Genomic DNA, 144,179 nt, shown 5'->3' on the forward strand with positions numbered 1-144,179 from the left:
CGAAGTTGTTGAGTAGCTTTGGCTTGTAAATTAGGGTTTCCCACAGCTTGTTGCAACTTAGTAACAAGATAATTGACAAACATGGGGGCATCATCATTAGCACCTTCATGTGCAAAATCAAAGTTGTCAATATTCATTCTACTCTCTTGGTTATTTGTCAGCCATGCTAATAAAACTTATGTATAAATTACTTTGTGCTTTGGTACCTCAAAAACCTTAGTCTCTACTCTTCTTTACCTTTGAAAATTAGTTCTCAAGCAGCCACACCCGTGGTTTAGAGACTGTTGATTGCACAGACTAGTGGAGAGGGTCTAACATTGCTCAATTGATTATGGTTCCTGTTGAGCTTGCTAGTAGCTCAATAATGGTTAAGCCAAAGGCAAGCCCTAAGAGACTCCATTATTAAGACTATAATTCCCAACGGTGTACCTCAAACTAAGTCCTTTTCAACCAAGATAATAGATCTATGTCCTACTTACCCTATTGCAATGAACATGTCCAACCTTTCATGGACAAATTAAGAAACCAATAGCTCTTATACCAATGTAATGGAAATGGCCTATGAACATTGAGAATAGCGGAATTAAGAAACTATAGTGAGCATTTTTAAGAGACTACTTTGAGAACATAGAGGGTGAACTTAATTAGCAATAGCAACATAACCATTATACTTAATTAACTTGGCATGAACAATACTTTTGCAAGAGAGAGAATTAGAGAACTTGACAACAATTGAGGACCGAATGTGGAGCTGGTCCCCCTCCAAAAGGCTTTTGTATTATAATTTCTCCCATAAAGAGAGACTTGATACAATAGCTTTGTGTTCCTTGAGACCTTGATGGTGCAATGAAGATAGAGAGCTTCATGCACCGCAATCATGCCCGTAACTTAGCTAGATGAAAGCATTAACTTATCCCCGGCCTCAGTCCCAAGATCTCAAACACCTTCAAAGGTGGAGAGAGCTAGAAGGGAATGAGGGTAGGGAAGAGGAAGAAGAAACATTCATATGAGAAAGAAATAGTTCCTTACTTATCATTACTCTTCTTGCTTAGCATAGCATAATAGCATAGTAATGAAGATGGAGAAGATGGAAAGCTTAAGCATTGAAACTTGGCTCTTGGTTGGATTTGCATTCCATAGCCAAGAGTGCTGGTGTAGGCTCTCAACTTCTCAACAAGCTTGGAGAAGGAGATGGAGCTCTTGCACTTTGCCAAGTGAGAATGAGCTTGTGAGTGTGTGTGTGTGTATGTGTGAGAGAGAGAGTATACCCCCCAAGTACACCCCTAGCTTCCTTGGTCGACCCCTCCTTGTAATTCAAGCTTCAATTTGATTGGACCCCTATAAGCTTAGCCAATCACATGCATAGTGCATATCAAGTAACCATGCTAGCCTTAGGACTAGTGTCCCCCTTTCCCCTTTGAGAGAGAGGACTTGATAAATGCATAACCAATTAATTTAATTAGCTAAATTACATTGGACCCCTTTAGAGGCCAACCAATAGGCTTTAGGCACCTTATGAGGGAAACATGGAGAGGAACTTGACATGTGTCCTTGTTGCCTCTTTAGACTAGGCTTGCCTTGTGTGAGGGTGTGTGTGTTCTCTCTCATGCCCCTACAATTAGGACTCACCCCCCCCCCCCCGCCCCCATGAGTAGGGATGTTGGTTGACTTTTGAAACACCTTAAGCCCCTCAAGCACCTTAGTCATAAAGCACCTCAAGCACCTTAGTCAGCAAGCACCTCAAGCTTGTGCCGGGTTCCCACCTCAAGCACATCCCTAGCTTGCTTAAGGTCTAAGGACTTTTACACTAACCATTGGAGGTCTTTAATGAAGCTAACCCTAAGGTCTTTAAGCTCCAGTAGTTAGCATTGCTCTTTGACATACCATCTCTCATTTGGACCCTTTAACTTTGGCCCCATGTTGAGATAGATCCATAAGCACATGTCTATATTCTAACCCTTGATCCCATTTATTCTCCCACATTAAATGATCAATTTAATATGAGAAAATCATTTGGGTTGGTTAGATATTAAATTTTATAACATATTTATATATTTTGCCAACTTCTAAAGTGTGAGTATTCTCATACACAACACGAAGTGACAAACTCCCACCCCATCTCTCAAGTGTGAGGAAGGAACCTATACACAACACAAGTGGGATTCTACACTCCCTATGGCTCTCTCTGGAGTGTGACCGATTGGTATACACAACCACGAGACAAAGCTCTAATGTCTATCTATTCTAGGACTGTAACTATGTCGACACAACCTCCGAATAGTCCTACGCACCTACAAATTAATTCTATGTGCGAGGTTAACCTCTAGCAAAGCACAAATTAGTCCAAAAAAAAAAACTAAAAAATTTATGATACCTGCTTGCTCCATGTCCTCTTTCTTTGACAAACGGCAAAAGCTGCAATCCGCTCCTTTGATCAAAGAGACGTATATATTATACGAAAATCTTCGATCAAAGAGTTCTTTCGAGTATACATTTTACACTGTATTATTTGGAAAAACACTGTATAATCCAAATAATACGTATAATTTTCATTATACGAATGTATAAATGCGACTTAGTTTACAACTCAATATTCCACTTTTAGGATGGGGCCTCATGAGGGGATTTGAACTCTTCACTTCTAGTTCATTGGCTCCTGTCGGTATGTTAAGGAAAATTTAGCACTCATCGTATAAACACACATTTTTAAGTCTTTCTACCACTTTGTATTCTTTGTTCCAAGAATTTTAGGTTGTGTTTCTCACAATCATGTAGATTAACAAAGTCTAGCTCTAATAAAGAAACTTTCCCATAGAGTCATCTCAAGACAAGTGATGCCATCCCCATCCAAGGGGTTTCACAAGCACCAAGAAGGTTAAAAAAGGCTACCTCATAAGAGCTATCCCACAACCATTGGTACTAACTTGTATTATTTTCTTTAAAAGAGTTTACACTCATTTTAGGGATTCTTTCTCAAGGATTTTGTGCAGATGCTCATATAGACTGAAGCTCACAACAAGCTACAAGATTTTATTTAAGATAGTTCACACCAAGAGCCGCAAAAGGGATATTATACAAACCTTCTTTGTCATTTCTCCTTAAAAATCAACACATCCAAGAATAATTGTGCATGTATGCCTTAATGATTATGTGTGGGGATGATTTGTCGGTTGTGCTAGTGTAAGGAGGTAGACATTGACCTTGGAGAGTCTCCAATTGTTAAGACCCCTCCATTAAAACCATGGGAGATAAAAAGCCTAGAGAATTGTAATCGAGCAGGGTTTCAAACATGCCAAGAAAGTTGAGAGGTTATTAAGAAAAAGAAGCTTTGGGCTATAGTCAAGGATCCTCCATATTAATAACCGCAAGTAGATGTCACACAAACTAGAGTCTCAACATCCACCATAAGCACTCAACTCATAGCAAAGGATGAGGAATCCCTAAGTATGATCATAAAAACACTTCATGATAACTATGTGCGCTTTCTGGATGCATACATCACCACACATTAGGCTTGGGAATTCCTTGAGAAGATCTTTGGCCCAACTTTGGGTCCCAAGACAAGAGATGTGAGATGATCTCTGAGTAGGAATTATACAAGCTAATATGGATCAAGGAGAGGACATTGCAAGCTTTGTGAATATGCTTCAAAGCATGGTCCCTCAACTCACATACATGAATCATGGTGTCAAGGATGACAAAGGTGCAGTTGTCTTAAGTGATTTTCCTAAATCCTTTGATCACTTAGTCACAATTATTGAACAAAAGCAACAAGTACTTTTTCATTGTAAGTCTCCTCTTTGTGGAAACTAAAAGGACATTAACACTTAAAATTTAACAGTGGCTGAAATAGATGGTAGCCATAATGATCGATGATAAGAGTCCGAGCAGCTAGGTGTGCTAAAACTTGAAAGGTGCAAGTACTTTGAGAGCAAGAAATGACGATGTCGAATATTGAAGCTAATAGAGCACCAATGTATGACACCTCATGTAGGGTTGAGAGATAGATAGATAGCTGTCATTACATCTGTTCTTTCGGGGTGGAAGCGTTAGATACATATCAGTTAGGGACTGAGGGTCCATCAGGGGTAAAGGAAAAAGGAAAGGATATGAACAAAAACAAAACCTAGAGGGGGTCACGTAGAGGGGGAGCTGGCTTGGGAGTTCGAAACTCCTGAATGATGGCTTTATCGCCACGATAGACTGCCTCTCTCTCTCTCTCTCTCCATTCCACCAATGTAGTGTTGGCAAGTAAGAGGAATGATGAACCTCTCTCTCTCTCTCTCATGCTCATGTTCAAGGACACGACTGATATGTAAAGATGATGAGTGCATGTTGGAAACCACTCCACGAGGAATGAGCAATGCTATAAGAGTCTTTGGAATTCATGTTCGTTTTTAACGTGGCCAATTTGCCCAATTTCTATAATTTTGAAAATTTGATAGCTTCAACGTTAGTGAGAAAAGTGCAATTCATGACAACTATTATGTTAACTTTGGAAGATGTAGACTTTTCGAGAGAGAGAGAGAGAGAGAGAGAGAGAGAGAGAGAGAGAGAGAGAGAGAGAGAGAGGGAGGAAAGTCCAATGACGTCAAGGTTAGGAAGCTCTGGGCTATTTTGAGCGGATGCAAAGAGAGGGCATCTCTCCAAATGCAATCACATACACTTGCACCTTAAAGGCATGTGGGATTACACAAGATGCTGATATGGGCAAAAGAATTCATGTTGATATTGTTATTCAAGGGTTGTTGAAAGAAAATGCCGCCATGCTTGGCATTCCCTTGGTCAACATGTATGCCAAATGTGGCAATGGTTATTAAGAGTTATGTTTAACATGGGCTATGTTAACATGGGGGTTCTTGGGGTTCTATGTGTGTGCATGAGTGAGTTTGAGAAAAAGTATAGGATTCGCCATTCAAAACCACTAGTACGGCCAGCCGCCCTCGATGGCCCCTCTCTCTCTCTCTCTCGCTCGCGTGCACAGAGGTTTTGGAGTTTAGCCTTCATGTACCCCTTCCGCCATCATGTTATAGTTTAGATTGGTAAGAGCGAGCAAGATCCGCAATTGGCCGGTGGCGCGAGCTCGTGGAGGCCTTTAGGAGGCCAAAATGAGGAGACGAAAGTGCTGCCTTTCAGAACGAGAGAGAGATTTCTGAGCCTCCGAGGAATGGTTAGAGTGGCGAGCTTGCAAACAATGGGACGCAGCCATTGGAGCAACCGAGAAGCAGCCAGTCTGCGTGAAGGAAGAAGAAGAAGAAGACGGAGAGAAATTTTAACGTCGTAGAAAAAACCCCAACGAGAGAGAGAGAGAGAGAGAGAGAGAGAGAGAGAGAGAGAGAGAAAATCGTCGGCTATCTTTTCTTCCCGAGGTAGGCAGATACGCCGATCATCTCCAGAAACAAGGAGCAGCCCCTTGTTGCCGAAGCAGCGTGGGATGCAATTCTCAGGATTTTGTTTCTTCGTGTAAAGAACAATTTGTGTCGGTATACAGACACACACAACACACTCTAAGATGGCTGCCCAAGAATGAATCTTCATGGAGTCCTGCATCACATCAAAGCGTCTTTGCCTGCACTCGGATATCGCCATTTTACTTCTCTTGCAAGCATCAGGAGGTTTGCCTCAAGGTACCCTTGTCTTGATTTGTACTGAATTGATCCATCAGAAATTATGTGTTGATGTTTCCTAGTGTTCAAAATTTTTATTTAAGAAATTGCAAGTTCCTTTCCATTCCAAAAATTTTACTTGAGATTTATGTGTGAACAGTATGATAGACTGGTTTGTTGGTCGAACAGCATACCGAAGGATTAATCAAGAAAGACTTCACAATTCTTTTCCTAGCAATAGTCTAATCACTCAACAAGGTCTAAGTGGCTTTTAGTAGTGATGAAGGAGCTGCCATTCTCCATTGTAATATCTAAGTGCAGAGATGCACATCTGCCATAGAGGATGATAGATTCATGTATGTGAATAGTTTAAAAGAGAGAGAGAGAGAGAGAGAGAGAGAGATTGGTCATGATCCGACTTGTCAGAGATGTACTTTGGAGCCTGAGTCTTTGAGGCATTGTTTTTGGGTTTGTCCATATGCACAACCAGTGTGGATGGCAGTTTGCTGTCTGTTGATTAGAGTGTGCATCCATGATGGGTTTGTGACGTGGGGGGCAGTTGCATGGCTTTTGCAATTTCCGGGGTCATACACCTTTTTTCAAGGCTTGTTGATAGATCCGGTCTTCGTATTACTCCCTTAGGATATAGACCAGGCACCCTATAGAGGATACGAGATGCAGGGCATGAGTTGGATTTCTACCACCACGACACAATTTTTACCACAATATGTAGCATTACACTATGGACCATGTGGAAGGCTCGCTGTGCCCACATTTTGGGCTCTCAGTCCTCCCCTACATCCACCATTTTGACAGCCATTTGGACACAGCTGTCGCATACTCTTTGCAGTCAGTGGGATTCTTCAGCCGGCTCCTCCAGGGCAGCGGAACAATGTAGATGCATCTTTCTTAGAGATGGGCAAGATCGTCAGTTCTTTTTTGTCGTAATCATGGCCACATCATATGGCATTATGCACCCCCTTAGTGGTTTCTTTTACATTCATCATACAAACCACCTTGATGTATATATAGCTCACACTTTGTTAGCCCACTTTTGTACCTCCTCTGGGAGATAGGCCATTGTGCATCTCTAGAGGTCTCTTATGTACACAAATACAACTTCCTTTGAGAGAGAGAGAGAGAGAGAGAGAGAGAGAGAGAGAGAGAGAGAGAGAGAGAGAGAGAGAGAGAGAGAGAGAGAGAGAGAGAGTTTGCCATCGGTCATCCTTGCATTTATCTTTGGTTGGAAGAGCCCTTGTCGTGAATTAGGTTCTTCTTGCAACAACTTGGTTCACCAGATCCTGCATGACTCTTCACTCGGGCATCATGGCGCGTTTAATGCGCCTTGTACGAAACTTTTTGTGGGGTGGCATGGATGGCTCTACTAACACTCGACCACGAGTCCATTGGGACACAATCATTTTGCCTAGAGAGGAGGGATGATTGGGGATTATGGATCCAGAGATGCAGAGCAAGGCACTACTTGTGAAGCTCATAGTACGCGGATTGTTTCCAGGGGCAGAGTGTCACGTGACACATCCAACCCTAAGTGTCCGTGGACAAGCTACAACACGACAAGGGTTCAGTTCAGTCAAGTCCGTCTAGAATTAGAAGTGATCTGGCACTTTTGTGAGTCTGTTCGCAGACCGTGCATGCCCAGACACTTAGTGTAGATGCATATCCTCTGGTTGCACACAGCATGATCATAAGCATTCCCCATTAGAATCCTTCAGGGGAATTTCCGAGTGCATTTAGCCTATTTTCTTTTGAGTCCTGTTGCCAGCATCACGCTTTTGATTTCTACCTCTTGCATTGTAGGCATAAGTGCCATCTTCCCCACTAGACTTGCGTCTAATCTCTTCATTGAGAATAGACCCTCTCACACCGTCATACGTGAGGGTGGGACTGTTGCTCAAGGAGACAACCAAAGTTTTCCAAGTATCTTGCAATGTCATAAGCAAGAAAATAGCTTTCAGCTTATCATCGAATTGCTGAAGCCCACTGTCCTGCAACTGACTCAACACACCTGTAAAAGCACTCAAATGCTCAGAAGCTGACTTCGAGTCATCAAGCTGCATATTCACCAACTTTCGCATCAAATGCACTTGGTTCACATGTGTGGTGTTCTCATAATTGGACTTTAGCTTTTGCCATATTGCATAAGCTGAGTCCAAGCGCTTGATGTCCGTCAAAATGTCATCATTGATAGCCATTTTGATGTAGGCCATAGCCTTCTTATTCAACCTGGCCCACTCTTCGTCAGAGAAATCTTGCGGCTTATTCTCTTCCAATGCATCTTCACAATCCTTGAAGAAAAGGATACCTTGCATGCATTCTTGCCAGAGGTCAAAGCCTTGACCATCGAACCGTTTGATTTCGATCAAACTTTTAGTATCAGATGCAGAAGAGGAAGAAGCCATTTTAATTCAACCACAAGTGTGTATACAATAGGCTGAAAATTTCAGCAAATAGTAGCAACCACAAGACTTTGCATACAAAGAGCCACAGTTTCTTTACATGAAACAGTCCAAATCTGAAATTTCAGCTGAAATGTGCAATTTCAAGCACCTGTACTCAGCTTTTCACTCAATTTGTCGCGACAAACATCAATACATGTGATCCCACAACTTTGGTACACTTGCGTATTGCTGTTTTGACCTGTTATAACCTGTAAATCACCTGTTTTGACCTAAAAACAGCCTGTCTTGGTGACCTTTTCGACTCCGGAAGCAAGGGGTTTCGCGATGGAAGCGAAATTGATCGCAGGAGAGCAATTTTAACTCGCTGTACAGCAGACTGCGTAGGGCTGTTTTGAAACCTTAGGGCTCTCATACCATTGGGGCAAGAAGCAAGAGGCAGAGTGTAGCAGAGAGGAAGCGCTAGGTGAAACCGGCCCGTGGGGCGGTAGGCGTTGGCTTTCACCCGAAATTCTTTACTTTAGACACACAAAGAGCACTTTGCAAAGGAAACCTGCGACGGGAATTAACACTTGAATACACACACGGCTCGGAAGCTAGAATGCCCCGAGCAGACGTCGACAACCTGTAGGCCCCAAAATTGGCGCCCCTTTCGGTATTTCTTTATTCTTTGAGAGGAAAAATTACAAAGTAAGGTCTTGGGAATCTTTTACTTGTATCACACTAGATACTACTTGATTTGGCCAAATTTCGGCAGCATAACAATCCCAAAACTTGCGCAAAATCAATTCCCCTGCTGGATCTCACTTGCATTGGCGTAAACCTTCTGATTCTTGCCCAAAAACAGTAAATTCAGCTCGCTGTATTTACTGGTTTTTGCCCTGTTTCCAGTCGTAAATAGTCCCCGAACTGTTCTTGCCAGTGGGACACGATTTCCAAAGGTTCTGGCATCCGTATGGTTGAAAGACAATTAATTTTCTGCGCATACACAGCGCTGAATTTGCACTTGTATGGTGAGGTTATGACCCTCACTGGTGCCTGCTTTGGAGTAACAGCTAGCTACCCCTGTTCCTGCTGAAGGAGGCTCTTACCTCAGCACAAAAGCATGAAACCACACAGCTGTACATCAGTCAAATGAAGAGCCCTCTTGTGGGGCATCACATAACTGCACGTAGGGGGGAGAGAGAGCAGTGTGTAGTGTGCAGGGCATCACTCCTAGCACCATACTGTATATGAGAGGGAAAGAAAGCACTCCATAGCTCTTAACCTGTGACAGGTTCTCAATGAAGCATCCCCCATCATAAATCGAGCGCACTCTCTTCTGTGCTCGACCATTAATGAATCTGTGAACAAATAGATGCAAAAAGGAGAAGATTTCCATGGCGGCCAAAACCTGCGTATTGCTGAAAATGCAGCAAAACAGCCCTGTAAACACGCATTTGATGCCTTCCAATGCTGAAAATGAGCTCCTTGGTCCAAGGTAAAGTCATGGGAAGCTCAAAAATGGAGAGAAATAGCTGAAAATCACAGTTATCAGCCTCCAAAACTGCTCCAAAAAGTCAGTTACGAGTTCTGTTGTCTCAAACTTGGTAAATTGGCCAAAAAGTGCCACTTGGCACTCATGCATGCAATTTCTTGCATTGGGCTTCCCGCTTAAAAATCTCTCAACTGGTGCATCAGTTGACTTTGCAGTAGAGTATTAAAATGTTCCCCTTGTCATTCTGAAGCTAATGACGCGAACAGATTTCATGGCCCAAAATAGCAGTTCCCTAAATTTTAGGAAATGATTCCGTTGGGCTCCCATTGGTCATCTGACCATCTATCCTCATTGGGACCGCACCCAAAAGTGCAATGTGGCCCAACTATCGAATACTTTCTGTTGGTAGTCCCCACCTTGACTTTATGCCTTTATTGAGTTCACTTCCTAGTATCCACCAACTTGCTAAGTGCGACGGGGGGACCTATATGATCTTGCTATGAGCCTAGACATCCTCTTACTATACGAATTCCAATGCCGACCACTTCCTGTCTGCGGGTGAAACTACCGTTCACATTGGCCATACAATGTCTGACCGTTTGCTACTTCAAAAAGAGGGTCTCAAAAATAAAACAAAGATCATTGGAAAGAAACCAACAACTAAGGTTAGCAGTTGCCGCGTCCTCGTGACATAGTTAACAGCTGCTACGTCCCCGTGACACTAGGGATCGAAGCAGGGAGAGAGAGAGAGAGAGAGCTCTCGTTTTTGGGGAAAACTCAATAAGTGAGTTTTTGGGTTTTCCCTTTTATTATAAGCGACTTTAAAAAAATGTGGACAAAGTATAAAAATGTACAAAACGGGGTTATTTAGGCCTTTAACCCAACAATCTCATCCAATTAGGAATATTCAGTAATTGGCACATCACAATGCAACACAAATGCTCACATATGCATGTTACAAGACATAGAAACATAAAGCTGCCGATGAACACTCCCCTCGTAAGTAACCATCCAGGTCCGGGCCATGAGCTGTTCAACGACTCCCTCATCACTCCTCCCGCAAATAACCTAAAAAGGTCCGGGCCATGAGATATAGAGGCCTTTTACAACCAAACGCCCCCCAAACCGCAGCCTGCGTCGTTTGGAGGTGCTGAGAGTAACCACTGCTTAGACTTCTTAATACTCCCCTCGTAAATAACCATGCAGGTCTGGGCCATGAGTAACAACAACAATACTCCCCCCGTAAAAAACCACAAGGGTTCGGGCCATGAGTAAAAACAACACTTTTCTATCATTCAATACTCTCCCCGCAAATAACCACAAGGGTCCGGGCCATGAGTATGAACAAGCATTCTCAAACATCTTTTCTCACTACCCGGGAGTAAAATCACCAATCATTGAAACCAGTATTAAAACCAGAGTCAAACAATTTAAATCGGCACCAAGACAGGTTCAAAACAAATACCATCCATTTCAAACAAAGCTTCAAACAATACTTTCTCAAACCAAGTTCAAAAGTATCTAACTATAGAACAACTAGAGAGTTCATTCAGAGTTTTGTTCGGACAACCGAACTTTGAGGACGACTGGCTTGCCCTTCTGCATCACGGTGATGGTTCGGTTCCGAACTTGGAGAGTCGCATCGTTCTTGTCATGCCAAGGCATGCCTAATAGAACGTCACAATTGCCCAACTTCATAATGTGGAAATCGGCTTTTCCATGATAATCTTGGATAGTCACTGGAAGAGCACCAATGAGTGGTACCACTTTCTGAGTTTGCCTTGTGGCTAGCTCAGCTTCAATTTCTCCACCCTCTGCATCATAATCAAAGTCCATCTGCTTCAAGAATTGTGGATGGATGAAGTTCTCTGTAGCTCCTGGGTCAAAGAAAATTAGGGCTTTCAAACCGTTGACTTTGCCATATGCTCGACACAATTCATTTGTACTTTCAAGGCGTATGCCATAGATGTCAGGTACTAATCCAATGGCCGGTTTAGCTCGTTTGGCTGGAGATGGTCCTAGGTTTTTGTCGACCGTTGACGCGGGAGTCGGCTCCGCAGGTCTGTCAGTGCGTTGGGGACAACCAAAGTAGTCATGTCCTTATATTGCATCAACACAGTACAAGCCGGTACTTCAGACTCTACACCTTCTTCAGGAAGCATCCCAGAGAATGAGCCCTAGCCTCATATTTAAAGGCCCTTGGCCTGAAAGCAGTTACAGTGAAAAGCCTTCAAAACTCAAAAGCTTCTGGTTCAAAAAGCAATGCCAAACGCTGCCAGCGCAATTTACGGAAATCCGTACAGCCTGCCACGTCATCAGCGAGCGCAAAATCGTGGAAATCCGTACATCTTGCCACGTTCATCATGTCAACGCAATTTTCAAAAATCTGCCATGTCATCAGTTCTGGCGTGTGTCCGGATCCTGCTTTATTTTAATCCTTCATGTCACTTGCTGTCACGTGACACATCCTAACCCTATGTGTCCGTGGACAAGCTACACCATAGCAAGGTTCAGTCAATTTAGATTAGCAGTGATGTGGCACTTTTGTGAGTCTATTTGTAGACCGTGCATGCCCAGTCACTTAGCATAGATGCATATCCTCCGGTTGCACACAGCATGATCATCGGAATTCCCATCAGAATCCATTAGCATCAGTTAGGGGAATTTTCCAGTGCATTTAGCCTATTTTCCTATTTATTGGTATTTTCACTTATTATTTTTAAGTGACTTTCCAACAAAAGTAGGTAGGGCAATTTTGCTAAGTTAATATATAAGCAAACCCAAGTTAGCACTTTCTGGCAGAAGAGGCAGCAGGAGCTTCTTGCTCAACAGGCAACTTCTCAGTAGTACCCCCCTCAGCATCAAGATCCATCGCCATCCAAGGGCATCCTTGGCGTTTTTCCCGCGACCAACCACCCTCCGGCCTTAGCGTTTTCAGCATTCCCTAGCGCTATGCACATCAGCAGTTCCAGCGTTTTCATACCTCAGCAGATCAGCGTTTTTGACATCAGCCATTAGCGTTTTTATTCCCAGCAGGCCAGCGTTTTTGCAAGGATTAGAGGCAGCCAGCGTTAGTGCATTTGCAGCCCAACCGCGTCGGAATGCACAGCGTTTTCAGCCTATGACATAGAAGCAGATCAGCCCCAGAACGGTTGCAGAAGTTCCCCCAACTTTCGCCCAAGAAAACGCAGCCAAACAGTCATTTTCAGCCACCAAACAGTCCCCGAATTCAGCGATTAGAAGATCACAGATTTCAGCCATCAAGTCGTCGTCGTCACCACCGTTGTTGTCATCGGCATAGTCCAAGTTGCATCAGTCCATTGCATTCGCATTGTACACATTTGTGCAATCAAAGTAGACCACTCTCGCCGACGAGAGTGGGGCCTTCGGAGGAGGGTTTTACAACCCCTCGGTGTCGTATCTCTTCTCTCTCCTTCTCTCAGTCTCATTCACTTGCACGCACAATCCACTCACTTTGTTCGTGATCATAGCACTCTCCATAAGACGGAAAGCTCTCTCTCTCCCTAAGAACTAAAAGGAACTTTGAGCATAAAGATCACTAATCTTGAGAAAATACAACATTCATTCTGCTGCACCTAACACTTGTGGCCCCATTGGACGGGGTCTCCATAAGTTAATAGGACTTCTTCTTCTTCTACTACTTGTTCTTCTTAGGGTTTAGGCCCCTCGGCCGGCATATGTAAGTTGGCTCCATTCTTTAGGGTTTTGCCATGTCAGTAGTTTGTTACAACTACGCCGGAATATCAAGAGTTCAGATCTGGACGAAAGGAGAAGGTAACTCCTTGATTAAAAGAGCCGAAAGGAGAAGCCAACTCCTTAACGAAAAGAGAAAACTGATTGTCCCTCGGAATGACCCTCGGAAATTTTTGAGCTAACTTGAGTTGTTTTGCAGATATGGTGTAATCGCGGACGACTACTCTCTTTCAAGAAGGGGAGATGTCACAAAGTGCTGACGTGTCAAAGCCCTGAAGAAGGGAGCCAACTTGCAGATGTCGGCTGAGGGGCCTAAACCCTAAGAAGAACAAGTAATAGATGAAGAAGTCCTACCAACTTATGGGGACCCCGTCTGATTGGGCCCTAAGTGACATAAAGGATTAAAATAAAGCAGGACACACACAAAGAATTGCGTAGCAGCTGATGACGTGGCAGCTGTACGGAAATTCCGAAAATTGCACTGACATGATGACGTGGCAGACTGTACGGATTTCCGCGTTTTGCGTTGACTGCTGTACGGAATTCCGTGATTTACGCTGGCAGCTTTTTAGCATTACTTTTGGACCAGAAGCTTTCGAGTTTGAAGGCTTTTCATGTAAACTGATTTTCATAGGCCAAGGGCCTTTACATATGTGCTAAGGGCTCATTCTTTGGCATGCTTTTTGGAGAAGGTGCAGAGTCTGGAGTACTGGCTTGTACTGTGTTGATGCGATATAAAGAAATACCGAAAGGGGCGCCAAGGTTTGGGGCCAATACTCTCTGGGGTGGAATTCCGCCACTCCGTGTCGCGTGTTGTCTCTCTCTTTCAGTTCAGTTGTTATTGAAGTGCTGAAAGTCTGTTCAATCTGTTCTTTTCTATTGGCACGTGGTGCCCGTCTTGTGACACCTTTCCCAAAGTGATCTTCATGCTTCTGTACTCACTCGTGAATGAATCATGTGCATTGTGTAATATGGCTTCCTATAAGAAGGTAACACACAAAGACGATGAAAGAAATACAAGAGACCATCTTGAATGAGAGACTTGAAAAATGCATACCGACTTTTAATTCTATCAAGAGATTCTTCCTGAATACTATGGACCTTGATTCGAGAGCCAAGATCTGTCCGAGAAGAGGAAGGGCAAGGAGAGTCTTTTTCCAAAGCTTAGTATACGCTACTATGGGCCCTTCGAAATACAAGGAAAGATCAACGATGTATCCTTTTGACTTTGGAAGCTTCACAATGCATTTCATGTGAGTCTATTGAGACCTTTCGAAGGTGAACTGCAAGAGGACAAGGAGCCAAACGAGCAACCAGAAGTGGAAGAGATTCTCGTTCAAGAATAGGTCCTAGCGCACAAGGAAAGGAAAGTGACGGGTAAGCTGGTCCGCGCATATTTAGTGAAGTTTAGGAACTATCTAGCTCTTGATGCAAAGTGGATGGAGGAGGAGGACCTAGCAAATTCTCCTCCGATACTGGAGCTTCACCTTGAGGCTTTTGGTTTAGCACTAACTATTTTGAAAGTGCACGATGAATCAACATGTTGAATATGGTGCGATGCGTGTTGCACAAGAATGAAGCCACTTCACTCCCTTGTCAGAGCTTGCCTAGAATGAAACAAAGTCACTAAATTCTCCATGAGATTTTAGGGATAGTGACAGGTTGACGGTATTCTGCTGAATGACTTTATGGAAAGATGTACATTGAAATGGGAATTCCTAAAAAAGATAAGCGCGGTCGGGATGTGATTGCTAAATAAGTTACAATGATCACGATTCTCATCTGAGATCTCGATGGAGATACTGATGTGAATATTCAGTGACTATCGCCTTTATGCAAGTGCTGGATGCGTGCAATTTAGTGCATGGGTACTTAGAGTCGGTGTCTACTGAGCTAGTCTATGTCCTTAGTTTGTTTGGCGGGCATTATCAAGGGCGATGTAAGGTGCAACGGAAGTGAATGTTGATATTGCTCAAGATGAGTGCTCCGAACCGTGCTAAAGGGTTCCTTTTACTGACGGAAGGGAGAGTTTTCCTTTCCCTTAGAGAGAGTGCAGTGGTCACAAATAAAGTAAATGCTACTGTGAATGAAAGTGCTGAGACTGAGAGGAAAGAGAGAGAAGAATACGACACCAGGTGGTTCTCAAACCCTCATCCAAGGGCCCCCCTCTCTATGGAGAGAGAGGTCTATGCTATAGATTGCACAAATCTGGTACAATGGTCTAGATGCAACGGACTTGCCGACGATGTCGACGACAATGATGATGATGAGACGAGGACGGCGGGCTGAAAACTGAAAACGCTAGGGCTGAAATGCTGAAATCTGCAAATTGCTGACTTTCTGCTGAACTCTGACACTGTCGGCGAGGATGGTGACGACGACGAGTCGACGACAATGCACTGAAAACAGCGATGTGTTGGGCTGATCTGACGCCGGAATCTGCAAACTGAAAAACGCCAGGCTGGATTTGCTGATGAAGAAGGCTAGGTTGAATCTATTGATGAAAACGGCAAGGGAGGGAATCCCAAAAACGCTATCTGCCTTTGTTGGCTAAAAATGCTAGGGCCTTCTGCCGATCTTGCCGAGAAGGTGCACTGCAAGTTGCTGGAACTTTTTCTGCCTCTTCTGCTAAAAAGTGCTAGCGCTAGGTTTCTTTTATAGTGCCTTAGCAATTTGCCCTGCTCACTTTTCCAACAAAAGTCAATTATTAAATAATAAATGAAAAATGTTTTTTTTGGGAAAAAGAGTTCTATGCACTGTAAAATGCTCATGATGGGTACTGAATGTCATGCTGATGATGCAACCAGAGAAGTGTTTGGACATGCACGGCCTGCTCATAGGCTCACAAAGGTGCCAGAACACTTCCTAAGCTGACCTGAATCCTAGACGTGAGATAGCTTGTCCACATGCACATAAAGTTAGATGTGCACGTGACATCCCCTTCTTTTCAAAGTGAGGTACTGGTACCGAGCTGTATGGCGTCGAGGGAGAGCGCCAACAACTCCTGGAATCTTGCGAAGAACGCTTCGCCGGCCCACTCTGATGCGTGGGCCGTGCGATACTTGAACTTCATGAAGGTTTGCAATGCTTGCTTCTTTGGGCTGCGCCGAAAGTGACAGTGATTTGTGGCGGCTTCAATGCTCCAACTGCGTCTATAGTCGTGGGTCCACCTTTGTCAAGAATCTCCGAGTAGGAAAATTGTTGAGACCATTTCCAACACAAAATCATAATCATACCCATTCCAGGTAGAGTGACTGGAAAAATACTATTCCTCCTAAATGACTGTGCATGCAATGCAGATGATCAAAGGGGCGGAATGTCAAACCGTTCATCAAACATACGCAAAAAGTTGGATCGAAACTTGACTTTTCGACGTAAACCTATCAACTGTGGCAAATCACAACAGAAATGCCGATGCTTGATGGACAATCTTACTTGTGCTCTTTTTGAGACTGTCATACCAAAGAAGAAACAGGGAAAAGCGATTGACAAAACGAATAATCGAGAAACAATGTGAATTTCTTGAGTGCAATTGAGAGTGGTCTACATACATTCGTGCTCATCCGTGAGTGAATCATGTGCATCGTATAATACGGCATGCTTGTGAAAAGGGAACACATAAAGACGATGACGAAAATAAAAGAAACCGTCACTAATGAGAAACTCGAACAATGCGTGCTGACTAATCATGCGATCACACAATACTTCTTGTCATGGATGCTTGAGAGTCAGTCACTGCCTGCATCATCGCCTATGTCATCGCCTACATCATTGCTAGAAGAATCTAGAAGATTCTAGAAGTTTCTAGAAGCTTGGAGAAGATTCCGGAAGAATCTAGAAGTTTCTGGAAAGCTCTAGAAAGTTGAAGAAGGATCTAGAAGGTTCTAGAAGAATTAGAAGGATCAAGAAGTTTCTAGAAGCTTGGAGAAGTTTCCGGAAGGATCTAGAAGTTTCTGGAAAGCTCTAGAAAGTTGAAGAAGGATCCAGAAGGTTCTAGAAGGATCAAGAAGGTTCTAGAAGATTCTAACCTCCTCAAGAAGAACCTAGAAAGTCCTAACCTCCTCAAGCACTAGTATAAATAGGGGTCTTGGGCCACAAGCTCCTCAGTCTTGCCAACACCAGTTGTGAGCCTCCTATGACGAAATCCCTCTTCTAGTTCTTATGTTCAAGTCTTGTCCTTGCAATCAAGCCTTGTCTTGTACTCAAGTCATGTAATCCAAGTCTTGTATCTAGCTCTCTTAATAAAGTATTAAGTCTTGTAATCAATATTAAGCTTATCATCAAATCCAAGTTCTTGTACATTGTGAGCGCCTCCTCTTGCTCTCTTCTAGCTCTATACGCGCTCATAACAGTTTGGCAAGACTACCATCTCTTAATCTTCTCAAGCCATCATGGAGCCGACGATGGAAGGTCTCATCAACACATTGCAAAGCATTCAAGCTTAGTTACAAGAACTTCGTGAGAGTAACGCTCAACTTCAAGCAGGGCAAGCCCTAATCTTGAGACCGGCGTTGCAAGATCTTCAACGTCAAATTCAAGAGCTTCAAGAGACAAGCACACATTAAGCACAAGCTGCAAGACCCAGCTATTCTCAACAACATAAGAAGGAGCCGAAGGTCAGCATGCCTGAAAAATTTGATGGGACTAGATCAAAGTTTAGAGGTTTTCTCCAACAAGTGCATCTCTTCATTCGAATGCAACGAGAGCGTTATCCAGATGATGCCTCTCAAGTAGGCCTTATTGGGACCCTCCTCTCAGGTACGGCTTTCTCTTGGTTTGCTCCCTTACTTGAAAAAGAATCTCCTCTCCTTCATAACTTTGAAGCTTTTGTTGCAGAGTTTGGGGATACTGATAAAGCAAGGGTTGCTGAAACCAAACTTAGAAATCTCCGCCAAGGATCAAGACCTGCATCCATCTATGCATCCGAATTTCAACAGCTCACTTGTGATCTGACTTGGCATGAGGAATATTTCATTAGCCAATTTCGGTGGGGATTAAAGGATGACGTAAAAGATCTTTTATTGACTATGCCAAAGGTTCACACACTAAGCGAGTTCATCTCTCAAGCAATAGAATGTGATAATCGACTATTTGAGAGGAGACAAAAGAGGCGTCTTGGGGCAACATTGTGACCCCGAACAGAAGTGACACATAATGGCTACACACCTCAACAGGGCCATGAATCAAGCATTGAGTCCATGCAAATTGATTCAGCACGGTTTCAACCTCTCTCAGCCCAGGAGAAGCAAAGGTGACGCATTAATGGCTTATGTATGTATTGCGGAGAGCAGGGGCACATAGTTCGACAATGTCCAAGGATGAAGGTTCATGGTGCATGGTGCAATGGCCTCAACGTGTTCGGAAAACATGGACGTCCAACCCAATAGAGACTGACCGGTTGGACAAAAGACGAGCAAAAAAAGATCTCTTTCTTCCCGCTGATTCCACTTCAAGTTTTATGCTACCAGTCAAGATCCATATGCCGGGTAGGCACATGGATTGTGAAGCATTACTAGATTCAGGCGCAATGGCGTGCTTCATGGACAAAGAATTTGCAAAAGAACAAGGCATACCACTTGTGGAGAAGTCTAATCCAGCAACTGTAGAAGTCATTGATGGTCGTCCCCTTGCTTCAGGGGATGTCAGGTATGAAACTCGCCCCATAGAAGTAACATTGCAGGAGCATGTTTCAAGTATAGCGTTCAATGTTATACAAAGCTCAAGCAGTCCAATTGTTATTGGGCTACCGTGGCTTGAATTACATAATCCTGACATCGATCGGAGGGCTTGGAGAATTAAACCACGAAAAGTCCAAAAGAAGAAGGGAAGGCATAATAGGCCTATATATCTTGGAGCCAAGGTCTCCATCATGCGTGTAGCCAAAAAGTATCCAACTTTCCTGATATTTGCAACACCAACCGACACGTCGACAACAAAAGTCATGGAGGCATTGCCACGTCAATATCAAGATTACAATGATGTTTTTGAGAAGAAGAATGCAGACCTCTTACCGGAGCATCGACCCTATGATTGTGCTATAGAGCTTCAGGAGGGAACCCAACCCCCTTTTGGCCCAATATACAAGCTATCTCAAGATGAATTGGTCGAATTACGGAAAAATATTGATGAGAATCTTGCTAAGGGGTTCATACGGCATTCAAAGTCCCCAGCAGGAACTCCAATACTCTTTGTAAAAAAGGACGGAACTCTCCGGATGTGCGTGGATTATAGGGGCCTAAACAAGATCACCGTCAAGAATCGCTATCCCCTTCCCTTGATCCCAGAGCTTCTTGAGCGCCTTGGCAAGGCAAGAATATTTACAAAAATAGATCTTCGTGGTGCTTACAATCTAGTCAGAATCAAAGAAAGTGAGGAATGGAGGACAGCCTTTCGGACAAGGTATGGCCACTTTGAATATACCGTCATGCCATTTAGTCTCACAAATGCCCCAACTGTTTTTCAACATTTAATGAACGATATATTTCGGGAGTATTTGGATTATTTTGTGGTAATATATTTGGATGATATCTTGATATTTTCAAAGAATCAAGAAGAGCATGAGCACCATGTATGATGAGTGCTTGAAAAGCTTCGTGCATCAGGGTTATATGCAAAGTTGGAGAAGTGCTCTTTTCATCAATCTAAGGTGGAATTTCTTGGTTATGTAATTTTTGAAAAGGGAATCTCCATGGATCCAAAGAAGGTTCAAACCATCCTTGATTGGGAGACACCCACCTCAGTAAGAGATGTTCAATGTTTCCTCGGATTTGCAAATTTTTATCGTATCTTTATACAGGGATACTCCAAGGTGGTTACGGCAATCACAAGGTTGACAGGCCATAATAAGTTTGTCTGGGACTCAGAGGCCGCGAAAGCATTTCAGACTCTCAAGCAAGCTTTCACGACCGCACCCATTCTAATTCACGCAGATCGTACAAAGCCTTTCATCCTAGAAACAGATGCTTCATATTTTGCCCTTGGCGCTATTCTATCCCAAGTAGGAGAAGATGGTCGAGTACATCCAGTGGCTTTTCATTCCCGCAAGTTCTCAGCTGCAGAAATCAATTATGAAATCCATGACAAAGAGCTCTTAGTAATCATCGACTCCTTCGACACTTGGCGTCACCTACTTGAAGGAGCTCCTCATAAGATCACTGTCTATACAGATCACAAGAATTTGGAATACTTCATGACATCCCGCGTCTTGAATCGTCACCAAGCCAGGTGGAGTGGTATCATATCAAGGTTTGAAAATAGCTAAGCCAGATGCCTTATCAAGAAGATCCTACCTTGCACCCAGAGAAGGTGACGTAGCATTTGATCAACAAGAGTTAGTGATTTTGAAACCTGAGCAGCTTAAGCTAAACGCCACCACGAGCCAAGCTCCTGAAGATTCTACTTTTCTTTCTAAGGTGAAGACGCAAATTGCCAAAGACCCACTTGCTCAGAATATTAGACAACAACTACAAGGACAAGAGGTTAATGAGGACTTTCAAGAAATTGATGGACTAATTTACTATAAGGGTCTTCTCTATATTCCGCCAGGACCAACACGCTTGGAGGTACTTCAGCAACGGCATGATCTTCCATCAGCAGGGCATTTTGGGGTTAATAAGACAATTGAGCTTCTCTCCCGTGACTTTTGGTGGCCTCAAATGTGGAAGCTTGTCAAGGAGTATGTAGGCACTTGTGACACTTGCAATCGATCAAAGGCCCCTCGTCATCGTCCTCATGGGTTACTCCACCCCTTGCCCATTCCAACCAAACCATGATCATCCATCTCCATGGATTTCATTGTAGAGCTACCCTTGTCACAAGGATTTGACTACATTTTAGTAGTCGTGGATCGGTTTACAAAAATGACACACTTCATTCCAACCACTAAAACCATCACCAGCGAAGGTACGGCCAAACTCTTTCTACATCATATCTATCGTTATCACGGATTACTGGATGACATAGTTTCTGATCGAGGCCCACAATTCATGTCTAGCTTTTGGAAAAGCTTATTCAAGCTACTCGAAGTACAAATCAACCTCTCCTCAGCTAATCACCCACAAAGTGATGGACAAACAGAGAGAGTAAATCAAGTTTTGGATCAGTATCTCTGCTGTACTATCAATTATCACCAGGATAATTGGGTCGAGCTCATACCGTTAGCAGAATTCTCCTATAATAACAGTTTTCATGCCTCCACCCGTCACACTCCATTCTTTGCTAATTATTGTCAACATCCCAAACAGGATATCCACAGACACTATTAAGTCAAGAATCTAGCTGCTATTCATCTTACACAACAATTATCTGCAATTCACAAAGAACTTACGATTCATATCAAAGAAGCTCAATCCAAGTATAAGGAAAGCGCAGATCTCTATCGCATGCAGCATCCAAAATACAAAGAAGGGGATAAAGTGTGGCTCCTCCGACGTGATCTGCGTTCATCTCATCCCTGTCAAAAGCTTGATTATCGAAGGCTTGGCCCGTTTAAAATTATCCGTCAAGTCAATCCAGTCACCTATCGACTCCGATTGCCCTCATCCATGAAAATCCATCCGGTCTTTCATGTCTCAGTCCTAGAACCTTGTCACACATCTAAGATCCCAGGAAGAGCCCTACAACCACCTCCTTCGGTCGAGATTCAAGGACATGACGAATATGAGGTCGAGAAAGTCCTAGATTCTCGAGTTTCGCATGGCAGGTTACAATACTTGGTGCATTGGAAAGGCTATGATGTTAGTGAACGAACCTGGGAACCAACACACAATCTACAACATGCATCTCTCAAAGTCCAAGAGTTCCATCAACAACATCCATGGAAGCCCAACTCAAGGAACACCACAACTCCTCGTGGAACTCGTCGCTAAAAGAGGGGGTAATATCATGGATGCTTGAGAGTCAGTCGTTGCCTGCATCATCGCCTATGTCATCGCCTACATCATCGTTAGAAGAATCTAGAAGATTCTAGAAGTTTCTAGAAGCTTGGAGAAGATTCCAGAAGAATCTAGAAGTTTCTGGAAAGCTCTAGAAAGTTGAAGAAGGATCTAGAAGGTTCTAGAAGAACTAGAAGGATCAAGAAGTTTCTAGAAGCTTGGAGAAGTTTCTAGAAGAATCTAGAAGTTTTTGGAAAGCTTTAGAAAGTTGAAGAAGGATCCAGAAGGTTCTAGAAGAACTAGAAGGATCAAGAAGGTTCTAGAAGATTCTAACCTCCTCAAGAAGAACCTAGAAAGTTCTAACCTCCTCAAGTAACCTCCTCAAGCACTAGTATAAATAGGGGTCTTGGGCCACAAGCCCCGCCAACACTAGTTGTGAGCCTCCTATGACGAAATCCCTCTTCTAGTTCTTATGTTCAAGTCTTGTCCTTGCAATCAAGCCTTGTCTTGTACTCAAGTCATGTAATCCAAGTCTTGTATCTAGCTCTCTTAATAAAGTATTAAGTCTTGTAATCAGTATTAAGCTTATCATCAAATCCAAGTTCTTGTACATTGTGAGCGTCTCCTCTTGCTCTCTTCTAGCTCTATACGCGCTCATAACACTTCCTGTGTAACAAACTTGGACACTCCAAGTCAAGATTCTATCGCGACACGACAGGAATTCACTTCAAACAGTTCACAGTTTACAATTGATTCGACACGGCCCGACAGAGTTCCGTGCCTAGAGATATTGGCCCCAAAGACCGGTGCCCCTTTCGGTATTTCTTTTTTGTATTAATCTGTTGCACAAAGTACACAGGATTGGTCGGGTCTCACTCTTAGACTCTGCGTCCAGATGCTCTGAGAAGTGGGAGCCCAACTACACTTATAAAGAGTTACAAGGGATGCCGAAAGCAGAGCCCCCAAAAGCTGTCCATAAAAAACTGCCCCAAAAATAGACTTTCAATAAAAAGCAAAAATAAAACTGCCCCAAAAATAGACTTTCAATTTAACGCTTCTCTTAGTGCTAGGCTTCATTATGGCTGAGTCTGCCCTTGATCTTCGGAGTCATGACAGAAACTCAGCACGCTGAACTTTGTGTTGATGTATGCTCATGTGTGTGTGCGTGTGGTGTGTTGTGTATGGGAGCATATGTTTGTACCTAGTTCTACACCCACTATTGGGCACTGACGACGTTAGTGGGGATGTCGTGGTATTTATTCAATACTATGCATGATGGAGCTGATGGTTATATTGTCTCGTGGGTGACTACCATGAGGCTATACCTTGCACTTTCCTTCAAGGGTGAATCTGGGTATATCCTGGATTCATCTAGGTATATTTCAATTAAAAGCATCTTTAAATTTTAAAGCCCTTTCTCTCTCTCAAGCTTGCGTAAAATAAAGCAGCTTGACTTTGCGTAGAATTCAGCCATCCTTTGCGTAGCAAAAAGCAGCCTGCCCTCTTGTGAAATGCGCCGCAAAACGCGGGATTCCGTACAGCCATGCCACGTCAGCCCTAGCAGCACGAAACCGGAAATCGTGATTCTTGCCACGTTAGCATTTCAGCCCGGGGTGTGTGTGGTTTCTCTTGCCCAAGTGGCTGCCACGTCACTAGTTTGTGACATCCCCCCCTCTTGAAAGCATTGTAATCGCCCTCGATTACGCCTGCAAAACAGACAAAGGTCATAAACTGTCTTAGCAGACACTGATTGTTAGTACCGACGCACTAGGAACACACACGATCGATAGTCACATCACACGACATCACATGACAAATCACATTCAAAATTCATTCGGATCTCAAACCATGATTTATCGACAACGTATTTACCAATCGCATCTAGATCCACTCGGGACCTCACATATGCCCGATTGACTAATCCTTATTGCAACCTTGCCTAACGAGATCGTTCAGATCAAAATGCTGCAGTCATTTCATCTGTCAGTTCTTGCACTTAGACAAGTCAAGAACAAATCAATATCATATTATCGGGATTTCCAGTTCATAAAGTCATATAGCAGAATATTGACAGTTCAAAGTATCCCTGAAACTCAAAGAGACATGAGTGACTATAGTATCAAAAATCGAGGCAATCTGTTGACGAAGGAGTGGAGCGACTCCCCTCTTGTGCATACCCGCTGCACTAGATTCCGCCCAAGCTGAGTTCGGGGTTCCATTTAGAATAGACTATGCTAATCCAAATGCTTCAAGGTAAAGATTCACAATCTGAGGAGTATTTGCTAGGTCCTCCTCCTCCATCCACTTCGCATCCACCAATGCAGGATAGTTCTTGAATTTAACCAAGAACCAATCTGTTGACGAAGGAGTGGAGCGACTCCCCTCTTGTGCATACCCGCTGCACTAGATTCCGCCCAAGCTGAGTTCGGGGTTCCATTTAGAATAGACTATGCTAATCCAAATGCTTCAAGGTAAAGATTCACAATCTGAGGAGTATTTGCTAGGTCCTCCTCCTCCATCCACTTCGCATCCACCAATGCAGGATAGTTCTTGAATTTAACCAAGAACCGCCTTATCGCTTTACCCTTAATCTTTCTGTCTTTATGTGCCAATATTTGTTCTGGAACAAGGATCTCCTCGTTTTCTTCCACTTTGGGTTGCTCATCAGGCTCCCCATCTTCAGGCACATTGCCTTTAAAAGGCTTCAAGAGACTCACATGAAAAGCATTGTGAATTCTCCAAATATCGGGCAGCTTCAGTCTAAAGGAGACATCATTTATCTTTTCAGAAATCTGGAAAGGTCCGTAGTATCGCATACTATGCTTTGGAAAAAGCCTCTCCTTTCCTTTTTCTTTCTGAGGCGGACCTTCTCAAAACGTAAGAGCACCCAATTGTTCTCCTTCAATTTCAAATCGCGACGATGGCGATCTGCTGCCTTTTTCTGTCTTTCTTGAGACTTCTGGAAAGCCTAGCGGACCTTGGCAAAAGCCGTGTCCAAGTCACATGTGTACTCGTCGCCTTAAAAAATCTTATCTTTTGTGCTTAGGAAGGGTAGAACCTTTGTAGCACCTTCAATAATCTCAAATGGGGCCTTCCTCGTCGAAGAGTGTATTGTGTTATTGTAGGCAAATTCCACCAAAGGTAAATACTTTTCCCATTGAGTCTTCTGATTCGAGATGTAAGACTTCACTAAATCTAGTATCAATGAATTGGCAATCTCTGATTGACCGTCAGTCTGCGGGTGGAATGATGGCAAGAACTACAACCGTGTGCCCATGTTCTCCCAAATAGCCTTCTAAAACAAACTCGTGAATCTGGGTCCCCTGTTGGAGACAATCGTCTTAGGCATGCCATGTAATCTGAAGATCTGGGCCATAAACAGTCTCGCTAAGTGATCCGGCTTGGCTATTTTCTTCACTGGAATGAAATGAGCTTGCTTGCTAAATCTGTCAATAACAGTCCAGATACCATCGTGACCACTGTGACCACTGTGTTCTTGGGAGATCAAAAATGAAATCCATTGCAATATTTTCCCAGGAGCGGGTGGGTATGGGTAAAGGTTGTAACTGTCCCTATGCTTTATACCTGTCAAACTTGACCTTTTGGCATACCAAACAACTGCGTACAAAATCGTCTACATCCTTCTTGAGTCCTGGCCAAAAGAAGTATCTATCCACACCTTTCAAGGTGGTAGCTATGCCGTGGTGACCCGTAAAAGGTGGACAGTGGCATTCGTTAAAACCTTTTCCCTCAACGGCTGTGTAACGCACAACATGGTTTTCCTCATCAAGTAGCCATCCTGAATGGAATATCCTGCTACTATCTCCCCATTCCGTATCCGAGTGAAAATATCTGCAAAATCTGTATCTGTGGCATATTGATCGACCATATCCTCGAAGCTCCTATGATGAATCGTGGAAATAGTTATAACCAATGGCTTCCGAGACAAAGCATCCGCCACCAAATTCTTCTGTCCCTGCACATGGACAATCTGGAAGTGAAACTGTGACAAGATGTTCGCCCACCGCATCTGCTTTTCCGATAGCTGCTTTTGTGACAAGAAGTAGTGTAAACTCTGATGGTCTGTGAAGAGAGTAAAATCCTCTCCGAGTAGGTAATGTCGCCACTGAGTAAGAGCATGGATAACCGCGAAAAGCTCTTTCTCATAAATCTGTGCTGTCAATTCTGGCATTGAAAACAATCGGCTTTCGTAGGCAATGACATGGCCTTCTTGCATTAAGACCGCATCCAGACTACGACCACAAGCATCACAATATACTTCGAATGACTTTGCAAATCCGGCATAGTCAAAACTGTGGGAAGGTTTTGATTTTTTAAATATTTTTTTTGTGAATCTGTGAATTTTTTATGAGTTTTCTAAAATTTTTTGGTGAATTTTAGAAATTTTGGTGATTTGTTGTGTGAATTTTTTATTTTTTAATGATTTTCTATGAGTTTTTGAGTTTTTTACTATTTTTGTGAATTATCTGTGAGATTTTTGGGTTTTTTAATATTTTCTATGAGTTTTTTTATTTTTTTGTGATTTTTTTAATGTTTTTCTATTTCTTTGTGTGAATTTTTGCTCCTTTTTTTGATGATTTTTAAAATTAATTTTTGTGAGCCTTTTATTTTCTATTTTTGTGTGATGTTTTAAACCCTTTTTGTTTTTTTTTGGTGATTTTTTATTGTTTTTGTGATTTCTTATTATTTTTTATTGTTTTGATTTTTGATTTTTGATTTTTTGATATATATATATATATATATATATATATATATATATATATATATATATATATATATATATATATATATATATATATATATATATATATATATATATATTTGAGTTTTTATTTGATTTTTCTACTTATTTATTTTTTGGTAATTTTTTAAAAATCTTTTTTGATTTGGTTTTATTTTAAAATTTTAAATTAAAAAATCAAATGAACCTAAACTAAATTAAATAAACTAATTCAATTAAACTAAGGCTTACCTGGCGGTTGGCGGGGACAGCGTTGACTTTGGAGCAGGAGGCATGGCAGCTGAGCGACGAGCGTAGATTACGAGTCAGCGCACCCGTGCGCATTAGCAGACGAGCGTGGACCGGGGCGGTCTGGGCTTGGCGCGCACAGAGAATAGAGGGAGAGTGTGATAGCACGCTGACGTGACAGGCGTGCAGGTGCGCAGTCAGCACCGTAGTCAATTTCTCTTTCAATGTCTGAAAGGCATTCACCTCTGTGGGTCCCCACGAGAAAGGGACTCCTTTCTGTGTCAAGATATGCAAAGGGGAAGCAACCCCTGCAAACTTTCTAATGAACCGCCTGTAGTACGAACACAAACCCAAGAAGCTTGTAACTTCATGGACATTCTTCAAATCGGGCCAATCACGGATAGTCTCTATCTTGGCCGGATCCATCTGCACTCCTATTGCTGAGACAATGTGTCCCAAAAAGTGTATCTCGGGGAGGAAAAATTCATTTTTCTTTGCATTAATCACCAACTTGTGATCTCGTAATGCCTGAAAGAGTTGTAGCAGATGTTCTCTATGTTCTGCCTCATCCTTGGAGAAAACAATGATGTCGTCAAAGAAAGTGCCAACAAATAGTCTGTACTCTCGAAAAATCCTGTCCATCATCCGGTTAAATGTCGCAGGAGCATTGGTTAGGCCAAAAGGCATCAGCAAAAACTCAAATAACCCAAAAGTCGTCCGAAAAGCTGTCTTGCAGACATCTCCCGACGCGATTTGGATCTGATGATATCCACTCTTTAAATTGATCCTGCTGAAACACGAAGATCCTTGTAGTCGGTCAAGAATATCATCGATCCTAGGAATCGGAAATCTGTTCTTGATGGTGATTTGTTGAGAGCTCTATAATCGATGCACATTCTCCAAGATCCGTCTTTCTTCAAAACCAACAACACTGGAGAGCAATACAGTGAAGTACTAGGCTGGACAAGACCCTTTTCCAAGAGGTCTTTCACTTGGTTCATAATCTCTTCATTCTGGGCTCGGCTCACACTGTAAGGTGGCCGGGTTCGGTGGTGTGCTTCCAGGTATTAGAGCAATGGTATGATCCTCAGGACGAGCTGGTGGTAACTCGCCTGGCAGGCCCTCTGAAAAGCAATCGGCATGAGTGTGGAGAAAATCTTGGCGGTCTTTATCAAGTTTAGACATATTTGTCCTATTCTCATCATTCAACTCCTTCAAAAAGATCGAGTAAACAAACAGACTGAATTTCATTAATTTGGAAACAGTCGAAGCCGATACAATAGGGATAGACTCGCTCTTAAGTTTCACATCAATTACAATTGTTCGGCCCTTCTTTGTAGTCAAAGTCGCTTTTCTCGCCCGATAGTCGACCACATCGTTGTTCTTATGGTATCGGGGAATTCCCAGGAGGACATCACAACTTTCCAAGGGCATTATGTAGAAGTCCTTGTGCCCCAAATACCCCTGACAATGCAACTGAAGTTTGCCAATGACAGGTGTAATGTCTACGTTCCTTCTGGGTGCCGCTAGAACTACCTCTGCTAGTGGTCCCATCCGATCGGGAGTGATCTCGAGCCGCGCCGCCAATTCAGGTGAAATGAAGTTGGCCTTACTCCTCCATCAAAGAAAATCAGGGCTTCTTGGTCTTTCACTTTGCCCCAAGCTCGACAAAGTTTTGTACTCTCGTCAATCGTGCTTGGGTCAATACCCATGCAATCTGGAACGAGTCCTGCTTTCATCTTGCCTTTTCGTCCACGTTCCTCAGCTGCTTTTGAACCCAGGCTTGTCTTCATCTTTGTCGTTTTGTTCTTTCGGTGCCTTTTTAGGGCACTTCGTGGCTTGATGTAGAGAGCTCTCTCTCGAAGGGTGAGCTTGGGTCGTGCATCCTTTCCTTTCTTTTCTGGGTTGCTCTTCTTCTTTCTACTCTCATTGTTCGAAGTCTGTTCGGTCCTTTGCGTCATGATTTCCTCTGTGGGGTAGGTCAAATTGCCTGAATGAATGGCAAAACCCCGTTTCGCATGACTCATTAGTTCCTGAATGGAATCTGACTTTTGCTCTAAGCAGTGATATCGGAAGTCCCAAGGTAAACCGCTCAATCTGTTCTTTGAACGAGATCTCTGTAGGAAGTCCCAAGGTAAACCGCTCAATCTATTCTTTGAAGGAGATCTTCTTAAATGAAGAGGCTGGTAGAAAAGAGCTCGCAATATGCTTCCAATGAATCTTTCTTGGTCATCCGAAGATGATTCCAAGCAGTTTGTATGTCGTGTTCGTACTCTCGAGTCAACCAAGAAGAAATAAAAAGCCTCTTAAATTTCAGTCATTTAACTCGCGCTTTCTTGTTCAATAGAAGCGTGGACCACCAAGTTTGAGCATTTCCCTTGAAGTAAGAGGTAGCCCTCCGAATCTTGGAGTGCTTTGAGTAATGTCCTCCAGAGAAAGCAATGTCAAACTGTTGTATGAAGGCCAAAGCCTTCGAAGAATCTCGAAATCCAGAAAACGTGTCAAATTTAATTGACTGTCCACCTTCTTTAAACTTTCGGACTTTCTTGCTTTTATCTTCCAAAAAGTCATACTGTTTGGCTTTATAAAAATTCTTCTTCTTTGCATAGAATCTGTGATAATCGGAGTCCAAACTGTCTGAAGACGAGTCCTCTGTAGAACTGTCAGAAATTGGGCGAAATCTAGGTTTCTTTGCCTTTTTCTTGCCCTTTCCGAAGCTTTGCTTTTTGCTTCTCTTTTTCCCTTTCCTGTCCTCTTCGCTCGAGTTAGAAGAGCTAGAAGAACTGTCAGAAGAAGAAGAAGAAGAAGAAGAAGAAGAACTTGGTACTCCTTCAAATCTGACATGCTTTTTCTGCTTTCTTACCAAGGCAAAAGCAGATTGACGACCCAAATAACCCGGGAAGTCAGTTCCTTTCTTCTGCTTTTTGTCGTGCTTTTCAGCTTTGTTCTGCGCGTCAAAAAGCTGAGAAATCCGTGTATCAACCACCTCTTGTAATTCTTGCTGTGTAAACATCCTTGGAGTAGGAGGTTTCTTAAGTGCCGGTTTGAGGGGTGGTTCTGTGGTTTGTTGCCACTGTGAGCGCACCTCGTTGAAGGAGGTCTGGGTCATAAATTTTGCAAATTTCGGGTCCTTCGCAAAATTTATCATCATCTTTGTTGCATCGTCAATCAATCGTCGACGCTTCATCTCTTCAATCTCCGCCTGAGTAGGCCGAGGCGGGCCGTACTCGCGTTTATCTTCTTCGTGATCTCTTCCCGCATCTCAAGATGCAGAGGAAGTCGATTGATCTCTGTCTGAATCCATAAGTGTTGCTAGAAAAAGGATTGGATTTCCCGGTAGAAGAGAAATCGGCCGTGCTCTGATACCACTATAACAAACTTCGACACTCCAAGTCAAGATTCTACTGCGACACGAGTTCATCTTGGCTGTTTTCTTCATTGGAATGAAATGAGCTTGCTTGCTAAATCTGTCAATAACAGTCCAGATACCATCGTGCCCACTCTGTGTCTTCGGGAGATCAAAAATGAAATCCATAGCAATACTTTCCCAGGGGCAGGTGGGAATGGGCAAAGGCTGTACAATCCCTCTGCTTTATGCCTGTCAAACTTGATCCTCTGGCATGCCAAGCAACTGCGTACAAAATCGTGCACGTCCTTCTTGAGTCTTGGCCAAAAGAAGTAACGCTCCACACCTTTCAAGGTGGTATCAATGCCGCGTTGACCCGTAAATGGTGGACAGTGGCATTTGGTTAGAACCTTTTTCCTCAACGGTTGTGTAACGCACAACATTGTTTTCTTTATCAAGCAGCCATCCCGTATGGAATATTTTGCTACTACCTCCCCATTCTGTATTCGTGTGAATACATCCGAAAAATCTGGATCTGTGGCGTACTGATTGACCATATCCTCGAAGCTTCTATGATGAATCGCGGAAATAGCCAAGACTAAGTTTTTTTGTCCTTGTACACGGACAATCTTTAAGTGAAAATGTGACAAGATATTAGCTCACCGCATCTGCTTTTCTGAAAGCTGCTTCTGTGACAAGAAGTAGTGTAAACTCTGATGATCAGTAAAAATCATAAAATAGGCTCCGAGTAGGTAATGTCGCCACTGAGTAAGAGCATGGATAACCGCCAAAAGCTCTTTCTCATAAATCTGTGTTGTCAATCCCGGCCTTGAAAACAATCGGCTCTCATAGGCAATGACATGGCCTTCTTGCATTAAGACACTCAGACTACGACCACAAGCATCACAATATACTTCGAATGACTTTTGCAAATCCGGCATAGTCAAAACTGGTCCCGTAGTCAATTTCTCTTTCAAAGTCTGAAAGGCAGTCACCTCTGTGGGTCCCCACGAGAAAGGGACTCCTTTCTGTGTCAGAATATGCAACGGGAAAGTGACCTCTGCAAACTTTCTAATGAACCGCCGGTAGTAAGAACATAAGCCCAAGAAGCTTCTAACTTCATGAACATTCTTCAAATCGACCCAATCATGTATAGTATCACTCTTGGCCGGGTCCATCTGTACTCCTGCTGCTGAGACGATGTGTCCCAAAAAGTGCATCTCCGGTAAGAAAAAATCACTCTTCTTGGCATTGATTACTAACTCGTGATCTCGCAATGCCTGAAAGACCTATAGCAGATGGTGTCTATGTTCTGCCTCATCCTTGGAGAAGACTATAATGTCATCAAAGAAAGTGCCAGCAAAAGATTCGTACTCTTCGAAAATCCTATGGTTAAAAGTCGCTGGAGCATTGGTAAGGCCAAAAAGGCATCACCCAAAATTCATATAAACCGAAGCTCGTCCGAAAAGTTGTCTTGTAGACATCTCCCGACACGATTCGGATATGATGATATCCGCTTTTCAAATCGATCCTGCTGAAACAAGAGGATCCCTGTAGTCGGTCAAGAATATCATCGATCCTCGGAATCGGAAATCTGTTCTTGATGGTGATTTTATTTAGAGCTCTATAATCAATGCACATTCTCCAAGATCCGTCTTTCTTTAAAATCAACAACACCAGAGAGTAGTAGGGTGAAGTACTCGGCTGGATAAGACCCTTATCCAAGAGGTCTTTCACTTGGTTCATAATCTCTTCATTCTGGGCTCGGCTCACACGATAAGGTGGCCGGTTCGGTGGATTGCTTCCAGGTATCAGATCAATAGTATGATCCTCAAGACGAGATGGTGGCAGTAATCGGCATAAGTGTGGAGAAAATCTTGTCGTTCTTTATCAAGTTCATACATATTTGTCCTGTGATCATCATTTAACTCTTTCAAATAGATCAATTAAACAAACAGACTGGATTTCATTAATTTGGAAACGGTCGAAGCCGATACAATAGGGACAGACTCACACATCAAGTACAAATTTTTGGCCCTTTTCATTTGTCAATGTCGCTTTCTTCGCGCGATAATCGACCACGGTGTTATTCTTGTGGTACCGAGGGACTCCAAGGAGGGCATCACAACCTTCCAAGGGCATTATGTAAAAGTCCTCGTGCCCCAAATACCCCTGACAATGCAACCAAAGTTTGCAATGACAGGTGTAATGGCTATGTCCCGTCCGGGTGCCGCTAGAATTGCCTCTGCTTGTGGTCCCATCCAATCGGGTGTAATCTTGAGCCGTGCCGCCAATTCAGGTGAAATGAAGTTGGCCTTGGCTCCTCCATCAAAGAAAATCAGGGCTTCTTGATCTTTCACTTTGCCCCAAGCTCGGCAAAGTTCCGTACTTCCATCAATCGTGCTTGGGCCAGTACCCATGCAATCTGGAACCAATTCTGCTTTCATCTTGCCTTTTCTGCCACGTTCTTCTGTTGCTCTCGAACTCTCTGGCCTGTCTTCATTCTGTTCTTGTTGTGCCTTTCTAGGGCACTTCGCGGAGACGTGCCCATGTTCCCCGCATCCAAAACACTTCCCCCTCTCAAAGAGTGAGCCGGGATCCTGAATCCTTGTCTTTCTTTTCTTTGAAATTCTTTCTCTTTCTACTTCCATTGTTAGAAGTCTGTTGAGTCAAGATCTCATCAGTGGGGTAAGTCAAATTGCCCGAATGTATAGCAAAACCCCGTTGCGCATGACCCATCACTTCTTGAATAGAATTTTACTTTTGTTCCAAGCAGCAGTCTTGGATCTCTGTAGGAAGTCCGTAGTAGAACCGCTCATCTGTTCTTTAAATGAGACCTTCTTAAATGAAGAGGCTGGTAGAAAAGAGTTCCAAAATCTCTCACAATATACGTCCAGAGAATATCTCTTGGTCATCCGAAGATGATTCCAAGCAGTTCGTATACCTCGTTCGTATTCCCGAGTCAGCAAAGAAGAAATAAAAAGCCTTTTGAATTTCAACCATTTAATTGGAGCTTTCTTTCTCAGAAGGAGGGACCACCATGTTCGAGCATTTCCCTTGAAGAAAGATGTAGCCCTCCTAATCTTGGAGTGCTCTGAGTAATGCCCTCCAGAGAAAGCTATGTCAAACTGTTGTATGAAGGCCAAAGCCCTTGGAGCATCTCGGAATCCAAAAAAAGAGTCAAACTCAATCGACTGTCCACCTTCTTTGAATTCTTTTACTTTCTTGCTTTTATCTTGGAGGAAGTCATATTGGTTGGCTTTGTAAAAATGCTTCTTCTTTGCATAAAACATGTGATCAAATCGTACATGCTTCTTCCGCTTTCTTGCCAATGCAAAAGAAGATGGACGACCCAAATAACCTGGGAAGTTAGTCCCTTTCTTATGCTTTTTCTCTTGCTTTTTGGATTTGTTGTTTGTGTCCAAAAGCTGACTAATCTGTGCCTGAACCACCTCTTGTAATTCTTTCTTTGTAAATTTCCTCGGAGAAGGAGGTTTCTTGATTGCCGATTTGATGGGTGGCTCTGTGGCCTTTTGCCACTGGGTGTGTACTTTTGCGAGGGATTGCTGAGACTTTCATGAGCCATTAGCGTTTCAAGCATCAGTTTCAGCATTAGTTTCACCATCGTCAGCCACTCATTGCGTCATAGCCTCTCAAGCTAGCATCAGCGTCGTGTATCAGATTGTGCAATCAATAGTATACCACTCTCGCCATCGAGAGTGGGGCCCTTGGAGGATGGTTTACAACTTCCTGGTGTCGTATTCTCTTCTCTCTCTCTCTCTCTCTCTCTCTCTCTCTCTCTCTCTCTCTCTCTCTCTCTCAGTCTCAACACCTTCACTCACAGTGTCCATTCACTTTGTTTGTGTCCGTTGCACTCTCTCATCAAAGAACGGAAGGCTCTCCCTTCCCTAAGTAAAAGGAACCTTGAGGACAATTTGGAGCACTCATCTTGAGCAAAGTTCAACATTCACTTCCGCTGCACCTTACATTGGTATCAGAGCTTTGGCAGTGTTCTGTATCACTCAAGGAAAGAACCACATAATTTTTTTTGCTTGTTGCAGTCGCACGTAACCCAAGACCTCTTGGGCGTGTCGATTCCTAATCGTGTTTTTGAAGAGTGACAGGAAACCCAAGAAAGAAGGGCTTATCCAGCCTCCCCTTGTGCCTCTTTTCAGTCATTGAGAGCGGATCGTGCACTTAGCAGCCGGCCAATCGACGTGAGGTGGGAAAAAGCAACCTTGGTGTGTGCGCAAGGCCGCCAAGGGGTGCGCCCGCGGAAAAGAGCAGAACTCGGGTGAAGAGAAGATCCTTCTCTAACATAGATTGCAAGCGAAAGAAGAACCGCAAGAACCTCAAGGACCGCAAGAACCTCAAGAACCCAAGAACCAAGACCCCCAAGAACCCAAGTTCCTCGTGAACTTAAGAACCCAAGACCACAAGTACCCACAAAAACCCAAGACTTCAGTGGATGGTCATCACCCGAAGCGGAATGGATACTTCGCATGGAGGTGGTGAGCATGGGAGTGGCGAAGAAGAGTTTTTCGCTCTAGGAGGTTTTTCCAACCCTCCCCCTTCCCCGTCTACGCCAAGGACTGCACTAACTCCTATGGAGCTTTTCAACAAGATGATGATGAACAGGAAGTTAGAACGCGAAGCAGAAAGAAAGGCAGAACAAACAGAAAGAATGGCAGCCATAGAGCGTACATACAACGAAAGAATGGCAGCCCTAGCACGTGACCGCGAAGAGTTGTTGCAACTCTTTTCTAATGTGCAGGCACAGACTGCAAAGGATCAGGATAAGGAGACTCTCTCAGTCTCTTCTTTTCCAAAGCATGATGAATTGAATGATACTGATAAGCATGAAGAATTGGATGACAATGACAAGCATGATGATTTGCATGATCAAGATGTGATCATTCACAAGCATGATGATTTGCATGATCAAGATGTGATTTTTCACAAGCATCATGATTTGCAGGAAAAAGATGTGATTGTTCACAAGCATGATATTTTAGTTGATGCTTTTTCTAGTGAAGCTAACCTCATGGCAGATTCGATCAATCACGAAGAACCGATCTTGGCTCTCGAGTCGAGGTCCAAAGAACCCCCACAGGACGATTCGATCATTCAGGAAGAACCGATCTTGGCTCTCGAGCCTAGGTCTAGAGAACCCTCACAGGAAGTATTATGTGTGCGAATGATTAGTCAGCACGCATTGTGCGAGTGTTTCATTCGTGATCGTTTCCTGTATTTTAGTCAGCGTCTTTATGTGATCCCTTTTCATAGGCATGCCATACTGTAAGTTGAGCAGGCTTCACTCATGAATGAGCACGGATATATGCGGATTTCTCATGAAAAGCTGAAAAGTATGCATTCAAGGAAGTCACATTCCATGTCTCTTCCTTGGCATGACACAATAGTAGAAAGAGCACAAGAAGAATTGAGCATCAAGCCTCGGCATGTCCATTGTGATTTGCCACGATTGATTGATTTAGATCAGAAAGATGAGTTTGGATTCCATGTTTTGCATGTGTTTGATGAACGGATTGGCACTCCGTCTCTTGTTTCATCTGCATTGCATGCACAGTCTTTTAGGAAGATTAGATTTTTTCCATTCACTTCACATGGAATGGGTATGTTCATGTTTGCGTGTTGGAAGTGGTTTCAAGAATTTTCAGCCATGGAGATTCTTGAAGAAGGAAGAAGCACGACTCTAGACAAAGTTGGAGCATTGAAGGAGCCACAAAAGACTTTGTGTCGCTTTCGGCGCGGCCCAAAGAAGCAAGCGTTGCAGACCTTTATGAAGTTCAAGTATCGCACGACCCACACCTCAGAGTGGGCCGGCGAAGAGTCCTTTCGAGGATTCCGGATGTGGTTGGCGATCTCCCTCGACGCCATACAGTTCGGTACCAGTACCTCACTTTGAAAAGGAGGGGATGTCACGTGACACATCCAACCCTATGTGTCCGTGGACAAGCTATAGCATGACCATGGTTCAGTTCAGTCAAGTCAGTCTAGAATAGGAAGTGATCTGGCACTTTTATGAGTCTGTTCGCAGACCGTGCATGTCCAGACACTTAGGTTAGATGCATATCCTCTGGTTGCACACAGCATGATCATCAACATTACCATCAGAATCCATTAGGGGAATTTTCTAGTGCATTAAACCTATTTTCCCTATTTTTGATATTTTTCACTTATTATTTTAAGTGACTTTTGTTGGGAACTGGGTAGGGCAATTTTGCTAAAGTAATATAAGCAAACTTAGGGCTAGGCTAATCTGGTAGAAATGGAGAAGGTGCAACAGGCAATTTACTTGCAACAGGCTACCCTCTCTCCCTCTCAGCAAGACAACCCCCCCTTCAGCCTGGCGTTTTCAGCAAGGGAAATCCAGCGTTTTCAGTCCCAGCAGCCTGGCGTTTTTCAGCATACACTCCCCTCGCCAGCTGCCACTCAGTAGCGCGTGCACACTCAACCACTTCAGCGTTTTTGCAGCAGCGATCTCAGCCTCAAGACAGCGTTTTCAGCAGGCTAATTCAGCAAGCAAAAAGGGCAGCAGAACAGCGTTTTTTGGACAGCAAATCAGCGACGGAAAGGCCCTTAGATCGAACGTTTTCATGAGGCATTAAGCCAGCATTTCAAGCATCAATTTCAGCATTAGTTTCACTGTCGTCAGCCACTCATTGCGTCATAGCCTCTCAAGCTAGCATTAGAGTCGTGTATCATATTGTGCAATCAATAGTAGACCACTCTCTCCATCGAGAGTGGGGCCCTTAGAGGAGGGTTTACAACTTCCTGGTGTCGTATTCTCTTCTCTCTCTATCTCTCAGTCTTAGCACCTTCACTCACAATGTCCATTCACTTTGTTTGTGTCCGTTGCACTCTCTCATTAAAGAACGGAAGGCTCTCCCTTCCCTAAGTAAAAGGAACCTTGAGCACAGTTCGGGGCACTCATCTTGAGCAAAGTTCAACATTCACTTCCGCTGCACCTTACATTAAACTCAAAAGCTTTTAATTCAAAAGCAACTGTCCCAAAAGCTGCCCACTAAATCAGCCTACGCAATTTACGGAAATCCGTATGAAATGCCATGTCAGCACATCAGCGCAAAAAGCGGGTCCGTACAGCTGTTGTCCGTACAACAGCCACGTGTTAGAGTGTCAGTACAAATTGCGGCGCGATTTCCGGGACTGTCCGTATAGGCAGCCTCTTAGCGCCATTCTGGGGTCCTTGCCACGTCATCAGTTTGTGATAGGCTGAAAACTGAAAACGCTAGGGCTGAAATGCTGAAATCTGCAAACTGTTGACTTTCTACTGAACTCTGACACTGTGTCGGCGAGGATGGCGATGACGACAACTTGACGACGATGAGTTGAAAACGCAGATGCTGAAAACTGAAAACAGCGATGTGCTGGGCTGGTCTGACGTCGGAATCTGCAAACGCTAGGCTAGGTCTGCAAACTGAAAAACGCCATGCTGGATCTACTGATGAAAAACACCGTGCTGGATCTGCAGATGAAAATGCCAAGGGAGGGAATCCCAAAAACGCTATTAGCTTCTGTTGGCTGAAAACGCTAGGGCCTCCTGTTGATCTTACTGAGAAGGTGCACTGCAAGTTTGTTGGAACTTCTTTTGCCTCTTCTGCTAAAAAGTGCTAGCGCTAGGTTTCTTTTATAGTGCCTTAGCAATTTTCCCTACTCACTTTTCCAACAAAAGTCACTTACTAAATAATAAGTGAAAAATGTGTATTTGGGAAGAAGGGTTCTATGCACTGTAAAATGCTCATGATGGGTACTAAATGTCATGCTGTGTGCAACCAGACGATATGCAACTAATATAAGTGCCTGGACATGCACGGCTTGCTCATAGGCTCACAAAGTTGCCATAACACTTCCTAAGCTGACCTGAACCCTAGACCTGAGATAGCTTGTCCACTTGCACATAGGGTTAAATGTGCACGTGACAGGCGATTACTCTTCTTTCAAGAGGGGAGTGACATGGTAGGACACTTAAAGGGGATTAGGGTTTTAATAACCCTGACCCTACCAACTTCAAGCCACCGGTCGAGGGGCCTTAAATTAAATATAGGTGCTGACATGGCTGAAGTATGGCAGAACCTGGAAAATACGGAACCATTCTGATATGGTAGCATATGGAAAAGTTCTGAAATCGCGGGCAGGTGTTGACAGTACGGATTTGGTGCATTCTACCCGAACCAGCCCCATGAGCGTGAGTTTCACAAGCCCCATGAGCGTGAGCTTGTGAAACTGATGCTTTTGGAGCAGATGCCCAGAGCCTTTAAATATGTAACTGGGGCTCTCTCTGTGGCATTCCAGGCTCAGTGGAAGGAGAGCAGAGGCCCAGCTATTGTACCTTTGTGAAGCAATAGAGAAAATACTGAAAGAAGCACCAGACTCTGGGGTTAGTGCATTTGGAAGCACTCTCCCGCTTCGTGTCAACTCTCTCTCTCTCTCTCTCTCTCTCTCTCTCTCTCTCTCTCTCTCTCTCTCTCTCTCTCTCTCTCTCTCTCTCTCTCGTCGTGCAAGGGAGAGCAGGTCGTTGGAAACAGCAAACAGAGAATAGCAACGCAGATAAAGAGGCACTTGTGGCGGGCGTCGAAGCTGCAGAGCAGGGGTGAGAATGCTCGAGGGTTCCAGCAGGTAGGGAGTGCACGATGATGGGTAGGCTGCAGCATTAGGGTTCGCAACCTGTGGCGTTGGGGTTTACAACAAACAAGCGCACGCGCTGCCCTGAAGTCCTACGCGTAGCAAGTCCCAGCCTACGCGCCCCGGCACCCTCCCCCTTCATCTACGCGTAGGAAGTCAAAGCTCTTACGTTCAAGTTTAGAGAGATTTTCAAGCCTTAAGGTAATGTTTTTTTAAGTTTGCCCTATTCTCATTCCCTCACCCTAGTACCCTAGTACCCTACCCCACATTTGTGACTCGGGTTCGATGGATCCTCTTACCGAAGGGGAAGGGCCGGGTGTAGATAGCTACACCACCCCAAAAAAACCAACAGCTACATTTAAGCGGAGAAACAGAGATACTGTACTATCACCAGGATCATTACGAGTGGGGAAAACGTCCAAGATACATGATGAGCTAATGATGGAGAAAGTCCAGGTGATGCTCAAATCAGAGCTAAACTACATGAGAGATGACATCAGGAAGGAAATGCACGCGAGCGTTGAGAGCTACAAGAACTCCATGTATGGAGACATGATGAGAGAACTAAGGGGAGAGATTTGGGGGATACAGAATGAGGAGATTCAGACCTTGAAAACGGAATTACGAAACCTAATCAAGGCCGAAGTAAATGTAACAGAATGCGTTATGCAAAAGAAACTCGATGAGGCAGTAGCAAGTTTTGAAGCATGGAGAACAAATATGGAAAAGCACATGGGGGAAAAAGATGCAATAATCGAGGAGCTAAAAGGAGAACTTGCGGCTTGCAAATCTGCAACTAAGGAGAAGGGAGACGACCAACCTTCGGTGCTGAAGGAGCTCGAGGACATGAAGGATCAGATGAAAGCTCAAGGACATGAAGGATCAAAAATCGAAAACGGCATCTTCATGGGCGGAACATCTTTTTAAGACACAAGAAAAGGTTGATGAAGGAGAGAAATGGATTGAGGATGCGAAGAAAGGGAAGGCCCGGATTGAGACCACACCTACTTCTACCATTATTAATATGACCATTGAGGAAGAGCAGAAAAGCAAGAATCGGGCTCTGCATGTGCGGGTCACAGGAGTCAAAGACAAAGAGAATGTAGATGAAGAAGTGAAGGAACTGCTACAACGCATGGGCATCCTAGAGCCTACTCACACAAGTGCATGGAGAGTGGGCAAGAAAGGAATCAATGAGAAGGGAAACGTAAAGGATAGGGCACTTATTCTCCGCTTCCCGAATATAGAAATAAGGAAAGAATTTCTAAAGAAGAGGCCAACTCTTAAGAAAACCGGTATTTTCCTAGGAGATGACCTTACATTGGCACAAGTGGCACACATGCAAGAGTTGATGCCAGAGATCAGGGCAGCAAGAGAAAAGGGGAAAATCGCCTTTTATAGAGGAGGGAAAGTAGTGGTTCTGGAAAAGCGCTCAGCATGACGGTGCGAGACCTATGGGGCGACGCTCCGGATAGCGGCGTGGAATTGTGATGGATCATATAGGCTAGATGTAGGTGCCTTTGAAGACAGCTTTAGGGACAGAGACATAGTTTTCTACTCAGAGACACACCAGATAGCGGGACAGCGTATGCCACATGTGAAGGGTTATTTATGGGAAACATCTGGTCGACCAGACAAGAGATCTCGATGGGGTAGCCGGGGTTCAGGAGGAGTAGTAGTCTTATTTAAAGAGGAGCTGAAACCACTACTACAGATTATCAGGAAAGATGAGCAAGCAAGGTATATGTGGGTGAGAATGAGAGTCGAGACAGGTAGATTTCTATATATCGCTATATGCTACTTCCCTCCAAGTACCTCAGTCTACTCCTCACCTAAAGGACAATCCCCTTTCTCCATATTGAATAATGACATATGGGAGTTCTCTAAAGATGGAGACATCGTTCTCTTAGGAGACTTTAATGCCAGAACGGCCAACTCTCAAGCAGTATTCTATGATTATCTGAGGAAATGCTCAGAGAAGTGGATTTATCACAGAGGGGGCTTACTAGAAACTCACAGGATAAAGAACACATTGAATATGGGAGACATCTCATGGAGATGGCATCTATACATGGTTTGGCCATACTTAATGGTCTAGAGAATTTCCCGTTATCTGGGGGATTCACATGCTTCCCGCACAGGCATGGGGCCAGTACAGTGGATTATGTCATGACTTCACCAAGCTTTATCTCTAGTATCAAGGACTTTAAGGTGGGACCCAGACCGGTTGGGATTGCAGTGGATCATGCTCTCTTGACCTTATCAATCTCCTTCCAATACAATGCCTCTCAAGTACAAAGGAAGAAGACACACATAAGATATACTTTCACGCCAGAAACTGATTCAGTCTATGTGGAAAAGATCTATAATAGGATGTGGGCAGCCGAGCCAGTATATACTGTAGAGGAGATTACTTCTCAGTTAACAGAGATACTACATGGAGCAGCACAAGAGGCATACCCACATACTCAACCTGATAAGAAGAGAGGATCTGGGAACATGCCTCTAAACAGTTGGTATGACGAGGAATGTAGAGAGACGAGAACCCAGGTCCAGAAAGAGCTTACACTTGGGATCATCACATATAAGCAGTCTCGGATTGCTCTTCAGCGTATAGTACGTCGCAAGAAAAGGGCATTTTTAGCCAAACTGGAGAAGGATTTATATCAGCTCTTCTTGAGTCAGGACTCACATGAGGCCTGGCGCTTATTTCACGAGCACTCACCGCCTCCGACGATTACTTCTCCTGAGATCTGGGGTCAATATGTAACATCATTATATATGGTATCTGGACAGCCTCCATTACCAGATCCGCTAGAGCCATGCCCTGTTGCTAGTACTTTCTTTACTACGGAAATGGTGGAAAAAGCCATTGATAAGATGAAGACAAGAAGAGCATATGATCATGATGGTTTAGTAGCAGAACATCTGATCCATGCAAGGGATCTACTTTCAAAAGTCCTTGCTCGTCTGTTTATTCGGGTCATGTGTGAAGGATTACCTGAATCTTGGAAATTATCTACTATCGTACCTATTTTCAAGTCAGGGGATCCTATGATACCCGGGAACTACCGTACCATTATGGTAGGTCACACTTTGACCCGACTGTACGCATCCATTCTTGAACAAAAATTGAGTAGATGGGCAGGGAATGAGGGCATAAGGGCAATAGAACAAGCTGGATTCAGAAGGGGTTATTCCACTTTAGATCATATTCTTACGCTCAGAGCCATTATTCAAAGAGATTATTTGGGGGATCATGGCCTTATACGGGTCAGTAACTGGTTATGTACGTACTCCAGAAGGGGATTCCGACATTGTTCATTCCACCGTTGGAGTAAAGCAGGGATGCCCACTGTCCCCTACTTTATTTGGTCGAAGTTTACTCTTAAGAAAGCAGCGGATGCTAGATTATCGAGAGTCTCTGCGGCCTTGGGAGGGTTGGAGAGGATGTGTTCACAAGTGCAGTTTCAGGAACCACGAACAAAACTTTGGCTCTTTGATACTGTGGTGGCTTCGGCTATGCTTTATGGGGTCCAGTTTTGGGGACCATCTGTGGATCAAGATAATTGGAAGTCAATGGAGAGACCTTTGGTATCTATGATTTCCCGAATGATTAGAGCCAAGGCCTCCGTACCACACGCGATTACCCGAGCGGAACTAGTGGCCCCTCCGATAGAAATTGAAGCTCTTACCAGATCAGTGTCCTTTATACATGGTTTGTGGGATACAAATAATTGCCGATATACTAGATTGGCCCTCGAATCCTCTCGACAATTAGCAATGAAAGGGGATACATCATGCTGGTATGCGCAACTGTCCTCGTGGTTTCAGAGACACGGGTTTAGTATGGAAAGATTACCCCCCTTCCAATACTCTCTTGAGGCTCCATCACTGGCAATTACACGAACGGAGATTAATAAAATCATCCGACAGGATCTTATACAGTTGGATACTAAGAGGACATGGGTAGACCCTACACAAGAATTGGGCACGAAGATGGCCAACTACAAAGAAAACTTCCTACAACTATCTGAAGATGGATTTGTGATTCGCTCGAGTTACATGGATACCCACCTGTCTCATGGTTTGAGATGTGCTATTGGTCAGATTCGTACATCCTCACACCAGTTGGAAATTGAATTTGGTAGATTTAGGGGAATCCCACTTGAGAGCAGAATTTGCAAGTTATGCGGAATGGAGCCGGAGACAGAATTACACTATATATGCCACTGCACAGTATACTATGAGATACGTGGGCGTTTTCATTGCCTCTTTAAAGAAGGCTTTGGACCTCTAGATAGAATCATGCAATACCAAGATCAAAGATGCTTAGGCTTGTACCTACTGGAACTACATCGGCACAGGGATAATCTAATGAGAAGACAAAGAGCACTACAGCCTCAGAGGCAGATCACAGATTTCTTCAGATCGAGAGAAGCAGGAGTGGAAGGAGAAGCAAGAGGCCAGCAGCCAGCACAAAGGAGTACCCACATTCATACCAAAGGCACCCTAATTGACAGAGCGATTGAGCTTAGGAAATCGAGACGACCACGACCAAGATGCAGAAGCACACTTCACCGGAGGAGACTACAACAAAGGATTAGAAGCATTCTAGTCAGACACCCAGAATGCTCCTAAGAAGTTATTTAATACTTTGTATTTAGGTTTTCACATTTATTTTCACACTTTCACACTTTTCACACTTCGTACTTTAGTACTAAGGTACCCAGACATTGTAACAGATTCACCACTTTCGTATGAGTTTGGTCTCATAGGTCATTCTGGCCTTTTGAAGACGTTAATATAACATTTCATTTCATTTCATTTCTCTCTCTCTCTCTCTCTCTCTCTCTCTCTCTCTCTCTCTCTCTCTCTCAAATTCTGCTGTTGTGTTGCTATTGATTTCTCGCTTGGAGTGTCCAAGCATGTACGGTTTCCTCTTAGAAACATGTGCTTCACCTCTTGACCCCTTTTCTGCCAGATCAGAACAAATAGGCTTCCTGCCCAAGTAACTTGGAAAGGACTTGGGACTTATATGCCTCTTACAAGTCGATAAATGTCCCATGCTTTGCTCACTTGCCGCTCTTTCTCCCTCTGAATGTCCTTTGTGTGACAAAGAGAGCTTGAACCCTTCTTCTTGGTAGAGGATGTCGACTTTGGTTTTGCTGCCAATTGTGCCTTTCAACTTCAGCATCTTAAGTTCTTTCCTAGAGTCTCTCTTTCTTTCATCGTACGTGTTGGACTAGGTGTGGCTTAGTCCATTTCGTGTTGTACTAACATCGGCGACAGTACTAGCGTTGGACGCTCGCACGTGTCAACCCTGGATTCGAGCAAACTTTCAATGCTCTTTTTCAAAGTATTTTCTAATTTTTATGAGGCCCTTCTCGGCATTCATGATGAGGGTGCCATATACTTATCTCCTTTTTTGAATTTGTGTTGACACACAGGTTTGGAATCATATGGCTCTTATCCTCACAGTATAGTTTAGTTGCTGGAAATCTTTCAAGATTCTTAGTATACTTCGAGAGCAGGTTTTTTTCCATTTCCTACCAGAGAGATTCAATTGGGATTTAAATTTGATGCAGTGCAGGATGCTCTTGAAGCCTCATACAGGATAACTCCTGAAACCTCTCTTAGTTTGGCATATGACGACTAATGAATCTGCCATCATTAATAGGGAAGAGTGCACAGTTGTAGAGGGTATGTTTTTAGTGATGCAACCTAGTGGATTTCCAGACATTTACACAGGCTGTTTATAGACTAATCAAAACACAGTAGTTCATGATGCCCTCATCTTTGAAACTGGTGATGTTGAAATGTGTATGCAGTCTTGTATTGCCATTCCTTGGCAGTCAGGAAATCTGCTGCCTATATATACATAAGATTGTGGCGTCTACCCACATCCTTGCATTTTTGGCTAAAGGGCGCTTGACATGTCTCAAAAGTATGCTCAAATTACTTGTTTTCTGAAACTTTGTGACAAACAACCTGCTGATCATTCGCCACACATAAGATTGTGGCGTCTACCCACATCCTTGCGTTTTTGGCACTTGACATGTCTCAAAAGTATGCACAGCTCGTTTTCTGAAACTTTGTGACTAACAACCTGCTGATCATTCGCCACACACTTAAAGGTGGTCCACTTTAAGCATTGACTTCAGACCTTGAAAGCCTAAGCATATATTTATAGTGTGTGCTTCTGATGATGTGAAAGGAAGCAAAAGTTGTAGTCCATGCTTTGAAAGCAAAAATGAGAACGGTCTCTTCATCATTAAGGCAATAGAAATAGCAGATAGTCAGCAGAATGATGGATTCTGGAAGGACAAGATGACTAAATGAACAAACAATTGGATTGATTTTAACCTGTCATCGTAAAGCATATGCATACAAATGAGACATTATAACCAGAATGCTAATATCACACTTTGCAGGCTTTTACAACACCTTTTGTTTTGAGCAGTTATGATGTTCAGCCTTGATGCTACATCCTGGATGCAAACCATTTTTAGATCAGCAAACAATTTGCACAATGCATGCATTCAGGGTTTGAGCCCAGCTTTGTCTTTAAACCTTTGAGGGACATTGTACTTGATAGTCAATGGTTATTACTTCCATCACACTTACATTTTTTGTTGGTGCCATCATTTCTTTTATGTGTTTCACCTTTTGTTGCAGTGATATGGATCAAACATCGTTGGGCTGTTTAAGCTCACTCTGCATGCAAGGTCAATTGAAAGAGGCTCTTCAAACTGCCGAAGACTTGTATGCGGAAGACCTTTCCGTACCAAAGGACAGATTTTATGCACTTCTTCAGGAGTGCTGTAAATCAAAAGACTTGGCAGCTGGCCGACAATTGTTTTCTTTGATGGTGAAATGCCGGCTAGAAGCTTCCGCTTTCCTAGGATACCATCTTATTTACCTTTTTTCATCTTGTGGGAAGGTCGATGAAGCATACAAACTTTTCAAAATGATTCTATATCCAAATGAACGCACATTCCATGCCATCATATTAGCATGTGCTCGGGCTGGTGACTCCAAGAAGCTTTTTGAATTGTTTGACAGGATGCTAGAGGTGGGTGTGAAACCAGATAAGTTCGTCTTTTCAAGCATGTTGAATTTTTGTGAGAACCTAGGAGGGATAGAGAAGGGCAAGCTCATACATGATCAGATTATTAGATGTGGGCTTCAATCACATTTGATTCTTGGGAACACTCTCATTGACATGTATTTCAAATGCAGGTACCTGGATGAAGCCTGCAGAGTTTTTGATAGGATGCCCATGAAGGATGTGGTTTCTTGGGGATCATTGATTGGAGGATTAGCTGAGCATGGGAACTTCACGCTCGTGTTTGCAACATATGAGAAAATGCAGACAGAAGGGGTCAACCCCAGCAATGTAACATTCCTGTGCATCATAAAACAATGTGGCTGTAGGAGTGCAATAAGGGAGGGGAGATGGGTACACTTTGAAATAGTCAAGACTGGAAATGAGCAGGATGTGCGTATTGGTAGTGCCCTTGTTGGCATGTATTCCAAATGCAGGCAATTAGATGAGGCACGACATGTTTTTGAGTCGTTGGCCAATCCTGATGTGGTTGCCTGGGGTGCAATAATTACTGGGTACTCACAGCATGGAAGTGCTGCTTCTGCTCTTGATATGTTCGACTCGCTAAAAGAGAAAAAAGTAAAGCCTGATGTCACTAGTTTTTCCAGTACTTTGAATGCTTGTGGAAAGTTGGGATGTTTGCGACGGGGCCAGTTAGTAAATGGTGAGGTTTTGGAACGTGGGTTAGAACAGATAGCTGTGGTTGGTGGTGCCCTTGTTGATATGTACACACATTGTGGGAGCCTAGAAGATGCACAGAATGTTTTTGAAAGGTGCCCATCCAAAGACATCGTATCTTATGGTGCCATGATTTCTGGCTATGTAAAGAATGGACGGGGTATTTTAGCCCTTCATGCTTATGCAGAGATGCAAAAACACCTGTCCAGTCCAAGCAAGTTTGTCTTCTCGTGTGTATTAAAAGCATGTGGGAGTCTAGGAACACTGAAGGAGGGGGCGTACATACATGATCAGGCTGTTAGAGCAGCACTTGAGACTGATGTAGTAGTAGGCAGTGCGATTGTTGACATGTATGCGAAATGTGCAAGCATAATGGAGGCATGCAAGGTTTTTGTAAATCTTCACAAAAAAGATTTGGTTACATGGGGCACCATGATTGTGGGGCTTGTGCAGTGTGGAGATGGTTATCAGGCTTATGCTCTGTTTCAGGAGATGCTGCAGGAAGGTACTGACCCTGACACCTATGTGTTTACAGGCACTCTGAAAGCATGTGGAATGACGGGTGCATTGAACGAAGGCATGCTTTTACATTCTCTAATAGCTGAGACTGACTGTGACTCGGACCCTGCTGTGGGCAGTGCTTTGGTAGACATGTACGTCAAATGTAGAAGCATCAATGACTCAATGTGGCTTTTTAGAAAACTGCCATCTAGAAACATGGAAGCATGGGGTGCAATAATTTCAGGATGTACACTTTTTGGACATGGTTTTGATGCCGTTGATCTGTTCTGTAAAATGTTACAGGACTCTTTGGAGCCCGACATCGTCATCTTCTCTTTAGTATTGAAGGCTTGTGGTAGTATTGGAGCTGAAATGGAGGGCAGGCTTGCTCATGGCTTGGTGATGCAGTACAGCGTTGCATCGGAAGCAAGCATAGGTAATTCGCTTGTCGAGATGTATTGCAAGTGTGGAAGGCTAGAGGATGCGCGTTCCGAGTTTGATAAGCTGAAATTTCCTGATGCTTCATCATGGAATTCAATGGTTACAGGTTATTGCCTCTATGATCAGTGGGTATCTGCTTTTGAACTTTTTGAGAGTATGCGTGAAAATGCACACAAGCCTAGTAAGATAACTCTTCTGAGCTTGCTAAAAGCCTGTGGTAATGTAGGTGCGATAAGACAGGGTACATCAATTCATGGAATGATAATCAGAAGCCGTTATGAATCAGATCCTCTACTTGGTAGTACTCTATTGGAAATGTATGCGAATTGTGGAAATTTGAGGGAGGCTCAGAAGGTATTTGACAGTTTGTCCAACCAGGACGTAGTGTCATGGGGTGCGTTGATTGCAGGATATGCCCTGCATGGTAATTTCAAAATGGTAGGGCAATGCTTTAATGTTTTTCGTTTGCGGGGTTTACAGCCGAATGATCTCATATTCACTAATCTTCTCGCAGCTTGCAGTCACGCCGGCTTTTTGGAGGGTGCCACCTTTTATTTCAAATGTATGGCGAATGATTATGGGTTGCTACCCAATATTGAGCAATATAGCTGCATGATTGATCTTTTTGGGCAAATGGGATGTTTAAGCGAAGTGGATGACATGGTCCAAACAATGGCAATGATTCCAGACTTTGTGATGTGCACGTCTTTGTTGAACAGCTGCCAGAGATATGGTAGCATAGACTTAGGAAGGCTGTTCTTTAAGCAACTTGTTAGATTGGCACCCTCTGATGCTTCTGGATATATGGTCATCTCTAACTTGTATGCGGACGTCGGTTCATGGGATTCCGAGGACATGTATACATGGAGTACCTGCTTCTCTGGGAAACCATGGGAGCTTGATTGTGGTTGAACGAAAGATATCCGTGATCTGCAAGAATTTCTTGCTTGCAACCAGACATTAGTTTGGCTGATCAGGCATATTAGTGCAGACTGATGAGATGACCTTGTAACTTCATTAGTTCCACTGAAATTTTGCTCCCAATCGTGGCAATGCTGACGACCCGGATAAGTCATGGATGCATTGTGCAATGGCAAGCAATCAGCTAAGCTGTGGCATTTGTTTGCATGCATTGGAATTGGCACCGACTAGCCAAAGTGCTTTAGTGATTTTTATTGATTGTGAGGGTGCCTAGTCCTTCGACCTTTTAAAAATCCCTCTCTCAAAAGAGTAGTGGCATCATTGATCTTGTAAGGAGGAGCCAAGCCACAAAAAAAAAACAGGGTGCAAGGGACTTGGCAAAGAAAGTCCTCGCCCAATTTGAAAGGAAAAGGAATTGGTAGGGGAATCCATGTTCAAAATTAAAAGGAATCACACTCGGTGTAAATGTTCGGTGTAAGTGTTGCTATGGACAAAATAATGGGATGCTACTTTCCTAGTAAAACCAAATCAGGTATTTTCATCTAGCAGTATGGGGTCACTAGAAGGGAAGCGTGAAATGAAAAGGTAGGTTAGACAAAAAGAGGAAAACTCGAACAATCGAAAGGAAAATGAGCTCGAAGACCATCCAATCAAAATACAAACATGAGTGCTATGAACAAAAAGGGAGTTTGAAAGAATCATAAATGAATGAGTACAAAGCTGATGATTCCATTGTGCATGATAAGATTAGCCTGCCTTGGCACCATAAACCCAGACAATCAAAGGTGGAAGCCTTAGTGGATAGATCAATGAGTAGAAGAGCCTTAATAGCCATGGAGACCTTCCAATGGACTGAGGATGCAAAGATGGAACTTAATAGCATTAGGTGAAGATCGTAGGCTTATATATGTGGTAATAGTGGAGTTCTATATGAATACGAAGGAAAAATTCTTAGTGTAATCTTTGAAGAATGTAAAATGCATTTTCTTGATGGATAAGATTAGGAGATAGATCTACACACTTAGTTATAGATACTACTTTTGCACAGAATTGAAGACCATGCAAGCAAACATTGTATGTCATGGGTTACTTTTGCTTCAATCTTAGTTGTGATGGTAGTTTCTAAAAGACATGTTCCTAGCACGCGGTGCATCAATTAGGTGGCCATGGTGATGCCTACGTGTGGCTCTTCCCCGATGGTATGCGGCCCTTGCCCAACCATTTCACATGGCTAACATTTGGAAGGGATAAGCACCTCCCCCTCTGGTGTGTCGGGGGGGGGGGGGGGGGGGGGGGGGGGGGGGGGGAAGATACATAAGATTGTTTGTGACATAATGAAATTAACATAATGAATATTTTTTGTGTATCTAGTCAAAGGGGAATTACTCCAAATTGGGAAACTAGTGTTGCTTGGTAGGCATAGTTAATGTGTGAATTGGAATGCGTAAATAATAGTTTTAGCACTTAATGTGTAGATAGGATACTATGGGTAAATTGCTTGGCAAGTTTTTTCTAAACAAAAATCCAAATAAACTTGCGAAACATACATGAAATCAAAATCTCATTTTTATGTAAAGCACGCATGTAACCTCTCAATCAAAATTGAGCACTAATCTTATGAGTAATGTCTTCACTTCAACAAGTCTGTACAACAAAAATCTTGCCTTTGGGAGCTATGAAAGAAAAAGCAACATACTATTTTAACATTTTGTTCTAAGAAAACATTAAAAATATATCTAAAACGTAGATTTTGCACGGTCTATGTGACTGCCATACGGAAGTATGGTGGAGAGTCAGCACAGTGTCTCTCCAAAATTTAAAAGAAATGGAAGTCGTGCCCTTGCCCCTAATCAAATTTTTACTACATAGTCATGGTATTCAACAATAGAAAAATAAACGTGAATTTCTCTCTAATAATTTGGCATTGATTCCTTGCCATGGCCATGTGAATCTCTCTTTCGGATTTTCATGTTAAGTCCTTGTAGAGTCACATTGGACATCTCCAACAATCGAAATGTTTTGAGTGACTACATGTCAGGTAAAAGCTTATTAAGATCTTTATGTGCTTCTGTAAGAAAACCAAAGACTTTTTACATGTTGAACGGCGCATTGCCAAGAACCTCATGTTTGCCCAACAGTCTCTATATAACAATGTCATAGTCTGCACCCATGTGAAGGTCTTGAGTAAGGCCCTAGGTCTTCAAGCTGCAAGCATAGGCAATTGTATTTCGTGAAAGGCCTTCCCTTTGAATTTGGGAAAAATAGCCTAGAGCTTCCTTGCCATAGCCAGTTTGGACATATCCTGTGCAGTTTAACACATTCCAAGAGACTTTAAAAATCTGAGACGTCTCCTTGCCAAGAAGTCTAAAGCACTCTATGGCACTTGAAGGCCTTGAATCACCCGTTCTTTGCTATATGTATGAGGACAACATTGAGAGAACTAGTTTTTCTTGGTGGACATTTCTATAGAACATAACATAACATATGCATATTGACATCAAGCATCTAACACAGAAGTCAACAAGTAGAAAGTGCATTCACGAATTTTTGAAAAAGAATTGCAAGTGTATTTATCAAACATATATGATGATTAATTAGCTCCATAGCTGTCTCTAAAATGGTCCCGTTTCACGGCTTTCTCTAGAACTGTTGAGCATTGAGACAAAGGCACTACGTTTTGCCACAATGTAATAGATTTTGGAGCACAATTGGTTACTTGCTTGGTTGTGATTGTTGTCACCTCAGCTTTTGTTGTGGAATACGAGCATATGAGTAGAACCAATTGATAGGCAACAAAAGTGGCGTAGATTGGGACTTGATGACCATTGGGAAGAAGCAAGTTGTGTCCCATAGGGCTCACTATATGAGAGAGGTCCCATAGATTGGGACGTGATGACCATTGGGAAGAAGCAATTTGTGTCCCATAGGGCTCACTATATGGGAGAGGTCCCATAGGACTCACTATATGAGAGGGCGATAATTAAATTGAGCAAAGGGTTGCACCTTAATCATTATGCTTAAATCCTACTCCTTAACCTACTTTGGTAGTTTATTTGTAGATTGCCATTTAGCCTGGTAATATTGTCGACCATTTAGTCTCTAGACCGGGGATCCATCTTTGAGACACCGATCTTACTTTGAATCAAGCATAATCAAATTTCTCGTATTTCTCATGGAACTTGAGAGAGAGAGAGAGAGAGAGAGAGAGAGAGAGAGAGAGAGAGAGAGAGAGAGAGAGAGAGAGAGAGAGAGAGAGAGAGAGAGAGAGAGAGAGAGAGAGAGAGTTACGTGTTGTCATAGTTGAAGGGTCTTGGATGTCGATCACAAAACCTGGTACAAAACATACCTGAGGAGGATAACGCTCAGATAAACTCAAGGAAGCATTGAGAAATTCAAAAAATACAAAAACATCAACCAACTATAAAAATTAAAGTGCAGTACTTGATAATCGTGTAGTACGGGTGTCATCCAATTATTGTGCAAGCCGGAGAATAATGTCTGAGTCAAGCTACATAAAAGCAACATGAATAGTTAAAAATTGCGTCTTGTAATGAAGCATCATAGAATGAAAATGCTAAATATACAATGCACATCATGCAAAAGTGCCATACACATATGGTGGAGAGCTGGCAATGTTATTTCTCCAAAAATTATAAGAAACGAAAGTCGTGTCCTGCCCCGTAGCATTTATGTGTTGCACCAAGAAAATGCATAGGCATGGAGAATTGGATATAGATAACAAATCTTGCAGTATTGCTGAGCTGGAGTCGTGCTTGTGCAATTGAAACAATTAGTGTTGTGTATATATGTCCTTTCTATCATACAAAAAGCACACATAAGACAAATACAAAAGATACAGGAAGTAAGATTTAACTTGAAAAGAAGCAGAGGTAACTTTATGTTCTATATCATAGAGGGTGTAGGGTTTATTGTAGTGATGCGTTCTCAGTTCATAAGCTCCAACGCAATCACTATAGTAGAATGGCTCAATCAATAATAACTTTGTATTATAAGGGCATTATTAAAGTTTCTCTTTGAAGCATCCATGAAGTTCTCCTTTTGGGGGCATGTGTCAAGCTCCACACTTTTGAATGAAAGCATGTTAACATGTCGCGCTTTTTGTGCTAGTTGGCACTTTCAAGCTAGCACATCTTTAAAAAGTTGGGTGCCCGGTAAAATTTTTACAAATAATATCAAAATTTGTTGAAGGTTGTACATTTGGATTCCTTGTTTCAAGAGCTTTCTACTGATATATCATACGTTATAGATCTTGGAGATGTAGCTCATGTTATTGTACTAGTTAGCATATGTCAAAATTGTGCTAGTTAACATTGTCCGGGACATGAAAAAGTGTGACACGTTAACATGCTTTCACCCTTTTGTGCTTTTCTAAGTGCACCATTGAAGTTGGTATGCATATTGAACAAAGAATATCCAAGCACAACATGTTACTCCAAAGACCCTTGAATATTGCTTGATTATCTCTGCTACAATAGATTTTCATTGTGTTGATTTTTACGTTCACTTATGCTATCATGTCTATCATCACCGATTATTCTATATTGTTCCTCTTTTTTCAACTTAGGCTCATGTTCAAGATCGTTTTGTAGATGTTTGATTCGCCCTCAAAAAGCCCAATGAAGAGTGATTTTGAATGCTTACTTTTGTTAGCCTCATGCTCAAGCTCGTTATGAAAATCTTTGGTTCTCCTTCAGCTACTTTACCTCATGCCACATAGGTTTGTTGTTGCTGCCTCCTTTGTCTTTCGCCAGATCTACGATGCTACTCATACTACCCGACACTCTGTGGGTAGTAGGCGCAGAGCGCTCCTATTGTCTATTGTTGTTGTTGCTTTGTTAACACCAATGCCCGATCTTTACCTACCATTTGCCATCGACCTCACTCTCATGCTAAACTTGCACTCACAGTGAGCGTGACCATTGACATATGAGGGGTCACAAAAGAGATGATGAATATCGGAGTAAACATGTCCTTTTGAAGAACTTATCTTACGTCTTGCTTATTTTTCATTCTCATGAGGAGGAAAATTGAATGTCAAGCTAATTTTTGGCTCCATATGTGCTTGTTGTCTCCCATATTGCTAAGTATTTTGCTTATTCTCAATGTGTCACTCTGCTCGTTATGGCTTACACCTTGCGATGTGTCATTTCTACATGAGGGAACTTTGAGTGTGGTGGCTTGCCGTATTAGATTTTTGATAATGTCCTCCTCCATAACCTTTCATTGAGTAGCACCTTCTGATCCCCATCCTTTATTGCACTCTCCATCTTGTACTAAAGTTTCTAGTGTCGTAACGGTAGAAGTAGTCTCATTGTTGTCGTTGCCAGTGAGAGTTGATCACGTATCTCGTGTTTTCCATCACCTAGTGTATCAAAAGCAGTGTGGTCATAGCTGGTAGATATGGCATGCTACTTGTAACATTTAATGGTATAGTAACCTGTGTATCGAGGAAAATAACTTAGGCATAGTGAGCATTTCATTAAGAATAGATTCCTAATGAGCATAGTAAGAGTGCTTGGATGGAGAGATCAACAAAGCATAACACCTAGTTAGATGGGCATGAACAATACTTCAAAAAGAGAGAGAAATTAAGCTATTGACAACAGTTGAGGACCGGATTTACATGGAGCCCGGTCCCCCCTCCAAAAGGCTTTGTATTATAGGTTTCCCCCATGAAGGGAGACATTTTACAATACAATATTTGTGTTCCTTCAATAACTTGCTGGTGCGATGAAGATGGAAGCTTCAAGCACCAAGCTTACACTTGGAATCACAACATCGATTACCTCACGGTCTCAAATCCAAGACCTCACACACCTTCGAAGATGGTGAGAGGTAGCGTGGTATGAGAGTAGATCGAGAGAAAGACGAAGTATTCTTATGAGAAAGAAGTATTTCTCCTCACATAATCACTCTTAATAGCTTAGCATAGCTTAGTAAATAGCATGGTAGAGGAGATAAGCATGCATTGGAGCTTGGCTCTTGGTTGGATTTGCATCACAAAGCCAAGAGTTGTTGGTGTAGGCCTCCCTTCGCACAAGCTTGGAGTAGATGATGAGCTTTTCATTAAAGCTTGAGAAGGAGATGGTCTTCTTTACTTCACAGATGAGTTTGTGTGTGATAATGCCTTGCAAAAATCAACCCCCCCCCCCCCCTCTCTCTCTCTCTCTCTCTCTCTCTCTCTCTCTCTCTCTCTCTCTCTCTCTCTGTCGACCCCTCATTGGCTCATGCCAAGCTTAGCCAATAGGAAAATGGAAAATTAGAAGCATAATTGCTAGCCTTGTGACATGTGTCCCCCTTTCCCCTTTTGTGAGAGCTTTAGGTATTTAAATAATTCAATTAAACTCTCATTGGACCTCTTAGTGTTTTGGCCAATAGGAATCAGGCAAGCCATTGGGCTGTTAAATGCTCATTGGACCCCTTGGTAGACTGTCCAATAGTCTTCTAGAGAGCTTAATTTCTATCGGTTCTTTTATCGAGTGTTTTTAAATGAATTAAACTAAATTTACTCTAGCCTAATTCTCATTGGTCCACCTCTATGGCCATCCAATAGGATTTGAATGCACCTTGGGGGCAACTGGGTTAGGAACCTGACATGTGTCCACTATGCCCTTTTTGTAAAGTGAAGCCTTGAGTGTGTGTTTGTTTCTCTCTCATTCCCTACAAAAATGGCTTGCCCCCTCCTTGATAGAGATGTGGGAAGACTTTTGAGTCTTCCCACAAGCATCCAAATTTCCCTAAGGCTTGACCATTGAGCATTTCATTTAATTTTGGAACCTAAGCTTTTTGGAAGTCTTAATGGGCTAAACCGTAAGGTCTTTGAAGCACCATACATGCACATTGCTCTTTTACAGATGGTCCCTCTTTGGATCCCTATTTTCCCTCCTTTGGATCCCAACTGAGACCGACGGTCTACCAGCCTTACCAATATTCTAGCTTTTTCTCCCCTGGTACTTCCCCATATTAAATAATCAGTTTAACATGAGAAAATCATTTAGGAGAAGTCTCACAAGGAGGCTTCCTAGGTAATCTCTCTTCTTGGTAGGGAGTTTGGAGAATCCCATGAGTACGTAGTTGCCGTTGTACTTCACCTTGGAGGGATGGATTGTCCATGGCTTATTGAAGCCTAGTAACAAAGTAATTGACAAGCATAGGGGCATCATTAGCCTGTTCATTAGCAAAATCAAAGCTATCAACATTAATTTCACTCTCTTTACTATTGTCAGCCATTCTAACGAATTTTAGCTGTAAAATTTTTAAGTGTACTTTGGCATTTCAAGCCCTAGTTGCTAATCCACTTAACCTTTAGAAACGCACTCAAGCTCATGTATCCGTGGCTCGAATATCATTAATTGCAAGGAATAGAATAGAGGGTCTTTCACCACCAAAATAACACCGGCTCCTGTCAAGCTTCTAATAGCTCAAAAGTGGTTAAGCCGTAGGCAAGCCCCGTAGGACTCCACTATTAAGACTATAGCTCTCAACAGTAATTACCCGTTATCTGCACGAAGCAAGCACACTGCAAGGCTGAAAAATCCCTATTCTACTTACTCAATTGTAATTAATAATACCAACCATTTATAGTTAGCTTGAGGACCTCTCTTCTTGAGCAAGAAAAGAGAAACCAATAGCTCTAATACCAATGTAACATTTAATGGTTTAATAACTTGTGTATAGCGAAAAATAACCATAGTGAGCATTTCATTAAGGATAGATTCCTAATGAGCATAGCAAGAGTGTCTGGATGGAGAGCGCAGCAAAAGCATAACACCTAGTTAGATAGGCATGAACAATACTTCAAAAAGAGAGAGAAATTAAGCTATTGACAACAGTTGAGGACCGGATTTACATGGAGCCCGATCCCCCCCCCAAAAGGCTTTGTATTATAGATTTCCCCCATGAAGGGAGACATTTTACATTACAATACTTTGTGTTCCTTCAATAACTTGCTGGTGCAATGAAGATGAAAGTTTCAAGCACCAAGCTTACACTTGAAAACACAACATCAATTACCTCACGGTCTCAGACCCAAGACCTCACACACCTTCAAAGATGGTAAGAGGTAGCGAGGTATGAGAGTAGATCGAGAGGAAAACGAAGTATTCTTATGAGAAAGAAGTATTTCTCCTCACATAATCACTCTTAATAGCTTAGCATAGCTTAGTAAATAGCATGGTAGAGGAGATGAGCATGCATTGGAGCTTGGGTCTTGGTTGGATTTGCATCACAAAGCCAAGAGTTGTTGGTGTAGGCCTCCCTTCTCACAAGCTTCGAGTAGATGATGAGCTTTCCATTAAAGCTTGAGAAGGAGATAGTCTTCTTTACTTCACAAATGAGTTTGTGTGACTGTGTGTGATAATGCCTTGCAAAAATCACACCCCCCCCCCCCCCCCCCCCCCCCCCTCTCTCTCTCTCTCTCTCTCTCTCTCGATCGACCCCTCTTGCTGGCCCTTCATTGACTCATGCCAAGCTTAGCCAATAGAAAAATAGGAAATTAGAAGCATAATTGCTAGTGTTGTGACATGTGTGTCCCCCTTTCCCCTTTTGTGAGAGCTTTAGGTATTTAAATAATTCAATTAAACTCTCGTTGGACCTCTTAATCTTTTGGCCAATAAGAATCAAGCAAGCCATTGGGTTGTTGAATGCTTATTGGACCCCTTGGTAGACTGTCCAATTGTCTTCTGGAGAGCTTAATTTCTATTGGTTCTTTTATCAAGTGTTTTTAAATAGATTAAACTAAATTTACTCTAACCTAATTCTCATTGGTCTACCTCCATGGCCATCCAATAGGATTTGAATGCACCTTGGGGACAATTGGGTTAGAAACCTGACATGTGTACTATACCCTTTGTGTAATGGGAAGCCTTGAACGTGTGTGTGTGTGTTTCTCTCATCCCCTACAAAAATGGCTCGTCCCCTCCTTGATAGGGATGTGCGAAGACTTTTGAGCCTTCCCCCAAGCGTCCAAATTTCCCGAAGGCTTGACCATTGAGCATTTCATTTAATTTTGGAACCTAAGCTTTTGGAAGTCTTAATGGGCTAAACCCTAAGGTCTTTGAAACACCATTCGTGCACATTGCTCTTTTGCAGATGGTCCCTCTTTGGATCCCTATTTTCTCTCCTTTGGATCCCTATTGAGACCTCTCTGCCAACCTTACCAATATTCTAGCTTTTTCTCCTCTGGTACTTCCCCGTATTAAATGATCAATTTAACATGAGAAAATCATTTACGAGAATTAGATATTAGTTATTATGACACACTGGTCCTTCTCCATATTAAATGATCAATTTAACATGAGAAAATCATTTAGGAGAATTAGATATTAGTTATTATGACACCACTGGGCTCCAATTTTGTAAAATACTCATGGGTAAGGGTGGGTGAGGGGGTGTCTCCATTGTGGGGTTTGTGAGTGTTGGAGATGGGTTGTGTGGCTTGAGCAATGGTGGAGATGATGCAGGTATTGATGAAGAGAATAATGTAAGTTGATCCAATGAATGGAGAGGTGTGGGCAATGGAGATGGTGGTGTTGCAGCACCGACCGGAGAGGAGGCCAATGATACATGCAAAGATGCAAGGGATGGCAAGAGGGACTTGGACTAGGGGTTATAAAAGTGCAAAAGAGGATCATCTTCTGGTTTTTTCCTTCAAAGGCGATTTAAGGACTTCACACGAGGATGCACAACTTGTGAAAAGGCACAAGACATTCTGGTAGATGATAACTAGAATCACACATTTGCTGATTGCCACTTCTGGAAGTTGCTAATAAGTACGCCAATCAAGATAGCCAAAGCGTCACCTGTTGGTCAGTGATGCTGATCAAAAGAGAACAAAACGCTAATTCCAAAATCATATGAGTGAAGAATTTCTAATAACTCTAGCCCTTGCAAATCCAAGTACAAGATTAATGCATCCCTTGTGTGGGTACAACAACTAGCAATGTTGTGACAATAGGCAATAAAACCAAATGATATACACCTTCATATAGCCAGCTTGTTCTTGCATAAACCTGAGTACCTTACACCATTCTGTTTTTTCTGAATGACTGGCCTCCATCCTTATGTGTCAAGAACACACTCCCCATTGAGTGCCCAGCTTTCAACTTGTAATCCTTTTCACAAAACACAACAGCTTAATATACGCTCTTCAAAAGAATGCTTAGAAAGAGACTTCAACATCTTGCATTTGTTCTTACGAGCTTCCACCTACAAAAAATGTCATGTTCCAGAGACCCGGTCCTTTAATACTCTCCTCCTGAAGCATTATCAGTTCAGAACCAAATCCTTATTGCCTTGCTCCAACTCTTGTGGTAGTTATCCTGGGGCATGTGATGATTTCTGCCTGGCTTTTGAATGATTTTCTAGAGTTCCCTCACCTTTCTCGTAGTCACTGGTATCGTCAGGCATTTGCAAGCGATGGAGTCGCTCTTGTATCATCATCAAACCAACAGCGTGATGAGCATCATAACACAAGGTTTCGATGATTTTGAACCCTTGAGTTATGGATTGATCAAATGCCAAAAGGGCACACATTTGGATAGCCATAAGGTAATTCACAATTAGATACCTTCACCACGACGAGATGATCTCAGAGCATCTGTACTAGCAATGGCCCCTCTCAAGATGGGCAAAGACTCATCCAATAAATGATCAGTTCCCAAGGTCATCACACCCATGCTCTGCCTTTTCTTCTGGACCCCTTTTCCAACAGCATCATCCAAGATAGTACAATGTGGCCCCAAATTCCTCAACTTACAAGAATGCGATTTCAATGTGCTCTTCGATAACCTGTTTGATGCAAGGACATGGGACACAATGGCCCCTAGCTTGCCCTTACTCAAAAAACTGGCCTTTTTTGATTTTCTGCTGGCTAAACTGGATCTTTTTTGAACTCCTACTTTAGAGGTGTGCATAGGCTTTTGCAACCCGAGCGCAGTCAAGGTCTTCCTTCGTTTGGCAGCTAATCTGGCTCTCTGTGTTGCACAACGGCTAGGTTCCTCTACCGCAAGAGCGCAAGATGATTGTTTAGCTTCTGCAGATTCAGAATCCAAACTTGTTCGTATACGTTTGCCCTCTGGATACTCAGTTGTAACCATGTGATTTGCCATGGCACCATCTTTCTTTGAAAGCATTTCTGATGCAACAATTGCAGAAAGAGCTCTCCTTTTCAAGCTCTTAGGAGTCTTGGGAGCAGCAGCAGTGCCATCATCTTTATGAGCTGTGCTTACGTCAGCAACATCATAATTACAACTGACGGCTGATTCTCTTTGGCTAAATTTATATACATTGTCAAGGGCAGCCTTAGCAGTCATAGCTGCACATGCTGCAGCTTTGGCCAGGATTTCTGCTTTCTGCCTAGCCCCCATAGCCGCCTTCTTTGCCATAATAGCCACAATTCGTGCAGCAACTAGCTCTTGCATGTCCACTAAAGGAAGTTTAACCTTACCAGCAGAAACAATAGCTTCTTTAAATCTCCACCCACTTCCAATCTTGATCTGATTTCTGACCAGGGATTCTCTGAATTGCCCATTGTTTCTTGTATAACAATCTCTGCAGAGGGTGAGGCCCGCGCCCTCAAGAGAGGGCGACCATAGCTTGAGAGCACAGTTGAGATGAGTGAGACGCTGGCACCTGCAGCATGTGAGGAGCCCCGATGATGGCGACAATGATGAGTATGAGCCCTCCTCAATGACCTGATAGCACAACACACAGTACATGCTCTTGTTAATTGCCAGCACACAAGAGCTGCAATGATAGCTGCTACTGCCTGCAAGAGATGGTACACGATGCAGAAGAACACCACCACCTCCACAAGAGGAGCAACTCTGGGTAGGGCTGTGCAATAGTAAGCTGAAAGGAGGAGCACGAGAAGTGTGTGTTGTATCCACATGCACCTCTATTTGTAGAGACTCTGCCGGAGGAGGAGGCGTCGAGGAAGAGGATGGATGAGCAGCTGCGGCTTGCTTGAGGCCTACAAGAAGCCTCTTCCGAGGAGGTAGGAGGTCCTGTGGATTCTCAACGTGGGCACTTTGTTGTGTTGCAAAAGACGGTGGAGTATGCAAAAGAGTAGAGCTGCAATGTGCCATTCTGTCCAACGCTTAGCAGGCTCTTGTGCTTCTTGCACTTGGGCCCCTTCTTGATTAGGCCTTGAATGTACAGAATTGTATGGCATGATGATCCATCTTCACTCTAAGACCTGAAGGCAGCACAAAGCTTAACATCAACAAATTTGCGTGCGTTGTCCGCCCTAGACAGATGCATATACACCAAGTTCACAAGGCCAAGCTCTACTACAGGCATTGAAAAACGAGGATGCGTTGTAGCCACATTGATCAATATGCACATTCACTCACTCACCAAGCAGATGAAAGTAAGACTTGTAAACCAAGCGTTGCCTTCTCTCTCTCACACACACACATTTAGACTGCAATTTGCGAACGGAGCTTTACCTTCCTACACATTCACACACACACTCACTAGGAGTCTACGAGTTGCATTTGTCTTGCGGCAGAGCACAGAGCCGTGTGTGCGCACACTCACGCACGCACACACACCTTGTTAACTCTGAGCCCTTCACTCACATTTTTTTCAGGTGGGCGAAGACACTATGCCAGGATCTCCAGATTGCTTTGCTGATCTGTGTAGGCTTTGAACCTCCAGGCAAAATTTGTGACCAATCTCTGCAAAAGGAGAGGCGAGAGGAAAACAATAGGTGGATGTGGGAGTGCGCACCATTTCTGCAGGTCAGGAGCTTGATGTGAGCGTATTGATGGAGAGAAAAAGGTCGAAAAGGGCTCTGAGTCCAGTCTTTTGTACTGTGATTTTGGGGTTTGGCCCGAGAGAGAGAGAGAGTCTTGAACTCAAGACGTGTTAGTAAGGAAGGAGTAATTTACTATTTGAAGTCTAAGGTTGAGCCTGGTACTCTGTTCACACATATTCAGCGTGTGGTGGTAGACTCTCACGATCATTGAAGGAGGGCTCGAAGCCTTGCTAGCGACTTTTTTTTTGGGGGGCGGGGGGGCGGGGCCTCGTCACTATATGGCACGATTCTAGGCCAGAGGGGATCTAGGGCCCAAATTTGGGGGCGTGAGGCGGCTTTAATCTCCACCGTCGGATCACAAAGTGAACTAGGGATGAACTAGGGATGAACTGAGGGTGAACTAACGGTGAACTAGGGGCGGATAAGCTAGGGGTGGGTGAACTGAGGGTGAACTAGGGGCGCCTAAACTAGGGTGTGATCATGTGTCATGCCAACATGGACATCGACGCGCGTTAGCGTGGTGGTAGAGCATTCGTGTGGCAATCGAGACGTTCCAGATTCGACCCACACCCCGTGAGGCAGGTGAACTAGGGGTGAACTGGGGGGGGTGAACTAGGAGTGAACTTGGGGTGCCATTTTTGCCCCGAGTTCACCCCCTAGTTCACCCCCAGTTCACTGCGTGATCCGACGGCCGAGATTAAAGCTGCCTCACGCCCTCAAACTTGGGCCCTAGATCCCCTCTGGCCTAGAACCGTGCCATATAGTGACGAGGGGGGCGGGGGGCATTAATAGCAGAACGGTAGGCCTGGAAATGTGGAGCAGCCTTCCTCACCCAGTAGCTTTCCTCTAAACCTAGCCTATATTTAACGTCACAAAAACAAATGTGTGTGTGTGTGTGTGTGTGTGTGTGTGTGTGTGTGTGAGAGAGAGAGAGAGAGAGAGAGAGAGAGAGAGAGAGAGAGAGAGAGACTCTTGGATGCCATATTTACCATGGAGTTCTTGATAGTAACCCTACGGATAGGGAGATGGATTGGTCATGAGTTATTAGGGCATCTACAGGAACTAGGGAAATTGGATGATCAACAATCGACATCTATTTTTTATATCTATGCACAAAAGCAAACGCAAATAACCAAAGAGACAAAAAAAAAGACGACTTAGTGCTAGTCTACTCATTGAAACAACACGTCCCAAAGGTAAAGAAGCAAGGAAATTGACCATTTTTTATAAATGACATCTCACCAAGTAGGGCAATAAAATGTCGACCTTAGAGAGTGATGTTATGGTATATTGGATTAGTGACTGCCGGTATTACTTGCCACTAACCAATGGAATGCTACAAAGGATACATGTAACAAAGGAATGGAACTTGAAGAAACACGAAGCCTTTGTACTTCCATTATCCATATGTCAAATATAGTGAGAACATCATACTTGGCACCCCTTGATTGAGAAAGTACGAAATATACCTTATTGGAATACCACCTCTTTGCAAATACAAACATCAAAAGGCAAGATGGAGGTACCCTTTGCTCTAACTAGTTGTAAAGAGATAGAGAAGGAGAGAGCTTGAGCTCTTCCAAGCACACATGCACACAACCAAGAGAATGCCAAAAGGAGTTGGAGGCACAAAGCTACTTCTTGTTCTTTCCTACTAAAAAACGATGATAAGGTCTACAAAACATAAGTGAAAAATACAACATAATAAGAACTATGTACAATGGACAATGTGAAACACCTCGTGAGTGAGGCATGATAACTGGCCATCACTCTCGATACACAGTCCGGGTCAATGAAGCCTAGTTGTACTACCCTAGTGAAGATCCTCGTGTCTACTGCCTCATGCAAGTGATAAATACAGGCGAGAAGTCATGTAGGTGTACCATGAGCTTGATATCTCAATATTAGTGATGCATTAGCACAGCATCTCCCTTCTCATCCAATAAAACAAAAACTAAGGAAGAAGGCATACCATACATGCATGCAAAGAACCATGCATTTTTCGATACCCAAGGTGCTACTTAAATGAAGTACAATCACCTTTGGATCCCCAAAACCAAGCTCCATATGGAACTTCCCAAGCAACAACCATCCCTACCTACCAAACCATTAAAGATGGTAAGGAAAAAGAAAATGCAAAAATACAACATCAATTGGCATATACAAATTCTAAAAACCCGTGGAGTTACCTCCGTATTGTGGATGTAAGTAGGAGTTAAATCAAGAAAGGTTAATCTGTGTCACGTTGTAACTCATTTTGTTAAATAGGACATGGGTTGCTATATCTATGGTTCTAGTAGACATTATCCAAATCCTGATGGCACCAATCCCTGCTACATATTTGGCACAATCAACTAGGTGAAACAAATTTAAAGAAAATGTTTCTCATCAAAGATTAAAAAGATTGCTTGTTTTCCTCATGATAGAAAAGAAAAGGGTGTGAAAAATATAATGTCATCGCAAAAAGGTACCAAGCATAAGCCACACATCCCTACACTTGAACCAAGATAGGTATTTGAACCTAAACACATATCCATATGGAGAGAAAAGACAAAAATCTAGAACCCATAAGAAGAGAGGATTTCCATCAAAACAAGAGTTAATAAACTTCAGAACCTGCTATTTGGCCCAAAAAGTCATTCATGCAAAATCCATGGAACAATTCTTTCTCTTGCATGACATCTTGGTTATAGATGCATTCATGGTAGAACCAATCAAGGCTTTGCATATACATAATTTTTACATTCATGCACTTGCACAATTAATGAGCAAAGGTCATTGTGGTAAACTCCCCTTTGATTTGCCGGGAGGGCCAACAACAACAAATAATTTTACAGTGGGTTTGGTCAAATTTCACTTCATTAAGGGTTTCTCTTGGTCAATTTTTGGCATTCTTCCAATCTATTTTTCTCTTTGTCATTTCTTATACATCATCATTTTGATGAGATCCCTCTTGTTGGAGGTGGAAAACCCTTCTCCTTGAGTCTTGACACTCCTAGCTCTACAAAAGATAGAAGGGTCCTTAGATTGTTGTTTGAATGACGCTATATAGTGATTATTACCCATATTGTGGTTATGATCTGTGATTTTGACCATAAATATAAAGAGAGTTACTTCTTGGACAATCAAAGCTCTTTATCAATCTTCGACATTGTTCCCTGTTATGTCTGAACGAGGTATGAACTTGGCTCTAACAATTTTTCAAGATCATGAACCTTGTGGTTAGTGGTTAGTGTCAATGGGATGTTAGCATTAATTAAAAATTAGTGTTAGGTTATCGTTTGAATCCCTGTTTGTTCAATATGGTTATTTTGCCCCCAAGAGATCATCTCGATGATTTTGTGAACTGAACTTGTTATTGTAATCTTTGATTTGCATACTATCTCTCTGATGTATCTCAACAGACCCTACCCCACAAATAGAGGAGCCCAAAACGATTTTGGGGTCCTCTAGGGCTATATAACTTTCTCTAGAGTTGATGTATTTGGACTCTAGAAGGTCTCTTGGATGGTTTATGAACCAAAAACTTCCTTGCAAGCTAGGTTGCATGATACATTATTCGCAAAATTTTCAAACATGAATAATGGTCGTATAATACATTGAACCCTATTATTCGAATGTGTTATACGATGACATCTCATTGTTTTTAGAAAAATTGTACATGTTCTTACATATCAATTGATACAAGAAAGTATAAAAAGCCCTATATTTATGTGGGTTAAGCATCTCTCACCTTCCCTAAACTTTGAGGTTAATCTAAGCAATGAAAGGTATAGAGCTTAGCTTTAAAAAAGTCATTAATTTTATTTTTTTAATCATTATTTGGTTGCTTCAATGTAGTTTGAATATAGGAAACACTAGCTTTGGCCTTTGGGCTTATCATATAATGCAATAGATGAGCTTTTAACTTTTATATAGCTCCATCTCCTTTTTATACCAAAAGATAGTTGATGCCATTGGAAAACCAATAGCTCTTCTATCTTTAGTGTATATGTGCATTGGTACATAAAGTGTTAGGCATTAGGCTTAGCTTTTATAAATATGATCAGTGGCATGGACAATCCCTTGCCTTTTTGTAATAATGACCCTAATTAAAGCATTAGGGTCATGTGTTAAGATTAGAGGTCAATACATCATATGGATTCAAAATAGTATGGACTAAGGGTGTCATGTATTAGGGTTAGAGGTTAATACATCATATATGTTTACGGTGTCATGGATTAGGATAGTCAGTTTTAAGACCTTTGGGCATTAGGGTAGAAAGTGAGGTAACCCTTAGGAATGTTTTCATAACAACAATGTAGTAACTGCCCTTTTGGTTGTTTGATCACTTTCTCTTACTTCAAAGGTTTGCTTGGTGTAGGGAGTTCTCTTGATTGTTCTAAGCCTTTGTTTTTTATTCCAAATGGATAAGAGATGTGCAACAAACCTCTTGGTTGTTATGAGATTATACTCTTACCTCCAAGTAAGGTATATCTATAGCTAGGGTATATATGTGGGATTGCTTGGCTATTTTTGATCCAACACTCTTACTTCTAAGTGTAAAGGAATTGGACTTGTAACATGGAAAGTAGCATAATTAAAATAACTATAATGATCCTTTTTTAGAGAATTCTGTAAGAGCATAAAGAGAAGACTTGATCATAGATAACAACATATTCATTATACCTGATTAGCTTGGCATGAACAATACTTTCCAAGAGAGATAATTAGAGAAGTTGACAATAGTTGAGGACCGGATGTAATAGAAATGGCCTATGAACTTTGAGAGTAGCGGAATTAGGAAACTTAGAAAAAGCATTTTTGTGAGATTACTTTGAGAGCATAGAGGGTGAACTTAATTGATGGTAGCAACATAAACATAGTACTTGATTAACTTGGCATGAACAATACATTTGCAAGAGAGAGAGAGAGTTTAGAGAACATGACAACAATTGAAGACTGGATTTATGTGGAGCCGCCCCCCCCCTCCAATAGGCATTTGTATTATAGATTCTCCCTTCAAGAGAGACTTGGTACAATACAATCTTTGTGTTCCTTGTGACCTAGGTGATCATGCATCACAAGCATAACATAAACTTTGTAAAAAGCATTAACTATCCCAAGCCTCAGTCCCAAAGCCTCAAACAACTTCGAAGGTGGAGAGAGCTAGCGGGGAATGAGGGTAGGGAAGAGGAAGAAGAAACATTCCATAGGAGAAAGAAATAGTTCCTCACTAATCATCACTATTCTTGCTAGCATACATAATAGCATAGTAATGAAGATGGAGAAGATGACAAGCTTAAGCATTGAAGCATGGCTCTTGGTTGGATTTGCATTCCATAACCAAGAGTGTTGGTGTAGGCTCTCAACTTCTCTACTAGCTTGGAGAAGGAGATGGAGCTCTTGCACTTTGCACTTCACATAATGAGAGTGTGTGTGAGAGTGTGTGGGAGAGCATACCCCCCAAGCATCCCCCCTTCTTGCTTTGGTCGACCCCCTCTTGTAGCTCACGCTTGAAGTTCATTGAACCCCTGCAAGCCTCGCCAATCACATGCAGATGCATAACAAGCAACAAGGGTAGTCTTGGGACAAGTGCCCCCCTTTCCCCTTTGAGAGAGAGGACTTGATAAATGAAAAAACAATTAATTAAATTAACTAAATTATCATTGGACCCCTTGGGAGGCCAACCAATAGGCTTTAGTCATACCATGAGGGCAGCATGAGGAGGAGCTTGACAAGTGTCCTATTTGATTTCTTTGTACCAAGCTTGCCTTGTGTGACGGTGTGTGTGTTCTCTCTCATCCCCTAGCTTTAGGGCTCGCCCCCTCTCTTGTAGGGATGGGATTTGACTTTTTGAACACCTTACCCTCAAGCACCTTAGTCAGTAAGCATGACAAAGCACCTCAAGCTTGGGTAGTGTTCCCACAAGCACCTCAAGCTCCCTAGTTGGCAAGCCCGATAAGCACCTCAAGAATCTTAGTTAGCAAGCACGACAAGCACCTCAAGCACCTTAGTCATCAAGCACGACAAGCACCACAAGCTTGGGCGAGGTTCCCACCTCAAGCACTAACCTTTGAAGGTCTTTAATGAAGCTAACCCTAAGGTCTTTTAAGCTCCATTGGCTAGCCTTGCTCTTTGACAGACCATCTCTCATTTGGACCCCTTTACCATTGACCCCGTGTTGAGATAGATTTGTAAGCACATGTCTATATTCTAACCCTTGTTCCCGTCTATTCTCCCACACTAAATGATCAATTTAATATGAGAAAATCATTTGGGTTTGTTAGATATTAGATTTTTATGACATTACCGAATGATAGATTTGGGTTGTAGCACCTCTTCTTGGTCTTCGATTTTGGGAGGGTCTTCAATAATTGGTTCACTTGGTGGCTCTCCTTTGTAGGGCTTAAGTAGGCTCACATGAAAATCATTGTGTATGAGCCGATGGTTGGGCAACTTGAGTTGATAAGCCATCTCATTGATTGGCTTCAAGATTTGAAAAGGAATATAGTATCTTTTTGCTAATTTAGCATAATACTTTTGATGGCCTGTAGGGTTTTTGCCTGTCGTTTGCCTTAATCGAGCCTTGGGAAACTTAAGTAAAAGCCAATCATTTTCTTTGCACGTTAAAGCCCTTCTGTGCTTGTCAGTAGCAGCTTTTTGCCTTTGTTGAGAGATGGATATAGCCTCCTTTATCTTTTGGAAAGATTCTTGTAGGTCACGGCTATACTCATCGGCAACAAAGATCTTCCAATGTACTTTAAGTAGCAAGGGACTTTTAGGTCTTCCCTCAATGATTTCAAAAGGTTCTTTTCCCACAGAAGTATGGACAATGTTATTGTATGTAACATTTAATGCACTAGTAACTTGTGTGTAGCGGAATTTGATAACATAGAGAGCATTTCATTAAGAACAAGTTCCCAATGAGCATAGAGAGAGTACTTAATTTGAGAAAGCAACCTAGAAATTTACACCTAGCTGATTGGGCATTGACAATACTTGAAAGAGAGAGAAATAGAACAATTGACAACAATTGAGGACCGGATTTACATGGAGCCAGTCCCCCCTCCATAAAGGCTTTGTATTATAGCTTCTCCCATCAAAGGAGACTTTTGTACAATACAATTCTTGTGTTCTTTGATAAAACTCATTGGTGCAATGAATATGGAAGTTTCATGCACCAAATTATGCTTGAAAAACACACCTAGTGGCCTTAGCCTCAGTCCCAAGACCCCCCACACCTTCAAAAATGGTGAGAGCTAGCAGGGAATGAGGATAGATTGAGAGAAAGAAGATGTATCTTACGAGAAAGAAGTATTCTCCTCACATAATCACTCTAATAGCATAGCTTAGCTTAGTAATTAGCATGGTAGAGGAGATGAGCATGCCATTGAAGCTTGGCTCTTGGTTGGATTTGCATTCCATAGCCAAGAGTTGTTGGTAGGCCTCTACTTCTCCATGCTTGGAGAAGGAGATGGAGTTCTTGCTCAACACATAACTTGTGTGTGCTTGTAGATGTTAGCGGGTCACCGCGACGGACGTCTGCAGCATAGCTTTCTGGCACTAACATAATGTCAATACTCAGGGAAAGTGATTCAGGTGGGGCACGGAGACTCTATGAGATCGTCAATCTCACGAAGTGAACCTTAACAAGCAAACACAACAACTCTACAAGCAAACCAACACTCAATGATCAGGGAAATCTGTCTATATCCTTTCTCACAGCTCTAGGTCATCACGACATTTCGGCACTCGAACGGATTCGAAATGCAACGAAACTTTAGGAGGAGGTATAGGACACCTAGGGACACTGTCCTAGCAAGTCTGGTCGCAATCCAACAAGGTACCAAAATCACGATCCATCATGAAAAAGGTCATGAAAACTGCAACAGAACATGCCAGAAATGTCGTTCTATGGTCTAAGAACACTCTCCTACGGTCAAAACGACAATAACCAATGATTTAAGCACTCAAATGTGCATTTACAGCTCACAGACATGTAGTCGCGAGCCACAACAAAACTGACAATGCTTACACTTAAATTAAAGAGCAAAGAGAGAGGAACACAATGCAAGTTTCGGTGTTGAAAACAGATTACCAAATTATTAGTTGCGTTGATTACAAGTTTGAAGCAGCTCATAGCTTGAGCGTACATTTTTTGATCTCCCACTTCTTCTCAAAATAAGCCCCTTTTCACATTACAATTATTGACCTTTATACCTAGGGCTTTCTAAATGGCTAGTGGTCGATTCACATGTACCTTTAAAATTGTCATTTGACAGAATTACAACTCAGGGAAATGACTATTACTCTGGAATCAGGATTTACAAGAGTATTACTACACTAGCTCAGAAAAATAATAAACTATAAATGTGGTGTTCGGCTACGTGTCCGGCCAGTTGGGTGCCCGTTTGATTTGTCCTCAAACATTGCCTTCCTAAATCGTGTCGTCCCTTGACACGACCTTGTGCAGTCTTGTCAAATGGTTGTCTTCAGCTTCGTCTTGAAGGTTGGACTTCAGCTTGGGAAGTGTTTTGTTGTTGATGATGCTCCCCCCTTCCTTGAGTGATTAATATCTGTTGATACGTGATTTGATCTTTGATTTTTGAGGCAACTTTTCTTCTTGTTGTGCACTCACCTCTTTGTTGCCAATCTTAGCTGCCGTAAAGGTGGATGTTGATGCGTCTGAGTTTGTAGAACTGATCCTCTTGGGGCGTGGACTTTATGAGGGGTATGCTTTCCATGTCCATTGTAATTTGAGTTGTCTGCAATAGGTCACCAATGTTGAAGCACTATGTGAGCTACGTATGGTTGTTGTGGATAGCTCGCTTGCTGAACTTGTGATTGCTTGATGTTGTAGGCCATTCTTTGACTTGCCATTGTTGGATGGAGCTTTGTTGTTGCCCTTGAAGATAAAAGATGCTCTTGATAAGCGTATGGAGACCTGTTGTTTTTGCTCCAAGTCGTTGTCAATTGTTTGGGTAGACATTTCCTTATTGTTGATGTAGAACGAATATATACAAGAAGTTGATGATGAGGGTTTCTACATTAGGGTCTTAAAACCTGGATGACCAAAGGGAAAAAACCCAATGGGAAAAAAGTGCCTTTGGTATACACTCTTATTGGAGTTGAGCATTTGGAATTGAAGTACCTATCATGCAAGGTGAGTGCTTGGGAGAAACAAAGGAAGAGTGTCTAATGCAAGTGCCAATTATGAGACACTCTATATGCATATGAGAGATTTGTCGAACAAAAGCATGTAGTGTAAGAGATGGAGTTGATGGGTGCTTCAAGGAGAAAATGTAGCACATGTGACATCAAAGGACGTCTCAATAGCTTCCACGTTTCCAAGAAGGGTTTTTGCTGTAGAAGCTTCTCCACTCATTCCTCATTGTGCTAAGTGCGTGAGTGTCTTTTGGACTTCCTCCTTCACTTACCACTATACTACAATGACTTCGACTCTTATGCTCACCTATACCATCATGAGCGACACAACGTAATTATGCTCAACTCTTCCAGCTCGAGCAGTACCTAGAATAACTAAGACGCTTAGACCACAGAGAATATTACATGAAGGTTTGGGACTAATGCCTCGCTCATTTAGTGGCTTAGCTGCCCGACTCTGACTTTTATGCCATGTCTTTTTAATGGCGACTTGGACTTACATGTTCAATGCCAGAAACCCAATTCCATAAGTTCTGGAAATTTAGGCCTCTTCCATTGTGTTGGTATTTGGATGCCACCATTTTTTCTAGTAGGTTGGCATATGTTGGCTCCTCTTGACTTGCTTGCCGTATGTTCACACTACTTTGTGAAACTAGTTCTTCAGCTGTTGTAGAGACTGATGTAGCGTTTGCTTTACCTTGCATGAGAAGCGGTTGCCAAGATTTGTGGGTTCTTTGTGATTGCGTTTCCACAAGCAAGTTTGGAACCCATCTTGTTTTTGGTCCTTGTGTGACCGTCTTTGGTATTTTATCTTCTTCTATAATTTGATGGACACTAGGCTTCGGTATCCAAACTTGATGATTTCCGTTGTAAAAGCCTTGCTTTTGTAATTGATGACAAGGTATCCATCTGTAGATTGCAACAGCCTTGGTTGTAATTGGCTTCTATTTGGCTTTTGGTTGTCATTGCTTGCTTTGGGGTAGAAGCTTGTGCTGCCTGATTTCTCTTCGTTGTTCCAGATTGAGCTACAATTTGTGGTAACCATATTTGTGTGTTACCTTCATAAAATCCTTGTGCTTTGAGTAGCTTAACTGGAATCATCCCTTGATTCACCTGTTTGTGTTGGATATCTTCGTTGAAGTCTGATCTCGGTACCCAAACTTTTTGTGTTGCCCGCTTGGAAGGTCTTTTTCTTTGCCTTTTGTTGGTGTTCTTTCGCTTGCCTGAGTATTTTGTATTCCATTGATAACGCGTCTTGTTCCTTGTAGGACTCGTTGGTTGAGGTGAGTAGGTCCAGGCTGTTACTTTAGGCTTTTTGGCCCAAACATTAGAGTTTCCTTGGAAGTAACCTTGAGTAGTGATTGACTCATTTGATGCTACCCACCCTCTCACCTTTTGTTGTTGTGGTTGAACTTGTGCTTCATGTATTCAAACTGGGTCTTTGACTTTGATGTGATCTTTGGATACCAACACTTGGTTGACATTCTTTGGCTTCTTTTGGATGCTTTTTTGTGATGGAAACTTTGGTTGATAGACTTTTTGCTTTGGTTTCCATTGCATTGTTGGTGATGCGGCTCTTGATGTAGAGGCTTCGCGAGAAATTTGATGGAAGCTCGTTGAAGGTAAAGTCATCTGGCGAGGTTGATATACTTCAGTGTTTACCTTTGCTTTACCTTTTTCTACGATGGTTGGTTGCTCCTTCTTTGCATGGATTTGAGAAGCTTCATGGAGTCTTACCGTTGTCGTTGTTGAAGCTTTTGATTGTTGTCGAAAGAAGATGTTCCTCCAGCTTTTTGTCAGGATCAAACTCTCTTTGATGTGATGGGAGTCGATTATGTGGAAAGTATCCTTATACTCTCCGGTACTCAACTTGAGTACAACTTCTGCCATGCCAAAGCTAGGAGTCGGTATTTTTGAACTTGTGTATACTGTCTCCTCTAGCTTAATGATTGGCGGCTTTCCCATCATGATCCACGTTCGATAAGTCATTATATTCTTTGTTGCTTTTGGATCTATCACGGCTGAGCATGTGATTTTGAGTCCTGTTTCTCCGCATATGCTAAATTTGATCATCGTAGGAGACAATCGATCTCCTTCCTTGTCCCTATTCTTCTTTTGATCTTGTGTTTGTTGAACATTTGACGTTGAACTTGGAAACTGTGCTCCTTCATCTGCTTTTGTTTGCACTTTTTCTGTCAGTCAACTTCTTTGAAACAGCTTCTGGTGATTCTTCAGGTATGTCAATGATGACATATTCTGGTTGTTGCTCTGCTTCCTTCATGTGCACTTTGGCATCATGCTCTATCATGTAGCTATCCGTTTCATCTTTTCTGCTTTCACACTCACAAACTTCGTTAGCTTCCTTCAACACCTTTATCGTAAACAAGGGAGTTACATCATACCCATCTTCATCGCAAAACTTAGTAAGGGTCACCTCATTCACGCAAACATCAAGAATCACTAGTATTTGATCCATTTAAAGGGTTCAAATAACTCCTCTGGGAATGGCTCTGGTACATATGCCTCATCTTCTACTGAACGCTCTAGGATGAAATCTTCCTTTCTAAGACTTACGCTCTCAGGAGCTCCGTACATCCAAATATGCACTTTGCTTTCCAAATCAATTGTGGAGTTTAAGTCTTCCCCCGGGGTACGCACTACATCTCTATGACTATGATCTTTGACACTGATTTTTGTAGTAATTTCCTTGTGTCTTAAGTAGGTATAGTCATAGCCCCAGTCTTGTACCATTTTGAGCTGACGCATGAATGGTCTGCCCAATATGATATCAAAGTTGCTGCTCTTGTCAAAATCCATTATGGCAAAGGTGTGCTCATACTCGATGCCACACGAGGATACAATGATTTGTTCTAATATTCCAATCAGTTTCTCCATGTATCCATCCGCTAATTGCAGTTTCATTCGAGTTTCCCTAAGAGCAGGCTTTCCCCATTTTTTCCATACCTCTTTGGTTGCAATGGCAATTCGTGACCCACTATCTAATATAGCAACCATCTTTACTCCTTTGTACTCAAGTGGTAAGGTGGTGTTTCCTTCGTCTCCTTCACAGTAGTCACCCACCTTATCTACCGGTACTGGCTTTGTCTGTCGCTTCTTCGGCGAGGTGTCATCTATGTTTTTGTCCGTAAGTTGGTCATGAGAAGGGATTTTCAACCCCATGTTTTCCAGGTGTTTTCCCATTTGGCCCCATAGATGTGGTCAAATTTTTAATAGCTCTGAGAGATAAAGTGTGCATTGTATAGGAGAAGACATCAATTCATGCAAGCTCTTGGTATCCATCATTTTTGGTGTGGCTTTCCACTGAGAAGGTACCATTTTAACCTCCGATTTTGTTTCGAGTTCTCCTATGAAAGACGGCAACGTCCTTAGGGAGCATGGTTTACTCTCTTCAGATGTGACAGACCCAACATCCCCGTATAGAGATCGTATATCTCCTGGGAAAAATTCATGATCCATGTTTATCTCAGGGATAGGTGTTGACTGTAAAGTCGCACTACCATCTTTTTGGTTTCTGATTGATTCCCACAAGGATTGTGGCCATGGTTCTTCTACCTCTGGAATAGGCATCACTGCTTGTGAGCCCACCCCATCTGTGGTATTGGCTACTTCCCTCGTATCTAAAGGTGCCTCAACTCCTGGCTCTTCCTGGTCTCTGTTTACAATACCCTGGCTCTCCAATTCTTGGACTTTATCGCAGATTAGCACCTCCATTTTTGGAGCATCTGGAACTGTTTCCATAAGAGCTTGGGCCTTTTGAATGAGCTCCTTGCACATTTGCAACCTCTCTTTTTCATACCCTGGATGAGGGTACGTTAGCCATCTATCCTCTTGGGTTTGGTTGGGTTTTAGCCTAGCTTCATAAGCTTTCAAGATCGCATCCAAAGGTTCAACCACTTTGTCGACCAAGACTGAACCTCCCGATTTAGTCTTTGACTCTTTAGGTCCCTTTGTGTTTTTGTTCCTTTCTTGATCTTGTCTAAGCTGCTCTCTTGTTTGATTCAATTCAGTTTCCCAAGTCGCTTTCTCCTTCAGCCTCTTCAATTTCATTTTGTCTCATCTGCCTTTCCATGATCTTCTTTCGAAGCTTCTCACCGGTTTGTTCTCAAATTCTGTTTGAACAGGCAATGTGGCTTTTTCAGCAGGTTTGTTTTTGGCAGCTTCTTAAGCTTGAGCTCGAGTCATCACGTTTAAAGGAATGGCGGGTTCTACCTCGGATCCGCTTGAAGAAGGCATCACGCCTACAACATTCATTGTTGCTTTCCCTTTGTAGTCTGGATTTTTAGCACAGCGTTGGCGTAGATGGTCTATACCACAACGTTCATAGAATACAAATAATCCAATTTGTGGACCCTTGTTTGGACAACTTCGTGCCCAATGATCACCTCCACACTCATAACATGTATTTTCTTGTTTCATAGCTGGTGATCCAGCCGATGGTTGTTCTTGCCTGGTAAGAATGTTCTTTGACCCATACTTAGGATGATTGGCTATGAACATGAGCGTATTCGCATCCATGGAGTACTGGTTTCTCATGAGTTGTAGCATATGCATTGGTTGAGCGTAGTTGGCTATCACTCTCCCATCATTCAAAAGTGGTGGTTTTTGCCCTAGCACACGTTGTGGCTTTGGCTGAGTGTTACACCATGGAGTGGGATGATCCCCTCCACAAGTATTGCATATCCTCAATTGAGGTTGTCGTATAATCTGGTTCTGTATGTAGCCTTGGTTTATTCTTCTAATCACTCCCTCGACCACTTGATCAATGATCAGTTCCCAAGGAGTTTGAACATCTCTCTTTGCTGTGGGTTTCTTTGGAGATGAGGCAGTACTAGCCGTGTTGTCTGTATCTTCAGTCACTTCTCCGTAGGCCTTGCAATTGTCAACTAGATATAGAGCTTCTCTAGTGACTTGGTTTAATGTTGTGCATCCTTTCAAATGTAGGTCCTTTTTGAGAGTTTCATTCCTCAAGCCCTCTATGAAGAGAACTGACAATCTCTCATCTTGCGGTAACTCTCTCACATGACATCTATCAATGTATTGTTTGAAGCGAAGCAAAGCTTCCTTCACTCTTTCATTCGCTTTTTGTTTGAAAGCGTACATTTGGGACACCGTGTTATGTTTGATTCCCCTTTTTGAGAACTCCTCTACAAACTCTTGTAAGAGTTGTGCTATGTTGGGAAAATCATCCTTATGCAATGGTTGGAACCAAGTCAAAGCTGTTTCTTCCAATGTCAATCCAAATCCCTCATATTAAGTATGGAAATCTGTAATTTGTTCAACTCTCAAAACTTGTTTGAAGAGAGAGACATGAGCATATGGATCCCCCGACCCACTGTACTTTGTCTTGACAAATTGTGCCACTTGATATGGTCTTAATCGTTGGGGTTTAGTCACTAATCTAACCAATTTGTTGTCTCTTGGAAAGACATCTCTCGTTTGCTCCTCTCGTCTTGGAGAAAATCCTGGTGGAATCCTCTCTAATGTGTACTCTGGCATCGTTTTTCGCTGAAAGTAAGTAGAGATTAGAGTACCCTTGTATATATATCTCTCGAGGTTAATGGGATCAACAAGTTTGTACTCACATCCATACTTATCTACCATCAAAACTTGCACTCCGTGGGCATCTGTATATGTGAATGCATATAGATTCTTATGGGTGGTCAACTCGCTGGCATAGGGTTCTACACACTTGTAAAAGATGTATTGATCCCCGTTTGTGAATCTGTATAAGCCATCACGAGCATAATCTATAAGCACTCTCATGGATTCATTGGCTTTGATGAATCTCATGTTTGGTTTGTTGATGAGAGGATGCCTCTCCTGTATGTATTCTCCCAATCCCCCAGTTGTCGGCATTGCATCGTTTTTCATGTCTCTGAGTGGAGTAGAGATCCCTGGTGGTGGATGATTTGTCATGGTCAAGACTCTCTCAGAACTCTCAAGACAGTCCTTGACAAGCCCACTTTAGCTAAGTGCAACTTATCCCTTGCTGCCCTTGATCAGGTCTCTCAAAAGTCAGGAATTTGTGACTTTTTTGGTTTCTGAAAACTAGTTATGGGTACCTTAAAAGTTTGGAATTAGGAAACATGGTAAAATTCGACTCAATTTAGAGTTGTGTATCAAAAGTTAGAGCACTTTTAGTGAACTGCACTTGAAACAACACTCAAAACAGTCTCAGGACCAGAACATAGGAACTTTGGCTTGTATCTTGGTCTTCAGAAGGTATTTTTAGCTCAAACTTGAGATTTGGGATGTACTCAAGTATATCTACAAGATCACCAAGTCAGATACTCCCACTATGCTGAGAGGCACATGGATTGCGATCCATGTTCCCTGTCAGATTTTTTTCTCCAAATTTTTATTGTGTGTAGACAAGGTCATGTGTAGCAGGCTCTGTACCGATTTTTAGCAAATTTTGAGGTTGAGGTACATGGATCGCGATCCATGTTCAACCACATATGGACTTGTCCTCTTAGGAGTTTGTTCCTGACTATGTCCACAAGCTAAATCTCAAATCTTTTTGGATTTGGACTTGTTTTGATAGGTCAAATTGCCAACACTAGGTCTGTACTGCGGTTTTCAGTGTGTCACCTGTTTTGCTCTCTTTTGACCCAAATTGGCTCATTTTTTTCCAAAACTGGACTTGGGGATATGTTTCCTTATGTATGCACTACTGATCTAGAAAGTTTTAGGTCAAGCTGTCACTATGGGAACATGGATCGTGATCCATGTTTGGAGCCCAAATTGACTTCTCTTGGTATCATCAAATTCACCATGCTTAGGAGACCCTATGGTGTCAAAATTTTTGAAAATGGACCTCTGGATTGAAAGTGTCAGTTCTGGCACTTTGTCAGCATTCTTGATAGTTCTGTGCTTTTGGATGGGTTTTTGATATCCAAATTTAGTTTTGAGAAGACCACTAGATTCCTTGTGATGTCCTCTAGCTATGGTGCAAGTTTGGTATTAGTCTGTGACAAAGGAACATGGATCGCGATCCATGTATCTACGTGTCAGATTGCACTGAAACTTGGCACACAGCTTCCCCTTGGTCCACTGATCACTGCTATGTGGTTTTTATGTGATTTGGACTTGTTTAGGTCAAGCAAAAGTCAATCCCTAAGTCTGTTTTAGGGTCTTCCTATTTGAACGGCTTTTGGCTCTTTTCACCCAATTTTTGAACTTTTTTGACAAAAATTCTTTGGGGACTTTTGTTCACAATGGTCTTTGCTACAGGCTTGAAAAGTTTCTTTCCAAAAATTCCTTTGGGGTACATGGATCGCGATCCATGTTCCACCACTTTTGGATATGAATTTTTGGTGTGCTAATAGCTTATGATGTTTGTAGCTTGCTCCACAAAGTTTTTTTTGAATTTGGATCAGTTTGGCCCTACCAAATTTGACTTCTACAGTCTGTTATGGCAGTTTTGACAATGTTCTATTTTTGGCTCTTTTGACCACTTTTTACAACTTTTTTGCATATGGTTCTTTTGGGAAAAGTGTTTGTCTATGTGTCAGCTATCCACTACTCAAATCTCATCCAAAAAAAATTTATAAGGTACATGGATCACGATCCATGTTTGGAAGCCAAACTGGCATTTCTTGGTACCATCAGAATCAGCATGTTTACTAGATGCTATGGTATCAAAATTTTTGGATTTGGACCAGTTTTTGTCATTCAAAAGCAAGTTTTTCTGTTTGTCTTGCAGTTTTTGACTAGTTTCTGTATTTGGCTATTTTGACCAACTTTTTTTAATTTTTTGACATGATGCCTTTTGGGAAATTTGTTCCAAATGATATCAGGGATGCACTTGTCAAATATCAGTCCCAAATGACAAAAAGGTACATGGATCGCGATCCATGTTTGGAAACATTTTTTTATGAATTTTGTTCTGTAGGTTCTCTATGCCCTATAGAAGCCAAATCTCACCCCTTTTTGAATTTGGATCCCAAAATCTCAAGATTTGCCCAATTTTGTGTCTGAAATGCCTATTTTGCTGTTTTTGCCCTAACAGACAATTTTGATGTGATTTTTGAGTTTTTCTTTCAAGCAAACTTGATCAGAGCAGTTTCCCAATGATGTACACTATAACTGGTCACTTTTCACCAAAAATGGTTTTTTAGGGTACATGGATCGCGATCCATGTTCCCCATAGATTCTTGCCCAACTTTCCAGATTGATTCTAGAGAGTATGTTGATGCCCTTGATCCACAAATTTTTGAATTTGGATCACTTTTGAGGTCTCTACCATCAAATTTTCAGAATTTCAGAGTTATGGTCATTTTGACCAAAATATGGTTTTCACCCTTTTTACCCTCAATCTTTTAGCCCAAATTTGATGGAGGTAGTTTCTACTTACCCTACTCCTAAGTACTGAAATGGAACATGAAAAAAAAAATGGTACAAAATAAAGTCGAAACGGAAAACGAAACAGCACTCTGAAAGCATAAAGAAAATCGAAGAATGAAATGGTTTTGGCTATCTCACTCACAACTCTCTTTACTTCTCAAGATAGATCTAGCAAGTCCTTGACTTCTAGATTCTATCAAGCACTGAACCCCATGTCTAGCTGCTTCACTGATAATGTGTAAACGGAATGGAGAGACAAATCTTAGAAAAAGAACTCTCTAAAAACGCACTAGGTCACTCACCATCTAAGGATCATATCCCTGGCAACGACGCCAATGTTAGCGGGTCGCCATGACATGGACGTCTGCAGCATAGCTTTCTGGTACTAACATAATGTCAAGACTCAGGGAAAGTGACTCGGATGGGGCACGGAAACTCTATGAGATCGTCAATCTCATGAAGTGAACCGTAACAAGCAAACACAACAACTCTACAAGCAAACCAACACTCAATGATTAGGGAAATCTGCCTATGTCCTTTCTCACAGCTCTAGGTCATCATGCCATTTTGGCACTCGAACGGACTCGAAATGCAACAAAACTTTAGGAGGAGGTGTATGACACCTAGGAGCACTATCCTGGCAAGTTTGGTTGCAATCCAACAAGGTACCAAAATCACGATCCATCACGAAATAGGTCATGAAAGTGCAACAGAACATGCCAAAAATGTCGTCCTATGGTCTAAGAACACTCTCCTATGGTCAAAACGACAATAAACAATGATTTAAGCACTCAAATCTACATTTATAGCTCATAGACACATAGTCGAGAACCACAACAAAACTGACAATGCTTACACTTAAATTAAAGAGCAAAGACAGAGGAACACAATGCAAGTTTAGAAATTGAAAACAGATAGCTGCGTCGATTACAAGTTTAGAGCAGCTCCTAGCTTGAGCGTACATTTTTTGAGCTCCCACTCCTTCTCAAAATAAGCCCCTTTTCACATTACAAATATCGACCTTTATACCTAGGGCTTTCTAAATGGCCAGTGGCCGATTCACATGTACCTTTATAATCGTCATTGACAGAATTACAACTCAGGAAATTGACTATAACTCTGGAATCAGGATTTATAAAGAGTATTACTACACTAGCTCGGCAAAATAATAAACTATAAATGTGGTGTCCGGCTACGTGTCCAGCCAGTTGGGTGCCCGTTTGATCTGTCCTCAAATAGTAGCAAAGTGTGTAAGACTAAAAATGCCAAGATTTCTCTCTCTTGGTTGACCCCTCTTGCTTTTTTCTCATGCTGGCCTCTTATTGGCTCCTGCAAAGCTTAGCCAATCACAAAATAGAAGCATAATTGATAGCCTTGTGACATGTGTCCCCTTTACCCTTTTGTGAGAGCTTTAAGTAATTAAATAATTCATCTAAACTCTCATTGGACCTTTTTATCTTTTGGCCAATAAGAATCAGGCAAGCCATTGGGTTGCTCGATGCTCATTGGACCCCTTGGTAGAGTGTCCAATAGTATTCTAGGGATCTTAACTTCTATTGTTCTTTTATCAAGCATTTTTAAATTGATTAGACTAAATTTACTCTAGTCTAATTCTCATTGGTCCACCTCTATGGCCATACAATAGGATTTGAGAGAAGATTGGGAGCAACTGGGCTAGGAGCCTGACATGTGTCTAGTATTCCCTTTGTGTAAAGGGGGAGCTTTGGAGTGTGTGTGTGTGTGTTTCTCTCTCATCCCCTACAATAAGGGCTTGCTCCCTCCTTCCTAGGGAGGTGGGAAGACTTTTTAGTCTTCCCATGACCATCCAATATTTCCCCTACTTTGGCCTTTGGACAATACAATTAAAATTATGAACTTTAGCCTATGGAAGTCTGAATGGGGTTGAACCTTAGGTCTTTTAGGCCCCATTGAAGCACATTGCTCTTTTGCATACTGTCCCCCTTTGGATCCCTATTTTCCCTCCTTTGGATCCCTAACAGAGATCGGTCTGACAGAAATCAATTTTCTCTTCGGCCATCCGTTTGTGGGTGATAGACCAAAGAGAAATTCAATCTTGTACCTAGATTTTCAAAGAGACCTTTCCAAAACTAATTGGTCATTCTAGGATTTTTAACTGACACAATGGATGTTGGCAATCCATGGTGTTTGAAAATCTGAGATCTGAAGAGAGTTGCCATTTGGTGTGCCTTAATAGTCTTTTTGATAGGAATAAAGTGTGCTTGCTTGCTAAACCTATTGACTATTGTCCATATTCCCATATTCCCATGGATAGACTTGGTTAATCCAAATATGAAATCCATGGATATACTCTCCCATAGTGGATTTGGGATAGGTAATGGTTGGAGTAATCCAGGTTGCTTACCTCTATCATACTTAGTCTTTTGGCATACTACACATTTTGAAACATTCTCTTGTATGTCCACTTTCATGGTAGGCCAATAGAAGTACGTTTCTACTCCTCGGAGAGTGGACTGAATTCCTCTATGTCCCACATAGGGAGGATCATGGGATTCATACATGACTTTCTCACGAAGGGAGTGGGTAACACATAGCCTATTTCCATGGAGAAGATAACCATTCTGCAAGGTGAATGGTTCCTCTTTCTTCCCCAAAGCAAGGGCTGACATTATGTCTCTAAAGTGAGGGTCAATAGCATACTCATCTATCATAGAAGATAGATCATTGTGAGTTGCTACAGACACCGCATTAACTTTTGGTCTTCGTGAAAGTGCATCGGCCACTTGATTGTGCTTAGCAGCAATGTGAGCAATATGAAAATTAAATTGCGAAAGAAAATTCGTCCACCTCATTTGTTTGTCGGAAAGCTTGGTTTGCGTCATGAAGTACTTGAGACTTTGGTGGTCGGTTCGTAGAATAAATGGAGTCCCCAATAAATAGTGCTTCCATGTGTCTAGGGCATGTAGAACAGCTAAAAGATCTTTCTCATAAATGCCCAAGGCGCGTTCATCCGAGCCTTCGGCTCTCATATGCTATGGCATGCCCTTCTTGAATCAAGACTGCTCCAAGGAAATCACCACAAGCATCAGATTGGACCTCAAATGGCTTTGAGAGATCCGGAAGCATGAGGATTGGTTGGGAGGTAAGCTTCTCCCGGAGCTTGTCAAAAGCATGTTTCTCCTTAGCAGTCCATGAATACTTAACGTTCTTCTTTGTTAAGTCATGTAATGGTCCTATTATTTGAGAGAATTTTGCTATGAAGAGCCTATAGTATGCACACATACCAATAAAGCTTCTTAGCTCATGTAGATTCCTTGGATTAGGCCATGCTTTTATTACATCTAACTTTGATGGATCCATACGGATACCATCTTGAGAGATAATATGACCTAAGTATTGAATCTCTTGAAGGAAAATTTTCCTTATCTTTTGGTTGACTCAAAAGCTTGTTCTCCCTTAGTACTTGGAGTAGATAATGATATCATCAAAGAACACTCCAGTGAATTTCGGTAAGGTCCTAAAATTCTCTCCATTAATTGATTGAACATGGATGGTGCATTAGTCAAGCCAAAAGGCACGACTAGATATTTTTAAAGACCAAACATTGTACAAAACGCTGTCTTTAGGATATCTTCATCCACTATCCTTATTTGATGATAGCCACTTTTAAGTCAATCCAACTAAAGTAGGTAGAGCCTTAAAGCTTATCAAACAGATCTTCTATCCGAGGCACAAGAAATCTATTTTTGATAGTGATATGGTTTAGTGTTCGATAGTCCACACACATACGATATGTACCATCTTTCGTTTGCACTAAAAGGATTGGAGAACAAAAGGGAGAGAAGCTAGGCCTCACCATCCCTTTATCTACCAATTGTTGTACTTGCCTCACGATAGATTATTGCGAGTTGCTGTGGATACTGCATTCACTCTCGGTCGTCTTGAGAGTGCATTGGCCACTTGATTATGCTTGCCAGCAATGTAAAGCTTTCGTGAGGCCTGAATAGCTTCTCCATCAGACGGTTAAATGTGGTTGGTGCATTGGTCAAGCCAAAAGGCATGAAAATGTACTCGTAAAGAACAAATGTAGTGCAAAATGCGGTCTTTACAATGTCTTGATCAACTATCCTTATTTGATGGTAGCCACGTTTTAGGTCAATCCTATTGAAGTAGGTCGACCCTTGTAGCTTATCAAATAGGTCTTCTACCGGGGAACGAGAAACCTATTCTTGATACTGATCCTATTCAGTGCTCTATAGTCGACACACATACAATAGGTGCCATCTTTCTTTTGCACTAATAACACTGGTGAACAAAATGGAGATGAGCTAGGCCTAACCATGCCTCTCTCAACTAACTCATGCACTTGTTGCATAATCTCCTGTTGTTGAGCTTGAGAAACTCTGTTTTATTAGGCGGTAAGCTTCTTGGAAGAAGCTCAATTGCATGGTCGTCATCCCCTCGTTTGGGAGGTAGATCACAAGGGATGTCGTCAATAAAAACATCTCGGAATCCCTTGATGAACTTGGATAACTCTAATTCCTTTTGATTGGTTATATCTTCTTTTGCTAAAACATTAGGTTCATCTTGAGAATCTTTAACAAAAATATGTACACGGAAATAGAGCTCTTTATTGACTTATTGAAAGCTTGCTTATGTACAATAGGTATGGTACTACCCAATTCCTCAATGTTATTCTAATCTCTTGGTTATTGTTAGCTATGTTAATTAAACTTATTTGTTTGCTTATAGTGTACTCTTTGGCAATTTAAAACCTTAGTTGCTAATCCTTTTAGCTTTTTGAAAATCAGCACTTATATATACCCACGGCTCAAATTGGTTAATTATAGAGAGTAGTGGAGTGGGTCTAATATTGTAGAGTTGCCGACAAATAGCTACTTTCAGACTTCTTATGGCTCAATAATGGTAAAGCCGTAGGCAAGTCTAAAACGACTCCATTATTAAGACCAAAGCTCTCGAGGTGTGCCCCATATCCCACATAGTGGGCTCAATAAAAATGATTATAGATCCCAGTCCCACTTACCCTAATATAATTAACAAAATCAACCATCGATAGGCTACTTACGGACCTCTCTTTTTAAGCAAGAAAAGAGAAACCAAATGCTCTGATACCAATGTAATGGAAATGGCCTATGAACTTTGAGAGTAGCGGAATTAAGAAACTTAGAAAATTCATTTTTGTGAGATTACTTTGAGAGCATAGAGGGTGAACTTAATTGATGGTAGCAACATAAACATAGTACTTGATTAACTTGGCATTAACTATCCCAAGCCTTAGTTCCAACGCCTCAAACAACTTCGAAGGTGGAGAGATATAGCAGGGAATGAGGGTAGGGAAGAGGAAGAAGAAACATTTCATAGAAGAAATAAATAGTTCCTCACTTATCATCACTCTTCTTGCTAGCATACATAATAGCATAGTAATGAAGATGGAGAAGATGGCAAGATTAAGCATTGAAACATGGCATTTCGTTGGATTTGAATTTCATAACCAAGAGTGTTGGTGTAGGCTCTCAACTTCTCTACTAGCTTGGAGAAGGAGATGGAGCTCTTGCACTTTGCACTTCACATAATGAGAGTGTGTGTGAGTGTGTATGGGAGTGTATACCCCCCAAGTAGTCCCCCTTCTTGCTTTGGTCGACCCCCCCTTGTAGCTCATGCTTGAAGTTCATTGGACCCCTGCAAGCCTGGCCAATCACATGTAGATGCATAACAAGCAACAAGGGTAGTCTTGGGCCAAGTGTACCCATTTCCCCTTTGAGAGAGAGAGGACTTGCCAAATGCAAAAACAAATAATTAAATTAACTATTTTATCATTAGACCCCTTGGGAGGCCAACCAATAGGCTTTAGGCATACCATGAGGGAAACATGAGGAGGAGCTTGACAAGTGTCCTATTTGCTTTCTTTGTACCAAGCTTGCCTTGTGTCATGGTGTGTGTGTTCTCTCTCATCCCCCTAGCTTTAGGGCTGGCCCCCTCTCTTGTAGGGATTGGATTTGACTTTTTGAACACCTTAACCTCAAGCACCTTAGTCAGCAAGCATGACAAAGCACCTCAAGCTTGGGTAGTGTTCCCACAAGCACCTCAAGCTCCCTACTCAGCAAGTATGACAAGCACCTCAAGCATTTTAGTCAAGAAGCACGACAAGCACCTCAAGCACCTTAGTCATCAAGCACGATAAGCACCTCAAGCTTGGGTCGGGTTCCCCTTTCAAGCTCAGTCCTAGCTTATTACTTAAGGTCAAAGGACTTTCTAACCTTTGAAGGTCTTTAGTGAATCTAACCCTAAGGTCTTTTAAGCTCCATTGGCTAGCCTTGCTCTTTGACAGAAGATCTCTCCTTTGGACCCCGTTACCATTGGCCCCATGTTGAGATAGATTTGTAAGCACATGTCTATATTCTAACCCTTGTTTCTATTTATTCTCCCATATTAGATGATCAATTTAATATGAGAAACTTATTTGGGTTGGTTAGATATCAGATTTTTATAACACCGGATTTTTTTGGGAGCCGGTCCCCCCTCCAAAAGGCTTTTGTATTATAGATTCTCCCATGATGAGAGACTTGGTACAATACAAGCTTTGTGTTCCTTAAGACCTAATCGATACAATGAAGATGGAAAAATTCATGCATCAAAATCATACCCTTAATAAACTTAATGAAAGCATTAACTTATCCCAGGCCTTAGTCCCAAGACCTGAAACACCTTCAAAGGTGGAGAGAGCTAGTAGGGAATGAGGATAGGGAAGAGGAAGAAGAAGTAACATACGAGAAAGAAGTACCTTCCTCGCCATAGATTACTCTTGTAGCTTAGCTTAGCATAGTAATATAGATGGTAGAGAAGATGAGCATTCCATTGAAGCTTGGCTCTTGGTTGGATTTGCATTCCATAGCCAAGAGTTGTTGGTGTAGGCTCTCAACTTCTCAAGCTTGGAGAAGGAGATGGAGTTCTTTGCTTCACACCATCAAAGTGTGTATGTGAGAATGAGAATAAGGATGCCTAGGAGATGGAGTTCTTTGCTTCACACCATCAAAGTGTGTATGCGAGAATGAGAATAAGGATGCTCATTTGGGCAAGTGTCCTCTTTTCCCTCTTTGAGACAACTTAGAGCTTAATTATTTAAATAAATGCATCTAAATTCTCATTGGACCCCTTTAAAGCCCATCCAATAGGATTCAAGCACATCATGAGGGAAAAATGGGGAGGATCTTGACATGTCTCTTTTATGCTTCATGTTTGAATTGAACACTTCAAGCACCTTAGTCATTTAAGCATGACAATATTTTATGCCTCTTGAGAGATCATGTTTGAATTGAACACTTTAAGCACCTTAGTCATTTAAGCATGACAAGCACCTCAAGCTTGGGCAAGATTCCCACAAACACCTTAAGCACCTTAGTCAGCAATCACGACAAGCACCTCAATCTTGGGTAGGGTTTCCACCTCAAGGTCAGTCCCAGCTTGCTTAAGGTCCTAGGTCTAAGGACTTTTAACACTAACCTTTGGAGGTCTTTGATGAAGCTAACCCTAAGGTCTTTTAAGATCAATTACATGCACATGTCTATATTCTACCTCTTGTTCCCATTCATCTCCCCCATATTAAATGATCAGTTCAATATGAGAAAGTCTTTTTGGAATATGTAGATGTTAGATTTTATGACATCACCTCTCCCTTGAAACCATAGTCGTCCTTGACTATGAGGTAGAAGAGATAAATTCTTAGTCATTATTCTATGTTTCTTAGCGGGTAGAGGATCCCTTTTTACCCTACGACACCATTCCAGAATGGATGACTAGTCCATTGGTGCTTGGGAGACTTAGCTGCCATAAGCATGTCTTCTCTTTAGTCCAAATCATACTCCCAAAGTAGGGTGACAAATTGTACTTGGTGTTTGAGAGACGTCGTCATCACAAACATGATTATACGAATGTATACTATTTGAATTTATGCACAAAAGAGGATTTGTCTTATAAGACAAAAACATTGTTAATTTAGAAAGCATTTACATTTGCTTACTCTCGTGTAGCATTGTAAGCATTGACACGGTTCATACTATCCTTAAGCTGTGTTCCTTGTATCCATCTAGCATCTTCAAAAGGATAGTTTTTAAATTTATTAAGATAGCGTCGGATAATCTTACCATGTCTTAGTACCTTGTCTTCGTGTCGAAGAATCAATTTGGGGTGAAGATCTTCCCATGTACCTTAAGTAGCAAGGGACTTTTAGGTCTTCCCTCAATGATTTCAAAAGGAGCCTTCTTTGTAGTGGTATGGACAATGTTACGCATACTCTACAAGAGGTAAGTACTTCTCCCATTGGGCACATTGATCTACTTTTGTAACATAAGTCTAGAGTAGATCAAGAATTGTAAGGTTGGCTATTTTACTTTAGCCATCCATTTGTGGGTGATAGACCAAAGAGAAATTTAGCCATGTACCTAGATTCTCAAAGAGACCCTTCCAAAAATTAATATTCATTCGAGGGTCTCTATCCGATACGATTGATTTTGGCAAGCCATGGTGTTTCAAAATTTGGGATATGAAGAGGGTTTCCATTTAATGTGCCTTGATAGACTTTTTGATAGGTATGAAATCTGCTTGTTTGCTAAACCTGTCAACTATCGTCCATATTCCCGTATTCCCATGGATAGACTTGGGCAATCCAAAGATAAAATTCATGGGTATGCTCTCCCTTGGTGAATTAGGAATTGGAAATGACTGAATTAATCCAGGTTGCTTCCCCCTATCATACTTGGTCTTTTGGCATATCACACATTTGGAAACATACTCTTGTATGTCCACTTTCATGGTAGGCCAATAAAAATACGTCTCTACTCCTCAAAGAGTAGGTTGAATCCCTCTATGCCCTGCATAGGGAGGAGCATGTGACTCATACTTTACTTTCTCACGAAGAGAGTGAGTAACACATAGCCGATACTGTGGAGAAGATAACCGTCCTGTAAAGTGAACGGTTCTTCTTTCTTCCCTAAGGTAAGGACTGAAATTACATCTTTAAAATTGAGATCAATAGCATACTCATCTATTCATTGTGAGTTGCTATGGACACTGTATTGGCCCTTGGCCATCATGATAGTGCATCAGCTACTTGATTGTGCTTGCCAGCAATGTGAGAAATATGAAAATTAAATTGCAAAAGAAAATTTTACCCACCTCATTTGTTTGTCGAAGAGCTTGGTTTGCGTCATGAAGGACTTAAGACTTGGTGATCTGTTCGTAGGATGAATGGAGTCCCCAAAAGGTATTGCTTCCATGTATCAAGGGAATGTAGGATAGCTAGTAGCTCCTTTTTGTAATGCCCAAGACACGCTCATCAAAATTGAGTCTTCAAATCTCATATGCTATGGCATGCCCTTCTTGAAGCAAGACTGCTCCAAGGCAATCTCCACAAGCATCACATTGGACCTCAAGTGGTTTTGAGAGGTCCGGAAGTGTAAGCATAGGTTGAGAGGTAATCTTTTCTTTCAGCTAATCAAAAGCATTTTTCTTCTTGGGAGACCATACGTACTTAACATTCTTCTTTGTCAAGTCATGTAATGGTCTCGCTATTTGGGAGAACTTAGCTATGAAGCGTCTATAGTATGCACACATACCAATAAAGATTCATAGCTCATGTAGATTCCTTGGGTTAGGCCATCCTTCTATTACCTCTAACTTTGTTGGATCTATACGGATACCATCTTGAGAGATAATGTGACATAAGTATTGAATCTCTTCAAGGAAAAATTCACTCTTCTTTGGATTACTGAAAAGTTTATTCTCCCTCAAATCTTGAAAAATTACCTGGAGGTGTTGCTTATGCTCCTCAATGGATTTGGACTAGATGACGATATCATTGAAGAACACTCCAGTAAACATATTGTAGTGTCAAAACATTAGGCGGTTGAACATGGCTAGAGATCAAGCCAAAAGGCATGACAAGATATTCATAAAGACCAAACATTGGGCGAAACGCGATCTTTATGATATCTTCATTCACTATCCTTATTTGATGATAGCCACTTTTAAGGTCAATCCGACTGAAGTAGGGCAAGCCTTGTGGCTTATTGAACAGATCTTCTACTCGTGGTACATGAAATTTGTTTTTGATAGTGATAAGGTTTAGTGCTCGATAGTCCACACACATGTGTTATGTGCCATCTTTCTTTTGCACTAGAAGGAATGGTGAACAAAAGGGAGAGGAACTAGGCCTCACTATCCCTTTATCTACCAGCTCATGCACTTGCCTCATAATCTCCTCTTGTTGAGCTTGAGAAACTCAATGAGGAGGCTTATTAGGCGGTGAGGTCCTAGGTAGAAGCTCTATGTCATGGTCATCATCCCCTCATTTTGAAGATAGCTCTCTAGGGATGTCTTCGATAAAAAAATATTGGAACCCATTTAAGAAATTAGACAACTCTAATTCCTCTTGATTCCTATCATCTTTACCTAAAAAATTAGGATCATTAGTGGATTCTTTGACAAAGATCATGTACGCAAAAATCGAGCTTTTCATTGACTTATCAAAAGCAGGTTAATTTACAAGTGGTATAGTACAACCAGACTCATTAGCATCTAGCATCTATATACATGCTCTTTTCCCTGTAGGGGAAGTAAATTCTCCTTGCAGGGAACTTTATGTTGGCAGCCATGAAGTTGAACCATGGTACCCGTAGGATAACATCCTCATGTTGGAGAGGGGAGATGAAGAAATATTCTTTATCGACATAGCTTTGGACATGAAGCTTCAACTTCCCAATTAAGGGTGTGAGAGAGGTTTGTTGTCCCTTGAAAGCTCCATCAACAGTGACCGTATCTCCCATCTCAAAATCTTGTATGCCCAGCTTGGTGGCCAACTCCTTTGATATAAAATTGTGAGTAGAGAGAAGGTCAAAGAGAATAAGGGCATCATGCTCCCTCACCTTTCCCCAAGCATAGGAAAGGGATGAGCCTTTGCAATGAGTGTCCTCTTTTGGAGCTTCAACCATGGAAGCTCTAGGAGTGTGATTGCGTACATTTCTTTTGGGGCAAGAACGATAACCATGTCCTTGCTCCCCACACTTAATACATTTATGGTCTTTACGAAAGGCCTCTAATTCTTTGAGAGAGAGTTTATTTTTACCTTTGTAAGCTCCTTTGTCATTGGCCTTGTTGTTGGTGGTGTTGATGTTTCCTTGGAAAGAGTTTTGAGCATTGCAGCTTCATTTTGATCCTTGTTTTCCATGGGCTTGAAATTTCTTCTCGCCCCTTGTTGGAAATTGATCCTTGAAGCAACCATAGTGTGGTGGATGACTTCGGTGATAGTTCTAGGCCATTGTGAGTTGACATACTTGGCCATTTCTTCAGGTAATCCCGCATAAAATTGTTGCTTTTGTTCTGAGAAGTCTATCCTTTGAAAGACTATAGCTTTGAGATGTAAATCCCAAAACTTGTCTACATATTTGTGGATAGACTCTTTGAAGAGTAGCTTCAAACTTTGCCATTTGGTGAGCACTTTGTCCTTGGCATTGCTTGCAAGGAATTTCTTCATTATGGAAACTTGTAGAGTTTTCCATGTTCTTTGGGCTTCACCATTCCCACGGAGACTAGCCCACCATTGATGGGCATACAGTGCATAGCTACATGGTGTAGCTTGGAGGACTCTGTGAAGCCCTTATCTCCAAAGGCCACATCGAACTGTTGGATGAAGGCCAACACTTTGTCTGTAGCACCAAAGCTGCCATCATAGGTGAGATAAGAGATTCTCTTTCCTCCCTCCTTGAAATTATTTAGCTTGTAAGACCTTTTCCAAGCACCATGGGACTTGTGATTTCCTCTCCTCTTGTATTCTTTAGGAGAATAGCCGCTGCTTTCATCGAGAGAGGAGGAAGATGATGAAGATGGAGAAATGGGTGACCTCTTTGTTGTCTTTTTCTTCCTTTGGTTCCTCCCTTCCTTGTAAGAATGACAAGGAGAAGGACTATGCGGCGATCATTTTCTCTTAGGAGGAGTTGGTAATCATTGAGACTGCAATCTTTGTGAAGCCACATCCTTCGAATCACTTATTTCTCTTTCAATGGTTTCCTCTTCTTCTTCCCCCGTTGGAGAGAGTCTTCTTTTGGAAGTCTCATTAAGAGGCTTCCTAAGCTCTCTCTCATCTTGGGGAGTTTGAAGGAGGCCATAGCTGCAAAGTTGTTGGGTAACTTTGGCTTGTAGGGTAGGGTTGCCCATAGCTTGTTGCCGCCTAGTGACAAGGTAGTTCACAAGCATGGGGGCATCTTTAGTAGTACCTTCATGTGCAAAATCAAAGTCATCAACATTCATTCTACTCTTTTTATTATTTTCAGCCATGCTAATTAAACTTTTGTAAGTAGTATTTTGTGCTTTGGTACCCTCAAAACCGTAGTTGCTACCCTTCTCGACTCTTGAAAATCAACTCTCAAGCAACCACACCCGTGGTTTAGAGATTTTTGATTGCAAAGAGTAGTGGAGAGGGTCTAACAGTGCCCGATGGATTATGTCTCCTGCCAAGTTTGCTATTAGCTCAATAATGGTTAAGCCAAAGGCAAGTCCCTAAAGACTCAATTATTAAGTCTATAGTTCTCAATGGTGTACCTCAAGCTAAGTTCTTCCCACCGAAAGAATAGATCCCTATCCCACTTACCCTCTTGCAATTAACAAGTCCAACCTTTTGTGGAAGACTTGAGGACCTCTCTTCTTAAGCAAGAAAAGAGAAACCAATAGCTATGATACCAATGTAACGAAATTGGACTTGTAACATGGAAAGGAGCGGAATTAAAATAACTATAGTGATCATTTTTAAGAGAATTCTTCAATATTATAAAGAGAAGACTTGATGATAGATAGCAACATATTCATTATACCTAATTAGCTTGACATGAACAATACTTTGCAAGAGAGAGAATTAGAGAAGTTGACAACAGTTGAGGACCAGATTTACTTGGAGCCGGTCCCCCCTCCAAATGGCTTTTGTATTATAGATTCTCCCATGATGAGAGACTTGGTATAATACAAGCTTTGTGTTCCTTAAGACCTAATTGATGCAATGAAGATGGAAAGCTTCATGCATCAGAATTATGCCCTTAATCAACTTAATGAAAGTAGTAATTTGTCCCCGGCCTTAGTCCCAAGACTTCAAACACCTTCAAAGGTGGAGAGAGCTAGTAGGGAATGAGGGTAGGGAAGAGGAAGAAGAAGTAACATACGAGAAAGAAGTACCTTCCATACCATAGATTACTCTTGTAGCTTCGCTTAGCATAGTAATATAGATGGTAGAGAAGATGAGCATTCCATAGTCAAGAGTTATTGGTGTAGGCTCTCAACTTCTCAAGCTTGGAGAAGGAGATGGAGTTCTTTGCTTCACACCATCAAAGTGTGTGTGTGTGTGTGTGTGTGTGTGTGTGTGTGTGTGTGTGTGCGCGCGAGAGAGAGAGAGAGAGAGAGAGAGAGAGAGAGAGAGAGAGAGAGAGAGAGAGAGAGACGGAGAATAAGGATGCCCAAATCAGCCCCCCTCTCATGCTTGGTCTACCCCTCTCTCTCTCTCTTTAGTATTATTTAATTTTATCATTGGACAAGTATCATCTTTTCCCTCTTTGAGAGAAAGAGCTTCATTATTTATTTAAGTGCATCTAAATTCTCATTGGACCCCTTTAAAGCCTATCCAATAGGATTCGAACACATCATGAAGGCAAAATGGGAAGGATCTTGACATGTGTCTTTTATGCTTCTTAAGAGATCATGTTTGAATTGAACACTTCAAACACCTTAGTCATTTAAGCATGAAAATCTTTTATGCCTCTTGATAGATCATGTTTGAATTGAACACTTCAAGAACCTTAGTCATTTAAGCATGACAAGCACCTCAAGCTTGGCCAAGAGTCAATATTGGTGAAAGTTATATAGACTCTAAAATCTTGTATCCCTAAATTACATTGATTTTACAAATATTACATGCACTTGGTTACTTATAGTATTTTTACAAAATCTTGTATCCCTAAATTACATTGATTTTACAAATATTACATGCACTTGGTTACTTATAGTTTTTTTATTAATTGAAAAATTGATTGTACAGTCCATGAACGTTAAAGGAAGTAGCAATAAATCTTGGAGTAGTAGTAAAGATCAGAGAATACAATGCAAGGAAAGGAGTGGTTATACATGCAAAAAATTCACTAGCGCAAAACTATTTCCAAGCTACAATTTAGCACTTCCAAGTTGCGGCCATGCCTTCAACGACAATGCAACTCACATCAAGAAGCAGTTGTTTGTGTTGGAATGTGGAGAACCACCTGTAGATATTTGGTCTCACTTTGTACGCTTTGTAAAGTAGTGTTGGAATGTGGAGAACCACGTGTAAATATTTGGGCTCACTTTGCAGGCTTTTGCAAGCTTTGTAAAGTAGTGCAAAGAGCACAGAGTTCTTCTTAAAAAAATACAAGGTTGGGGTAGATATAGCCAGACCGTCTCACAAAGGCTCCAAGGAAGTATACAAGGACACTAAAGACGACAACATAAGTACCCCAAGGTAAAGAGGTTGGTGTTTGTAGGTTCTTTTTCCAAGTGTTGGATGATCAAGCCCAAGTGTAGGGAGTAGGCCCACCACCCAACAAACATTGCAGGACTCGCTACAATAGTAGCACTTGTATGCATTGCACCTAAACTGGACTAAGTCTTTTATGGGATGTTGGATTTCACTCAATGTCATTCAAAATCCCCTTATTAGGGATGCTTTGATGCCCACTTATACAAAAAAAGGGTTTATCTTACATGTGCGGATAAAATTAAGAGCACAATGGAGGAGATACTCCAACAAACAATGCTTGATTTTGTCCCAATGTTTGGCTCCACCATAGCATTGAATGGGTGGACCAACTGCCTTAAAAATCCATTAATCAATGTAATGGTAATTTTTCCCTAGGGATCAATGTTTTTAGAAGAGATTGGCACCTCTCTGAAAGGGAATATTTTTTATGTGGGGGATAGAGGCCCATACTTTTCCTTGTATCTTGCTATGATTAGCTCGAGCTAAGCTATCCGTGCGTCTTTCTCTGCAAGCTTCATGTGTAGAGATGTCGCACTCTCTCCTTGGCTTGCCATTGTGGGGCTTTGTTTGGCCATCTCCACAATTTGGTTGCGCTCCTTTGGCAAGGGAAAAATACGTCTCTTTCTTTGGTGGGGGGGGGGGGGGGGGGGGGGGGGGGGGGGGGGGGGGTTCTTCTCTTCATGTAGCTACCTTTCCCTTGGCCCTTCCCAAGGGAACACCTACATTGTGTGAGCAGTCCCCCCAATTCACCATCCGTTCCAAGATATGTATACAAGATTTCTACTGGATGAAACACATGGTAATTTGGTTGTTGTTTGGCTCAATATGCTCTTTTTAAATAAAGAATTCCAACAACCACCTTTCCAAACCCTTGTGATGTAGATCTACATGCTTCAGTGGTGACGTGTGCTTTGCATTTCCAGACACCTTGAAGAGAGTAGACCTGACAAACCATGATGAGAAAAGTTGTATGACCTCCTTCAAGGTAGTAGGCTCTCCCTCATGCCCCTGAAGCTCCACTTCTTGCCCAAAAAAGGCTTACAGACTTTGCTCTCCAAATTGCAGGGACTACTCTTCCAAACTGTGATGCAACTCTTTGTAATCACTCTTGACCTTAACATCTGGGTGAGAGTGTGTGGTGCAAGAGCGTACAGGTGTGTGTGCAGTGAGGAAGGAGATTTGAGAAGAGATAGATGCTTTCTTGGTGGGATCACTACAACATGAATTAGGTGTCACCCCTTATTCTTCTATATTTAGAAAGAATAAGGTAGTAGTTAGATGGGTGTTAGTTGTTGGGCTGGACATTGGTCCTTACCCCAACCACCTCCCACTTAAAAGCCAATGTGGCCTAAAACAAAGCTATACACAAAACTTGTACATCAGTGAATCATAATAGTGAATTCACCCCACACCCATTAGTTCTATGCTATGTGCAAATTTCTCTAAAGCTAGGCTCTTTGTAAGAGTGTCCGCAGGGTTGTCATCTATATGGACTCTCACAAGCTTGATCCTCTTATTTGCCAACACATCCCATTTTGGAAGTGATACATGGGATTCTTTGCAAAAGCAATGACACTTTGGCTATCACAATGCAGCATTAGAATGTACTGACCCTTCAAGTATAGGTCTCACACTAAACATGCCAACTATAAAGCTTCCTTGCTCACCTTTGATGTTCAGTCATACTTAGCCTTTGTAGTGGAAGAGGACGCGAAATCTTGAAGACATGATATCCAAAAGATGGCTCCTCCAAAAAATTTGAAAACATAGTCAAATTTAGACCTCTTGTTGTCTACATTCCTTGCATACTTTGCATATTTGTATCCAACAATGAATACATCCCTATTTTTGAAATGTAGGCACTTGCTTATTGTACCTTTATACTTCACTGTATCCCAAAGTTTCTTGCCATGGTTAGCCATGTAACACCTGACCACTCCCATGCAATGTCTGAACTTATAGCCACCATAACATAAATGATACTACCCACCGTTAAGGAGCCATCTTGGCCTTCTCAACATCTAATTTTAGGAGAATCATCCTTGTTAAGTTTCACATATACTAGCATTGGCTTACTTGATGCCTTCCCACCTACAAATTGAAACATTGCAAGACCTTATGAATGTACAATTCTTAGGACAATTCAAGAATACCCTTGGATATGTCATGCTTGAGATGTATACTAAGAAAATGACTAGTTTCTCCCAAACGCTTCATACAAAAAGTTTGACTTTACATTTGCTTCAAATTGGCAATTTCATGAGATCTTCCTAACAATGAGCATGTCATCACCATATAACACAAGAAGAAGGAGTGATCCATCACTAAGCTTCTTTGTGTACAAGCAATGAACCTCTTGACTCCTTTTCTATCCATGAGACTACATAAACATATAGAACTTTTGATACAGGTACTTGGATCCTTGCTTCAAGCCATGAAGTGCATTTTTGAGTCTAAATACAAGCTCTTCTATGCTTCACTTTACAAGCCCTTCAGACTATACATGTACACATCCTCTTGGAGATCGTCATGAATAAAGGTTGTCTTTACATCCATTTGAATCAACTCCACACCCTCAATAGCTACTAGTCCAAGGATCATACACAAAGTAGTCATCTTGGCCATATACGAAAATATTTTGTCAAAATCTGCACCTTTTTATTGATTGAAACCTTTACAAGTCTCGCCTTATCCTTAGGCTTAAGATATCTTGATGCATGTTTCTTTTGTAAACCCATTTGCAAGGTAACATTTTATTTCTCTCAGGCAATTTGACCAATTACTAAGTCTCATTATTCACAATTGACTCATACTCAGGTTGCATAGCTTGCTTCCACTACAACCATCTAACTACATGGATTCTTGGAATTAAGAAGGTTCTCTGCAGTTAGTCAACATAACATAACATATTCCACACTTGGATGAAATGGCTCAGGTGGATATGAGGTTCTACCAAAGCGTCTCAATCCCTTACTACTAATAGAGTGTTGCTAGTGGAAGTCTCCTCACTAGACTTCTTAGTTCTTACCAAATTTGAGGCAATATCTTCAAATGTGACTCTTTTGTGCTCACCCTCCTTGACAATATTCTTATGCATCTTTGACTCATTGAAGATCATATGTGAATTGCAAATAATCTTATCAAATTCTAGGTGCTAGAGATGATAGCCCATCTCACCATTTGGACCGTATTGAACAAAGATGCATTGGTGTGAGTTTGGATCAAGGTCATTTGGCACATGAGAATATGCCTCGCAAATAAAGACACATAAATGATCATAGTGTGGTGTCTTGTCTTACCACAATTCCTTTTGAATATTGTAATTTAATGGCATACTAGGCCATATGTTGATGATGTGAATTGCTATCAAAATAGGTTTAGTCCAAAATCATTGTGTCAAATTTACAGCAGAAACCATAGCTATAGCACACTCGTAAATCATGCAATTCATACACTTAGCTACTCCATTTTGGGCAAGTGTGCACGTGTAGTAAACAGCCAGCCCACCAAATCCCTCTCTTTGCACAAAAGTCTATCATGTCTTTTGAGACATATTCACCACTACTGTTAGCCAGCATGCCCTTAAGCTTTTTGCCTGATTGATTTGAAGGAGTACGAGCGGAAGTGCGACGCGAGAGAGAGTGCGAGAAGAAGAGCACGACGATATGGTGAACTCGCTCTACTGTAATGTGTAGGGCATAGTGAGTTCTTATTAGGTTTTTACAAAAGAATATGTGTACATACCTTGCGGCCCGCCCACTTACCTGGGCGACCACATTGGGCTTTATACCCCAACAACGTCCCACTTAAAGTCCAATGTGGTACTTTAAGTGTGAGAGAAGCTACTATACAAGCTAATATACAAGAGATGTAGAGAAGTGATGTACTACCCTACACCTAACTGCTTGCGAAAATGCGCAAAGCTCTCTGAGGGAAGTCCTTTTGTAAGTAGATCAATAGGATTTTCTGTGGTGTGAACTTTGACAAGTTGAAGTTGCTTATCCTCGAGCATTTCCCTGATGAAATGATACTTCACATCCACATGCTTTGTCTTTGAGTGATAAACTGGATTGCGAGCCAATTGTATAGCACTTTGACTATCACAATATAACACAGGCATCTCTTCTTTGATTCCCAAATCTGTTACTAGTCGATTAAGCCAAATTGATTCTTTGCATGCCTCTGATGCTGCAACATATTCAGCCTCTGCAGTAGACTGAGTAACACAATCTTGTAATCTAGAACGCCATGATACTGCTCCACCAGCCAATGTAAAGACATACCCTAACGTAGACCTTCGGTTGTCTAAGTCACCTGCATAATCTGAGTCTGTAAAACCCTTTACACTTAGCTCCTGACTCCCATAGCATATACGCATACTCTTTGTAGAGCTTTCAGGTATCTCAATATTCCTTTCACTGCCTCCCAATGTTTCTTGCCTGGGTTTGACATGTATCGACTTACTACTCCTACTGCAAATGCAATGTCTGGGCGAGTAGCAATCATTGCATACATCAAACTACCCACTGCAGACGCATATGGAATCTTATCCATTTTAGCCTGTTCTTCCTCAGACACAGGACAATCTTGTTTGCTAAGTTTCACATATGGTGGCAATGGAACACTCAATGCCTTTCCCTTCTCCATATTGAAACGTTGCAAAACCTTGTCAATATACTCTGTTTGAGATAACCAAATCAACTTCTTTGATCTGTCTCTCTCAATGCGCATACCAAGTATATGACTTGCCTCACCCATGTCTTTCATGTCAAACGATTTTGCCATCTTTGACTTCAAAGCTGAAATTTCTTCCAAGTGCTTGCGAGCAATCAACATGTCATCCACAGACAAAATAAGGATCAGCCAACTGCCATCCTTAGCCTTCTTTGTATATAGACAGTGATCGAACTCACTACGTTTGTAGCCTTGAGAAAGCATAAACTTGTGGAATTTATGGTACCATGCCCTCGGTGATTGTTTTAAGCCATAAAGACTCTTTAACAACTGGCATACCCAATCTTCCTTACCTTTCTCAACAAACCCTTCTGGCTGCTGCATGTAACTTTCCACATCTAAATCACCATGCAAGAACGCTGTCTTGACATCCATTTGGTGCAACACCAAATCTAATATGGCAACCAATGCAAGAAAGCATCTCAATGTAGTCATTTTGACCACCGGAGAGAAGACTTCATCAAAGTCAATGCCTTGTTCTTGATTAAAGCCCTTGGCAACAAGCCTTGCTTTGTACTTTGGTTGACTATCATGAGCGGTGATCTTATACCTGTAAACCCATTTACAAGGTAGAGCCTTTTTGCCCTGTGGTAATTTAACTAGATTCCATGTCTTGTTTTTATGCAGAGCTGTCATCTCTGACTGCATGGCCAATTGCCAATTCCCGGAGTCCTTCATTTGCACTGCTTCCTTGTAACATGAAGGCTCATTGCAATCAGTCAACATGACATAGTTCATAGATGGAACAAACCTATCAGGAGGTCGCGTGACACATCCAGATCTACGCACAATAGGTGGCTCAGGCTCAGCCACAACCGGTGGTTCCACTCTATCCTGTCCTTGCTCCTCTTGAGCCCTGACATTTTGTCTTGCACGTGCACGTCCATCTTCTTGGAAGACAACTCTTCTAGTCTCCTCAACCCTCTCTGGTTTAGAATGATATTTGGATTCATTAAAGTGAACATCATTGCTGCGGACAACCTTTCTGGATTCGGGATCCCAAAGTCTGTACCCCATCTTGCCAGAATTACCATAGCCTAGAAAGATGCACTTTCTACTCTTTGGCTCAAGTTTGTTCCTAAATTCCTTTGGAACGTGAGTATATGCCTCACAGCCAAAGACTCTGAGATGCTTGTAGGAGGGCATTTTGCCTGACCATACCATCTCTGGCACTGAATCCTTCTGCAAAACCTTGCTAGGAGATCTATTTACAAGATGAACAGCTGTTGATACAGCTTCAGCCCAAAACCCATTTGGCAGCTGTGCATTAGACAACATACTTCTGACCTTCTCTTGTATGGTCCTATTCATCCTCTCAGCAACACCATTTTGAGGAGGATTGTAAGGAGCAGTAAGTTCACGTTTTATACCTTTTGACTCACAAAAGTCCTAAAAGGCCTTTGAAACATACTCTCCACCATTGTCAGTGCGTAAGCATTTAAGCTTCTTGCCACTCTGATTCTCCACAAGTGTCACAAACGTTTTGAAAACACTAAACGCTTCATCCTTGTGCTTGAGAAAGTAAACCCATACTTTCCTCAAGTAATCATCTATAAATGTCATAAAGTAAGAAGCTCCCCCTAGAGATAGGTTAGGCATAGGTCCACACAAATCACTATGAACAAGTGCCAACTGTGTATCTCTTCTACTGCTTCTATGCTTATGTGGCTGCTGTGTTTGCTTACCATACAGACAATGTTCACAGAATTCAAAATCATTAAATGAAAATCCAGGCAAATAACCAGAACGAGACAAGATTTCCATTCCCTTCTTGGACATATGTCCTAACCGGCTATGCCACAAAGAAACGTTCGGCTGCTCGGTTACATTGATTACATTTTTAGAGACATTTGATACATAAATCATGTAAAGTCCTCCAGACTTTACTCCATGTGCTACTGTCATAGAACCCTTGGATATCTTCCACATGTTCTGTCCAAAAGTGGTGACGTAGCCAGCATCATCAAGTAAACCTGTGCTGATCAAGCTCTTTGTAATTGCGGGAACATGTCTCACATTCTTCAGCGTGAAAGAAGAACCATTCTGAAACTTCAATTGAACATCTCCAACACCTAAGATCTCACATGTCTGCCCATTGCCTAGCCGAACATGATCTTTAGTGGTCACATAAGAGGTAAACCACTCCTTGTTTGGAGACACATGAAGTGATGCTCCTGAGTCTATAATCCAGTCACTCAGTGCATTTCCATCAGATGCTGTAAGAAGAGCTGAGTCCATTGTATTCTTCAAGAAGTAGATGTCTCATGACACTAGACTGTCATCCTCTGCAACAGTGTTTGTCACATTTATTTCTTGAATCTTCACTGAGGACTTGTTCTTCTCACCATGGTCTTCAGCTTTCTCTTTGCCTTTTTCTGATTTCCATTCTCTGCAGTCTCTTTTCATGTGACCCTTCTTGCCACAATGGTAGCATTCTATGTCACTCTTGCCTTTAGCACTGCGGGACTTGCTACGAGACTGATTCCTCTTTCCACCTTTGTACTTTTCTTTGGTCCTTCCCCTGACAACTAAGGCTGTTCCATTGCCTTTGTCCATTGTCTTTCTATTGGTTTCTTCAGTAAGCAGACTTCCTTCTACACCTGCTATGTTCATAAGCCGACATCTCGTCTGCTACATTGAAGTAAACGCTTTCTGCCAAAGTCAGCATAATGGTAGAAAGTGCCAGTTCATCCATTTCGTTCCATTCATCTTCGTCCATATCTTCTGGTTTTATCCCCTTGAGCTTTATAGGTTTTATCTGCTTCTTTTGTACCAACACGTGCCAAATCTGCTTCTTCCACAATGGGAAATTGGTTCCATCCAGCTTCTTGATATTGTAAAGAGCAGTGTCCTGTGATCCAGCCATAGCTACGCTTCACAGTGGTTTACTTTGCTGGGAAAAATTCGGCAGAGTTTCCCCTGTAAACTGACCTCTGAACCAATATCAACCTGTCAAATGAACCAAGAAAGCTTCAGATTCTGCAGAAATTTTGGCAGAGTCTCCTTTGTAAAATGGCTCTGGTGTACTCAAAAAACAGACCAAAAAACAGCTCAAAAAACACTGTCTCTCTGACACTGTAAGCTGCGGGTAAACGTGTCCTGCACCTATACTATCTTTGACTGTCCTGTCACTGTCCTGTAAGCATAGACTGCGACAATGCCTCAATGGCAGTAAAGCAAATATGCAATCCCAACTGTCTAACTCACAGTCAATACATCCTAGCTGCCTATCTAAGGGTGCTCGAGGGATCGCTCCAAGACCTGTATCACCGAAAGGATCTCAACATTCGAGAATCCCCCAGCTCAATAAAACCTCACTCGACCCTCAACAAAGGCTGCAGTAAATTTGACAGTACATAGACTTCCCACAAAGTCATACATCCAAAAATTTCCCACTATATGTTGTAACCGCTGCGGCGGTTGTTTGTTGCGTGACTCACAGCCAGCAAACCCTCAACAAACATACATCATCTCTGACAATACATCCCATGTGGAAGTACCTGCAATGTCAGGATGAAATCTGGAATATCAAGCAGCAAACACAAGCTACCTGATGAACTAGTGGATGTCGCCTACAGTCTGTGTGTAGATGCGCCCGTGTCGTATGTGACACGCCTCCAAGAACTGTGAGCCGTCCTTCGATGTGTAGACAGCCACAAATCAATACTCTGGGAGTGTCGATATCCTCAGCACCTGCAGTCGTAGGCCGAAAACCCCAAATTTGCAGAGTCGGATCTGCACCCGTCGAGACCACGTAGTCGAAAATGGCCTGCGCAGACCTTTGTCGAAGCCGAACGGTGGCCGAGATGACCTCAGAATGAAATTCTGAGAACACCAAGCCCTTCGGGTTTTCCCACAGGATTTGGGGCCGTGTCTTCACCTGTCGAATTTCACTCCAATCTGAGTTGGTGACTCTAGCCTCCTGCAGTGCTGCCCCAAGCCTCGATCTGAGCTCTGATACCAGTTGAAGGAGTACGAGCGGAAGTGCGACGCGAGAGAGAGTGCGAGAAGAAGAGCACGACGATATGGTGAACTCGCTCTACTGTAATGTGTAGGGCATAGTGAGTTCTTATTAGGTTTTTACAAAAGAATATGTGTACATACCTGGCGGCCCGCCCACTTACCTGGGCGACCACATTGGGCTTTATACCCCAACATGATTCTCAACAAGTGTAAAGAACTTTTGAAACATAAATAATACCTCATCCTTATGTTTCCAAGAAATCATCCTAATGTTTCAAAGAACTCATCCTTAGTATCAAAGAAGGGATCAATATGCATCACGAAACTTGGAAGACTTTGAAGTCATATCAGACACATAGTCCTCAATGATAATTGGTAAGCCATATCTGGTGAAAATGTTCTCATACAAAAACTGTGTTGTCGTTTTTGCATCATTTCTGGTTGTTGCTTTAGCTTCCACCCATTTTGTTAGATAATCTGTTGCCACAATAATGTATTGAGCGTGCGTTTTATATCCCGCAGGCGGTATCAGTCCTACAAAATCTATTCCCCATTTCGCAAACGCTCTTGCCCCCATCATTGGCCTTAAGGGCATATCATCTCGCGCTCTAGGAATTTTTGTTTTCTGGCAATCGTCGCATCGTTTCACAAACTCTTCAGCGTCCATGAATAGTGTAGGCCACCATATGCCTGCAATAAGAATTGCTTTGGCCGTTTTGTCAGCTGAGAAATGTCCACTAGCTTGTCCGCCGTGTGCTTGCTCTAAGATAGGAATGTATTCCTCTTCAGTCGCACACATTCTTAATTGATTGTCTTTTCCCCTCTTGTAAAGAGTGTCCTCAATTAGTACATAGTTTTCCGCTTCTTTCGTGATCGTTTTGATACGTGATCTACTCATCCCTTCAGGCAGTATCCTGGTGGTGAGGTATTCAACAATGTAGTTACTCCATCGGGGTGCTACAGATAATCTGAATAGAGTCGCGTGCTCTATTGGCTTTTGAAGCGTGCATCGAACGCAAGATGTGATATTCATATGAACACTATGTCGCATTTTTGGCCAATACACATCCATTCTCATCAATCTTTGATACATCTGTGCATGCCCATTGTGAATCCCTGTTGTTTTTATATGAGCTTGGTTTAGGTAGAATTTCCGTTCACTCGATTCAACACAAAGCCTAAGGATTTGATCCGATCCCTGTTTGTATAGCCTGCCCGCCAACATTACCAATGATCTGGATGCTGCAATGGTAGATGGTTGTCTTGTTATATTTAATGACCCGATAGTCAGCAAAGGAATTACATCCTCGCTCCATCTTGGAGCCATTTCTATGTTGAAAAGATATGCATCTGGCAAATCATCATCAACTCCTGCTGGGTTTTCTCCATGCATCATTCTAGATAAATGATCCGCTCTTTGGTGTGTAGTTCCTTTTTTGACTACTACCATGAAGTCAAACTCAAGCAGTATGATGAACCATCGAACAATCCTCCCCGTACTACAAGGCTTGTTTACTAAGTACAGCAGTGCTTGGTGATCAACGAAGAATACAAATTTATTGGAAAGTAAGTAGTGTCTAAACTTTTTCACCGCATAGACCATCCCCAAACCCTCCCTCTCAGTTGTTGTGTAATTATTTTCTGCATTGTTCAGTTGTCTACTGAAGTAACTTATTGGAAAATCCATGTTGTTCTCTCCAGGTTGTGCAAGTATGCATCCTATTGCATACGCTGATGCATCTACGTGGATGTGAAATATCTTTTCCCAATCCGGAGCCTTCAAAATTGGAGCGTAAATTAACCTCTGCTTCAAAGTTTGAAAAGCTTTCTCGCACTCCTCTGTCCACTCAAATTTAGTTATCAGCGTGTAAAGTGGTTTTGCAATTATAGTGTATGAGTAGATAAATCTGCGATAATATCCACAATGGCCCATAAATGCCTGTACCTCTTTTACCTTTACTGGTCGTGGTAGATCAACAATGACGCTGATCTTCTCCATGTCTGTCGAAATACCGTTTTTGGACACTATATGTCCCAATATTTTGCCCTGTCTTTCTCTGGATTCAGGCAAATCCGATACAGTCTGCATTTTTTGAACACCTTGGTCAAGTGCTCTATGTGCTCCAATCTTACAAGAGAGTGAACGCACAAGTCATCCACATAAATTTCTAAGAATTGTCTTAGATATTCTTTAAAAGCATGACCCATCAGCCTTTGAAATGTGGCTGGTGCATTTGTTAAGCCAAAAGCCATTACCCGGAATGCAAAAATACCCCATTCAGTTGCGAAAGCCGTTTTGTGTTGATCCTCTGGCTTTATTGCGAGTTGGTTGTAACCCGAAAAGCCATCTAAGAAACTATAAGCCTCTTTTCCTGCCACCCTTTCTATTACATGATCAGTAATGGGTAGGGGATAGTTTTCCCGAATTGTAGCAGCGTTTACTTTCTTGAGATTGATGCACACTCTTAACTTTCCATTTTTCTTTGGGACCACCACAATCGGTGAAACCCAATCGGTGTGCTCAATTTCATAAATAAACTCTTCCTCTTTAAGTTTATCTATCTCCTCCTTGATCTTTTTCGTAAACGTTTCATTGTAAGTATAGGGACGTTGTCTATTGGGTTTGGCGTCATTCTTAAGGGGTATTGTGTGTTGACAGATACTTGGATCCACCCCCTTAAGATCTTTGTATGACCATGCAAACACATCTCTATACTGTTTAAGAGTAGCTACCAAAAGTATAGGGACGTTGTCTGTTGGGTTTGGCGTCATTCTTAAGGGGTATTGTGTGTTGGCAGATACTTGGATCCACCCCCTTAAGATCTTTGTATGACCATGCAAACACATCTCTATACTGTTTAAGAGTAGCTACCAAAACCTTTTCCTCTTCTTCAGTAAGATACGTGGCAATATATGAAGGTTTTGGATCTTCTCCTGGCTCCGCTACATCTATTCGTTTGGCTTTTTCAAGATCGTCGTACGATGTACCTGGCTCCTTCAATTCCCTCATTGGTTGTTGCACTATGATTTTCCTATCTTGTATGGTATACTTCTTATAATGGGACGGTGTATCCATCTTGTCAGAACTCGTGTCCTCATTTGTTTCAAAGTCAGTCGTCCATATGTCTCTGAGGGTTTGCTTGACCTTATTGTACTCCGTTTTCCTCTCTATTTTGGTCATTCCAGACCCTCTTTTCCCCCCTTTATGCGACTTAGTCGTCCGCTTTTCGCGTCTGTTCTTCTTGTTGTTTTTCCACGGTTTAGTTTCGATAAACTGGCGAGTGACCTCGTCTTTGACACAATCATTAGCTTTGACAAGCTTTAGATATCCCGTTCTGTCAGTGACAAGAGGCATCAAATTATGCTTATTCACCCTTGATTTTCTTAATCTCTTGGATTTATACCGCTCCTGTCGACTAGGTTTTCGGTTAGGAAACTTGTTAAACCCGTCCTATCTCGACCTGTATTTCCTATTCGTATCTGATGCACTTGATCTCTCATCATCAGCCTCTATCAGTTGGATTTCATCATCCAGTGATGGAAGGTCACCGCTTAGTGAATCTGTGAATTCCTCCTCTGTTCGATTCCTATCGTTCACTACAGATATCTCATCAATTATTCTTTTACACTCGGTCTCACGTGGTGGTTCTTCTTGTTCCTCGCTCTCCGATCCTGACTCAAGGATGACGCTAGCCATTTGCAACGTTACTAGGTCGTATCCTTCTTCGTCACAAAATTTCGTAGGTGTGCACTCGTTAACACATACGTCCAAGATTGACAATATTTGAGTCCACCCGAATGGCTCAAATAAATGTTCCGGGAAAGGTTCTGGGAGATAAGCCTCGTCTTCTACGGATCTTTCCAAAATGCATTCCTCTTTGATTATGTCTCCACAATCAGATGCTCCACACATCCAGACATGCGCTTTTGTTTGCATCCATGCAGGTATTTCTTTTTCATTTACAGTGGTTGAATTAAATTCTTGCACTGGTGTTTTTTCAATATCTCTATAGCTGTGATCCTTCATGTTGATTTTTGTTATTAGCTCTTCGTGCCTTAGGTAGATTTGGTCGTACCCCCAATCTTGTATCATTTTGAGTTGAGGCATAAATGGTCGTCCCAAAATAATGTCAAAGTTGTTCGTTTTCCCGAAATCCACCACAGCAAAGGTGTGCTCATAGTTAATTCCACACAAAGTGACAACTATTTGGTCCAGGATTCCCAATGGTCTCTCTACATACCCATCTGTGAGTTGCAGTTTCATTCTCGTTTTCCTGAGAGCTGGATGGTCCCATTTCTCCCACATTTGCTTTGTAGCAATCGCCACTCCCGCTCCACTGTCTAGGATAGCTATCATTTTTATTTCCTGATATTCAACAGGTAAGGTTGTATTCCCCTCATCGCCTTCACAGTAATCTTCGACCTTGTTTGTGGGCACTGGTTGGGCTTTGGGTTGACCTTCCCGTTTGTTTTCTTCTCCCGTAGGGTTTGTCGAAAGAGGAATCTTTACTCCTTTGTGCTCCAAATGTTTCCCCATGTCTTCCCATAAGTGTGGTCTAACTCTCAAGAGTTCGGACATCGTGATGGTACATGTTATAGGTGTCGACAGCATCTCTTGAAGACTTTTTGAGTCAACCATATGTGGAATAGTTCTCATCTGGGATGGAACCAACCTTATCTCCGATTGTGCCTCGTGTTCACCTATAAATGAAGGCAGGGTTTTCAAGGATTGGGCTTTGCTTTCCACCGAAACCTCCGTTCCCGCATCCCCATACATCGATTGTATATCGGCTGGAAAATATCCGTTATCCAGGTTATCTCAGGAATTGGAGCAGACTGTAATGTCACGCTTCCGTTCTTTCTGTTTCTAATGGTTTCCCATAAGTGTTGTGGCCATTCTTCTTCAACTTCTGGAATTGGCACTATCGTCATTAACTTAGCGTCAGTCGTGTTCGGCACCACTCGATGATCCAGTGACAATATCGTTTCAGGCCTAGATCCGTTTACTTGTTTTGGTTCATCGATTTTTAGTTTTTCTCGCTCTTTGTGAATCAACACTTCTTGTTATGGGGTTCTAACCATCTTAGGTTCCATCAACGCCTGGGCTGTTTCAATGAGGTGTTTACACATTTCCAAACGCTTCGTTTCCACTTCTGATTGAGGATAAGTTAACCATCTCTGCTCTAAGGTTTGGTTTGTTTTTAGCCTTACTTTGTACGCTTGTAATAGAGCATCTAACGGCTCTAACACTTTCTCAACCAAGACTGATCCCCCTGAGGACGCTTTCCTCGGCTTGTTATTAACCTCAGCAGTTTTACTCTCTCTCTCTCTTTTTTTAGTTGCTCCTTTGTTTCATGCAATTCGTTTTGCATGGCAATTTGGGTTTTCAACCTTCTTGTTTTCATCCTTTCTCGTTTCGCCTTCCAGGATTTTCGCTGGGTTCTCACGGATAAACTCTCATTTTTTGTGGGTATCGGCAACTCGACCTTTTCCTCGAAGGGCTCGTTTTTCCTTAAGTCCTTGGTTTGGGCTCTGGTTATCGCATTGATTTGGATCATGGGATCGATTTTTGATCCGCTGCTTGCACTTGGTATCACCCCCACAATATTCATAGTTGCTTGCACTTGGTATCATCCCCACAATATTCATAGTTGCTTTTCCCTTGTTGTCCGGATTCTTTGGGCAGTCTGGCAATATGTGATTCACACCACATCCGTCACAAAACCCAAAAAATTTCACTCTTTCACCTTTGAAAGGGCAGTTACGCTCCCAATGATCCGTACTTCCACAGCTATAGCACTGTCCAATTGGTGGTTGATTTTGAGGAGGTGGTCCCATAGGTTGTCCTGCTCTATTAGGATATCCTCTTGGTTTGTAATTCTGGTTCGCAATGAACATTAACGTTCTTTCGTCTACCAAATATTGATCTCTCAAAGGTTGTGCTACATATGTTGGCGGTGCCATATCCTCGCTATTTTCCCACGGTTGATAGGCTTCGTCTGCGTACATTTGTGATTCAGGTTCTGTTGCGTAAGGCTCATTCGGTTCCTCATAATCAGAAACTTGAAGTGTACTATTCGTTCCTGGTGATGTTTCACATGGTTGAGCATACCTAATCATGGCTCTATTTTCCTGTGGTAATGGAGGTTGTTGACCCAACACAGGTTGAGGTCTGTCTGCTCCTGCTACCAGATTCATATTCGGTCCAACTTGATATCTTGGAGAAGGCGGTTGGGATGGTCATGCTGGAGGTCCATACGGTCTTTCCCTCACATAGTTTTTGTTATAAAAACACTCTTTCGTGCTATGATTTGTCCATTTTTGTTCTATGGCGCACCATTTCAGTACTCGTCCATTCACAACTGGTACCTTCGGGTGTTGTGTGCACCACGGCATCGGATGATCCCCCCCGCATATGTCACACTTCCTCGTCTGAGACTGTCTCATCACCGGATTTGATCTCATATGTTGCTGCATTCTCTTCGTTACCTCCTCTATCATTTAATCAGCTGTCGACATCAAGGACGCCTGAGCATCTTTCTTGGTAGAGGGTTCGCTTTTAATTGATGAAGAGCCACTGGTTACTGAATCAGTATCCTCTGACACTTCCCCATATGCTTTGCAGTTATCGACAAGATATAACGCTTCCCTTGTAACCTGTTGAAATGTGCTACAGGCCTTCAAGTGAAGGTCCTTTTTCAAGGTTTCATTCCTAAGTCCTTCAATGAAGAGCACAAACAATCTCTCGTCCTGCGGTAATTCCCTACTCGGGCACCTCTCAATGTATTGCTTGAATCTCAAGGTTGCTTCCTTCACTTTTTCATTCTCCCTTTGTTTAAAAGCGTATATCTGCGATACACTATTATGCCTTATACCCCGTTTTGAGAATTCTTCCGTGAACTCGCGCAATACATGTTCAATATTCGAAAAAGTTTCAGGGTTTAAAGGTTGAAACCATGTTAAGGCCGTCCTTTACAAGGTCAGCCCGAATCCCTCCTATTGAGTATGGAAATCAGTGATCTGTTCTGCTCTTAATACTTGCTTGAAGAGCGACACATGGGCATATGGATCCCCCGATCCGCTATACTTCTTCGGAATGCACTTCGCTACTTGGGATGGCCTGATCCGTCTATGGTCTACGGTCAATCTCATTGCTCCCGTGTCTCAACTTAATCGTTCTCGTGCATCATGGAGGTCGTAGGTTGCTCTCGTTGGCTCCCCTGCCCCAAATCTACTACTAGGAGGCAAATGTGATGGGGTGGCTGCAAATGTCGGACCTACAGCCGTATGTGTAGAGATAGGAACTGCACTACCTCAATTCATAGCCATTGATTCTCTGGAATGTAACGTTCCCATGGGGCTTGGCATCGAATAATGAGGTTGACTGAAAGAATCAGCTACATGAGTTCTCCCTCCACCTGTGGTCAACGGTTCTAGCACGACAGTTGTAGGTGCTGGTCTTAGTGGGCTTGGAGTGACATAATACTGATGAAGTGCTCCCCCAAAGTACGTATATCCTTCCAACTCTTTTTTATCGATTGCTGCATATCGTCTTCCATACTTGTCGTATGCTGCAATTTTCGTTTCTGCCCCCTCGGTGTAGGTGAAGACATAAAGTCTTTTCCGCTCAGTCATCTCTCTGACATAGGGTTCCTCGCATCTATAATAGAGATCTTGCTCTCCATTATTATACTTGTATAACCCCAAGTAGACATTATCCGTGTTGACTCTCAACGTTTCGTTTTCTCGCCTTAATCTCGCATTAGGTAAGCTCATTGTTGGTGCCTTTTCCTCATGTTCCTTGTCTATTTTGGCTTTTGTGCCCATTAATCCCCACTTTTCTACAATGTTAGGATTCAGGACTACCAAGTACATGATACCCTCGTCATCTAGGTACCTATCTCTGCTAGCTCACAGGCACTAAGTCCCTGAACTCACTTGGTCTATCTTCTATTTTCACACAGTAGCGGTCCATACCATCTTTGTATATCTTGGCACCTTGCTTGTTGTCATATTGATACTTGATGAACAATAGCTTTAATGTGGCCGAGGGGTCTGATGGTCCTGCTGCCATGTTTTCTCTTTCGTTTAGTTTTAATTGTTCCAAGTGTTCTGTGAAATACTCGAAAGATCTCTCTGAAGAAGTATCGGAGATGCCTTCTTCAAGGATCGGCTCTAGCGGTCGTACTATCTCTTGGTTTACACTCTCCTCCGTTGATACACCACTTGTTTGATCCACTAAATTTAGGTGTCTGGTGTTGATTTGTTTTCCCGATCTCAAAAACATGAAGAAAGTGGGATTTACTGACTGAATCCAAACCTCTTACATGGAGATGGAATGATCTTCCAATTCCTGCGACTGCATGGATTGTTACTTGATCGGTCTCTGCAAATGAATACACTGGATGTCTATGAGATCACTGTGTCATTCCAATTGTCAGCAGATTCACACTTCAAAATGATCTCAACACAATTTTGCTTGCAGATTATTGACAGTATGTCCAATTTGAGTTTTGACAACTCCTGATTTCTTAAATAGTCTAGGTCTATGATTAGGTCAAATATGAGTTAGATCTGGGCCAGAGGTACACCGATCGCGATTGTAGTTCTGGGCCCAAATTAGATGAAACTTCACCAGCTTGTTCACTAGGCTATTTTAAGACTACCTGCCAAACACTTTTGTATTTGGATTCAAAAAAGTCAAGTTTTTACCATTTCTTGGTTTGAAGTGCCCGTTTTCCCAAATTTATCAGTTTGACTTGATTTTGATGTTTGATTTGGGATTTGAGAGATACCTGGGGTTGTCCTGTGTACAGGCTATCCCGCTGTATGGTTCCTTCCCAGTTTTGATGTGTTTTGGTCTACTGAAAGTCAATTTCTAAGCCAGTTTAGCAATTTTTGACTTGGATCTGTATTCAGTGGTTTTGACAGGTATTTTGAGGTTTGTGGCTCTAGGTCCTTTAGACTTTTATGTTTGTATACACCTGAGGATCCCACAGATGAAATCTAGTCAAAATCAAGCACAGAGGTACACCGATCGCGATCGTAGTTTTGAGCCCAAATTAGACCAAATTTGGCATGCTTGTAGACACTGATGTTTTAAGGCTATCCCCAAATTCTTTTTGCATTTGGATCACCAAAAGCCAAGATTTTGCACTTTCTGGGTTTGTCAGGCTAGTTTTACCCAAGTGGCCTGATTTCCTTGATTTTTGATGTTTTTGGATGTGGTTTCTTTAGACAAACTTGTTTAGAATCTTATCAGGAAGCCACATGTCAAATCTTGTACAAATCTAACACTGAGGTACACCGATCGCGATCGTAGTACCTGGGCCAAATCTGATGAAATTTTGTATGCTCCCTCTGACAAGTGTTTCCTAGTGTTTTGTGCTACCACTTTGTGATTTGAATCAATATCCACCCTGTTTGGTCAGATTTTTAGAATTTCAGAGTCTTATGGATTTTTTGGCCAAAGTTATGGTTTTCCGATTTCTCAACTCTAACTTTTGCCCCAAATCTGATTGGAATGTGATTTGCTTATCCTACTCCTAAGTACAGAATTGAAAAAACATAAGGAAATGAATCAAACAAAACAAACACGACGGATTTCGGGTGAGAGTTCAGTACTCAATCGAATTAGAGAAATTGAAGAGCAAAACTGCTTTAACACACTCACTCACAGCTCCCTAAATCTCTTAAGAGAGGATCTAGCCGGTCCACTGGCTCTAGACTCCACCAAGCTCTAAACCCTTATCTAGCCGGTCCACTGGCTCTAGACTCCACCAAGCTCTAAACCCTTATCTAGCAACTTAACTGAGGTGTAAAATGGATTTGTGGATTGATCTTTTTTGAGGAGTCTAACTGCGCACTCGGTCACTCATCACCTAAGGTGCATTCCCCGGCAACGGCGCCAATGTTTGCGGGTCGCCGCGACGGACGTCCATAGCATAGCTCTCAAGCATCAACATATTTATCAATACAGAGGAAGCGACTCGGATGAGGCATGGAAACTCACTAAGGTGTCATTCCTAATGAAGTGAACTCGAAGAGATACAACTACTAACTCTACAAGAAAATCAAACGCCTTACCGCCAAGTAATCTGCCTATGTCCTTCTACACAGCTCTATAGTCATCACGCTCGTTTACCATGCAAATCATATCGGAATCGCACGAAACTTGAAGGGAAGCTACAAGGGATTATCAGGAACATATCTTATCACTGTCACATCATTCTGAAGAGGTACAATGATCACGATCGTTCGTCCCAAAGTCAGCAAAAACAGCAAACATGTGATCCTAATGGGTCGTTTTAAGGTCCCTAAAGTCCCTCCTAGGGTCAAAACAACATAAAACACACATATAGACACTCAAAACAGCGATTTAAGGCCTCAAACTCGTAGTTAAAAACCTACACCGAATCTTGAATGATTACACTTGAATGGAAGAGCAAGATAAGAGGAACACAATACAATAAAAAAATCTGAATTTGGATTACCGTAGCCACAATGGCGAAGATTACAAGTTTGAACAAGAAGGATCTCTCAAACGTACACTGTCTTCTCAGTTTTCCATCCAACAGATCCCCCTCAAACTTACAAAAAATGACCTTTATAGATTAGGTCTTTACAAATGGCTTGTCCGGCCATAAGCTCCTAAACTTCTAACTGGCTTTCTAATATACAATTGCTCCCATAAGAATAATTATAAATCCTTTGACAAATTCTCGGCTTAGAGATGCTTCCTTACAAAATAATTTTACAATGGTTTCTCAGAAAAATATGATCCTTCTCTTGAAACGGCGGCTTGTTGCTTCGTCCGCCAAACAATTCAAAGGATTTCAATTGCTTTTAGACAAGTTGAGAATCATTTTTATTGTTTCTGGAGAGAGCATAAATAGGTAATAGGTTGGGTTTGAGCAAACACTCAATTTGTTTTGATTTCATGCTTTAAAGATTTGGTAGATTTTATAATTGGAAGGCTAGGTGAAAAAGAGATACTGAGAGTAGAGTCTCATTGGACAAGAGCATCACTTTTCACTTCATCAATGAGGTGATCAAATTCCTATTGGATGAATTCATGGTAACTCACAGGAAGTTCTCTCCCTATCACCCACAAGCGAACGGCCAAGCAGAAAGTACGAATAAGATTTTCATGACAATTCTCACCAAAATTGTTGGCGAATTGAGAGCTGACTGGGATCAAAAGCTGCATTCAGCTTTATGGGCATATAGAGTAGCGTACAAAATGTCGATCGGAACGACTCTGTTCAACATGGTTTATGGAATTCAAGCGATTTTACCACTTGAATTCCTTATCCCCACGCTTCGGGTCGCTAAACAATTAGAATGGACAGGCCATGAATTATCCAATCATGTAGATGTCTTGGAAAAACTGGATGAAACTAGATTGAGAGCCGTTGCATCAATCTACGCACAAAAACGAAACATGAAATCATTCTTTGATCAACATGTTATTAGCAAGGAATTTGCTACTGGGGATTACGTCTTAATGTATACCCTGAAACAACATTCTCGGAAACTCAGAAAGCGAGGCAATGGACCCTATGTGATTCATGACATATCATCTAGTGGTGCAGTTAAACTTGCGACATTAGAGGGAGAGGAAATGCCTAACTGGATTAGTGGTTGTAGACTAAAGAAATACAACATACCACTAACCACAGAGATGTTTGCCAAAATACACGATGCGAAGGAGCGCAAGAACAAAGTCAAGGAGACAAAAGCTCAAGCGCAGGAGGAGGCCAAAGTCAGGATTTTAAAACAAAAACAAACCTTACAACAACGAAGACTTCCTCAACCAACAGATATGGATCAAATTTCTTTGTCCATAATTCAAACTGATGAGCAATGGGAAACAGGAATCGATGTTCGCATCGCTTTCCAAAAAACCAAAATAAATTGTGTGTATATGGTAAAAGATTTGCAATACCAATTAGAAGACTTCCATGGTAACATGCTTGCATGTGGGCAGATAGAGATGATGCTCCAAGGTTAGAGCACTTGCAAAAGGATGTTGTGTAGGGGAGACACTTATAGTATCATCGACACCGACACGAGACTCGGACATAGAGATTTTTTTTGAAAAAAAGACCACTTGTCACAACTTTCCCTTTCCTTTTCCTATTTATCTCCATTCGCAAGGAAGCATCTCTTAGGATTCCCTCTAATAAAAATGGCATGCTCCCTACTCGTGAGATTTTCTAGTATCACCATTACAAAACATAGATTGAAATTTCGGTATGCCTTGGAGGCATCATTTTAATCCAAAGATCGACTATGATAAGCATACACTCATTGTCATACATAATGAAAAATCTTTCACATTACAAGCTAACCAAAAGCTAGAACTAGAGCCTCTTCTTAGTCATACTCAGGCTAATAGGTTAGTTCAAAAAGATCAAAAATAATTTTTGGTTCTAATCAATTAAATTAAAATACACAAAGACCAACTGTCTCCTTCTCAAGAGAACTTTTTGATGAAATATAATGAAATTTTTTATAAAGATCTATCTTTGGGATTACCTCCTTCTAGAGTGGAAGGTCAGCCAATAGAGTTGATTCTAAATAGTGCACTACCTTGTCGAGCACCATATCATCAAATCAAATTGAACAAAGAGAAATTCACTATCTAATTGAGAAATTATTAAATCATGGTTTAATTAAGCCAAGTAGTTCACCTTTTGGTGCATCGAGTATTTTAGTCAAAAACAAAAATGGTGCTTATTGTTTATGCATTGACTAGAGAGCACTCAAGAAAATCACAAGAAAGAATTGTTTTCCTATTCCTCTGTTGATGACTTTCCTGATAAGTTAAGTGGTGAAACCATTTTTAGTAAGACAGATCTTAAATCTGGATATGATCAAGTGTGTATGATGAAAAGTGATGTTCATATAAATGCACTTCAAACACGATTTGGTCATTATGAATTCCTTGTAATGGCTTTTGGTATAACAAATGCACTTGGTACATTTTCATGCATTGATGAATCGCATCTTTTTGAAGCATCAAGATTGTGTTGTGGTTTTCTTTGATGACATTTGATTTTTAATAAGAATGAAAAAGAAGACAATTATGCACATTTGGATTTGGTTTTTAAATTGTTGCATGAAAATCAACTTTACTTGAATCTTGAAAAAAGCTCAGTCTTCAAAATTGAGATTGAATATTTATGTCACATTGTCTCTAGCAAAGGAATCTGTGTGGATCCTCAGAAGACTCAATGCATCAAGGAATGGCCTAGACCTCAATCTATTCACGAGATTTGTTCTTTTATTGATTTGTATAGCTATTATAGAAAATTCATTCAAAAGTTTTCATACTTGACTTTACCACTCACAAACCTTTTATTAAAAAAAAATTCTTTCACTTGGAATGACCAACATAAAAAATTTCTGAAGACATTCAAATATGCCCTCACACATGCCCCTGTATTACAAATTCTTGTTTCAAAATACTCTTCTTTTTTATTACAAAATTGATACTAGTGAGCGTGGTATTGGTGTTGTATTAGTGGAAGATAATCATCTTATTACATATAAAAGTGAAAACATAATGAGCTCAATTATAGCTCTTATGACAAAGAATTGCTAGCTGTTGTGTTTGCTTTAGAATTGTGGAAACATTACGTTAATGGGATCTGAATTTTTGATTAAATTTGATCACCAAAGCATTCATATTTGCTTTCACAACCAACTATCTTTGATCTTCATATAAAGTGGGCATCATTCATTCATATTTTTCATCCACTCATTTAATATGAACCAAGGCATCAAAATAAGATTACAGATGCACTAAGTTGCATGCCATAGATTAATAGCATTTCTATTGTGTCTGCTAAACTTTTAAAAAAATGATTGATAGTTATGCTCATGACTATGACTTTGCTAACATTTATGCTTACTTTTGTGACCATATATCTTTTGTTCATGCACATTACTCCTTTCATGATGGGTATTTGTCTTTGAAAAGCGATTGTGTATACCATTGCATTTTGTCGATTTGTCTTAAAGAGTGCCATGAACCACCTTAAATAGGCCATCGTGGGATTGCCACAACTATTGACATAGTAGAACCTCAATTTTATTGACTCTCCCTTCAAATAGATGTTGTTACATATGTTGCACAACATTTTGTTTGTCAACACATCAAGTGTCATGATGGTAAGCACTATGGTTTGTTGATGTCGTTACTATTCTTGACTTTCCTTGGCTTTCCTTGGCAACACATTTCTATGGACTTTATTACTGGATTTCCATCACTCGTGCATAAAACAATATGGTTTAGACAATCATCGATAGATTTAGTAAACATGTTTACTTTCTATCTTATAAGAAGACCCTCATAGCTAAGCAAACAGCTCTATTGTTTCTTAAGAATAATTTTGTTTTGCATGGAATGCCTAAATCTATTACATCTGATTGTAAAAGATGTATTTGCAATAATTTTTGGGTGACACTATTCACAAATTTGGGCACTCAAATAGATTTCACTTTTGCATTTTGTCCAAAATCTAATGGACAAACATTAGCGACCAATAGCACCATTCTAGATCTTTTATGAACACTCATGAGAGACCAAGAACTTGGAACACATATCTCCATTTGCTTCATTTTACATACAACAACACTCCTCATTCATCCATGGGAAAGTCAACATTTCAAATTGTATATGGGTACTCATTGCCTACTCCTTTGTCTCACATTTTTCATGAAGTATGACAGAGATTTTGTGATGCTTCGCATTGAAAAAAGATGTCTTAAGAGCATAGAGGCCAGTCTTGTTGTCAAGTTTGCACGATATTATGGTCCATTTAAAATCATTAATTATATTAATGCTAATTCCTTTAAATTATGAATCTTGAAAGGTGTATATCAGCTCTCAGTCATGCCAAAATGCCTGAAAAAACTCTTTGCAAATCCGTGCACCACTCTTTCCAAAATCGGCCCAACGTGTATAACTTGTGATGTATCCACTCTCAAACCTTGAGAGTCCACAAGAGTGCATTTATCTACCAAATATTCTCTATATTTGTTGAAACTTTTAGCCCACACTCTCTTCAATGAGAACAAACCATAAATGTACAAAACAAGAGAACAGCCAAGCTCAATCTAAGCTTTTTGGATATAGTAGATCAGCTCCAAAAGCACTCTAAATCATCACAATATGCATACATGGTTTGCATATCAATATGCAATGAAAATTTGTATGCAAAAGTAGACCACTCCCAAATTGTGAAAAAAATGCAAAAATTTCCTTCTGCAAAAACATTCAAGAATAGGAGGAATTGACCTAAAACACTAATTCTAACCAGGAGAAATCTGATTTGCAAAACTTTCTAGCTTGTCTTACACGACTTGCAGGAAGTCTGAGCCACGTAACTCAAAATTGACAAGGATCCTAAGAATTCTTTCTCGTGCAAAGTTGAAGAGCACCAAAAATTGAATATATTAAAAGGGAATTGGCCTGGACAGACACCTCTTGATAGGCAAAAAACAAATCTGCAAAAATGTGATGAAATTTTCCTGTGTTTTGTCTACTTCTTGTGTGCTTCCGTGCCAAGCTCAAATGGTGCTCTCCAATCCTCAAGCTCTTATACCAGTTGTAGGATTGGGATGCATGCATGAGCAATGGTGCAAGAGAAGAGAAAATGGAGAGAGGACAACCAAGACTTGTGATGCTTGGGGAAAAATCTCACCTAGTATATGTGAGCCCCTTATTCTATTACATACATAAAATAAGCAAGGACAACAACAACAAAACACGATAACTTTTGCAAATTTGTGTGGGGAAGAAAATCCTCCAAGACAAACAACAACATAATGACCATATGAATACGTGTGTCCTTAATTGTATGTCACCCTCATTTGTGTTAAGGGAAGCTTTTTGTGTCTATCCTTATGTTTGGGAGACTTGTGTTCTCACCCTTTTGTGCTAGGGGAGGCTTGTGTGTATGCCTACACCCTGATGTTTTGTGTGCCTACACGCTTTGTGTTTAGGGGAGGTGGATTTGTGCTTGAGGGGAGGCAGTTTGTGTAAGTGAAATATCTTTATATTTTGTGCAACAATACCCACAAGGGGAGGATTGTTGGGGTGTGGGAATTATTGCCTCTTCATGTGTGTGTGAAACTCCTTCACATGTAAGCAATACTATGTGTCAGCCATGTAAGCCAAGTGATGTGGACAATCCTAGTCACCAATCCTATGTGGAAGATAAGCATCTGATGATGTCACCCATGTGTGTTTGTGTGTTGATACCTATCAAGCTCTACTTAAGAGCACATAATGCACACACAATTAGTATCAAGAGATCTCGAGGGGGTGCGCTATGTAATCATGTTAATGTATAAAGTGAGTTTGAAAGGAGGGGTTTTAAAATGCAAAAAATGTAAGCAATTTAATAGAGATATATTGAAATAAGGGGTTTTAATATTAAATTTTGAAAAAAATCCTACAATAAGGGATCATTTTATTTTTCAGACATGTTAAAAGAGGGGTTTTCAAAGCACCCCGCGAACGCACGTTATATAGGGGGTATTGAACGGTGAACCCCCCGAGCAAGAGATGGAGCTGGAATCAAGCTATCTACTTTGTATTAGCACTCTCTCTCTCTTTCTCTCTCTCTCTCTTAATCTTGTGTTACTCTTATTAGTGTGCTAATCCATGTAATTAGCCTACCCATCACTGTTGATCGATTAGAGCTTCACTCATAATATCTATTATGGTATGCTCAAGGTACCAATAGCCTCTTCTAGTGTTGGTAGCATGCACTATTATACCAAGCGTATGCACAACCGCATCAAGGCATTCTCATCTCTGTGCAACCATATGCCCCATACCAAATCAGCTTGTGCTAGCACACTGCATCCTCCTCTTTGTGGCACTCTCAAAATCATTCCCAACATGTCACAAAATTCAAATGTAGCATGTCTTCGCCCCATCATTGACATCATCGTGCTCTATTGGAATTGGTTGTCCACTTGTCAATAGACCACCTTGACCTATAGGATTGTCATCATCACCATCCTATAGATCTGCCCAACCATCGATCTACACTACTCGGCTCACCTCGCATATAGACGCTGCCCATTTTTCCTCAATAGCAAACTGACGTGCTTGGATCATTATTTTTTGGTAATGGTAATTTTTGCGTATTTTCTCATTTGGAAACATCATCAAATACAAGGCATCCATTCTCATGTCACATTCAGTATACGCTTGTGTATCTTAAGGGCCTTTTCCCACATAAAAAGCACTGATATGTGGAAAAACAAGCATTGTTCCTAAGAACTCCTTCACATACCACTTTAGAGAGGCACCAAATCAAACCATGTATGTAAAACTCGTGCACCACTTTGACATCACAGTTGACATGTATGTGTATATTTATGCTTCTGTATATGTACCCACTAGACACTGCCGGCATAAAACCAATGAGACCTTCCTCACGGGCTATCGATATGTTCACCCATGGCATGTATGTTATGCCTACACAGACATCAGTCACTTGTGACACACTATTTGTGACTAGGCCAAGAAAATCACTAAATAAACTCTAAATAAACAAAAATAATCAATGAACATCAACAACAAAAACTAGAAACAACAATATATTGTCCATTCACCTTTGATGAAACATTAGGGCCTTTTAGGGACTCTTTGACAAAAATCATGTACGCAGAAACTGAGCTCTTCATTGATTTATCAAGGGCAAGAGGATTTACAAGTGGTATAGTACAACCAGACTCATTAGCATCTATATACATATTCTTTCCCCTATAGGTGAAGTAGATTCTCCTTTCAGGGAACTTGATGTTGGCACCCATACAGTTGAACCATGGTACCCCTAGGATAGCATCCTCATGTTGGAGAGGAGAGATAAAGAAGTCTTCTTTGTCGACATAGCTTTGGACATGAATCCTCAACTTCCCAATCAAGGGAGTAATGGAGGCTTGTTGTCCCTTGAAAGCGACATCGGTAGTTATAGCATCTCCCATGTCAAAAGCTTGAATGCCCAACTTGGTGGCTAACTCCATTGATATGAAGTTTGGAGTAGAACCACGGTCAAACAAGATGAAGGAATAGCATAGGAGAGAGGTGATCCTTTGCAATGAGCATCCTCTTTTGGAGCTTTGATAGTGGAAGCTCTAGGAGTCTCATTGCGATTTATTTTGAGGCAAGAATGATAACCATGTCCTTGCTCCCCACACTACTTAAAACATTTGTGATCCTTCAAAAAATTTCAAGCTCTTCAGGAGAGAGTTTATTTTTACCTTTGTAAAGTCCTTTCTCCTTGGACCGATTGTTGTTGTTGTTGTTGGAATGGCCTTGGAAATAATTATTGGCATTAATTTTTTCCTTTGCATCACTTTTGTCTTTATTTTCCATGGGCTTGACATTCCGCCTAGCCTCTTGTTGGAAATTGATGCGTGAAGCAACCATGGTATGGTGGATTACTTCGCTGATAGAACCAGGCCATTGAGAGTTGACATACTCGGCCATCTCTTCAGGTAATCCCCCACAAAATTGTTGCTTTTTCTCAGCAAAGTCTATATTTTGAAAGACAATAGCCTTGAGATGTAAATCCCAAAAGTTGTCCACATATTTGTGGAAAGACTCATGAGACAGAAGCCTCAAACTCCGCCATTCGGTGACTACTTTGTCCTTTGCATCGCTTGCAAGGAATTGCTTCATGATGGAAACTTGTAGACTTTTCCATGTCTTTGGGGATTTGCCATTGCCACAAAGGCTATCCCACCATTGATGAGCCGATTTTTGGAAGTGCATAGCTACATGGCATAGCTTGGAGGACTCCGTGAAGCCCTCGTCTCCAAAGGCCGCATCAAATTGTTGGATGAAGGCCAATACTTTGTCCGTAGCACCAAAGGTGCCATCATAGGTGAGAAAAGAGATACTCTTTCCTCCCTCTTTGAACTTCTTTAGCTTTTGTAACCTTCGCCATGCAGGGTAAGATTTGTGATGTCCTCCCCTCTTGTATTCTCTAGGAGAATAGCCATAGCTTTCATCGGTAGAGGAGGAAGGTGAAGAAGAAGGAGAAGAGGGTGACCTCTTTCTTTCCCTTTTCATCCTTGGTTTCCTCTCTTCCTTTTTTAAGTGACGAGGAGAAGGACTATGGGTTAACCGTTTCCTCTTGGGAGGAGTTAGCAATCATTTAGTCCACCTTCTTTGTGGAGCCACATCTTGAGAGGAATATAGGGATTCATTGCTTTCTTGATCTTTGGATTCCTCCTCTCGTATGGGAGAGAGTCTTCTTTTGGGGGTCTCATCAAGAGGCCTCCTAAGCTCTCTCTCCTCTTGGAGAGGAAAGGAAATCCCATAAGCACGAAGTTGTTGAGTAACTTCGGCTTGCAAAGCGGGGTTGCCCATAGCTTGTTGCAACCTAGTAACAAGATAATTAGCAAACATGGGGGCATCATCATTAGCACCTTCATGTGCAAAATCAAATTTATCAATGTTCATTCTAATCTCTTGGTTATTTTCAACCAAGTTAATTAAACTTATGTGTTTACTTAGTGTATGCTTTGGCAATTTGAAACCTTAGTTGCTACTCCTCTTAGCCTTTGAAAACAGGCACTTAAGTATCTACACCCACGGCTCGAATTGGTTAATTATAGAGAGTAGTGGAGTGAGTCTAACATAACGAAGTTGCCAAGGGATAGCTCCTTCTGGACTTATTATGGCTCAATAATGGTAAAGCCATAGGCAAGTCTAAAAAGACTCCATTATTAAGATCATTCTAATCTCTTGGTTATTTTCAACCAAGTTAATTAAACTTATGTGTTTACTTAGTGTATGCTTTGGCAATTTGAAACCTTAGTTGCTACTCCTCTTAGCCTTTGAAAACAGGCACTTAAGTATCTACACCCACGGCTCGAATTGGTTAATTATAGAGAGTAGTGGAGTGAGTCTAACATAACAAAGTTGCCAAGGGATAGCTCCTTCTGGACTTATTATGGCTCAATAATGGTAAAGCCATAGGCAAGTCTAAAAAGACTCCATTATTAAGACCAAAGCTCTCGAGGTGTGCACCATATCCCACATACTGAGCTCAACAAAACCGATAATAGATCCCAGTCCCACTTACCCTGATACAATTAACAAAATCAACCATGAATAGGCTACTTAAGGACCTCTCTTAAGCAAGAAAAGAGAAACCAAATGCTTTGATACTAATGTAATGGAAATGGCCTATGAACTTTGAGAGTAGAGGAATTAGGAAATTATGTGAAGCACTTTTGTGAGATTACTTTGTGAGCATAGCGGGTGAACTTAATTGATGGTAGCAACATAAACATGGTACTTAGTTAACTTGGCATGAACAATACTTTTGCAAGAGAGAGACTTTAGAGAACATGACAATAGTTGAGGACCGGATTCATATGGAGCCGGTGCCCCATCAAATAGGCATTTGTATTATAGTTTCTCCCATCAAGAGAGACTTGGTACAATACAATCTTTGTGTTCCTTGTGACCTAGGTGATGCAATGAAGATGGAAAGATTCATGCATCACAAGCATAACATAAACTTTGTAGAATACATTAACTATCTCAAGCCTCAGTCCCAAGTCGTCAAATACCTTTGAAGGTGGAGAGAGCTAGCGGGGAATGAGGATAGGGAAGAGGAAGAAGAAACATTCCATAGGAGAAATAAATAGTTCCTCACTTATCATCACTCTTCTTGCTAGCATACATAATAGCATAGTAATGAAGATGGAGAAGATGGCAAGCTTAAGCATTGAAGCATGGCTCTTGGTTGGATTTGCATTCCATAGCCAAGAGTGTTGGTGTAGGCTTTCACTTCTCACAAGCTTGGAGAGGGAGGTGGAGTTCCTCAACTTTCACCAAGTGAGAATGAATCCACAAAATGAGTGTGTTTGTGTGTGTGTGTGTGTGTGTGTGCGTGGTGTATATCCCCCCCCAACACCCCCCTTGCTTGCTTGGGGTGAGTTGTAGCTTTTACACATGTTTCAAGCTCATTGGACCCCTCTCCCCCCTAGCCAACCACATGCAGTATGCATTCAAGTACATGGGTAGTCTTTGGACAAGTGTCCTCATTACCCCTTAGAGAGAGAGAGCTTGAAAATATCTAGATATTTGTTGGATGGAACTAGAAGCTCATTGGACCCCTCTTGAGCCCAACCAATAGCATTCAAGCACACCATGTGGTTAAGCATAGGGAGGGTCTGACATGTGTCCCATGTGCCCTTTGAAAAAGGGGTGCCTTTTGGGTGAGTGGAAGGTTAAGTAAAAGATTGGGCCTAACTAACCCTTGTTCCCGTTTATTATCCCACATTAAATGATCACTTTAATATGAGAAAATCATCTGGGTTGGTTAGATTTTAGATTTAATGACAATCCATCTATAAAGATGTTGAAGATAGAAAAAACCCAAAGAGAGAGACCTATAGAAAGAGCAAGACCATGTGATGGAAGAGCTCTTTGGAGATGGACCAGAGTTAGGACAATATGATCACGTGAAAGCCCAAGAAGTGCAATTTCCTACAAGCTTGGAACCACCTTCTAAAGCTAAGAAGCAAAGAAGATGGATACCATCTTGGAAGCTTCAACACATATGGGCTTACCCAGTGATATTTGATGGAAAGGTGAGGGTCAAATATGATGGTGTGTTTATTCAAAACAAAAGACTCCTTATGCAAATAGCGGGTCTTCTACACTCCAACTTCTAGCTTTGACCAAGCATAGCAAATTAGATGAGCATGAAATTGCTAGCTTCAAGTGGGCAAACAAGGAGAAGATGGTTTGCATCCCTCTTCTCGATTATGTTGCAACCTTGTAAGATAAGGAGAAAGTATGTGTGATTATTGTGATGTGGCAAGTGTATTTTGTTGTGAAGTCTAATGGACTTATGGAGTTGTTTGAGAAGTCGTCTTCATCAAATTGAGCAAGGTTTACCAAATATGCCATGTCATGTTGATTATAGAACTAACACAAATAGAGCTATTGGTATTGAACTTACACAAGCAATCCGGGATGTTGTATGGGTTGCTTTATGTAAACAAATACAAGCAAGCCCTTGGTATTCCCTATGACAGCACGAATAGGGGGGAAAGAGGGTCATCTCATTTTCTATATTAGTTATTTGAAACATGGGGGTAAGGGGGAGAATCATGCTACTTTTGTTAAGGTTATCAAGATGGATGATGGTGGAGCGGAAGCAAAGTATCATGATCTCCTTGAGTTGATAAAGGACATGGGTTTGTGTTTGCACAAACTTGTATCTCTTGCTATATTGATGGATGCTCTGGCATGGTGGGCCATAGAGGTGGACTCATCACTAGAATGAGAGAAGATACTCCCCATCTTCTTCTTGTGCATTGTCTTTCCCATCATGAGAATCTTATAGCATTTCAAGTTGTAGACTCTTTTCTAGAACTTACGCATCTAGATAAGCTATGTAGAGAAGTGGCTATACTTGGCTTCATGCCTCAGGGAAGCGCATGGATGATTTAAAGCTTATTGAGGGTGAATTAGACTTGCCAAAGATAGCCATGATGTGCATACATTTAGTGAGGTGTTTGTCTCGTGGACATGTAATGGAACGCATGGGGAAGATTATGCCTTCATTGCTTTTGGAGTCTGGGAAAGAGAAGCCAAGCATAGATCCTAAACTTGTTCTTTATGCAAATCAATTTTACATACACTTACTAGAAGATATATGTTCAGAAATTGAATGTTTTGAGTTGCCAATTTCAATGAGATCTTGTGGATGTTTCTAACATATCAACGTTTGCTGATTTGGTGTTACAAAACTTGAAGAAGTTCTTGAAAGACTCTATTGGGTGCAGAACAAAATATTTAAAGAAGTTTGTTCAGGATACAAAAAAAGGCAAGCTCACTTTTGCTGATGTGGGTGGAGAAATACATGTTCATAGTTTAAGATTTAACATGGTCGAGGGAACCAATAGAGGTGGTTCTTTTGAAGACTACATGCTTTTGGGTAAAGAGCTGGTCATAAAAGTTCTGGAGAATTTGACCAATAGAATGCAAGAAGACATGCTGATATTGGAGGTTTGCAAGATTTTTAGTCCAAAGCATTATCCAAGTGAAGAGTTGGTGCAAGTAGCATGTACCAAGAAGTGGTTGCTAGAGATATTTAAACAATGCGGACGTCTGGTATCTGATATAGAGCATTTTTGGAAGAGTTGAACTCATTTACAACGGTTTTTGCTACCAAGTTCAAACACAGATGCTTCCATGAATCATGGAAAGCATACAAAGCTGATTTCACTATCCATCACTCATTTCCAACATAATGAAGCTTTGGTAAATTCTCTCAATAGTTCCTGTGAATACAGCTCCTGCAAAACATGGTTTTTCTATTCAAAACAACATCAAATCAGCCCATAGGACACACATGAGTACAACAACACTTGAAAACTACACGTTCATTGGCATGAATGGGCCAGAAGCAACTTGGGACATGCCTTAGGATGATGTCTTCTCCTTATGGAGAAAGAAGAAGAAAAGATCTGTAAATCTCACCGCACAGATGATTGTCCCAGATCATTTTGAGTTTGATATATTTAGCAATCTATGCATAGATAAAATGTGGAACTTCTCACAGGGTTTTTGTTATTTTGTGTCTTTTTCTGCTACTACAGTTGCCAAAAGTCACTTCAGCCATGCGTTGCATAAACATTGACAATTATCAATATATAGCCTCAACATTTATGTGTAACATTTATGATTGGATATGTTAACAAGTCTATTTTTTCCATCTTCTTGATTCCAACTTACTTTACATTATTGTAATGAATTTAAATGACAATAGTCCACACATTCAATTTTCCTATGAGTCTTAATTTGTTGCAATTTTTTGCAAATGTCAAGTGAGTTGGACATGTACACACTAAAAGAACTGTTGTCCTTAAAGCACATGTCGTGGTTAGGGAAACCCTTATTGCTGATGATGGGCGTAGTTTTGCATGACTTGTGTTTGTGGATGCTATCCTAGGGGCGCCATAGTTTGATCGCATGGCTGCCAACATAAAGTTCCCTGAAAGGAGAATCTTATTCACCTACAGGGGAAAGAATATGTATATAAACTCTAATGAGTCTGGTCGTACTATACCACTTGTAAATTCACCATCTTTTGATAAGTCAATGAAAAGCTCGATTTCTGTGTACATGATATTTGTCAAAGAATCCACTAATGATGCTAATGGTTTATCACATGAAAATGGTAGGAATCAAGAAGAGTTAGACTTGTCTAAATTTCTAAAAGGATTCCAAGATGTTTTCATCGATGATATCCCTATGTACTTACCTCCAAAACGAGGGGATACTGACCATCGAATTGAGCTCCTATCAGAAAGCTCACCCCCTAACAAGCCTCGTTATCGAGTTTCCCAAGCTGAACAAGAGGAGATTATGAGGCAAGTACAAGAATTGGTAGACAAAGGGATGGTGAGGCCTAGCTCCTCTCCCTTTTGTTCTCCAATCCTTTTAGTGCAAAATAAAGATGGTACATACAGCATGTGTGTGGACTATCGCGCACTAAACCAGGAGAGATGAAAAAGTCTTCTTTGTTGACATAGCTTTGGACATGAAGCCTCAACTTCCCAATCAAGGAAGTAATGGAGGCTTGCTGTCCCTTGAAAGCTGTGTCAGCTGTCACAATATCTCCCATCTCAAAATCTTGAATGCCCAACTTGGTGGCCAACTCCGTAATATGAAGTTGTGAGTAGAGCCAGGGTCAAACAAGATGAAGGCATCATGCTCCCTTACCTTTCCCCAAGCATAGGAGAGAGATGATCCTTTGCAATGAGCATCCTCTTTTGGAGCTTTGATGGTGGAAGCCCTAGGAGTCTCATTGCGAGCATTTTTCTTGGGGCAAGAAGGATAGCCATGTCCTTGCTCCCCACACTTAAAACACTTATGGTCCTTGCAAAAAGCTTCAAGATCTTCATGGGAGAGTTTTTTTTTACCTTTGTAAACTCCCTTCCCCTTGGACCTATTGTTGTTGTTGTAGAAAGTGCCTTTGGAAGAATTTTGGGCATTGGTTTTCCCCTTTGCATCATTTTTGCCTTTGTTTTCCAATGACATTCTGTCTAGCCCCTTGTTGGAAATTGATGCAAGAATAAACCATGGTGTGGTGGATTACTTCGATGATAGAACCAAGCCGTTGGGAGTTGACATACTCGGCCATTTTTTCAGGTAATCCCACACAAAATTGTTGCTTTTGCTCGGCGAAGTCTATCTTTTTGAAGATAGTAGCCTTGAGATATAAATCCCAAATCTTGTCCACATATTTGTGAATAGACTCGTGAGAGAGAAGCTTCAAACTACACCATTCGGTAAGTACTTTGTCCTTTGCATCACTTGCAAGGAAGTGCTTCATGCTTGAAACTCGTAGAGTTTTCCATGTCTTTGGGGCTTCATCGTTGCCATGAAGGGTAGCCCACCATTGACGAGCTGATTTTTGGAAGTGCATAGCTACATGGTGTAGCTTGGAGGACTATGTGAAGCCCTCGTCCCCAAAGGCCATATCAAATTGTTGGATGAAGGCCAATACTTTGTCGGTGGCACCAAAGGGTGCCATCATAGGTGAGAAAGAGATACTCTTTCCTCCCTCTTTGAACTTCTTGAGCTTTTGTGATCTTCGCCATGCAGGGTATGATTTGTGATGTCCTCCCCTCTTGTATTCTCTAGGAGAATAGCCATAGCTTTTGTCAGGAGAGGAGGAAGGTGAAGAAGAAGGAGAAGAGGGTGACCTCTTTCTTGACCTTTTCTTCCTTTGTTTTTTCTCTTCCCTTTTGGAATGAAGAGGAGAAGGACTGTGTGTTGACTGTTTCCTCATGGAAGGAGTTGGCGATCGTCTAGACCACCGTCTTCTTGGAGCTACATCTTCAGAGGAACTTAAGGATTAATTACTTTCTTGTTCTTTGGATTCCTCCTCTTGTATGGGAGAGATTCTTATTTTGGGGGTCTCACCAAGAGGCCTCCTAAGATCTCTCTCCTCTTGGAGAGGAAGGGAAATCCCATAAGCACGAAGTTGTTGCGTAACTTCGGCTTGCAAAGTAGGGCTACCCATAGCTTGATATAACCTAGTAACAAGATAATTGATAAACATGGGGGCATCATCATTAGCACTATCATGTGCCTAATCAAAGTTATCAATGTTCATTCTACTCTCTTGGTTATTTCAGCCATGCTAATTATACTTATGTGTTTACTTAGAGTATTCTTTGGCAACTCAAAACCTTAGTTTCTACTCCTCTTAGCCTATGAAAATAAGCACTTAAGTATCTACATCCACGACTCAAATTGGTTAATTATAGAGAGTAGTGGGGTGGGTCTAACATAGCAGGATTGCTGAGGGATAGCTCCTTTTAGACTTCTTATGGCTCAATAATGGTAAAGCCGTAGGCAAGTCTAAAAAGACCCCATTATTAAGACCAAATCTCCCGAGGTGTGCACCATATTTCACATACTCGGCTCAACAAAATCGATAATAGATCCCAAATCTCCCAGGTGTGCACCATATTTCACATACTGGGCTCAACAAAATCGATAATAGATCCTAAATCTCCCGAGGTGTGCACCATATTTCACATACTGGGCTCAACAAAATCGATAATAAATCCCATTCCCACTTACCCTAATATAATTAACAAAATCAACCATTAATAGGCTACTTAAGGACCTCTCTTTTTGAGCAAGAAAAGAAAAACCAAATGCTCTGATACCAATGTAATGCAAATGGCCTATGAACTTTGAGAATAGCGGAATTAAGAGAATTACTTTGAGAACATGGAGGGTGAACTTAATTGATGGTAGCAACATAAACATAGTACTTAATCAACTTGGCATGAACAACAATTTTGCAAGAGAGAGAGTATTAAAGAACATGACAATAGTTGAGGACCGGATTTACTTGGAGCCGGTCGGCCCCCCCTCCAAAAGGCGTTTGTATTATAGATTCTCCCATCAAGAGAGACTTGTTACAAGACAATCTTTGTGTTCCTTGTGACCTTGGTGATGCTATGAAGATGGAAATCTTCATGCATCATGAGCTTAACATAAACTTTGCAAAAAGCATTAACTATCCCAAGGCCTCAAACACCTTCGAAGGTGGAGAGAGCTAGTGGGGAATGAGGGTAGGGAAGAGGAAGAAGAATCATCCATAGGAGAAAGAAATAGTTCCTCACTTATCATTACTCTTCTTGCTTAGCATAGCATAATAGCATAGTAATGAAGATGAAGAAGATGGCAAGCTTAAGCATTGAAGCATGGCTCTTGGTTGGATTTGCATTCCATAGCCAAGAGTGTTGGTGTAGGCTCTCCACTTCTCAACAAGCTTAGAGAAGGAGATGGAGCTCTTGCATTTTGCACTCCACATAATGAGATAATGTGTGTGTGTGTGTGTGTAGGAGAGTATACCCCCTCTCTCATGCTTGGTCCACCTCTCTCTCTCTCTCTGTCTCTCTCTCTCTCTTATTATTTTATTATTTTGTTATTTCATTTGGACATGTGTTCTCTTTTTCCTCTTTGAGAAAAAGAACTTAATTATTTATTTTTATGTATCTAAATTCTCATTGGGCCCCTTTAAAACGTATCCAATAGCATTCAAACACATCATGAGGGCCACATGTGGAAGATCATTTGAACATGTGTCTTTTATGCTTATTAAGTCATTTGGTTGAATTGAATACTTCAAGGACTTAGTCATTTAAGCATGTGAGAAACACCTCAAGCTTTAGGGTAAGGTTCCCACTAACACTTAGCAAGCCAACAAGCACCTCATGTTTGGGTAGGATTCACACCTCAAGGTCAGCCCTAGCTTGCCTAAGGTCAAAGGACTTTTGAACACTAACTTTTGGAGGTCTTTAATGAAGCTAACCCTATGGTCTTTAAGCTCCATTAGGTAACATTTCTCTTTAACATACCATCTCTCATTTGGCCCCTTTTAACCTTGGCCCCGTGTTGAGAAAGATCCATAAGCACATGTCTATATTCTAACCCTTGTTCTCGTTTATTCTCCCACATTAAGTGATTAGTTAAATATGATAAAATCATTTGGGTTGGTTAGATATTAGATTTTATGACAAATTATGTTGATTAGCCAATAGAAATCACATAACAAATGCACAATCAATAAAACCACAGGTTAGAGCATGCCTTTAGCTGATCCTTGAGATAAGAAAGCACATATCATAAAATTTTTAATCCAATACACTAGAGTATACTACATGATCACATATACATACTACAAAGAAAATTTATTAAGACCATCTAAGGTGAAAGAACCTTCTAGTCAAAGTCGACTATCATTGCATACACAAAATTTGAAGCCTTAAGGACTCTTCTTTGCTGTTCTTTGCACATCAATCTTCACAATCCTCTTTGCAATGCCTCATCAAACAACCAAAACAAAAATCCCAAAAGTTAGTTGAAAATTGGAAGAAAATTTGCTACCTAAATAATTCCTTTTACCCACCAAATCCCCATTTGTGCACGACCATGTGCAATGAACTACAAGTCTGATGACATCTCCTTTGTTGCACTGAAAGCTAGCTTTAAAACTTTGGTTGAGATACTAAAAACTTCTTCACCTAGAGTGACATTACACCACTGCATCAAACCAACATTGTGGAAGATATTGCAAACAAAACCTGTGACCTGTGCAAAAAAATCTTACCAAACAAGGCATCCATAAACAACATAACTTCTCAACACAACACAAGTCATGCAAAACTACGCAGCCCATTGCAAGAACCAACCCAACATCAGCAACAAGGATTTCCCTAACCACGACATGTGCTTTAAGGACAAGAGTTCTTTCAGTGTGTACATGGCCAGCTCACTCGACTCGACATTTACAAAAACACTGTAACAAATTAAGATTCATAGGAAAATTGAATGTGGACTATTGTAATTTAAATTCATTACAATACAAAGTAAATTGGAAGCAAGCAGACTGACAAAATAGACTTGTTGACACTGCCAATAATAAATGTTACATGTTATACATAAATTTTGAGGCCATATATTAATAGCTATCAATGTTTCAATAATAATGTAGTGCATTGTTGAAGTGACTTTTGGAAATTGCAGTAACAAAAAAAGATACAAAATACCAAAAACCCTATGAGAAGTTCCACAAGCTTCATTTAGGCATAGATTACTAAATATATCTAACCCAAAGCGATCTGGGACAGTCGTCTATGCGTTGAGATTTATAGATATTTTCTTCTTCATCCCAATGCACGTTCAAAGTTGCTTCCAGCCCATTGCTTCCAGCCCATTCATGCCATTGAACATGTAGTTTTTAAGTGTTGGTGTACTCGTGCTTGTCCTATGGGCTGATTTGATGTTGTTTTGAATAGAAAAACCACGTTTTGTAGGAGCTATATTGACAAGAACTATTGAGAGAATTTGCCAAATCTTCATTAAGTTTGGAAATGAGTCATGGTTAGTGACATCAGCTTTGCATGATTCCCATGATTCACAAAGCTGTGTTTGAATTTGGTAGACAAAACCATTGTAAATGAGTTCAACTCTCCCAAGCAATGCTCTACATCAGATACCAAACATTCGTATTGTTTGAATATCTCTAGCAACCACTTCTTGATACATGCTACTTGCACCAACTCTCCACGTGGATAATGCTTTGGACTGAAAATCTTGCAAGCCTCCAATATCTGCATGTCTTCTTGCATTCTACTGGTCACATTCTCCACAAATTTTGTGACCAACTCTTTACACGAATGCATGCAGTCTTCAAAGGAACCACCTCTATTGGATCCCTCAACCCTGTCAAATCTTAAACTATTAATATGTATTTCCCTACTTGGATAACCAAAAGTGACCTTGCCATCTTTTGTATCTTGAACAAGCTTCTTTAAATATTTTGTTCCGCACACAACTGAGCCTCTCAAGAATTTCTTCTTTAAGTTTTGTAACACCTCACATCAGCAAACCTTGATATGTTAGAAACATCCACAAGATCTGATTGAAATTGGCAACTCAAAACATTTAGTTCTGACATATATTTGCTAGCAAGTGTATGTTAAATTGATTTGGATAAAGGACAAGCTCATCATATATGCTTGGCTTCTCTTTCCCAAACTCCAAAAGTAATGCTGCTACAGCCAGAAGTGTAGAGCGCCCTGCAAAATACTCAAAATAGCGCATCGCAAGACATAAACGAATAAATCTACGTACCTGGAGACTTGCACAAATCCATAGTTTAGCACAATACAAACAGAGAGAGACAGAGAGCGAGAGAGATTGAGAGAGCACGTGCAGGCGCACCTCCTAGAGCGGAGTGCTACGCTAGCACGGCGAGAGAGAAGAGAGGGAAGATGAGAAGAGCAACGCAGACACTGGGGTGTAATCTCCCCCCGTGCAAGAGTGACCATTTCCCTCTTGCACGTATTTAATTTATAGATTCTTGAATGGTCAAAGTACAAACTGGCTGGACGGTCATAAATGGCCAAAGCTCATAAAGAGCACTTGAATAATCAAATATAATATCCTTTTTCAATAGCTTAGCTCGGTCAAGCCTTTTCCACCTGTCAGCTGCAATAAATGTCAATTCCATAACATACCTCTCCGTTGGGAGTCTTACCGTATGGCGAGCAAGATTTTTCGAGCGAAGAAAAATCGGAGCAAATGAAATAAAGGAACCAAATGGGTTTTGATAACCAAGATGAATGAAGATCCTACTTTAATAGTAGTAGGATCTTGAATCCGTAAGTAATCGTAGCAATATAATTGTTCAAAATTAGACTCTAGATTCTTTTGCGCAGTTGATACTTGATGTCGAGCAATGAGAAACCGAAGCTAGTAGCAAAGCTATTACAAACCATGCAATGATCCACAACTACATTCAACACCATAATTTTTATTTTAACTTTAATTTTACGGAGCAATCTAATACAAATCAACGATGCTCATACATCTACAAAGTTTCTAAACTATACCAAGAGAGAATTGCCATATCTTATACAAAAAAAAAGAGAGATTTCTTTAGAGTTGTAAGATAACAAGTGGAATATTTAGTGGAATATAGAGAACAGCATGTCGTGCCTCTGCACTCTAATAACAACAAGAAATGCTATGGTTCTATCTCGTGACTATGAAGAGTCACACTCGTCATCAATAAAGACATTGCGTCTCTGACACTTCTTGTGGGTGTCAAAAGCGTATTGTATATCAGCAGCCATGGTTTTTGCAATCCCCTCAGCATAAACTGGCAACACACTTCCATACAAAAAGAAAAAGATAAGTCTCACAATCCACATGCAAGCAATACAAAATATACATCATAAAAGCACAAGAAATCTCAAATTGTTGTTTGAATGATTATCCATAATTTTCAAATACTAAACAATGATACAAAAAAGTGACAAAATAGCATAAAAGTATGATGGAAACATAAAATAGGTGGGGGAAATGAAGTGTAAGGTGGACTCTCACTAGTCATCAAAGGGGTTGACACGCAAAGGCATGTCACCCACATCATCAACATCAAGAGAGGTGGAGGGTCCCTCTCTACTTCGCTTTTTAGGGCGAAATAATGGTTGCACATAATCTGAAATCAAAGTGTCATCAATGTTGACTGTTGCACACACCCGCCCTGTGCCTAAGCATGCTGCCAATACGGGCGTTGTACCACATCCCAACTCCAAACAAAGACCTCTAGGCCTACAAAGAAGCTCCACAAAACATGCAATAAAAGAGTGACTTCGTTGCAAGCCACCACGCCATCGCTCCCCTGATGATGATCTGGCTAGAGAAGACTCTGGAAGATGGTGCATCATGTAAGAATCCAAAGGTTGCATCCCAAGACGATTGAATAGTGGGGTGCTCTCAACCACAAAGCAAGGTGGTTGCATGCCAACCCTATGCACCATAAGTAAGAGAGAACAATGACACTACACCATCACATAGACAATTAGAGGGCAATCACAATAATAACAACACACCAAAATGACAAACAAACAAGTTAATATGTAGAAGAGCATTACCTCAATCCGACCACCAAAGCTATTACCATAACCAGAAGGTCCATGATGGAGGACCACAATGCGACAATGAATAGCCATCTCTGATGCACGACAAAATCTCTCAACCCAGCCAATGGTATCTCCTACAAGAGGTTTCAAAAGTCACAATAGAACACACAACAAAAATCGACAAGTATTGTACAAAATTATGATTGAAGCAAAAACCTGCCATAGAGACCATGATCAACAACCACCCTGAGCCTGACAAACTCGAATATGCAAGTTTCATGCTTGCACGAACATGATCCTCACTACAAATATCCCAAAGGGGTACAACAGGCGAGGCTAATGGGGAACCACCAAAGGGAAGATCCAAACAAATAAAATCAGCAACCCATGCGACTGTTCTCCCACCACGCACGCACAAGGTCCCATCGAGGCGTGCACATCCCATGTGCTCATGAACACGAATCCATGTCGGATGTCGAACACCGACCCTAAAATCATCAGCAATGGCTATGTAGTCCCCAGAAATGGCCATGCATCGTGAGTCAGGCCATGAGGACAGAGGGAGTATCAACGATGTAGACAAAAGAAATGGTTTTCTTTGCAACAATCTGTCCAAGAGGTACTGCGATACAAGAGGCTAAACAAAGTGACTAAACTCCAATAAATTAATGAAACAAACGATTGCATTGCAAGTGAAAGCTCACCATGCTCTCGCTCCATGTTTGCATCCACCCTAGTTTCAACAATCACCTCCTTTCCCTTGCGAGAAGTATTTGTAGCTTGAAAAAAGCAATAAAACACAATATTACCGGTATGCAAAACAAATAATTTTAGGAAAAAGAGAATTTAAAGCTCTTACACAAACTATGTTTGAGACTGTTTTGAGTAACCATTTACTCGATATCACCTCATCCACTCTAAGAGGGAGAGGCACATCGACAGATGTGCCACCAACTCTCATAGTATCGTGAAGCTCTCTCTCTCTCTCTCTCTCTCGCCAATACATGCCCAGAAGCCATGTCTATCCACCATGGACATGCCTCCATCTCCCAAGTAGTGAGCTTATGCATCGAAGGGGAGTACATGCATCCTTCCCCAGTAGATAGTTGTGCCCACTGCTTAGCTAAGAATGGAATCCCTGGTAGAAAGCCTTTTCCAACCAAGAATAATAGAAATCTAAAACAAAATAACATCACTACATACTTCATAATTATGAAAAGCTTGAAATAAAAGTATGATGAGCTTGACCTGTAGGCTAGCCGCTGAGATGCCATGCGTACCATGTCCACTTTCTTCATAGCTTGCTTATCAACATCTTTTGTCTAAGCTTCAAGAGAGGTCTCCAAAGGATAAAGATAGGGTCGTGCTTCAAACTTGAGCTCCTCAAAGTAAGAGGCAAGAGAGCAATCATGAGGCAACAAAATACCACCAGCAATGTTGCTCAAGTCCTCCACAAACTTTGTGGCCCTATCAAAAATCCTTTGTAGAAGGCCCTCTCTACGGATCCAACTACATAACAAGGAAGATGAGAAAAAACTAAAATAATCACAAAAAACTAGCAAATCTACATCAAAGATTCTTGAAAGTCAAAAGAAACGTTACTCGCATGCGATACACATGATCTCCTTTCTTTAAACCATAAGAGGATCTAGTAATCTTATCTGCCTCAAGCAAGGAAACCCATAACAGTTTGCTCAAGACAGGAGTATCATGCATAGCAATCAAGTTCAGTTTCTCAAGCGTAACCCAACTATCAGGACCCCATTTGAGTGCAAGAACTCGAACCATCCAATCCGGTCCAAGATTTGGATCAACAATATTTAGCAACTGTAGTTTTTGATCAACGAATAGAAAACCAAGTGTAAACAGCTATTACACTATGTGCAAAACACCCAAAACAAAAATAATTCAACCACCTTCCCAACGCGCTCTCCATATTTGAGTGCTAAATCATTCAATATTTTCTCCTCCTCTTTTATAAGTTCTTCATTTGTCATTGTGTGCCTAGCTTGCTCTATTCTTTGGCTCAATTCCTTGGACATTTGAACCTTCAACACATGCTTAAAAATAAATACCTTGCAAAAAATAAGTACATACTCTTTGGCTCAATTACTTGGATATTACACAATTTAATATATGTAATTTTCACAAAAAGCAAATATAAGATCGTTCCAAAAAAGCAAGCCAAAGACACTCACATCGTATAAGAGCTTTCCCAAGTATCGACGAGTAAGTGGGTACCAAGGCTCCACACCCTTCGAGTATTTCTTACGGATTGTAGCAATCAACTTTTGATCTTTTTCTAGTAGCCCTGTTACATAGGCTTCATGATCTGTAGCACAAATCTGGGAGCAGTTGACAAGCTCATCCCTAAGATGCGTGACTACAAGAGCATGTGTATTCATGCTATTCCAAGGTCATATACAATATAAACAAAGTCAGAAACACAACATAGAAATTTTCAGCTAAAATATATAGAAAGTCGTGAAGCTTACAAATTCATTCTTTGCAAGCTATTAAGCAAAGCTATCTCTGGCACTCGAGTAGGATCAATAATTGTACAAAGCACACTACAATGTTTCTCTCGATCAATGGAGAATCTCTCTTTGATAGCAACCATCCAAGCGATCGTTCTATGATTACCCTCCCAAACATAGAACATTTTATTAGAGAGAACTTGAAGATTTGGTCTTTTAGAAAGCTCAATTTCAAAATCTTTATGTATATCAACCCATATTGGGTCCCATGAAGCAATAAGGTCCTCTGCAAAAAAGATAACCATAGGCAGAAAAGCACACTCAACTACTATTTATGAGAGCAACAAAAAACACCATAGAAACAGACAATAGGAAAGACCAAAGCAGAGAAATGAAATACCTGTCACATAAGCTTCCTCCTTCTTGCAATTCCAAACTGAAACAATAAAAGCTCCTTTTTCTTGCATGTAGCCCTCCTTTGCAAAAGCAGCTTTCAATCCACTAACATCATCTCGTAAGCCTCTCACCCTTGCATAAGGGATCAATCGACATAAAGGAATTGGTGGACAATCAAAACAACTAAACATGCGAGTACATTGAAGAATATCTTGTCCTCTATGCATGTAAAGTTTGTGCTCTTCCCCTGTCTCAGGCTCTACTGCTACTTCATCTCTTACGACATAAGGCACTATTTGAAAACATGCCTCTTGTGGGGCAAGAGATTCATCAACTTCATTTATGGAGCCAAGCCCCAAGTCTTGACTTTGCATCTCCTCCTCCTGTGTCTCCAAACCATCTGTCATATCTGTGACAGAGACTGCACTTATTTGATCACTGCTCTCTAAGATACTGGAAGCTTGAGTTGAAGAAAGACGTCTCCCTCTGCGACCTCATCCATGAATTGAAGGACTTGCAAAACAAAACCAAAAACAATTTATTTATTTCACTAAAATTCCCTCTAGGCGTCCATGCCGACGAGATGCCCAGAGGCAATTCAAAAAATCAAAACTTTATCTTATTGATCTCCACCTAAGCATCCATGTTGGCTTGGATTGCTAGAGGGGAGCTAACAATTTTTTAAAAAGCATGATTAAATTATAAAATTTAATCTTGAGAAATTCCCTCTAGACATCCATGTCGACGTGGATAGCTTGAGGAAGCTTAATGATCTTCATAAGACATGATTAAATTCAATGCGAGAATGAATCACTACCCCTAAACCAAAGTCACAAGAAACTCCTTCTATGCATCCACGCCTGCGTGGATGGCTTCAGGTAGTTTTAAGAGAAGCTATGCAGCTCTGAATATTTCTAGAGAGAGCTTACAAATAGGTAGATTTTCACATTCAAAACTCCTTCTAGCCATCCACGCCGGCATGGATGGCTACAGGTAGTTTAGGCTTCTTCTAATACAAAGTTTAGTTAATCCTGGTAGAGCTTTGGCAACTAATCCCAACACAAGCACTAGCTAGAAGAGTTGGAGGTCCGACTTTGGAAGGCAAGTGGAAGGCCATGGAGTAAAGATTGTCTCTGGGACTCTATGTCTCTCTCTCTCTCTCTCTCTCTCTCTCTCTCTCTCTCTCTCTCTCTCTCTCTCTCTCTCTCTCTCTCTCTCTCTCTCTCTCTCTCTCTCTCTCTCTCTCTCTCTCTCTCTCTCTCTCTCTCTCTCTCTTTGCGGGGGGTGCACTACCCCTCCAACATCTCTCTCGTGTTGTGCAGGGCACGCTCCCAAGGCTCTAGGTTGTGGGAGGGCTATATAAGCCCAAGCTCAACTCCAATCAAGATTTACAGAGAGCCTTACTTACAACACAGAGCGTTACAGTTTACAGAAGGTTTCTTTTAGTTTTAATTTAAACATAACATAAGCTTTACAAATGTTATCTAAAGCATTGAAAAAAAAATGCCTGTAGCCATCCACGTCGGCGTGAATGGCTACAGGTAGTTTGAAAATGTACCTGGCAGGAGGTTTCCGGGCTGAGGTAGACTCCCTTCTCCCTTCTCCCTTCTCCGAGCTTGGTTGCTCCCAAGTCTCGAGATTCAAGAACCGCGAGGCAGTAGAGGTTTTCAATGAAAGGCAGTAGAGATTACCTTGCAAGGGCTGCGCAAGAAGTCTTCAGCGCAGGAGAGTTGGAGAGGCAATAGCGAAGGCTTGAGGAAGGCAAGAAAGCGCTGGAGGTTTGGTGAGGCAAAAGCGCAGGCAAGGAGTCAAGAAAGCGTAGGAGAAGGGAGAAGGGATTGCGCAGAAAAAGCAGAGAGAGGGGCGCTGTGAGATAGGTGAACAGTTTCGATGCATTAAAAAATAGTACTTGCTAGCGTTAAAAAAAATACAATAGGGGCCTACAGGGCCCTTTCACATAATGAAACGTTTTGAAAAGATTTTTAATTTCCCGAGATTAGGAAGATTTACATAAAATAGAATCCAAGACCGCATAACTTGATGGTGGACAAACATTAGCTTTTAAGACGTTTCCAACAAATTATTGCAGCACAAGATCCTCTGAATTTCACAAGCCTTGCACTTTCACTGTAGACTGATTAAGGTTGAAGCTTGTGCTTCAAATGTGTAAAACAACCAAGATAAGAAAATGATTGTGCAAGCTGCACGAAGGGTCCAATGCGTAGTTACTGGACATACTCGTAATAGCAAAAAACATTTCGATGAATACACTTTGAACTTAGATCCGTTTTTGAGTTCTTAGCATGTAATTTTTCACAAATTGCCATGCAAAAAGGGTAGTTATATCTAAAAATAAAAGCGAAATTTATCTTTAAAGCTTATGTAACATACCTAAACTCTATTTTTTAGCATCTTTTATTATGAAAAGCTACAATTTGTTTTGCCATTCAAGAAAATTTAATCTCGCGACCAGTGGTACTTTGGGAATTTTGGAAAACTTGAAGGGCATTTTAGGAATTTGTGACAAAATATTCGGGCTTTTTCCGGAATGTTTGAAATTTGAGGGGTATTTTGAGAATTCCCACAAATTAGAGGGGTAAATGTGCAATTTTTCCTATTATTAACTAAGAGCAGCCATGAACTGGTGGCCTCTCTAACAAACTCAATATGCAACCTCTCTTTTCAACACGCAAAAACTTATCTTAGAATTTAATAAACCAAAAACACTCAGCAGTGTGTAAACACCACCCTTAACTTCGGCATGGGATATTGTGCATGGGACATTTAACTGGGTAGGTGAAGCTCGAAAAATCATTATTATGCTCGATTGACTGAAAATCGTAAAACTCAAAGAACTAAAAGCAGGCTCGTTTTTTCAGTGTTTTGAAAATTTAAAGCAGGCTCTTTTTTTTAGTGTTTTTAAAACTAAAATAGATTCTTTTTTAGTGTTTTTAAAACTAAAATCAGGCTCGTTTCTTAAGTCATGTTGTGACTATATTATATAGTGAGTTGTTTTATAAGATAGTAATTGTTGTTCATGGGAACAAGCACGTGCAATATTCCTGGCGGCTTGTGGTTATGGATAGAATTTTAAGGATATCAATCTATTCTATTTAGATCCTCTGTATCAATCAGAACCATGCCACTGCTCTTTGATATTCTTACCTTCTGCTAAACACACTATTAACCCATGGGGAGATGCATTACAGTTTTTGGTCCAGGGCGTGGACAGAAGCTAGTGCTTATGTTTGATACCAGAATTTATTCTTTGACAGTTGCTTCTTTGCAAGAACATTTTGAACTTCGTGATGCGAATTTCTGTCTTCGTCCACTAACATTATCTGGACCGCAAGTCAAGGTAGAAGCTACTATATCATCAGATGGTGAGCAAACTTTTATGCTTGATCATGAACAACACTGTTACCATATACATGTGGTAGTGATGTGTGTGAACACACTAGGACCGCCGGGGCATTTTTTCCCTCTTTAGGAGGTTTTTTCCCCCGTGCATTGTATATACGCCCATCACTCTAGGGCTATCTATCTTTCCATTGCACACTAAGGAATACACTCTCTATTGTGTACCTTGAGCTTCCTTCGTCTTCTCCAAGCTGTGTGTGTTTCTCTGCAACCCTAATTCCAACAATTGGTATCAGAGCAGGTCACGTCCTCCCGGGCTTAGTCGCCAGCTGCTCCAGCACACGCCTGCTCACTTTCTCCGATTTCAGTGAGCTTTGGCAAGCGTTCGCAGGTCGACAAATTTTTTGGGGAAACTCGAAGAGCTCGGTCTGCTCAGAATTTTGATTTGGGCTCATTTCGGCCTCCGTTTCCACTATGGGCAGTACTGCACAGGTTATTTCGTCATTTTGTGCCGATTTTCTGTCAGTGCCGTTTTCTGCATAACAGGTTCCTTATAGTCTTCTACGGTTTGTGCTATATAGCACAAGTTGTTCCCGCTCCATTTCTCCTATTTTCGGGCAGTTTTCACATCAGGTGCAGCATTTACCATGGCTGACAACAACAACACAGATGTGTTCAAGATGTTTGCTGCTGAGGACAGGTTGGATGGGGACAACTACCCTATGTGGGCTTATATGATGCAACACGTTCTTGTGTCAAAAGGTGTCTGGAACATTGTGCAGGGCATTGATGTACGTCCTGGTTCTGAAGATGTAGGCGATATTGAGGATGTTGCAGGTCTTGCTGCAAGGATTGCAGCTGTTAGAGTTGTTTTGCCTACAGCAGAACAAGCTCGTTGGGATGTTAAGGATGCGCAGGCTCATGCATTGATTGCGTTGTCTGTGAAGCGCACCATTATTCCTCACATCCGTTCAGCAAAATCTGCAAAACAGGCTTGGGATATTCTAGCAGGTCTTTATGCAAGCCGCAATGAGGCTAAAATTGCTTTGCTGCGTAAAGAGCTAGAGTCGAAGATTATGCATGAGGAAGATGATATGGACACTTTCCTTGCTAGTGTCAAGGATATCAATGAGCAACTCATTTCTGCAGGTGAAGTCATTTCTGACAGTTCCCTTGTGCAGACTGTTCTTGATGCCTTACCAGATTCCTACCAGACTTTTGCTAGTACTTGGAGACTGATGACCCAAGGAAATCCTGAAGTTGTCAAGTTTGATGCATTATGCACATTGCTGTTGCAAGAGTCACTTTCTAGAAAAAACAGGACTAGGCAGCGTGCAGTTGAACAGGCTTTTATTGCTTCTCAAAGAAAGGGTGGTAACAGTAATGCAGCCACTTCTTATGGTTCTGCTGCGAGTGGCAAAACTTCTGTTCCTAATGCTTCTGCTGGCAGCAGTTCGTCTGGCAATTCTGGTGATAAGGGCAAAAAGAAGATGCGTTGCCATTATTGTAAAGCCAATGATCACTTGATCAAGTCGTGTCCTAAGTTGAAGGCCAAAGAGGCTAAGAAGAAAGAGGGTGGTTCCACTGCAAATGCTGGTTCCACTACAAATGCAGCCATTGTTGAGTCTTCTGTGAAAGGAGATTGTGATGCTGATGTTGATGCAGAATGGGCTTTTAGCGCAGAGTGCACTTACAATCCTGCTGTCCATGATGCATGCTTGTCAGTTGCTGCAGATTCACATGTGTGGTATTTCGACAGTGGTGCTACAAAGCACATTACCTCACATCGTGAATTGTTTACCTCTCTCGAGTCTGTCCCTCATGGGAATTCAGTCACTTGTGCCAACAACGCCTCTTATCCAGTTCAGGGAGTTGGAAAGATTGTGCTCACTGCTGCTAATGGCAGTTCCTTCACACTTGTTGATGCACTTTATGTACCTGGGATCAAGAAGAATCTATTGTCTGTATCCGCACTTGCTAGACTTGGACTTGTAGTCAAATTTGTGGATGACAGATGTACAGTTCATGATCTCAGTTTTGGTGATGAAATTGTTGCATCTGGGCTTTTGTGCCGTGGGCTGTATAAGCTCACTTTGTATGACAAGTGTGGACAAAATTTTGCAAATGCTGTTGCAGATTCAAGGGCTATTTCAGATGCAAAACTTTGGCATGCACGTTTTGGTCATCTGAATTTTGCCAGTTTGCTGCGTTTGCAGAAATCTGATATGGTTGCTTCTTTGCCGCCTCTTGAAGCACCTATCAAACATGTTTGTGAAGGCTGTATTCTGGGTAAAATGCAGCGTTCTAAGTTTCCAAAGGATGGTTCAGTTAGGGCCACATGCAGGTTGCAGCTTGTGCATAGTGACGTTTGTGGGCCCATGCAAACTCCGTCCTTGGGCAATTACCTGTACTTCGTGACTTTCATTGATGATTACTCCAGGCATGCGTGGGTATTTCCGCTTAAAGCGAAGTCCGAAGTTTTTATGTGCTTCAAACAATTTTTGGCTATGGCTGAAAATGTCTCAAAATGTACTATGGGCACCCTCCGTTCCGATCGAGGGGGGGAGTATATGTCTCATGAATTTAATGCATTTCTGGCTAGTCGTGGGATAAAACACCAATGTACAGTGCCTTATACACCTCAGCAAAATGGTGTTGCTGAGAGGAAAAACAGGTCACTAACGGAAATGGCACGATGTATGGTCAAAAGTCAAGCTTTGCCGCATTCTTTTTGGCTTGAGGCCATCATGTGTGCCACTTATGTACTTAACAGGTGTCCTACGAAAGCTTTGCAGTCTATTACTCCATATGAAGCATGGCATGATAGAAAACCTTCTATTGAGCACATGCGTGTTTTTGGCTGTTTGGCATATGCTTTGGTGCCACAAGTGCAGCGCAGAAAATTGGATGATAAGGCTGTCAAATGTATTTTTGTTGGTTATAGTGCTGAAAGCAAAGGTTACAGGTTGTATCATCCGCAAACAAAACGTATTTTGGTTTCACGGGATGTAGTGTTTGTGGAAGATTCTGTTCAACCCTTGCTGTCATGTACTAGAGACAGTAATGTAAGCTCACAGGACATTTATGACACTTTGTTGCCTCTTTTCAGTGGTGGAAATACGAATGTAAGTTCCAATGAGGCAAATGTACAGCCTATGGGGGTTTCTGAAAATGTTTTAGAACAGCCTATTACTGATGCAGATGTACATGATGTACTTGATGAGGAAAGGGCTGAAAATGAGCAGGCTAGAGGTATGCCAAAATGGCTGGTGCACACTTTGCGTGATAGTAAATTGGATGCACCTTTATCTAGTCGTACTCGTTCAGGCTCTCGCCATGCATCTTATGCATCAGATTGTTATGCTTTGGCTGTGTCTAGTTTACATGATGTTGAGGAGCCTCTGTCTTTTGATGAAGCACAGAATTCAGAAAATTGGATTGCTGCCATGAAATCAGAATATGATGCACTTATAGAGAATGACACATGGAATTTATGTGATTTGCCTCCTGGCAAAAAGGCCATTGGTACCAAGTGGGTTTACAAGTTGAAACGCAAGCCGGATGGTGAGATCGATCGCCATAAGGCTCGACTTGTTGCAAAGGGTTATGCACAACAAAAAGGCATAGATTATGAAGAGACTTTTGCTCCCACTTGTC

At 41.6% G+C, this 144,179-nt stretch overlaps 2 protein-coding genes across 8 annotated transcripts; one reads left to right on the forward strand and one right to left on the reverse strand.

Moving 5' to 3' along the window:
• Positions 1-4,941: 4,941 nt before the first annotated feature.
• Positions 4,942-49,214, forward strand: LOC147431632 (pentatricopeptide repeat-containing protein At3g09040, mitochondrial-like). 4 transcript variants are annotated; one of them, XM_086494152.1, is made up of 3 exons: positions 4,942-5,627; positions 45,766-48,253; positions 48,330-48,568. In XM_086494152.1, exons 1-3 carry the CDS (start codon positions 5,527-5,529, stop codon positions 48,429-48,431), a joined length of 2,691 nt encoding a protein of 896 aa, XP_086350278.1. In that variant the 5' UTR covers positions 4,942-5,526; the 3' UTR covers positions 48,432-48,568. The 4 variants fall into 4 exon arrangements, with proteins under 4 accessions (XP_086350278.1, XP_086350276.1, XP_086350277.1 ...); XM_086494150.1 differs by having other exon boundaries at positions 4,944-5,627; positions 45,766-49,214; XM_086494151.1 differs by having other exon boundaries at positions 4,946-5,615; positions 45,766-49,214.
• A 9,398-nt stretch (positions 49,215-58,612) lies between these two features.
• Positions 58,613-61,563, reverse strand: LOC147431633 (uncharacterized). 4 transcript variants are annotated; one of them, XR_015185714.1, is made up of 3 exons: positions 61,339-61,563; positions 58,968-60,953; positions 58,613-58,869 (listed from the first exon to the last, which is right to left on the reverse strand). XR_015185714.1 is itself a non-coding variant. In XM_086494154.1 (2 exons), exon 2 carries the CDS (start codon positions 60,841-60,843, stop codon positions 59,317-59,319), a length of 1,527 nt encoding a protein of 508 aa, XP_086350280.1. In that variant the 5' UTR covers positions 60,844-60,953; positions 61,339-61,563; the 3' UTR covers positions 58,613-59,316. The 4 variants fall into 4 exon arrangements, 3 of the variants coding, with proteins under 3 accessions (XP_086350280.1, XP_086350282.1, XP_086350281.1); XM_086494154.1 differs by having other exon boundaries at positions 58,613-60,953; XM_086494156.1 differs by having other exon boundaries at positions 58,613-60,953; positions 61,235-61,563.
• Positions 61,564-144,179: the final 82,616 nt, after the last annotated feature.

Source organism: Adiantum capillus-veneris, chromosome 21 (genome assembly GCF_014529385.1).
Source record: "Adiantum capillus-veneris isolate H3 chromosome 21, ASM1452938v2, whole genome shotgun sequence".
Classification (NCBI taxonomy): domain Eukaryota; kingdom Viridiplantae; phylum Streptophyta; class Polypodiopsida; order Polypodiales; family Pteridaceae; genus Adiantum; species Adiantum capillus-veneris.

Excerpts from the sequence above, each read along its gene's own strand:
- LOC147431632 (XM_086494150.1), top strand. The coding sequence starts at position 5,527 with ATGAATCTTCATGGAGTCCTGCATCACATCAAAGCGTCTTTGCCTGCA. Across the intron at positions 5,628-45,765 it reads ATCAGGAGGTTTGCCTCAAG|TGATATGGATCAAACATCGT; the intron begins GTACCCTTGTCT and ends CTTTTGTTGCAG.
- LOC147431633 (XM_086494154.1), bottom strand. The coding sequence starts at position 60,843 with ATGGCACATTGCAGCTCTACTCTTTTGCATACTCCACCGTCTTTTGCA.